This window comes from Rhinolophus ferrumequinum, chromosome 12, assembly GCF_004115265.2.
Source record: "Rhinolophus ferrumequinum isolate MPI-CBG mRhiFer1 chromosome 12, mRhiFer1_v1.p, whole genome shotgun sequence".
In the NCBI taxonomy this organism is placed as follows: Eukaryota; Metazoa; Chordata; class Mammalia; order Chiroptera; family Rhinolophidae; genus Rhinolophus; species Rhinolophus ferrumequinum.
The window spans coordinates 38,912,428-39,056,606 of record NC_046295.1 but is presented as its reverse complement, the minus strand read 5'-3'; the positions used below and the strand labels follow the sequence as shown (position 1 = coordinate 39,056,606).

The window sequence follows — 144,179 nt, the reverse complement described above, 5'->3', positions numbered from 1 at the left end:
CTAACCTTTCTAGCAACTCTGTAAGACAGATATTAGTAGTAGTACCGTGTTTCCCCGAAAATAAGACCTAACCGGAACATAAGCCCTAGCATGATTTTTCAGGATGACATCCCCTGAACATAAGCGTCTTTTGGAGCAAAAATTAATATAAGACCCAGTCTTATTTTCGGGGAATCGCGGTAGTAGTATTCTACTGATGGAAAACTATAGCTTAGAAAAGGTAATTAGTATCTTCACAGTCACTTAATAAATGCTGAAGGCTTGGTTAAAACTCAGGTGGTTTTGGCTCCTAAGTCTCTACCCTCTGTACCACTTTGCCCCCATATTATAATGAATGCTTACCAAATATCCATAAATGTCTTCTTCCTCTTCTTTGCTAGCAATGTTCCATGACTTTCACAAAGAAAAAAAAGTCATGATAAATCTCAACCCTCATTTACTGAGTGTGCTCTTTTGAACTACAAAGTAGGTATGCTAATAAACTGAACATGCATTTTCAGCACCCCCACAAAAATATTTCCCAAGGTGGTCATTTATTCCTTGTATTAAAATAATTAGGAGACTCACGACTTTTTTTTTTTTAAACAATGACAATTTATGAACTTGTATAGGCATTCCGTGAAAGATATTGCAAACAATGTTACATGTAATGGAATGACATGCTATCATCGTACACATGGCACATTACCTTCTGCAAAAATGTCGGTTACAATAGCTCTATTCTTCCCCAAATCATCTAGTACCTTGCCACTTTCCCTTTAAGAGGTGAAATGTAATAACCCTCCCCTTAAATCTAAGCACTCTGTGACTTGCTTGTAACCAAACTAATGTGGCAGAAGAAATGATGAACCAATATTGATACATTATTATTGACTAAAATTCAGTTTATATAGGGTTCCCCCTCTGTATTGTACAGTTCTGTAGGTTTGACGAATGCCTAATATATGTATCCGCCAGAACAATGTTTACAGAATAGTTTCATTACTCTAAAAATGTGCTGTGCTTCACCTTTTTATCCCTTCCTCCTTCCCCCACTCCTGGCAATTACTCATCTTTTTCTTGTCTCCGTAATTTTGCCTTTCTCAAAATGTCATATAGTTAGAATCATACAGTATGCAGCTTTTTCACATTGGCTTCTTTCATTCAGCAATATGCATTTAAGATCTTCCATGTCTTTTCCTCCATTTCCTGATGGTTTCTTTCTGTCCATTGTTGAATAATATTCCATTGTGTGGCTATACCAGTTTATTTATTCATTCATCTTTTGCGAGACATCTTGGTTGCTTCTAAATTGTGGTTATGAATAGAACTGCTATAATCATTTGTGTGCAAGTTTTTCTGTGGACATAACTTTTCAACTACATACCTAGCAGTGTGATTACTAAATTGTACAGTGACACTTTAACTTTGTAAGAAACTGCCAAACTGTCTTCCAAAATGAATGTGCCATTTTATATTTCTATAAGCAATACATGAGGGTTCCTGTTGCTCCACATGAAATGGATTTTAGCCATTCTAATAAAGGGGTAGTAGTATCTCGTTGTTTTAGTTAACAATTTCCTAATGACATATGATGTTGAGTATATTTTCCTATGCTTATTTGCCATCAGAATATCTTTGGTGAGGTGCCTGTTTAGATGTTTCGCTTATTTTTTTAAATTAGGTTTTCTTATTGTTGAATCGTATGTGTTCTATATGTGTGTGTGTGTGTGTGTGTGTATTAGATACCAGTCCTTTATCAAATATTGTTTGCAAAGATTTTTCTCCCAGTTTGTGACTAGTCTTCTCATTCTCTTAAAAGTGTCTTTTATAGAGCAGGTTTTGCTGTTGTTCTTTAATGAAGTCTAACAATTTTTTCAAGGATTGTGGAGAGATCTCTGTATCTTCTAAATTTTTTCTATCGCTATTTATTACTCTCCTATTCAATTGTGTATCCACTTATGTACCTAATGTCTGGAATTTAATCAGGAGCCTCTCAAGTAGTTTTTGGTAAGTCATTTAGCACCTTTGGAAAGTATTATCAGAGAGGGTCCTAGTAATAAGTGGCTGGTACACCAAGCTGGGAGTTTTGATGGCAGATTTAATTAAGGGATTACTTATAGAGGTGTGAGCAGGTTAAAGGAACCAATGTGGAATGCTCAGCACCCACCCTAGGAGCAACAGCAGCAGGAACCCCAGGGCCCAAGGAGCAAGGATAGAAAAGTATTGAGAGCTGGAGCCACTGAGAAGAAATTATAATTGTAGAATACAAAGTCTAATAAATCTATATAGAATCAAGGAGGATGTAGAAGGAATACCTCCTCCTGATTGCCCATCTTCTACCAGGTTCTCATGGGCTGAATTCAGCCAGAAGTTAGAAGGCCAAAGAGTCTGATGAACTCTTCTATGGCACCTTCCAAAGAAGAGCAGTAAAAAACAAAGACTGGGGATGGAAAGGAGGGCAAAGAGAAAATAGCTCACTTGGGCAGTTTCTTTAAAATTAAGTTGGAAAAGGAAGAGGTGTGAATGCAATATTGACTGACAGAAATATTTGTACCACCTTGACTATTTTTAGAATAGTAATGATAAAAGTCCATCCTGCCTTAATGTACCTTCCCCAGGTTCCCTGCTTTCCCACTCAAGTGCTTCTCTTTCTCAAACAAGCACACAAACACAAACTTATATATTTTATATAATAATGAAATAACTAAAAAAATTCAAGGACTGTAATAAGAAGCATATCTGCCAGCATCAGTTTGGCTGATATATTATGGACTAAGTCAGCACAATTTTTCGATAGAATGCATGGGACAGGTGTACATGGAAGAAATTAAAAGACAGCAATCAAAGCAAATAGTTATAATCAAGTGAATGCAGCTGAGGATAGTCAGAAATTCAAATACCCAACTCAGTTCTTTTGGGGATGAATAAATAAATACGACTTATGTTGTAAGAATACTGTCAGAGGAAAATAATTGATTTTTTTGACAAAAGTACAAAAGTAATTCAATGGCAAAAGGATAGCCGGCTCAACAAATGGTGTGGGAGTAATTGGGCTTCCATAAGCTAAAACCAAACAAAAATAACCTTGACCTAAGTCTCACACTGTGCACAAAAAATTGTTTCAAACTGGATTACAAACTAAAAAGTAAAATGGAAAACTAAAACTTTTAGGGAAAAAACAGGAGAAAACTTGCAGGATTTAAGGTTAAGTAAAGAATTTGTAGAAGTGACACCAAAAGAAAAATCAATAAGGAAAAATTGGACCTCCTTCAAATTTAATATATTGGCTCTGAGGTTATATTAAGAGGATAAAAAGACAAGCTACAGACTGAGAAAAAATATTGGCAAACAACATATTTGATAAAGCACTAGTATCTAGAATATATAAAGAATTCTCAAAACTCAACAATAAAAAATAAGTAATGTCAAAATACAAAATAGCAACTGTACCAAATGCTGGCAAAAGTTGTGGAGAACCTAGATTATATGTATACTTATTGTGAAAGAGTAAAATGGTACAGCCACTCTGAAAAGATTTGAGTTTCTTAGAAAACGAAATATGCAACTACCATTTTTTAAAAAGTGAGGAATGTTTATTGCTGTTGCCATTTCATCTTTATGCTGATGCATGAAATATAGCAGAATGTCCAATTGTTATAATGCTGATGCAATAAATCAATTAGTTTTATTGACACTCTCTCAATAATCTGTACCAAGATGATAAATTATAAGGAGTTCACTTTTTTAACTCTGTGAATATTTTAATTTACTATGTAATATCTATTTCATTAAATGATTATAATTTAGGATTGAGCCTCCTGTCCTCTGATATCAAATCATTACATTACACACAGAAGAAAATCAAAATAGAAGGACTAGTGACACACCCATTGTCCTGTAAAATCATTTTATTTCCTGTTACATAGACATCTTTCTCAGGTAATGTTACTAGAACCTGTTTATGGGGTTTTATAGTCGGGGTAAAAATATTTTTCAAAAACTTATTTCTATTATACAGAGTTGTGATACAAAAAATGATTTATAGGCTACAGTTTTCAGAAGGCAGTTAGCTAGACTAATACTGCTGAAGAAACTTTCCTATTTAAGTCTATAATATGGAATGAAAAGATATGATTAAAAAATCTTCTGATCAAAAAAGCTTCAGATCATCAAAGGAATGTTTACTGTCCTCCACAGAGAGACACCAGGATTTTCTCATAATCTCCTTTGGTTTCATCCTGTTAATTAAAAAAATAGAATATGCTTAATGCTACCTGAAACCATAATCAATATAAGGTATTTTTAAATTATAGTATAATTATTGTATTAGTAGACTTAAAAGTTGTAGAACATATATCACAATACATTATCTATGATCTTTGATAAGAATATTATATATTTTATTAAATAATATAATTCTTATAGCAGATAACTGATACTTGTTAATTGATTATTATACTAAAGCAATAGTTTTCAAGATTCAAATTGTAAACTTCTTTGAATGATCATGTTGTGTATTAGAACTATTATTTTCCAAGAATAAAATGTCACACGGAATTAAGTAAATATAACACAATTATCATTTCAGATTACCTTGAGGAATATCTGACTCACTCACCAAAGAGAAAGATATAAGCTTGTAATTGCCTCACTTTTCTTGGTAATTTTGGTTATTCATTATAAGTAATGAATTTAAACAGTCACCTGTCTTTCAATAACTTCAGAACCCTTGATTTGTTTTTATTTTTATTTATTAACATTATAATAAGACCACACGAACATGTATTTTATACATTTTACATATGACAAATTAAAGAAAAACTTAGAATTAAGTTTCTAACACTCTGATCAATATTTTTTGCAAAGTAAATTATTATATCTCGCTAAATTTATGTATGGGAAACTAAATATTTCTGTGATTGCTGAAAAATTTGCATTATGTTTTCAGTACAGAATTCACTAGTAGATTTTACCAGTGAAAGTTAAATGTACTTATAAGTTATGTATCCTAATATAACAAATTAAACTTATATATGAAATTTACGAATACAGTAAATCAGCCTTTCTCTTTGAAATTGCAAAAAAAATTATCATTTGTAGAGGTAGCATAATGAAATTCACAACATACCAGGATAGCTTGGCAGAGAGAGATACCATACAACTTCTGATAGCATGCTTTGATATCATTCATGTCGACTTCAGAACGAGAAACCATAATTCTGATCAATGCCTTATGACGTGTTCCAGCACCCTGTCCAAAACAAATGATGGCAAAGTGTTTCTCATATTCAGGGCATACTCTTAATGAATCAGAATATGGGTTTGAACATGAAGCTCTTTTGTTCACCTATGTAGTTTCTATGGAGAAGCTATCTCTGCATTAACACACACACACAGAGCCTGGTTAAGGGGTTTTTTAGTCGGCGTAAATATATTTTATATTTACCCCGTGCACTTTACACAAGTGGTGATAAAATGGTAAGACCCCAACTGCTGCAGCAGTATGTTAAGAGAATTTACAACTTCCTAATTGGTCTTCCATCATCTTTCCTTTGTCTAAACTAGTTAATAATTACAAAGTGAACTATCTAAATTGCAAATCTGATCATCTAATTCACCTGTTTGAAATCCTTCAATGGTCTTCTGTTTCTCTTAGGATAAAAACCAATCATTTTATCTAGGCTCACAATGCCCTGCCTAATTCTACAACCTTTTCTTCCACTATGCACCATCGTTCTAATGGTATTTATCATCTTGAAAGGGTAATGTTACGTCATCCTCCTGGACCAACCTGACGTTATCCCTCCATCTCTTCCACCCATCTTCTCATCTGGCTAATTCCTATTCACTTTCAGATCTTAGTTTAGCTGACAGCAAGGCTATATTGATTTTCAAAATCTGGGGTACAGGTCCCTCTTCTACTTTTTACAATACTAGGTATTCATCATTACCCACTGAATTACCCCACTAGATAAGAGATGACATGGGGTCAGGGATCGTACTGCCTACTACATAAGGGCACATTGCCTATCATTTCACAGGGACTCTTTCCTATTAATTGAATGGTTAGATCTCCCTCTAAAGACTTCCCTATGTTGGAGTTATAATATTAAAGGAAAACAAGACAACTTCATAACTACACAATACAAGTATATAGGTGGCAGCCTATATAATATGATGAATGCTGGAGAATAAAGTTAAAGTGATTGGAGTGTGTCTCAATACATCTTAATAACACCTTCTACTTCAGTAATCTTAGAATAACATTTTAAAAGCTTAGAATGACATAATAATCCATGGCATGGAAGACAGAATAATAAAAAACGCAAATGAAACTTAAAATGGGGAAGATTATAAAATTTACAACGTGGAAGATTGTAAAACTTAGCAGAAGCAGGTAACTAAAATCACACATTAAAGAGAAAGTGTATAACCCTTCCTGTGTTCAGATTTTATGCAAATCATGAGGAACCCAAATTACCCACAAGCTCACCTTACCATCTTACCTATAAAAAAATAAAATAAATCTAACACTTATTCTAATAAGGAAGTATATTGCTTCTTACATTGGATGGAACAGTGACTCTTTTTAGTGGGAAGATATTAAAATAAGTGTCATTTTCAAACAATATGAGGTTTTATGTTCTCTCCACCAACAATAATTTTTCCCCTCATCAAATCAGATAAGTAGAATTTTACCTTCATGGCCTGATGAAGCTTCTCAGCAAAGAACATTGGCTGGTTTGTGGCACACTTTACTGTAAGAGAGGCACATTTTAGTTAATATATATTTATCACAAAAGAAGAAAGATTCATATATCTCCTAGAAACACAAGATATGGAGTTTTGCAAGCCAGATTCCATTATCCACCCATTTGTCACCTCTCTTCCCCATATGGGATATTTGATTCATAAAAGCCATTCTCTAGATAGTGGTTTTGTATATTCTTTCCCCTGACACCATGACCCATCTCCTATTATCCTAAATCCAAATAGCAGCTTCTACAGTTCATGCTATCCTGAGTATAGTCTTCTTGGAAATAGGGAAACCAGTAGGTGTTAAAGACCATAATGGCATACAATGCCTATGTTTTTTATGTTGTAATAAGAATTTCTTTTTTTTTTTAAGTGGAATAGGACAGGCTTTAAAAGGCAGCTGCCAAATTAAATACTAACAGATGTGTCAATTAGTAAAATTCTCTAGCTTACTACTCAAACTGTGATCCATGGAACAAAAGAATTGGCATCGATTGGCAGCTTGTTAGAAATGCAGATTCCTAGGCCCCACCCCAGACCTACTGAAATCAGAATCTGCATTTTAACAAGATTTCCAAGGGCTTCGTGTGCACATTAATGTTTGAGATGCACTGCTTTAGAACACAGGTTCCCAACCCGACTGGTCATCTGAATAACACAGGAGACCTTTAGAATCTTTTTATTCTAAAGATGTTTTCAGAAGACACCAGAGAACTACTGAATCAAACCCTCTGGACTTGCCCAGGATTATTCAAGTGGCAAGTGACAGACCAGGACTTGAATCTGTATTTGTCTAATTCCAAATCCCATGCTCTTAATGACCATCCTGACTTTCCACTGTGCTATGTCAGGCTGCTGCACTGCTTGGCATAAGTAGGTGCTCAGTAAGTCTTTTCCACCTATCTTTTTGAAAAAGGGAAAAATATATGTTATTATTAAGAAGGCCATTGTATACCATTAGCTAAATGTTCATTGCCTTTATCTTACATGTTGCCTGTATCTGAAACATAGATAAACTATATCTGAGTTGTTTTTTCGGTTTTTTGTTGTTGTTGTTGTTCTGTTATATTTTGTTTTTTAAATTACGAGACAGCATTGACATTGCAAGTTCCATTTAGAAAATTCTTCCCCCTCCAGGACTACATACCAATTGTTGTGAAGCATTTCTCGATGTCACCTTTCATCTCCAAGTCCAAAACTTTGTTCATGTCGTGCTTACTGTACTTGGCATATTTCTGAAACACTGAATATTACATTTAAACTAAGAGATGTAGCAAGCATCCTATTCTTTAGCAAACTGTAGCAACACCAGGGCAACTGACTCAAAGCATGCCTTGGGATGACTGAACTTCAAAACACATAATTTAAAGCTAATTACTCAACTAAGCATATTTTGATACTTCATCTTCTCCTAGGAACGTAACACATATGGCTATTTTCGTGCTCCTGTATATTTAGGGGAAATTTTGCCAAGGGTTGACATTTATCAGAAATGGCATGTGATTGACAATCACAACACTTAAGACATCAGAGCTAAGTGCCATAGCAAATGGATCTTCTCTTATATAAACATCTGCATAGCAAATTTCTCTTCATATTACCATTAGAAATCAGTGTGCTATTATAAGATAATGAATTTTAAGTAGCCATCATGGCTTTCCCTTTGCTTTGGCTTCAGGAGGCTGAGAGCTAAATCTTGTGCTCAAAGGAAAGAACTCTTTTTGGTTTTTTTTATTGCTGGAACATCTATATACTCTTTTCTTTACTTAGCCCAAGTTTTTGTTTGTTTGTTTTTCTTTATTGTAATCTCATTTCTTCTGTTGAAGTATATATTTTGTCACATCTATTCCAAATATTTAGGGAGCACAGAAGTAGTGAAAGTAATGAAATAATTTTCTACATGGCAAAGTCACAAAATGTGTTTTAAATACTATAAAATGATGACTTTACAAAGTTAAACAAATGTACGAGTATCAGTAAGGGATCAGGGGCACTATATTCATTTGGTTTAGGAGGGATGCTGATTAAGGGTTTTTTTCTTTCCTTTCTCTCATTTGTCCTCAAAAAAAAATTGCATCTCTCTAAACAGGTTCCAGGAAACATTTTGTTTTTCTTCCTACCTCTGCGAAGATGGGAATAGCTTCTGGTGGTAAGAATGGTATTGAACACATTCACATCTGTCCCTTTTCTCCTTTCTCCTGCTTCATATAATGCCTGTCAAGAAACGAAAATGAACACTTGACTGTCTGTTGCCTTGATAGCTGCACCACAAGAATATTAAATCGCTTCCAAGATTTTCTAGGTAGCTGCTTTGTATTCGAATACAGTCAGAATAGGCAACACTGAGATGGCAAGGTCCTTAAAGATAGGAGCCATATTTTGTTTGTGGAGTATCTTCCACAGTATCTCTCAAGGTGTCTTGCAAACACTAGAGACTGAATATATGTTTGCAGAAATGTTTGTTGAATTAAATTTAAGATTATACTCTACATTAAGGCACCTACAAGGGAATCTCTAATTTTTTCTTTACTCTTAATTGTTCTAAGTAAATGTCCGGAAATAGTACTAATAAATCCATAATTCAGCTATAACCTAGATTAGAATTTTGATGTTAGAATTTCTAGATTCAAATTTTGACTCTGCAACTTAATAACTCTGTAATCTTAGATAAATAATTCAACCTTATTAAACTATAGATTTTCCCCTTTTATACATGAAAAAGATCATCCCTGCCTTATTGTCACAAATTGCTCTGTTAACTTTGAAATTTAATTACGATAATTTTCCTGAGTCACACTAATCCATTTAGCTGCCATAAATATACATCTAAGAGCCCTGATAGTCTTAAAATGAAAAGCAAATTCAGAAATGTCACAAGCAAATAAGAAAAATTATTTATTATGGGCAATTATTCAAATACCATCTTTTGTTTTCTCGTATGTTTGCATAATTTCTATTAAAATGGTCACACTTCTAATGGACATAAGTTGTTTTGGACTTTTCAAGCAAACTGATCTGATATGTATGCATTTACTCAACAAAAAGTTAATGAATGCCTATTATGTGAAAGATAATGTACTACTACAGTGAAGGGAGTAGGAGTGAAGAAATAAGTTTCTATCTTTACTGATTCACCGTGATGAACTCAGAGAGAGACTGCTAGCCCATGAGGAAGGCATATGCAAATAATAGTATTTTTTTCTAAACAGAAATTCCAGGCCCTACACTGGCACAATTTTTCTAATGTTGTCAATGGATTTGTGTGTAAATAACCAACAACCTCACTGAAACTATACGTAATGATATAGTTGAAAGTATATCAATGTTATTATAATTGTTTTATAATTATAATATTATTACTATAATATTTTTACAATATAAACTTACAGCTATAAACCAGTCCAATAATCACTGTTAAAAGAATGTAACATGTGCTCGCTCTTTCCATTTTACTTAATAAAAATTACTTTTCCCTTTCTTAAACCTGGTGAAATAAAAAAAAGTTGGTTTACTCAATATAACACTTCTTGGGAATGACAAATCAAAATCTCATTGCTCTCTTTCAGTCCTCTCCAGCTTTATGAATAATGAGATCTACTGAAAACATAAAGACCACATTTTTCTTTCTTGGACTGCTCAAGTACAGAGCGGTGTCATTCAGGAAATGAATATTAGGTGCCCTGGGCCTCTCGGAGGATCTTAGACTTGCTTTCATGTGGAGGTCATCAACTGGTAACCTCAGCTAAGGCAGGGCCTGTTGCAGGTAGGAGGTGACTCCAGGAGTACTTAGAAACGCTTGCTTACCCTGGCGTCTGAGTCGGCCAAGTCTTCACTTAGGCTAAAATCCTCAGATCGGTCACCCTGAAAAAAAAATCCCATTGTCTTGTAAGTTGTTTTCTAGCATGTAATCACATGATTTACTTAATTCCCTTAAAATTCGATAAATAATATTCTGAGAAAGAAAGTCAATTGCTCATTTCTAGAGAGAGATGCAATCCAAAATTTTACTCTTCATAAAAGAAGAGTATTTCCTGAATCCTCTGACTTATACCTTAATAAGAGAAAGCAAAGCCTTCTGGTAATCTCCAGATGTGTCTGAGGTGATGTCTTTAGCCAGGTCTCTCTTCAGTTCTGAAAAAATAAGAAAAGTTTATTTTGCAGTAAATTAAATAATGGTGATAATAATATGTGACATGTGACATCTCTATAGCGGCTTACAATTTGCAATTCCAAATGTACAATGACTTACAGAACACATTTCAAAATATTATCTTTTTTTAAAATAAAGATAGAGATAGGAAAGCAGATAAAATTTTGGATCATCAAATTTATTTTCCTATAAAAAAATTTATTTCCTATAAGGCAATGAAAGCAATTTACATAATACTGTGAATGAGAACCTACAGTTATAGAGCTTTTGCTAATACGAATAAATTCCATAGGTATTAAATCATTAATTCTATAATAAACATGCCAGAATTTAAGCAATGTGATGAACAGAACAGTTGTTTAAAAGAATAAACCAGAGGTACATTCTTGAACACAGATTATTTATTTACTTTAAAAATCGTAAGTATATGTAATATAGTTTAATTATGTATATAACTATGTATATGTAGATATAAACTTAAAATTTTTATTTGCATAAACACCCTAACTAAACTACACAAAATAATGCTGTATTAGGAAAAAAATAACTGAATTTATAATTAACTAAAAGATGGGGCAATTTTATAAGCTATCATTGGACTCTATATCTTTGGTATAATGGAGAAATATGGATCTTCATCTTTGTAAACTTTTATTGAACAAAAACAAAAAACTAAAAATAGTGTCCCTCTTGATTATTATCACTGGTAAACAGATCTAAGATAAATATTGATAATGAGGTAAGAATTGCAGAAAATGAGGTTAAAAGCTTCCTTATTCTGATTCTTTTATTAAATTGCTCTGAAAATAATATGTAAGTGCTGTTGTATTCTCTGTGCTTGGGATGAAACTCAAGCAGAAAGGTCCTCTCTGGTGCCACACATTGGTCTGGGAAACTAGAAAAGGAAAATAGGAAAAAGACGCAGCCCTGCCCAGAACCCAGTTGCAGCTACCTGCTGTACAGTGTTGAGCATATCATTTAAATGAGCTGTTTCACTGAATAGATAAAGTGAGCCATGGCTGGTCTTTCATCCCCATGAATCCAACTGGAGATAAAGAGTAATCACGTATGTTCACAATGATGTTGAAGTTTCCATTGCAGGATTATAAGCACCGAGCTCTTTACTATTTCAAGGACAAATGGGGAATATTTTCTTTGGAGATTTTAATATTTTTTTGTTATCTTTTCAAAATAAAAGACAACAGGATATTTTAATGAAAAGAATCTCTGAATAATAGGAAATGATTTTAGAAAATTTTTTGAATTCAGTGCTTCGAATTGAATTTTCCATTACAATAATATGAGGCCATTTGTCTTAGAGGGACATTTTTTATTAAATCACAAACTTGATAAGGGCTGGGACATGGTCTCCCTTATCAGCACCCTTGTAACTTGGATACTGTCCTGTAACAGTGTGTGCATACAGTAGACATGGGCCAAACAATAAAGAAATATTTGAGTATGTAGAATTTCCCAAGCCCCCGTAATTAACATCCACATTAAATTTTAAGAAAAGTGTATCAGATTTCCTTTCTGACTAGGGTACTTGGACTGTTGGACATTAAAACTTACCTTCTCTATAGACTCTGTTAATTTCTCTGATTTCTCTGTTAGTTCTTGATGCCAAAATTTCATTCAGAGTGTCTTCATCAGTTCCAAGGCCCTGAATTAAAAGAGAAGAAAAGAAGAAATGTAGGAAAGTCTTCGTTGGAGAGCATCAAGTTTTTGTATACCAAAATTTGTTTAAATCTGGCATTTAGTAAATTTCCCAATATTTAATAATTACAGTAAGCTCTATTATGTTGTTCTAAACACAAAATGGGTTTAAAGCCAATATTTTGGGCAAAGTTATAAAAAGTGAGATATATGATTCATACAGTGACGTCAGGAGGATGGTGGAAATAACACAGCTGTTAATGCCAACATTCATTCATTCATCCATTCATTCATTCATTCATTCATTTTGTTCCCACTAATTGACAGGCCCTATATTAGATGTTGAGGATACACGAAAAGGCCTACGTGGACTTGACCTACACATTCTTTTCAGGGAAGGAGTTTTGCTTAAATCAGGTGATTTACCTTCATGGCAGCACGGAGTTCATCAGCATCAAATTGGGCAGGAGTTTTTAATAGAGCCAAAGCAACTTCCTCAAGGTGACCTGTAAGGGCTTTCCTCAGAATTTCATCCAGGGGCTATAACAAAGAGATTAGAATCAGGGCTTCTAGTAAATAACATGCTAGGTTATACAGCAATGTGGAGTTACCTGACTTTTAGGTAATCTTATTGCTGATTCCTAAACCCAAATAGCTTTAGAGCTCCTTCCCTTCGCATACAAAAGATATTTACCATGTTATCTTTCAGTGTAATTAGAATGAAATTTTACTGAATTCACTGATAACTTCTTAAAGAACAGTGTTCGGAATTTTTTACATGAGGAAGAACCCACAAAGCTCAAAACATAGGGTTATGTGTTAACAGAAATAGTAGCAAGAATACTTAAAAAAATACATAATGTGTTAATAATTTTTCCAAACTCTGAAGTTTGCACTTCTCACATAAGCACTATAATCAGACATCGATATTATACAGTTTTCTAATTGCATTTCTTAAAAAATGCTACTCATATTGGGTATAAAAAATATAAAGTTGGGGTGGCTGGTTAGCTCAGTTGGTTAGAGCATGGTGCTAATAACACCAAGGCTGCCAGTTCGATCCCCGCATGGGCCACTGTAAGCTGCGCTCTACTTAAAAAAAAATAATAGTAAAATAAAATAAAATATATGTATATAAAGCTTACTTTTAAAGTGGTGTGGACAAATAAGGGCCACATTCTAAACCTGACAAGCTCAGAGGAGGCCAGCATGGCAGGCTCTACAAACTCAAGAGACCAAACTAAACACATAGGACGGTCTGAACATAAAAATTCCTAACTAAAAGTGGGGCATGGCCGTAGTCACGTCCTAGGCCTGCAGCTTCCTTGACAAAGGTCAATCTTTACCTTAAGTGAACCTGTCCAGGTGTCTTTGTGCATCCAAAATAACATACTTTTGAAATGTCAAAGTAATCTCCTTTTGCAGACCCCTGAGGGCACACCTACCACACAGAGCAGGAGACCAAAGAACCCCTCATTGCTTTCTTCTTCCCCGAATACCATCTCTGTGTGCTGTAAATGTTAAGTAACTATCCCGTACTCACCAGTGAAAAGTTGGATGTGTCTCTCCATTTACTTTTTTATCCAATCCCAGAGATTTCCTCACTTTGCTTTCTCCCCCCACTTCCCCTTAATCTACCAAAAGATTTCCGTAACCCTTCTTACATCTCCTCCTTTGATTCTAATATAGAAAATGAGCTGCAAAATTGCCATTCTCAGGAGTATTTTCTCAATCTGTTGAGATTTCGCTTCCTGGCAATTGTCAGGTTGGCTCAAAGAAACTTATAAAAATTCTTTACAGGTTTGGAGGTTTCTTACGTCAACAGTGGAATTATATGTATAAACTTTGCATTTTGACATTAAACAGCTCAGTTTAAATTTTAGCTGAAGACACATTTCAATCAGAACATATTCCTCATTGCCAACAGTAATCTTGATGTTTGTTATGTTCAAACTAAAGACTTGTCTCCAACATGGAACACCACACTTGCATAAAATTTACACCAAGATGTCCAATGCTAGAATTGATTTGATTGCAATCAAGTGGATAAACACTGCAATCTAAGTCTTCCTTGTAATGGGAAAATAGTGTTAGAGACTGAAAGAAATAGATAACCATGTTTCAAAATCCATGTTTAATACAAATGTAACTGAAATTAAATATCTAAATTTACCACTGCAACCCACCTTTCCTTTTTCCTGGAGGTACGCTGCTTTGATCTGTTGACGCTGTGCATTGTTTCTCTTGGTGAGAATGTCAATGATGGTTGCTTCATCCACACCTGGAAATAAAGGGCCACTTGGCTTTTAAAATCAATTTTCTTCCTCATTAATAACTGACATTAAATGATTCATTCTCAAGATGCTCCAAATGAAGTTTTTCACACACTAAGAAGTGTGAACTCGATAAATGTGACACTAAATATCAAAGAGAAACACTTCAGATGACAGTCTATTCATTTGAAGGAGAAAGGGAAAGGAAATTGTCCCTGGCCTTCAATGTTGCAGTGTTTCATCTTAATTCAAACCCTAAATCTGAGTAGAGGTGTTGGTTTCAGCATTGAGTTTCTGCTAGAAGTGAGCTGGTAAGGATATCTATTGTAGCAGAGATTCTACTGATTTAACCAAAATGTTTTACATGATAAGAAAGTAAATATATCTTTGTTTGTTAAAGAAATCTTTTTATCTTCAAAATGAAACAGACTGTTTTCACTGCACATGCCTGTTTTCCAATAGCCATTCAAACGGCCATTGTGAAATGTCCAGGAGGGGAATGTTCGGGAAGATTAATTACCTTTAACCATTATTGCTTTATGCAGGGCAGCAACATCCGAGGATGGATTGAAGCTAGGATAGGGGCTCACTGCTGACCCGGGACCACCTTTGGATCCTTTCACAGTGTTCTGTGGATGAGAGAGAAGAAATTATTTATGTCCATGCACTCATATTAGTTTCTCTTTTAATATTTGACTAAGTTATTCTACTGTCATTTGACTTACAATGTATTCCTGCTCTTCATTGTCAATAAACCAGGCCTGCTTGAGGAATTCTGATACCATTGCCATTTTTAAAGAAGTTTCTGGAAAGAAAAAAGATAGACGCTTTTACAAACCATAAACCCACCACACATTTGCACTATTCCATTTCTCTTATATACACAAGACATAGAGTAGCCTTGACCTTACTTTCCAGGATTACTTTTAGGAGCATAATAAAATACAAGGTGTAAATTTTTTGTTTGTTTGTTTGTTTGTTTTCTAAGGAGAAAACAGAACAGAAAACCATAGACTCCAATCAGAAACTTGGCTATTTCTTGGCATATTCAGCCCTATGTTTTAGGTATCAGATGACTACTACAAACAAGCATATAGACTGAAAAGAGGAGCTGGTGATTTACTTCATCATTCTAAGTTTACAGACCACTCAACTATATGCTAAGCACTTAGGGTGCAAAAACATCAAAACATCATCCCTTGCCTTAATGAACTTAGTGTATGCGCTCTGTGGGAAAACACAAAAGCTAAGGAAACTGTTTATAGGAGGTGCTGGCTGATTTGAGCCTCTCTTGAAATGAGTTGAGACTAACCTGGTAAAAATATTAAAGAGAACAAACAGAGAGAAGTTTGTCATATTTGGGAAGCTGAAAAAAGTTTACTGGAACAAGAAATATTGACAGAAGCACCAACAAAGAAGTTTAAATGTATCCCTAAAGCTTTGGGGAAACGTTAATGGATTTTTAAAAAGAAAGTGGTATGATTCCATTTATGTTTCAGAAATATTACTCCTCCTGTGTCATACAGAATGACTAAGAGATAGGCAAGATGGAAGATTAGAGACCATTTAGTAGGTCATTAGAGAATCTATGTGGGATTCATGAGGGCCTGAACAAAAAAAGTAATGGCTACAGAAAAAGCATGACATTTACGTGTATAAAGTCATCTATGACAATCTGCAGGAATGGGTTTAGACTTAAAAATCTATCCATAAAATGATACTCAAATGCAATTTCTCCCCAAATAATTTGGTATCTTTTTCCATTCCTTGGTATAAAATTATTTCAGCACTTGGAGTGCTTTGATTTCTTCCTATTTGAGCTGTCCTAAATATTAGTCCTATATATTTTTTCCCCACCCAACACAAAGATCCCAGAAAAGGATTATTTTATACAAGGTTCTTTGCTCTAACAGGAAGCATTAGGGTGAAATTGCAACATGGCTGCCTTTTTTTGGGAAGCTTTATTTTAAAGGAAATTTCTTGAATTGTTATCATGGTTCAACAATGTTTCTATTTAATCAATCATTTTTTAAAACCTGAGGTATATTAAAGACTAATGTGTTCTCTGTTTTATTTTTGTCCACAAAAGAAGCCACCAATGAGCCTTTTTGTCTGGGGATGTGTTTTTAGGAGCTCATGCTCAAGGACTACACTGATATCTCTCCATACCTTCTTGTTTATCTTTCTCAAAACTATTCTCATGAATGCACGTGAAAGAGATCGCAAGGATAATGTAGGCAGTTTTAAATTCTTGATATGAAGCTAAATGACTCATGAGGAGTAAAGCCCATAATCTGATTCCTTAATAGCATGTTCAGACAAAGTACTTCAATCCCTACCTGCTGAAAAATAACTATAATTGCTGAAAAATAACTATAATTCCAAGTAATGAGATTAAATACATAAGGGAAATAATATCCAAAGCAGAAAGTATCTCTACTTAATTATCACGGGGACTGTTCAAATTACTATCCTATCAAAGAAAAACAAATATATTGTGTATTTATTTAATCTCCTCCCCACCCCCACCAGCAATTGGTAAATTTGAAGTTGTTTCCTAAGTAGTTTGGCACAAGGTTTTAGTTCCCATTACGATATAATCTGGTCCAATTGCTGTTGGCATTGGAGTTTCATTTTTGCATTGCGTAACTGGCACATCCAAACCATGTAGCAGGTTCTGGCAAGGTTTCAGGTATTTGAAATTTCCATTTTTATCACCTTATCCATGCCTTTCATAAAGTACAATCCTCAAAATGAGTGATCTGGTCAGTCACTTAGCAAAATACTTTTCCCAAGTTGTAGAAATACATGTTCCCATATTTCCACTCTTTTCGATTATAAAACAAAAACTTAAAAAGAAATTAAAGAGATTAAAGATATTGTCAAATTTAATTTTTAAAATGTCACAACTACAAAATAAATTTTATTAAAACTTTTCTATACTTATTTTTTTCACTTCCCAAAAAATGCTTTAATAAAGCAACACTTCCTTAAAAAATAAAACTGAGAAAGCCTAGGAAAATAATATCCCTTTATTAATTACATAACACATCAAAAAAATAAAAAATAAAAACGTTGAATAATTTATTTGACACAACAGAGTCCACAGAGGAGACAACTTTGTAACACATCCTGAGTTCCTGGATTTTAGTGTGAAGTAATTTGGATGGCCTGAAAACATGGTCTAGACATGAAAAGCAGCCTGAAGAGAACATATTGCAAGAACCTCAATTCAGCCAAATTAGATGCACTGGCTCTTAGCAAAATCTTAAAGACACAAGGATTTTGGCAGGATGTCAGAAATTGCTCTAAAGGAATTTTAGGACTTGTGTACTGCTAGTTAAGAGCTCAAAGTCAACTGTATGTGTTAACAGAAACTCTTAACAGTTACAACACACCTTGTAAATTCCACAGCAAAAATATTTTGGCCAAAAATTATTGCCAAACCATTCTATCTATTCAATATCTACCCTCTGCATGAAAACCAGCATTTTATACTTGACAAACACCCATTCAATCATTTGAAGACAATACTTGTTTAATGGTAAATAATGCATGCAAAACTGTTTTATAGACTGCCACACGTTATACAAACGTCAGATAGTATTACTATTCAGAGAATGATCTGGTCTGGAAAACAGATTTGTACAATTAAAAAAAATAACCCTACGAGTTCACAAAAGATTTTCTTTTTTCTTTCTTTTTAGTTGCAATGTTCAGAGCTTCTACGAGGTATTTAAAAGATTATCTTATTAATTTACCTTGGCTCAATACGTATTTAATCTGAGTACCAGTGAGCCGTGAAGCCAAGTTGATTTCAGTCCTTAACATCATCTAATTTGAAGATGAAGTTGGCCACTTCTACATAGGCTGACCTAATTGGAAATTAACAATATTCCAGAGTTCTTCAGGCTAACGGTCTATTAGTGAACATGCACTGCCTACCACCAATCTCTTATCTGGAGATAAATGTGTAGCTTTCTAGAGATTATCATTTTTTGTATATTTATGTGTCATAAAAGAGCTCTCTTCATTTCATTCAGTAAGGAATTAAAGAAGGTAAGTATGCATAAAAAGGATGCCTAAATGTTGGACAGAAAGAGATCCATGCTTACTAAATGTAAGGAAAAGGTACTCCAGAAATGGTTCCTTTTTCAGAAATGGCAACTGCCTCACTCAACAATTTGAGAACACTAGGCTTATTACATCCAAGGTAATTTCCTGATTTTTTAAAAACTGTACTGTGGGTGTGTCCTTGTTTTTTTTTCATTTATACAGGCAGAAGTATTTCGAGGTATAAGGCCATCATATCTGCAGTGTTCTCTCAAATGTTACATAAAAAAATAACTATATAGAGAGGGCTGAAGGGAGAAGGGAAGAATTAGTAACAAAGGAAACGTGGTGAAATGGTAACAGTTGGGGAATCTGGTTATGAAATATGTGGTATTTCTGTGCAATATTCTTGCAACTTTTCCAAAGGGTTGAAATCATGAAAGAAAAGTTGATTTCTTTTTAATTGCTATTTCTATCTGTCAGCCTCAAGAAAGGCTACTTCTAGAATTTGTGGTCTATCATGCCTTCCCCGTGATGCGATAGATAGCAGAGTTCTACAAGAATAGCAGCAGCAATTAATCTTTGCATAGGATAACATCATCATCATTCCCTTCTACTACCCAGGAACACGGTGTAACTTTCTGGCAGTTTTCTAGATAATAGTGGCAAGCTTCAAGACATACATTAATTCATACCTTTTGATTCCAAAGGTATTGACTATTCTTTTAAACTAGTGAGCGAAAGGACAGAGGCAAGATAACGCTATTTCTAATAGTTCACACTTGAGAAAATTCATTAACAGTTAACCCGTGGAGACTGTGGCAGGTTTTACTTCAGCCCTAAGGAGTTTATATTTCAGTCCTTTGACTTGAGCAGTTTTTTCCTCGAATATATATTTCATAAGTCCTTTTCACACCTACCCATGTGAGACAAGGAAATTAGGCTGTACAACGGCAAGGCTCCTGAAGAACCACTATATGAAAAGAAATCTTATGTTTTGCTTCTAGGTCTTTGGATAGGGTGTTGCCTTTGCCTGGAATGCTGTTTTCTTCTCCACGCCCACTTCACTTTGACTATTGCTTCTAAGTGAGGACTCAGCATAGACTTATTACAACCTCCAGAAAGCCTTCATTAGTTCAACTCTGGGTGGAGTGACCTGTGCTCTCCCAAAACATCCTGCCTTTACCCCTAGAGTAGCACCTATCATTCTGTTTTATCACTATTTATGTATCTATATTTACAGCAACATTCTATGAGGGCAATGCTAATCTATTTGTTATGTACCTCTAATCCCTGGCAAAATGCCTAGTATTTAGTATCTTAATAATATTACTGAGTGAATAAGTAGCGTATGACTGCTAATTATTTAGGAAACATATCTATTTGTTAATTTAACAAATGTTTTCTACCCATAACTATAGGACATAAAAATAAGAAATGAGTTTTAAGCCTTATTTTGATTTCTTTAACTGACTGTATGATGACCTCAAGAAAACATTTAACTTTTCTAGGGGGTCTTCATTTGTAACAATAAGAGTTGGAATAAATAGTATACAAAGTGCATGATTGCTCTGCAGTGTCAAATTTTACCTCAAGTGGTTGGAGGTAGAGAAAATTAGCATAATGAAGGAGGGTATTATACAAATTGTGTCTGTTCTTATCTTTCTGATAAAAATCTATCCCATTTTAAAGAAAGAGGAGCTCTTTCACTGCGAAAACTGCTTTTGGCTTATCACTGACAAGTAATAGGTCCATTGCTTTAGCTCTGATTTCTAAAATAAATTAATGGGTCTAGAGAGGATTAAGAACACCCAGCTCAGCAAGATAACATAGACAGAAAAAAAAGAAAAAAAAAAAAAAAACTTTGCAGATCTTTTGATTGAAAAAGTATTTAATAAGCATGAGACTCTAGCTTGTTCCTTAATAATGGTCTCATTATTAGCTATTTTCATAGCATCAGTCACATGTTGGCTATCTGCCAGAGGTGGCTGAGCCTGGGGCCAGGGTGGTAACATCACTTCTGGAGAAGAGGCCATTTCAGAATTATGAAACCAGCATTTCACCACATTTGACTCCTTTTGCAAACGTGCCTTCTCTTGTAGCTACCAAAATACATTCCTGCAGGCAGAGGGGAATATTACTTTTTCAAAGCCCATACAAATTTTAGACATAAACAAGGCAAAAAAAGCACACCTTTCTTAATTAGCATTAAAAAGTAGGTATCAGGACATTTACTTTAACATTCAAAATGGGCTAAGAGAAAAAAATCTTGAAGGAACATTTGTAATGAACGACAGCCAGATGTCTGGTTATGATTTAAAATCTTTTACTTTTGCAAACATACTTCAATGCCAGTAAAAACTACAGATTTGCTTTGTGCTTTTCTAAAAAGTTTTATAGCCCTTAGCTCATTCAACGATCAAGATGATACTAAATGGAATGATTTTTAGATGACCCAACTGGCATTCCTATGGGATAACTTATCTGACACCACCCGGAAAATAAGCCCTTTCCCCTTAGGTTTCAGGATCAGCACAGGAAAAGCCTGTCCGTGACAGAGATGCAGGGATGAGAAGATGGTCACACCCTTTTTAAATGATTAATAAGCGGATCCTCTTATTTATTTACACTGCATGAGTAAAATAACATTAATTTCAAAGTGTTGATTACAAAGGGCATGATACCACTATGAGGTCTGAACCTATTTAGTTTTCCTTACAAAAGAAGAAAATAAAGTATGTAAATCCTGCTATTTCAAACCAATTCCCTGAAGCCCACCCTGGCCTGGCTCCCCACAAGCACCCACCCTCCATTGTATTTCCATGTGGGGCACACAGAGCTCTTGGAAACTCCTAACTTGTAGGAGGAAAACACATTCCTTCTTTCTTTTCCATGGTAACTCACCAACAGTACAATAAATAATCCAGTATTAAGCAAACTTTCCATATTTTTAAAGTTATATTTCTTAGCTAAGTAAAGCAAAACATTACAATTTGTGATACCCAAAATAGAAATACCCAATGTAATTTTACAGAAAGATTTACCAAAATATATTCAATGCAATTAGCTATAAATCCTATAGAAGTAATAACATGTAACATGGTGATGGGAAAAGTTTTCAACACAACCGAACCTAACTAAAAGGAAAACCAAGACTTACCTTTTTATCCACCTTCTTCCAAAGAACTAAGAGAGACTCTTCTCTGATCCTTTCACACTAGAAGTGAAGCCTTGGGCTTCTGATTTTATAGTTTGAAAGGAGACCACACCCAGCAACCAGAAGTTAGTAATCGGCTGCCTTTTGTTTGCAATACAGAACTCAGCTGTGTCCAAAACAAAGTGAAACACGTCTTGCAAAACTACTCACTAAACCAACTCATAGCTGACAGCACAAAGAAAAAGAACCGGAAGGGCAGATTTCTTTTCCCTCTCTTTGGTTTGAACTGTTTTATTCCAGAGGGTGTAAAATGAAAGACATTTTCAAATATGCAGCACAATCTGCTCCAATCCTAATACCAATGATTAGCTCTTTTTTCTTTTTCTTTCTTTCTTTCTTTTCTTTTTCTTTTTTAGTTAAACAGGTTTGAAGTGGAAAATGTTTAAACTTCGAAACACAACAAAACAAAAATTAGGAAAAAAAATCCTTCAGTTTGAATCCCGGCTCCATCGCTTATTAGTATGTGACATTGGGGACATATTAAATTTCCCTGAACCTTTTTTCTACTTTTGTTAAATGGAAATAACATTATCTAGGCTGCCTACCCACTACAATTCTTGTGACAATTGAGAAGTAATGTACATTTGTAAATTCGAATGTTTTACAGTGCTAAATAATTTTGTAATGATATTTCACCAGCATTTTTCCTGCCTTCAAAATAAAAGACTTTTTGTGCTTTCATATAGCTTGTTTATATAAATAAGAAATATAAACGAAAGGTCTAGATTGTCCCAAATGTTTAAAAAAAAGTAATTGCTAGAAATATGATCTTTATGACATTCAAAGTAAGTATTGGCATTAAAGGCCTATTTACAGTCATTTGTATAGAAACAATTTTATAAAAATTTTGATATAAGTAGATCCTTGACATAGTAGAGTACTTGAACAATAAACCATAACTATAAATTGAAAGGATTAATGGAGTATCAACTATTACGGAGCAGGTACCATAAGGAATTTCCCACCTGATGCAAAGAAAAGCAATTTGTTCTGGTAACCTCTATGGTGACTCATTTTTATTGTTTGTGAAATCTTACAAAATATTATGATGTTTCCATTAAACTATGCACAGGTATGAATTCTCTCACAGCATTATGGTTCAGTCTATGCTACATTTTAGTGGTTTGTTCTTTTTCCTCTTTTTCTTATAGATATCTCTGGTATTTATGTATATGTCAGTTTTACAGAAACCCATGAAAATTATTTTAAAGATTGTCAGTTTTTATAACACATTGTAAATTCTCAATGCTAATTTCAATGAATTCAACATATCCTTAAGTAGAATGATCATATAACCTAAACATTTGAGAAAATGCAAATCTATATTTTTGGCAAGTACTGTAAGTATGTGTTGAATTAATTAATTAGCTAGTGACTAATTAATTGATATTATTGCAAATTAATCTTGACAGATGTAGACCTGCTTTCTAATACCACATTTATTTTGTCAGATGAGAAGGAAAAAGATAATTACACAAAATTTGTTTTTCTTTTTGTATTTGTATTCCTAACTTTGGTAATGGAAATGGAACATTTCTGCACAGTGACAATCTTGTGAAATAAAGAAAAAAGTCCATGTACCTTTTACAAAACATAACTACCTAAAAGAAACATACTCTTATTTTGTCTTGTTTTTGTGCTTACTAGTAGCACAAATCCAGAGGAACTGCTTTATAAATTTGAATTTGTAATGCATTGGCAAACTTATAATAGTAACAATAAAAGTGGTATTTGTGGATGAATTAAGGAAAAAAGTTAGAACATTTTTTCCAAAATTAACTTCCGGTTGTAACTCTAAAGGCATTTGAAACTCCCAAATATAAAAAGAAAGTCACTATCATGTATGAATATTGCTGTGAATAATCTTCTGGAAACTTTTTTCCCCCACACAATAATGTCCAATGGATTTGTGGAAATAAAAGAATACATAACATGTTTTCATTAACAGCTAAGTGATAATCTAGGGTTAAATGTTTTATGTACTTGAAATGCCTCTTATTACAACTCTGGAGAAATGACTCACCACTCTTACTGTTTCTAGCAGATGATGACTCATAAGCTCCATTTACTTTACAGAGAAAGCACAGGAAATAAAGGAAGAGAAGGAAAGAAAAAAAGATAGTTAAAAGCAACCACTATTACATTTTCACAAACTCCTTTAATGTAGACCTAATAGTGAAGAGAAAACAAAACATTATGACAACCTATGGAGTCTCTCACACATTTTGTATTTTAACAGCGCAAAAGTATTGGCACAAGGCTCTAACAAAACATCTGATTTTTGTAAAGTGTTCCCCCCACCCCTTTATTTTAGACTCTATTTAAGCATTACTTTTCATATGGAGGAAGAAGTGATATATTCAGACTCATCAAAACCAGCATTTCACTGAAATCCCAAAATCTCTCCACAACTTCTTTTTACCTGCTATTCACAGACAATAAAATAATTGTTTTAGTTTATATTTCTAATACACTCTCAAGTTAAAGCATTTTGAGAAATAGTATTCAAAATGGTTTTCCCTTTACCCCTAGATATGTCAAGTAATTTTCTCATGCACACATGCACACACACATACACACTGAATTAATGGAATTATTATTATTACTCAGTTATTCCCAACGTTACATGAAATAGAGAAATATTTTTTCAAATTCATGAAGTTAATTAAATGGTCAAATGGATAACAAAGGTGAAAGAAATGCATCTTTGTTGGACTTCACTTAAGGAAAAATAGACAAAATTATCTGTGTGTAACAAGTTGAAGGAAGGAACTTCATCTTCTTAACACATCATCATAGGGAGGTGATTGAGAATGACAGATTAGCATTTTGATAAATGATCTTGCTTCTTTGATTCAGCAAGAAAGAATGAAAAGTATCACCCTCTCCGCCAAGGAGTAAAACATGATTGGAATTCCCTGAGATTGGAGTTTCCTTATCCCCGTGGATTTTGGAAGGAAAATAGAAGTTTCCCATTAGGTTGGGCCCCAGTAAGACAACTGTTTGGTTTTGAAGGTCCAGACACATCTGGAGCAATGGGTTTCAACCTTTAGGTCAAAAAGCATTAGTGAATTATGGAGTCAATTTGCTATGTTCTGACTAATGTTTAAAAAAATAAAATAGAAAGAAATAGAATAAAATGAACAACATGGAAATTATCAGAGTATTTCACATATTATGAGGTAAGTATTATTTTGTGAAACCTTGGCTTATAGTGTTGTATTTGTGCATGTGTATGTGTAACTGTATGTATCCGATCTGAACGTCATGCTTAAAAAAGTTTGGAAAAGACTGGAGATGACTACTAAAGGATATCCCCAAGAAAAGTGGAAAATATTGTGTATCTTCCTAATTATAAAATCTAGAGAATGCAATTGTATCATAAGGAGTCATGTATACATATGTTTGTGTCATTGTTTGCATAATAATAAATTGAAAACAACCCAGTTATCCATCAATAAAGGAGTGGATAAAAAGTGATACAATATGAATGAACTAGGTATATAAACATGAATACATGCTAAAAACATAATATTGACCCCCCCAAAAAAAGCAGTGGCAAAGGACAAGTATGATACTGACGTAGGTGATGTTGGATCTGCTAGCAGTTTCTGAGTGTGGGCCCGGATCGTGTCTCGTGAAGCTGAAGAATGGAAACACAGACCAGGGAGAGGCAAGTTTTAAAAAGAGGATAGTTTATTAAAGGCAGGAGAAGAGGTTACAGCTCCCGAGCAGGAGGGGGTCCCGAATGGGAGGTGCCCCATGACTGAGGCAAAAGCTCCTACTTTTATACCTTCCCTTTGTCTATTTGGGGAAGAGGAGCTCTTTGGAGAAGGGAACTTGTTTGAAGAAGGCAACTGGCGCCTTCTAATGAAATTCCTCTACGAGGTTTGTTGGCTTGCCCATCCTAAAGGAATTAGCAAAGTAACCCATTCTTTATCTATCAGATCAGCTCCGTTTGTCAGGCCAAAATGAATTTTACGATTAACCTCAAGGCCTTGTTACATTATATCCTGGAGCAAAGGAGTGATTTCAAAACCTGAAGTTTTAGGATATGACTGTCTTTGTTTATTCCACCAGGTACCTCCCTATCTACCTAGGGACATGCTAACTCTCCTGTATCAATACCACTTAAATAAAATTTTTAAATATCACAACAGTATATATATTAGAAATGTTTACATATGAAATAGTATTATAACAGCATGATTGAGAAGGATACTTACTAACTGGATAAAGGTTAACCCTGAGAAGAAAGAAAAGTGAATGGCATAGAGTATGCGTTTTTCACTATACCTACATCTTTCTCTTTTTAAAAAGGCATTCTGAAAAAAGTAATATTTGTTAAACTTGAGAGTTAGAAACAAAAGGTGTTTATTATGCTCTTCTTTGTTACTTTCTATGTTTTCAAAATTTTCAATATTATATGTGATAAAGGAATAAGACCTTTTTCGTTCAATGTCATAAATGAGATTCATCCATATTATCATGTGCATTATTATTGTGTATATTATTGTCTTTTCATTATGCTCGTTGCTCTGTGGTATTCCATTGTGTAACTGTATCACAACTTTTAAATCAGTTTTTTTCTAAATGGAATGTCTCTAATTTCTGGCTATTAAAACTATGCTACTGTAAACATTCTCATACATATCTTCTGGTACTTTGGCTAGTTTCATGGGATATGCATACATTCAAGTTGAGCCAATATCGCCACATACATAGTTTTCCAGAGTTGTACCAACTTAAACTCCAAAACAGCAGTAGATGAGAAATCCAGTTATTCCTTATCCTTCTCAATATTTGGTATTGTCTTTTTCATTTTAGCAATTCTGGTGTTGTGAAGTAGAATTTCCATAGAGTTTTTAATTTGCCTTTCTCCAGTGACTAACGAAATTAAGCACCTTTTTTGCATATATATTGGCCGTTGGATTTTTTTCTTTCTTGGACTGCCAGTTCAAGTTTTTGGCCCATTTTTCTAATGGGTCATCTGCCTGTTTTTTTAAAATTTTGCTTTGTTTTGTTTTTTGAGTTATTTTCTTTGTTTAGTCTCACAAATAGGCAAAACATCATTTTTTTTAAATCTTAAGTAAATTTGCTTGCACACACATACATGCATATATGCACTCACAGCATGCACAAAATAATTGGCCAGATCTGAAAGGTGATTTCAATTCTAGGTCCTGGGAGGAAAACAAGAGGTTTGGTTTCTCTGGAGCATGTGGTGTCCTTGAATCTGTACATGTCTCCATGTTAGGATTGTCACAGAAGGAGCTGTCTTTTGGGGGCTGACTTCACAGGACATGAAAGAAGTAAGCACCCACTGCCATGGTCTAGGAGCTTCCATGCAGGTCCTTGCAATTGAGCTGGTCATCACCATGGAGATCATTGGAATTAAGAACAAGGTGCTGCCCTTTCCTATGTCACTAGACTTTCTAAAAGCTTATGTGACCTAACCATAAGAGAAAAATTGCTGAAAACTCACTCATATTGAAATTATTCCTATTCTCAGTCTATGAGTTTCGAGGTAAATATTAATTTGATTTATAACTTAAAGGAATGTTATATTTCTTCCATCCTAGTGTTATAATTGCAATAGCTAGCAAACAAAAAACAGCTAACGTACTTGGGCAAAGATCTTATCTCTCTACCTCTCTACATTTTCTTGTGTAAGTAAGAAATCTTAAATAAGATAGAAACTCAGATTAAATGACAGCTATCTTTTCCTGTGTGACTCCAGAAAAGTCAGTGAATGATTTGGTGACTCAATTCTTATACTCGCACCAAGAGGCATGCTAGGATTAATAATTTTATATTTCACAAGTCTATTTTAATCCTTGAATATGGTATCACCATTCCTCTATATTAGCCTAAAAAAAAAAAGAAGAAAAAAAAAAGAAAACTGTCACATTGGCTATTACAACTAAATTTATCCCAATAAATTTCCAAGAAGTCTTGGGGAAGGCAAATTAAGACGTGTATTGAGGTCAAGAGGTCAAACTCTGCTTTCTTGGTCCAGGGAGAGCAAAGGAGCTATTTAAATCCAAAGTTGTGAAATTTCTGGTTTCCTAATGCCAGTTTAACTACCATACATTTTGTACACAATTTCTTCCAGAACCCTTACTAATCTGTGCTATCACCGTGATTTTTCCTTCTGTGTCAACCCACTTATAGCAAAACTTTTTGATGAGAAAAGAAACTATTTATAAATGTATTACATGACAATATTTATTTGAGTAACAGATATTATTTATTCAAAAGCCCAATTGACAGGAACACTCATTTACTGCTGATAGGAGTACAAATGAAAAGGTAGCCTGGCAGTTTCTTACAAAATTAAGGACAGTGTCATAACACAATCCAGCGATTGCATTCCTAGATACTTACTCAGATGAGTTGGCAAACTTATGTCCACACAAAAGTTTGCACACAATTGATTACAGCTGTTTTATTTACAATTGCCCAAATTGGAAGCAACCAAGAAGTCCTTCAAGAAGTGAATTGATAAATAAACAATTGCATATCCATACAATGGAATTTTATTCAACAATATAATGAAATGTGTTTTCAAACCAGAAAAAAGACATGAAGGAATCTTAAATGAGTATTGCTAAGTGAAATAAAGCAGTACGGAAAGGCTATACACTGTATGATTTCAACTATACGACATTCAAGAAAAGGCAAACTCTAGAGAGAGAAAAAGATCAATAGTTGCCAGCGGGTTGGGGAGAGGTGAGATGGAAAAAAATGGATGGAGCATGGGATGTTTAGGGCAGAATACTATAATGTTATACATATGACTATGCATTTAGCAAAATGAAGAGTGAGCCCTAATGTAAGCTATGGCATTAATTAATAAGGTATCTATATTGGCTCACCAATTATAACAAATGTATCACACCAATGCAAGATATTAATAATAGATGAAACTGAGGCCAGGGGAAGAGGAAATATATAGGAACTCTCTGTACTTACTACTCAATTTTTCCATAGAACTCGAACTGCTCTAAAATATCCATTAATTAAAAAAAAAAAGTCCAGTTGATTCTGATTCCTAAGATTGATGGACTAATTCAAAAAGCATTACATAATCAAGACCAAAAAAAGTCAAAGGAGTATTTTAAAATATAGCAAGTCTTCACATTAGCAATTCAATTTTTTTTTTTTTTAATATTGGGGAGCAATGTGTTTTTCCAGGACCCATCAGCTCCATGTCAAGTCATTGTTTTCAATCTAGTTGTGAAAGGCGCAGCTCACTGGCCCACGTGGGAATCAAACCAGCGACCTTGGTGTTATGAGCACTGCGCTCTAACCACTGAACGAACCGGCTGCTCCTACATTAGCATTTTTAAACCCCAAAGGTTTATGGCATGAAAAAGAGATTCATATCCTTAAAATTAGTAATTATGTTATTTCCACCTTCAACTTGAACAGATTAAATAAGTGATTTTAAACAATTTTTAAAATGGGAACAATTAGAAAAACCGGATCTCCATTTTACACCATATGAAAATATATGTCCAGATTTATCTAAGATTTAAATGGAAGTTAATATATAAAACAAGAAAAACTTTTCAAGATGTCCTGGAAGTAAGATAATCTTTGGGTTGGGAGACTGCTATCCATGATGGAAACCTAATATAATTAAAGAAAAGATGTTTTTAATATATACTAATAAAAATCCACATGTGGAAAAATATAAACAAAGGCAGTAGGTTCTAACTAAAAGTTCAAAATTTATTTTCATGCGTTAACAAAGGGCTGATATCTACATTAGGCCAAATGTTTTATAAGTTGTTGAGGAAAAAAAGGAAGTAATCTAAACAACATCAACAAAAATGAGCGAAAAAATACGAAGATTCAGAGAAGCAAATTCAAACGGCCAAAGAAAAAGAAAAGTTCAAATTTATAGGAGTGAGGAGTGTTTAAAGAAACAATGAATACATACTCGTCAGACTGGTGAATAACCTTCTGTGAGTAACAATACAATAAACCTTTGACTTTCTGTAACATCTTAACTGGTGAGACTATTAGAAAATGATATTCTCATCCATTGCTGGTGCTTGTTTGTTTGGAAAGCAAGTTGGCAACGACAATGAAAGTAAATTAGATACAGAAGAGGATAATTCAGAGGGGCAGGAAGTAAACCAAGAGCAAGTAATCCTGAAGAAGGCAACAGCAGGAGAAACTGGGAATGAAGATGTGAATAATACAGTGTTTATGCCGAGGCTACAGAGTGTTATTTAGAATGAGGATTAAAAAGGGGCCTTGAATTTAGACATTTAAAGGGAGATGATGGCCTTAAGGATAAGAGTTTCAGAAGGAAAGTGGAGAAAAAGTGATTTGAGAAGAGTATGGGAACTGAGAACGTGGAAGTTGAGTGTAGGCAACTCTTAGATGAACACATACTCTTTCATAAAATGGTGGGGAAATGGAGAGCAATAATGTGTTAATCGTGAGGTAGGATTGAAAAATCTGAATATATTTTCAGGTGGAAAATATATTAAGCTGTTAATGAAAGATGAAGACAGGAAAAAAAAAACAGGATAGCTACTGGAACAAGCTTCTGGAATATTTGGGAAGACAGAAGAATCAGTACAGAGAAAGAGTTAGGGATGAGAAATATCCCATCCACTGAGAATCTCCTCCTATCCTTCTTTTCTAGTTGAAGATTTGATGTGAGGAACGAGAAGAACACCTAGTCCTCAGATGGGACACGTAGTAATTCCAAGGAGCAGAGATAGAAAAGCTGTGACAAGAAACCTCACCTATCTTCAAAAGGAAAACAATGCAAAGACATGGGGAGAAGACCGCCATGTACAAGCCAAGGAAAGCAGCCTGGAACAGATCCTTCCCTCATGGCCCTTAGAAGAAACCAACACTGCTGACACCTTGATTTCAGATTTCTAGCCTCCGGCACTGTGAGAAATTAAATTTCTGTCGGTTAAGCTACCCAGTCTGTAGTACCTCATCAAGGCAGCCCTAGCGAACTAACACAAATTTATTATTTACGTAAGGACACTCTTAGTTAAATACCCCTGTACAGACTTAAAGCCCAACTAACACTCCCTATATAATTAATGTTTTTTACTTGCAGAAATTTAAATGAATTAGCAAACTATGGGTGTTGACTATTGTTCTTTGTAATTCCCAATAAATCTGTGGGCCCAGTTTCCAGAGATAAAATATGCATATATTATAATGGAGAGAAGACGTAAGGTATTAGTATGATAGATTTGTGTGAAAAACCTCTCTTTGTTTAAAAGGTATTCCTGTTTGCCTCCTAATTCTCTCCATTGACCCTCTCTCTGTGATGTAACAGTTGGAACTAGACTTCTCAGGGTCTTTGGGGAGGCAATCCCCTTCCCCATGAAGTAGGTGCCCTGTCACGCCTACAGATCTGGAGCTGAAGATCATCAACAAATACCTCAGTGTGCTGGTCCAGAACTGCTTGCAGCTGAAAAAGAAATGTATCTCACCAATGGAGAGCAAAGACAAACTTGGTTTGCACTATTTTGGATAAAGAATAGGTAGACAGTAGAAGAACCTTTTGACTGATCTTTATCTCTTGATGTCCTGAAGTATTCATTATTATGAAGGATTTAAAAAATATTTTGTCAAGAGTATTTGGTTATCTCTGATTCTGACAAGGTCCTAAAGCAACCTAGTTCACTTTCCTAGTGTAAGGCAGATGAAACTATAGTTTAAGGGCAACAGATACTGTCTGAGTTTTGCAACAACACACTGCATTTTTTCGACATGCATAAAGACCACATGGGATTTAAGAATACTTTTAAAAATAGAATGATTTGAAATGTCTTGCAATGCTATAATTGTGACTGCTGTGTAGCTAGCTAGTATATAAAAATCCTTCTGTTAATTTTTTAGGTATTTTATATGTTTTGTACATCCATACAAATATGGAAGATCATGAAACTCATAAAGTAAACCTCAAAATATAAGATAAAAAAGGGGGGGAAACTGCACACTTTTTATAACTAAGATTATCTTTAAGCTCAAAGCCAAACATGCAAATTCTAACATTTTCTCTAAATCTGCTGCATAACCACGAGCCTTTCGGGGAGACTAAAAATAAGCAAAATGTGCAAAAGAAACAATCTAAATTCCACATGTGATAGCTAGGTTCAGAAGAATCCAAAGAAATTTAAATTTAGCTAATGGATTTACTGTAGGCAATCCAGAAACTTAAAGATCCTTAGACTTCATCAGCAGCTCTTCTTCATACTGGAAACTATATCCTGTTGCCTGGTTAAAGTTAAGCATTTTTAAGAGACTGTGGCAGGTGCTTGCAATATGCACATTTCAGTTTAATATCCATCTGGGTGAACAAGAAGTCAGCTGCCTGGATCTGAGGTGTATTTGCTGTGGACACAGGTAAATTTGCTTAAAGCAGTCAAAGTGTAAAGAGAATAAAGGCTTAGTTGGGTGAAGAGGGAGCCCATAAACACTCACTGGATTAGAAATGATGGGTTAGGCAAATATTCTTTATAGCATTTGATATTTGCAATATGGAAATGAAATGCAGATCAAAAGAACTGTCTGGCGGACTCCTTAAAATGTGGAATCTCCTAAACTTCCTTTAAACTGAAACGTCTAAGTTACATTTCTATGTAGCTTGAGTGTACTAAGTTTAATATCCCTATGAGATATTTTTAAAAACTCTATAGATGGGGTTTTGTGAAAACAAGTACTGCATTGAAGAGAAATATTATATAGTGAATGTTACCACCGAGAAAGGGACTTTCTGAGAAAATGCATGAAGAATCCATTTTGTGAACAGACTTGTTTTGCGGAAGGAGTTACCCAAGTTCAGGATGTCTAACTGTGGTTTGATGAATCATGACTTTAAAATTCGCCCCAGAGTGGGGAAAGGGAAGAAGGAGCTTTCAGGGGACTACTCAGTCTTTTGAGACCTAAGTAATGGGGAGATAATACTATTCCTTTCCTGGAAAAACCTGTAATTCTTTCATGGGCAGCTTAATTTTAACATGGCAGATACTTACAACTGAAATGTGAACTCAAAAACAACAAACAAAAAAACCCCAGAAAGCTTTTTTTAAAAAAATTACTCATTTCACTTTAAGAAGTGGTAGAAAAGCCACAGTTTTCCTCAGGGGAGGGCACTCAGAACTGCTTAAAGTACTAATATCTTGAAGATGCTGCGGTTCTTAATAAATTACAGTAAAGTTATTTCAGCTACCAACACGTGTTATTCTTTATTTCTGCTGGTCTCATGGGGGCTCAGAAAAGACTTTAAGACTGATTTCTAGGGCAAGGCATTCTCTGACTTTGAGTTTTTCTTGGTTGATATCCAATTCATATTTTACAACCCAGCTCAAAAGCCAATCCTCTACAGCATAACTTCAAGTCTCTACAGAAACGAGTGTTGCTTCTCTGGAAAGGAAGCAGCACATTGGTTAGATCTTGAATACAAAATCATTTCACTCAAGTTTTAATGTACCTATTTTTACATTGTCTCTCTCCCCTACTAGACCAAGTTTTTTCAGGATGCATTCTTATACCCAGACTGTGACTGTCCACAGGGCTTCCCATATTGTAGGGGCACACAGACACACACACAAAATTAAATGTTCATTCAATTATATAGCAAAATGATTTCAGTTCTACTCAGCCTCTATGTGTTAGCGTTCCTAAAAATGCTAGCAATCACACATAGCTGGTGCGGTTCCACTCACTGGGGAACTCAGTGAAAAAGACAAAAAATCCACCCACCTTCACAGAATTTATATTTTAATGACGCAAGTAGTTGTGGTATGTCAGAGAATCTACTCTGAAAAGAAAGTTACTCTTTTTCTCCCTATGAAATTTCCAAATAACCTACTCATAAATAGTGTAGACTTTGAAATTATACTTTTGCCTTATGAGGTAATCGCAGCCAATAAATCATAAATGGAAGATGGTCTGATAGCTTAGGTCATTCTTTTATAAGGTAGCCAATATCTTCTGTTAAAAAAAGAAAACACAAAGAAACAAAGCTAGAGTAGGTTGACAACATAAAGCTATGATAGTTAATCCTTTGATGGTATCTAAATTCAATTCTCTGCCCCTTGTGGACATGCTTTGAAGAAATCACATCTACTGCTCCATAGTGTGGGTCCAAAAAGGGCTGTGAGAATAGAGGGCCTTGAAAAAGCCATTATCGCAGTGTGTCCAAGTCAAGTTCAGGAGGAATGGAACAATAAAAACAGGAGCACACAAGAGTAGGATCAGAAGGCAAATCAACTAAAGCCAGCTGTAGTAGCTCTCAATGGTAGAGTGGCAAAAGGCCAGACTGTTCAAATTCTAGGTAAAAGGTCTGTACAGAGTGGCTGGTAATAAGAAGTTACTAGTATTTACTCAGCTCTTGCAGTGGGCCAGATAATGGCAAATAGGGAAGAGAGTACACAAACAGATTCAAGACAGAGAGAGAAAGTTTTGGCAAGATTAACACTACAGGATTGTCGTGCGGGGAGGCCTGCGGGGTCTCTGGTCCCGCTCCCCACATAAGAACGCAGGATATGGCTAGGCCAAACAGGAACACCCACGGAGCCATAGGTAGGGGAATCATACCACTATACTCTCGCTGGCGGCTGGGTTGGAGACACAGGAAGCAGGAGCAACACAATTCTCAACCCTCACTGCGCCGCTTGCAGACTCAGCCACCATCTTCTTGCTAAGCCCCCATTTTTTGCTAGTGTAGCCACGGCAGTTATATGGCTAATGGCTCACTGGTTACAGCTGACGGCCAACTAGCCACAGCTGATGGCCATTTGATCACAGTCGATGGCCATTTACTACCTGAGCCAGCACCTTTCTATGTAAGGCCGAGAGCCTGGAAACTGCTTTTTGGGGCTCTGTCCCCACAAGGATCCTCAGCAACTCACTAGGGGAAAACAACATTGGGAGCAAAGGAAGCTTTTCAACTAGCTTGTCATCATTTTCCAAGTTAATTAACCCCTCCTTAATATAAATAATTTTTGTGATATTGTTGATTGGTGATTTTAAATATAAATCCCTTGGATCAGTCAGGATTCCCAGTGTAAAAGTTGAACTTCAAGAAGGTTATTCAGAAAGGGGGAAATGTGTAAGAAAGATACTCGGGTGTCTTTTATAACTCAAGTGTAGATCTGGCCCTCAGGCACTTAGAACTAGACATTTGAATGTCATTAGAGGTGTCTTTCTCTATCTCTGCATTAATCAGTTTAGTTTTTCTGCAAGTAATAACAAGCATGACATCCAACATGCTTACCCTACACACTTCTTACCACTCCTCTACTAAAGAAGCAATATTATTTTTTTTGTTTTGTTTGGGGCAGGGGAGATGATGCTGAAAAAGTGTTCTAATTGGTCTAGCTTGGATCACTAGCCTATATACCTAAAATAATCCACTGTGGAAAGAGTGTTGATGTACAGTGATTGGAAGACCTTACCTGAACCAGTTGGTTGGTTTTACTCAGTAGAAGATAGGGTTGTTCTCGGCATCAGGAAGAATGCTTCTTAGACAAAATAACAAATGTCCACAACATTTTTGAAGGAACAGAATCCACTGTCTTCCTCAGTGCCTCCACTTTTATTGTCTAGAAAGGTTTAAAATTCTTAAGATTCTAAAAATTGATTGCGTTTATTTTCTTCTTGCTATAGCTGAAAGGTCTTCTATAGTCTTACAATGATTTATGGGTAATGCAGAATTTTATAAATAGGTAAAAATTTGTACATTGCTCCTATCACATAACAACAGGCTTGGAGTAAATTCTTCCTTTGATAATGACTAAATTGGGGGTGTAAAATCCAACTTTCAACTTTGTCCTGAAGTTCCCTGTTACCTTTTGGGGCTAATGTCACCTGTACATGGCGTGTGAGTGGACCTTGAGACCCTCTCTACTTCTGGGGCCACTTGGGGTTTCTGCCTACTCAACCAGGCCTCTCCAAGGGGCCGAAGGGGCCCACACACTCCAGCTGTGCCCTCCCTTCCACGCACCCATCCCCATGGGTGGCACGGCTCACACCTTTTTAAATCCATATTCCTCTCCTGCCACCTGTCTCTAGAGCTGGGTCTATGAGTAACCTTATGCCTTCCATGCACCTGTATTTTCTAACACGTCACCTACGATTGTAATTACATCTTGAAACTCATTCAATAAAGAAGGAAAAACCAGGCATGCTAAAAAAAAAAAAAAACAAAAATGATTATCCTAACATCAAAGTTAATTGGTTTAAAGCTTTATGCATTTGATGTTTTTGCAAAAGTGGTATAAATTCTATAACCACTTGTCATAGGCAAGTGGTTCATGACAAAATTTAAAAAATTATATAAATAAGACCTATTTTCTTTTAAAATCGTCATAGAACTTCATTTTATTTATTCTTTATTTTAGTGAAATATTGTGAAGATAGGCTATATTGATATAGTCCATATCAATACAAAACCATCAACATGATCTTTTGGTTATTCTTTCATTTTTGTTACTCTGATCACAATTTTTTAAAATTACAGTGAAAATCACTATTTGCAAAGTCCCATTATGTAATTCTCTGATTTTATCATGACTGACTGCCATGTACTTTCTGAGCTCAGCTCAATCCAACATAACGTATAAGGGTCTTAAGGCTAGAGATTGACTTTGAATAAAGTATGTGTTGCGGTATAGGTATAGACAGAAATAAAATGCAGATTGGAACTGAATTTTCATGACCTTCCATAAGATGTACATTCAACTTACGAACCCTCAAAGGTAGCACATTTGAAGTAATGTGAGCTTATTAAAAGCATGCTCTTTGTTAGAAATTTCATAACTGGTTTGAAATGCCCCCCATCTCTGACAGTTTACTGCTTAGCTAGGAGGTCCATTAGTCATCAGAAAGTATGAGAAATATCCGATTAAGGTTTATAATCTACCTTAAATTCTAGAATATCCATCCTGAAGCTAGAGACATAGAGTACTGAAGAATGTCCATCATTTTTCACTTAAGAAAAACACCACTGTTCTTGTGGAATCTGAAATTTATCAGATGAGTTCTTAGAATCCACACTTAAGTCAATGGTGTATTTATCAAAGGTACTAGTTCAAATCATTTTATAGTTATAACTCTAAATAATATACAGAGGTGCCAAAAAATGTATACACATTTTAAGAAAGGAAAAATCTATTAAAATTGTAATATATACTCAATGTATATCAATAACAAAAGATGGATACAAGTCATGTTTGACTTCTGCAATTATAAGAGGTGCTCAAAGTGTTACTATCCGAAGCCAGACACTTCTGATTATGGCGAACTACTGCTTGAGCAACGATGACCAAAGTGTCCACTTGAATACATTTTTTTGGCACCTCTGGTGTATATCATTGATGGGTCCAGAAGAGGGTTTGATCCAGGTCCTGGAGAGTAGAAAGCAATGCCCAAAAGCCTTGGAACCTTGGTGTTCAATGTTATATTTAGATTTCCTTAAAAAAAAAAAAAAAAAAAAAAGCTAAATCAAAACATTTATTTTGTTTTAAGAAATAAAGAAGATATTGTTCCACTAAAAATGAAAGTAATCTTTTTATGAAGATTGCCAACTTGATTTTCTTTCTTTTTGTATATCACTGAGAATATTAACCAACATCCCTCATTTTACAATCTTTTTTTTTCTCCTAAAGGTTGATCTTTTCATGTTGTTTTTTGATCCCTGAAATAGTTATCCTCTTTCACACACATTCATAGATGGCCATTTCACTTTTGTAAAGAAAAGTGATACTTTTTAGGTAGAACTCTATGGAAGAAAATAGATGTGTGTATGGGTGTAATGTGGTCTTAGAAACTCCTTTTAAAGCATCCACTGTGTTTTTAATGCCTTTATAAATTAAACCTTAAAAAAATTCTATTATAAATTATTACCACTTCCATTTTTCTGTTGATAAAAATGGAATGAGGCTCACAGAATTTCAGACTTTTTTTTTTTCTCTAAAGGAAAAGGGAATTAAGTGACAATATTTGAACTCAGGTCAGTTTATTTAGGACTACCCACTACCTACGGTAGGCCTGGGCTTAATATATAGTATAGATGTTTAGGATAATTGTTACTCACACATTCTTATTCATAATCAGAAGAAAAAATTAGAAAACTATTATTATTACTTATGAGGAAGATGGCACTGAACTACTTTTAAATGAATTGAGTATGAATATATAGTTAACTTGTGTTGTTATTTATGTAATTATGTATTTGATATCTATCTACCTCAACAAACTGTAAATGCCTTGATTTATTTTTTATTAGTTTCATTTCCTAGTACAGTTCCTGGCACATAGGAAGCACTTAATAAATACTTGTTAAATGAATAATGAATGATGAGCTATCTCTAAGTTAGAATGAGCTCATTTGTTCAAAGAATCCTTTAATAAGTAATCAAACAGGACAATCTGGTTTATTCTCCACTATTGGGAAGCTACTAATATTCTCTTAAAATAGTCCAAAGGCAATCTACTAGGAGTGTATGGATAGGATAAAGGTGAGCCGATACTGACCTGTTATATAATACAGCACAGGTCCTGTGATTGAGCAATAGATATTGAAAATTTCTATCTGGGAAATCAATTCTAGTTTCAGTTTCTGCATTCTTTTTTCTCCTTTTCCTCATCTTAAAATGAAATCCTTCACTGTTAATTAATGATATGATGGCAATAATGAAGAATGGCTTTCTTGTTTAATAATCAACCTGTTGTAGACATGTTATTAACTAACAAAATTTGCAGTAACCAGAATTGGATTTAGAATGATCTCATCGTAAGAAAAAATAAGTATTATTTGACTAAAATTTTAAAATACAGGACTAGGAGGTGGCCTGGGATGGGTGGAGAGGAACATATTAAGGATGAATGAAAGAAAATCAAAGATAAAAGAAGGACGGTTAACACTCACCTGACTTAGATAATACTTTGCATGGGACTAGTGCAGAGCTATTTGAAATCAAATGAGTAAGGAGGGAATTCAATCCATCATGGTAAACCTGATTCAACACTCTTTGTTTCTTTAATGCTCTGGCCACTGCTGATATAATATACAACTCCAACCAATCAACAGTTTTTATCTACTGATGACTCTGAAACTCTGAAACAGAATACTTTGCAGGGCATTGTGCCTAGATGAGCAGGTGGCAAGGTAATGATCGGATTGTGCTTATTTGTGGTTGACTAGCTAACTCCTTGTGGTTAAAGACTGAAACTCAACAGATCCCAGGAACATATTGAGATCCCTGAGGTGAGCCTGAACTTCCCTCTAAAAGGCAAATAGAAACCAAAGAGGGTAGAGAGAGATGTCAACAGCCCCCTACCCGTCCCTGGTAACTTTCAGTGTATAAGTAGCTCTCATTCTCTAAGATTCTTACATTGAATGATCCATCTTGCTGCAGTAGAAATGTTTCACCTAGAACAAAGTTTAATCATTTAAGTTATTAAACAGAATTGGTTCTGTTCTGTTGTAATATGGACAATGTGTGTGTGTGTGTGTGTGTGTGTGTGTGTGTGTGTGTGTGTGTGTTCAACATTCATTCAGTGTCTAGGTTCCTAGATAATGGTAACACATTTTATCTATATTTTTGACCAAATAATTGGCAGAATTTCATTTGGAAAAGTTTGTACACATTAGAGTAGAGGATTCTGCTACTGGATCTGAATCAAAGGGGACCACAGTTATCACGTTATGTTCATTTTAGTCTAATTTCTGCATAGAAACTTTATTAGCACTTTGCTGGAAAATGTTGCATAAATTTTTTCAATAATAATAAAGCAATATTGATTCAGAAATGTAGGTCTATTCATGGTCACTATTCAATTTAAGATCATTTTATTTGGAAAATACAACACTAGAACTGTACTTACTAAAACTAGAAAGAGGTATTTTTTTAGAAGGCATCTCAAAAAGTGCTTCAAACTACTTACACTCATATATATAAATGTATGCTTTTTTTTCAGTATAAATGATAAAATTATCTTTATGCCAAGAATTACATGACTGTGCCAATGAAGTACATCATTGATCATTTGGAACTTTGTCTTCTGACTGCCTGATTCTTGATCTGGGAAAAAACTACCTTGAAGGCAGGGACATGGAAAAGTACCTAGCATTTTCTTCTCAAACATGTAACTATAAAGTCCCTTAAGTCAAAGAGATAGAAGTGAAATCCAGTCTGCTACATCAGTCAATGGTGAAACTTTCTATTTGTTTAACACTTTAGTGCTTATGAAACTTTTTCACATATTTATCCCATCCTCACAATTATAATGTGGGAAAAGAATGGCAGCTGATATTATTACTGTACATATTTCAAAATGGAAACCCAATGAAGTTGAGGTTTAGCTAAACTCAGTGATTAATAAATAGGGAGAGTCAGGACTTGAATTTAGGTCTTTTTTACCTTCTTTGATTTCCGTCCATGATGCCCAACTTAGCTTAAATATTTGGAGGTATAAAGTTATGTAAAATTCTAAATTATGGATTGACAAAACATTATAGAAAGAAAAATTATAGATTGACAATAAAATACAAAATGATAATCAGAATATGACAACTTTGGTGACTATGAACTTATGTATGTACAGCTATCTTTTAATACTGAAAAGTTATCCAGTAAACTCCTAGATCTATAGTCTCACTCTCAGAATATATAGAACCAACAGACATCCACACTGTTTCTTCTCTTTGGAAAGGTGTGGGAATCTCAAAAGAACACTATGTTTCTAATTACTATATCATTATTCAAGTTCCTGTACATTTCTTGAAAAACCAGCTCTTCTGGAATTAGCACTCATGGTGTGTTCATACTTTTCAAAGTTTTCTTTCTTTTTGAACATTTGTTCTTAGTAATTTCTCTTACCTGACGAGTTGAAACAAAGCTCGGTGATGAAATAGTGAGACAGTTTGACTTATTCATTGTCTTTATAGTAAAAGGAATATAATGCAAAGTCATTGTGCACACCTAGTTTTTGTCCATTCAAAATCTTTTCTCCGGGTGGATTGTTCTTGAACTCTACTGTTTTTCATAATTTTCTTTGACTTTGTCACTGAAATTCTTTCATCCCTGAATTAGCTTTTTCCTTCCTATTTTCAGTTCCTATTTTCCAGTTCCTATTTTCAAATCTTCATTATTTCTTTCCTTCTAGTCACTTGAAATCATTGACTATAAATAAATGCTTAGGTTCAATTTTCTTAAAGATCTTCAGTACAATAAATAAATAAACTGACTCTCCAGGCTTTGGTTTCAAATAAGTCATAGTCCCTATAAAATTGCCAAGAACAAATTCTATTGATTAAAGAAAATATAGGGGCCGACCCGGTAGCTCAGGTGGTTAGAGCTCCATGCTCCTAACTTCGAAGGCTGCCAGTTCGATTCCCACATGGGCCAGTGGGCTCTCAACCACAAGGTTGCCAGTTCAATTCCTCGAGTCCCAAAAGGGATGGTGGGCTCCACCCCCTGAAACTAAGATTGAACACAGCACCTTGAGCTGAGCTGCCTCCCGGATGGCTCAGTTGGTTGGAGTGTGTCCTCTCAACCACAAGGTTGCCGGTTTCAACTCCCACAGGGGATGGTGGGCTGCGCCCCCTGCAGCTAGCAATGGCAACTGGACCTGGAGCTGAGCTGTGCCCTCCACAACTAAGACTGAAAGGAAAACAACTTGAAGCTGAATGGCACCCTCCACAACTAAGATTAAAAGGACAACAACTTAACTTGGAAAAAAGTCCTGGAAGTACACACTGTTCTCCAAAAAAGTCCTGTTCCCTTTCCCCAATAAAAATCTTTAAAAATATATATATATATATATAAAATACAAAATTCCATTATTCCATCTTCAAAACAAACCAACCAGAAAAATACTAAAGCATGAACTAAATCAGATAGATATGCTTTACTCTGATTTCACACGTGTTGGAGGGTAATCCAATTAAATGAACTTCTAAATACTCTGCCACTCTGTATCCAAGACATATTTAAATAATTGATGATACTATTGATTGGAATTCATGTTTTATTCATCTTTCTAGAAATTTCCAAAATTTTATAATATAAAATACTTTGCTTGCATCAATGACATGAATGATATAATTTGGGGGAAGTAATAAAAATTACATTTTAAAGACCTTGCTAATTGTTGAAGAGCAAACAATAATTATTTGATCTTTATATTTCTCAAGCTACTAATCTTATATTTTATTAAAAAATCATCAAGATGATGACTCCAAAAGAAAGAAAACCTTACAATTTCTACAGATTCTGGGCTTAAAATATAGGAATAATTTTAAAGAAACCAACAAAATTTAGGAAACCTCATATTTCCCCTTAAAGAAATAAATTAGGAAAGAAAAAAAACATCAAACAATTTACCATGAGTTCATCATTCTTAAGTAAGAGAAGATTTGGTAACTTCTAATAGGCATCGATACATTTTTTTTCTGTGAAAATGTGGGCACTGGTTTATATTTCAGCACAATTGCAAATAAAGGAGCAATACAATTAAGAAACGTTCCAGGAATTTCCCTGGGCTGTTTTACAGGATGTATGGTTGATGCTAGGATGACATAAGTCCTCACTGAGCATATGGCAGGACATGTGCGGAAACACAGGGAGTATCAGTCTGTAGCATATTTTGATAGTACCTGGGTGGTAAATGGTTTTCTCAGGTGTCACGAGCACAGAAAGCTGCTTTGGTGAGCAAGAGGCAGAACACATTCTGACTACAAATGATGGGGCTTGCTACAACTGGCTCATCAGGGTGGGGCCATAATAGTCAACCAAGGAAAAAACTACGTCATACACAAAATGCAAACATCAAGCCAGTTGTTGGCCAGATTCCTGAACATGCACCTAGTTTCCTATTTTGAAATATACGTAACAATTTGTATTCTATATAGTTTTGTTAGTGGGTTATACGAGACAGTCTGTATAGAAAGTGCATCACAATATTTAGTACACAGACATTTCTTAACAAAGATTCATTTTTGTTTCCTCACAACAAATGAACTAGACTAGACTGACAAATTCGAATATAATGTCCCTGATTAGACCATATTAAGGAAAATAAATTTCTAAGATAAAAGTGAGATTTAAATGGTTATTTTACCATTTTGCATTTTTTTTTCACAACGAAAACGAATCTATTTTGGGTAATACATTCTTTTTTTTATGGTTTTTTTATGTTCTCTGAACTTCTTTCTGCATTTCTAGATACACGTGATCCAATTTCCCTAAGAATTTGACTCTTAAGAAAAATAAAAGAGGTCTTAACAAGCTGTAAGATAACAAGTGAATTATTCATTATTGCATTCCTTCTAACTGTGCTCATGAGCTGCCATTCAGAACAAGCAAAATGCTTATCATTTTATTATCAGAAGACTATATGTCATAAAACAAGAACAAGGGGAGTGTTATAAGTGATCCAATGAAAAACACTGAAGAAAACGAAGCAGCATGTTAGAAAAAATAAGCAGTGATGTTGTAAGATCAGAAATATTACTAATACTAGAAACCAAGGAGAGAGGGACAGCAGCAAAGTCTTCTGCAGCTGTAGTGTTTCATACCAGAAACTCTAGAAGATAGAAAGCCCTGTGGCTGAGCTCAGCCTGTCACAGCATGTTTTTCTTTTGAGTCTGTGTACTGTCAAGGCACTTCCTCAGCTGGTTGCTATAGAAATAATTATACTACAGAACTTTGAGACTCCAAAGCAGATGGATGTTAAAGTAGAAATGCTGTGATCTTTGTGTTTGTTCTAATATCCTCAGGAGTAAAAAGGAGATAAAATTAAAACAAAAGGCATAGTTATTTGAATGGAAAATATAGAAATAGGTTTCATAGTTTAACCAAGTAATCCATTTTCAGTACAACAAAACAGTTAAGTCACGGCTATTGCTGAAGCCTTCAGAGTTATCAGCGAATGCGAAAGGAAACAGGAAGTAAGGCCCCCTGGCTAGTAGAAGACTGTCTGCTTTTAATCAACTGAGGATAAGTATATCTTTGAAGGGGGTGATATTATCTTGTACATGATCTCTTTTTAAATTTGTGGTATATGCTGGGATGTCACTATCTTGAAAAAAAATAGAAAAGGTCAAAGCCATTTTTGGCTAATGCCATATTCACTTTATTTTCTCTTTTCAAACTTTTTCTTGTCAGATTTATCATAAAGAAGATTTTAAAAGCTATCTACATACATGTACATGTATGTGTATTTTTATGTGTCTGTATATAAATAGATATCTTTCTATTTTTTTCTATTCTGTTCCATGTATATTTTGATCTTTCTCTTAACGAATACCAGAGTATCATAGTTTCTAAAGTTGTGTAATACATTTTTATATGGGGTAGGGCCATCCCAACATCTTCTTCAAGACTATCTGTGATAATTTTCAGCAATTATCCCATTTTGGCGTGATAATTTGTGGAAGGATCCTATGATAGCAATTGTGACTGTTTAGTCATTATGAGGTAATAGATGACAGAGTTACCAAAGGACCTAAATCATAAGATGGTGCATCTGTTCTACAGTGGCTATTAATTTTCCTTTGACTCATTTGGTGTTAAATTCCAGCTTTAAAAACAAACAAAACAAAACCAAAAAATCTCAATTTAATCTGCATGTATCTACAAGTTAAGCATTCCATATTAAGTACTCCTGAGTTTATCTCAAGGATTTCAAGTAATTCTGCCAATTGAAACTCTTAAGATAAACATATGGGTGCAATTATATCTACATTTTTATAAACAGTGATACACAGGTTCATTCCTTGTTCAAAGAATGAAAGGGATTAAAATGCTAAGAGGAAAATTCTCATTAAGAATTTGTTAAATGTAGAGCATTGTAATACGTTCTGGGGTGTAAGATTATTCCTGTTTACAAAGGTCTAAGAATTGAATTGGAAAAATGGACTTTTCTTTATAGATAAAAATTTCAGAAACCAATCAAGGCTAAATACAGTAAATGTTAAGTGAACAAGATCGCTGTGTAGAGGAAGGGGTCACTCTCAAGTGATGGAGGTCCCTGGGAGAGGCTTTCTTGAAGTCTTAAAACAGAGTAGCATTGAGAGGGAGAAGGAAATGAGAAGTATCATTAGCCAATATGAAAAGACTAGAATGTGTATAGTGGGCTTGCTGATTGTAACTTCAAATTGTAAATGGATTATGTGTAAGACATGTAAAATTATATTACAGAAATCTCTACAGTATATAATTGTGGCATTGCAGGGTCCTTCTGTGGCTGTGAGGACTAGCTTAGGTTTTTAAACTAAGTAAGAAAGTAACATTCCATGGGCACTAATGATATCAGGCTTCTGCTCATCCTATTTCAATAATTTTTATTGTTTATATCAGGCCATGCTCTTCTCAGGTGTTCATAAGTTTTTCCTTTAGAAGCACCTTAGTGTAGTAGCCATCAACGTATATCCCTACTTGAATATTTCCACTAGACCTCTGCTATGCTGGAATCCTCTTATTCCCACTGACAACAGGGAACTCAGTTCTCTGACAATATTGTTTATCATCAACCCTGACGGAGCCACCACTGAGCTTCTCAAGTTCACCAGTACCTCCATCACTAGTACATCTCTTACAAACTTAGCAATGAGAGTGTTCTCTGGGCCTTCCAAAAACACAGCCCGTGGTTGGATCTCAGGTGTTATACAATAGAGTCATTCTATCATGCTGAATTCTCTTAGCCTTTTGATCCCTTCCTTAAAACTCTGCCAAGGCACTGCTGTCATTTTTATTTAATTTAATGTGAGCCTTTTGTTCCCGTCAAGCTTCTAATAAACATCCCATTTTTCGGTACTCCTGCCAGGGAGTTTTCAGTCATGGGAGAATGATTCTTTATTGGCCAATTCACTTTTATTGAACTTATCTTCCACCACCACACCTCACACCCCAGTCCAACACTGTCAAGATCTCCTTCTTGACATGCTTTCCCTCAGTTTCTTTTGCTACAATTAATCATGTCTTGAAAGTTCCTTTGGTGAATAATTACTTTTTATCTCTAGCAGGGAAGTCCCTCATTGGCCCATGCTGAGACATGACCCTAATTATAGAACTAGTAGACAGGCAAGGAAGTGGGGTCAGATCTTGTAGAGGAAAAATATTATCCTCCAAGATGTCGATCTCAGTTGAGGTTTTGGCATGGTCTTCCGGCAAGAGAAGGCTGCTACACTCCAGCAAAACCACATAGGCCACACCGGCAGGCCCAGGCATTCAGAGGAATCTGGGGACCCCATGTTCTTGAGCATATCCACCCATATGTCCTCATTCAATACGGCCCCACTCTTTTCATATCCGGGTCCTGATTTTAACATAGAAGACTAGCCCAGATGATGAATTCTACTGTTGTAGAATTTATTGTAGTTCTACTAGTTTTACAATAAAGCATATTAGCCAATCTGCAGTTCAGTCTGCCTTCTAGCTACAGAAATTTTGGAATCACTTTAAATGCTTCCCTGGAGGTTTTCTAACTTTCACACCGTGCTTCAGGTTGGTAACTGACAAATTTAAGCTTGTCAATTTTCTTCTTGGAAGCAACAGTGCTACTTAGCAACAACCAGCCAACTCAGTCCTTACAATTACGAATCCCTCCATATCACTAAAATGCTCCATATATCATGCCAGTCAGTGAATCTCTTGTCACCTGTATGCCACCCCAACTCCCCACCAATGAAAGTTACAGCAGTCATAATGCTACAGTGAGCAGGGAGTTTTTAATAGTTTATCTCCAACCGTAGGATCTCCCTTGCTATCCAGCTGGCAAGTGATCTAATTCCAGAATCATATCCTAGGACCACTTACTACATTACCTATTTTCAGTTGGGTTTCTACATTAGCTTCTTAAGGCTGCCATCGCAAAATATCACAAAGTTTGTGGCATAAAACCACAGAAATTTATTGTCTCACACTTCTGGAGTCTAGAAGTCCAGCAGAGTTGGCGCTCCTTGTGGGCACTCCAAGAGACAATCTGTTCCATGCCTCTTTCCAGCTTCCAACTGGCAACACTGGCATTCCTTGGCTTATAGATTCATTGTTATAATCTCTGCCTCTGTCTTCACCTGACATTCTCCCTGTGTGTCTCTGTCTCTCTGTCCAAGTTTTCCTCTTCTAAGGACACTAGTCGTATTGGATTTAGAGCCCCGTTTAATATAGTTAAAACCTTGTCTTGAGTGCATCTGCAAAGACCCTATTTTCAAATAAAGTCGCATGTAAACATTAGAATTTCAACATATCTTTTTGGAAAACCCACAACAGTTTTGCAAAGACAAATAAAAACAAATCCTATTTTGGGAATTTGTGTGTTAAGTGATTATTAGGATATAGTCTCAAAATACAGTAGAATAGTGAGGAAATAGGAGTGGCAAGGGAAGCAGAACAATGAAGATTGCATGATTCAGCAGTGTCCAACTGAGGATAACTTTTGGTCAACCCAGCCATGGAGTTTTGGGGACAGGTAAGTCACAAATCTGAGTTGGAAATCAAACCTGCTGACCTCTTGATTTCAGACTCCTAGCTTCCCGAACTGTGAGAAATAATTTTTTGGTTTTTAAGCTACCCAGTTTGTGGTATTTAGTTTTGGCAACCTTATCAAACTAATATAGTAGCCAGTGACAAACATACAGGTGCTTACATGTAAAAATCAGAGTACACTGGAGGCAGGTGTGCAAGGAGTAGAAGACTCTGAGGGGACTCAGAAGAGACTGTTGTGTTTGCTCTGGACTCAATTAACCCCTCACTCGCAGTGAACCATTTCTAAAACATGTGCTTCTTGTCTCCACAACTTCAGCCTTTACTCCATTAGACATTCTGATTCCCAGAAAAGACATGATAAGGGTTATACTGGAATCCAAAGCCGTAACTCATACTTTGTCAATGTGGGCTCTAAAAAATTTACCAAGGCTTGCTTTTATGTAATGGAGGCAGACACAAATATGTCTGGACCTTGGGAGATTCATTTGGATACATCTTGATGTTTCCAACCCTGCTGATAATGCTAAATGTGTAAGTGCAATTGCACTACGATAAGGGCAAGGTGCCAAGAACACAAACCCTTCAAGACTGAGGAAATGGGTCACTTAACAAAGCTATCAACGTAAATCAGGTACAATGTTAGCCATGAGAAGAGCCCTTTGTTGACTGGTTGCTGTTGAAAACTCTTTGCTTAGTTCAGTGTTTGCTTAAATTCTATTGTCATATATGTATACACAAGGGATTTACATCACAGTCCTAAAAAATAAAGTTCATAGCCATGGTTGAGGAATTGTTGGTGAGAAAATCCACTGAACAATCACAAAAGGCAGAACCCCTTTGCTTCTCTACAGGACGAATTATAAGACTCACATCATAGTCTATTAGGTTAAATCTGACTTTCCATGCTTTTCTGTTTCCAGATCTAATTAGCATAATGTTTCATTGCATTGACATCCTTCTATATAGCGCAATGTTAAAGTTGATCTTACTTTACTCATTCCTTATCATAACTATTGTTTGTACAATTTTTATCTTTACTGAGAGCTATAATCCATACTTTCATTGCCTAAAAAAAAAAAAGAAGAAGATTTACTTTGGATCTGTAACTCACAAGTTAGTAGATCAAATATCTTTCTTATTATACATTTAAAGAAAAATGTCACAATGATAATTCAACTTTCAAACTTTTAATAAAATATAGAGATGCAGGGTGGAGGAGAAGTGCTACAGGCTCACAAAGTGATGAAGCAGAAAAATTCAACTGTGCATTTCGCAACCGTAGCCATGAGAGGGGGAGGCACCGGGCCAGGATGTACTGCAGTACCAGGGCGCCTGTCAACCTGTGTCAACAGACAAGTTAGATACCACTAACCGTAATGCTCCTTGCTTCAGGAAATTCCTGAAACCCAATTTAATTTGATCAAGATACGAATTACTCTTCTGAGCAAATAAGCCTTCATCTCAGGACCATAGATTGCTTATCTGGGCACAAAGGTCAGTTATCAACTATTTACTTTATCAGACTGTCACAAGATCCTTACCTCTCTGTGTCCACCAATATTAAACTGATGCCTGCCAGCGGAAAAGGTTAAAAATCTAGAGACAAGGTTGGTAGAAAGAAACCAGGATTAGCAGGTTTATTCAGAATGCCGCATGCTGGGAGAATGGCAGACTCCTGTCCAAAGGCCATCTCGGCGGTCCTAGAACAGGCAGAAAGTTTTATAGGTACAGAAGAAGAACAAAGGAAAGGGGGAGAACGTCAGGCAGTTCCGAGGGCTGACATCCTTCCCAGGGTCTGGTCTGTTTTAAGATAGTATCTCCAGACTCTGGACTCAGCCATCACGGTCTGGGGCTTTATGCATCACCAGTAAAAACTGCAAGGGAGGTGCAAATTGGATTCCAGTGTCCAAGCACCTGAGTATTGAGAAATTTCACTTTTCAGGTTAGGATTTTGTTGATTAAATGGATTAACAAGGTATGTGTAGCCTTGAGGAAGAGAACAAAACACATTTCTTAAGTCAATCCGTGAGGGGAGAAACAAAGAGAAAACAGCTATGAGGGTAGATCTAAAAAAAATATATAGAGAGATGCAGTTCTTATTTTAGAAAAAAGAGCAAAATGATGCTCTTTTAAAAATTTAAAAAATATGGTATTTTTAAAATAAAGACTACTTTGTGTAAACCTATACAAAAATCAAACCATTATATTTTTGATTCTGTCAAATATGACAATGAATGTGAAATCACCACTATTTTTAAAAATGGAAATTGAAATTTTTGCATGTGACTCTATAAGTGCTATGAGGACATTTTTGATTATCTACAGGAATGAATCCATTTAGAGGCATTATTTATAGCCATAAGATGCAAAATGCCAAAGACAGCTCAACATATGATAGAATAATCTTCAACATTTTCAGAGCTAAAACATCTCAATAAATCTTACATTTTGTTCTATATGAAAAAATTGTTTTGACATTAGTTTCACAAATGTTTTATTCACACTCAGTGGGGGGACAGAATCCCAGAGAGCAGTTTCCAGGCTCTCGGCCTCACGTGGAAAGGTGCTGGCTCGTTTATTAGATGCCCATCAGCTATAACCAAATGACCATCCGCTGTGGCTGGGTGGCCGTCAGCTGTTACCGGTTAGCCATTGGCCACTAATATAACTGCTGTGGCCACGCTGGCGCGGTTGGTTGGTTGGCAGAGAAGCACAAGGTGGATTGTGGATAGTGTGGCTCCTGCTTCCTGTGTCTCCAACTCAGCCACCAGCGAGAATATAGTGGTATGACTCCACTATCTATGGCTCCGTGGGTGTTCCTTTTTGGCCTCACCATGTCCTGCGTTCTTGTATGGGGAGCTGGACCAGAGACCCTGCATGATACTCAGTGTTAATTACCTTTTAAGTATATTAATTAAAACAGCCGAATCTCTGTTGTAATACAATAAAGAGACATTTATTTTTCATAGGGAGCAAAGCTAAGTTCATATCCAGAGCCTGTAAACAGAATATAGACAAAAATATTAACCTCCCATCTTAGCCAACCTCCAAGGAATACATAGGAAAAAGTGGATTAAACAAAATTCTTAAAGCTGAACAACTTCATGCTTATAGCTCATTAGTGTATGATGATAGATGTAATAAAAATTGCACAACTTGCATAATTGGACAAATTACGAACTGATGGTGGAAACATTTTGTGCAAACACATACCAATATATACTCTAATATTATCTCATTTAAACCTACTCTTCATCATGTATCTCCCATCCTCCTCATTGTCTCTGACCTACAGAACCTCTCCCTCATTTCTCATTCCTCAATATCTCTGAGTGTCTCCCGGGAAGTAGCAGAGTATCCTGGCTGAGAATAGATAGCTACTCGGTGGATGACGACCTAAGTGCCTTCTCATCCAGGTAGCCAGTATCGATCAAGCCAGGCAGTATTTTAGGTACTGATGATATAGAAGTGAACAAAAGTCCATAACCCTTCTTCATCAAAGTTATATTTTTATTGGTGTGATAGACATAAATAAACAAAAGAGTATACAATCTTAAAATCCTGAATCTTTTTACTATTCAACCTTGAGTAAGTTATTTAATCTACTAAACCTCAGATTTTTTTTAACCTTCCTAATGAGGATGACAATATCGCTTATAGACATGAGTGGGTGTGAAGATGGCAAATCCCAACATATCAAATCATTTTACTAAAGTGACCATCATTTTGTGTTAACTCCAAAACTTAGAAATCATAGTTTTTCAGAAAAGTCTTAAAATCATAACTGTATCTATTGTGTGAAACGATATTAGTTCATAGATTTTGATTTTTATTAATTAGCTTGTGAATAAACTCAGAGTTACTTTCTCCTTTTCCATTCTTTGATCTTCCAACCAATCTAAAACCCCTTACAGGAGAGAACGCAGTTCTCTCAGCAGCTGCCTATCTCAGGCTGGTATTAAAGTTGGTGTTTGTCTGCTTGCTGACTCTAAACACAACGCAAAGCTTTGTTTCTTCCACATTACCTCCTAAGCTTGCTGTGAAGTGAAAAAGAGATAATCTATGCAAAACTCTTTGCACACCACCTAGTATATAGTAAATGCTCAGTAAATGTTAGCTACTATTATCTTTTTTTTTTTTAATGTTTAAAAGGGGTTTCTGAATTTTTATTTACTGGATATGTTTGAGTACCAGTCAACAATGAACAGCATCTCTTTAAAATTTCCTCTCTCATTCATTTGCTCCATGGGATGAAGTGAAGAGGCACAACAAAAACTTGTCATGATGTTTGTTGCTTGCTATTTTTGTTCTCCATTTCACATTGAGTTTGGCTGAACACCTGAGCGTCACCAGAATTCCGAGATCATGGAGCATCACAAATGCTATCTTTTCTTCTTCTTGGAATAGACATGTCTGTATTACATCACCACAAGGAAGGCACATTCTCCTTTTACTTCTAGTCTCTCTTCAGTTGAAATCTATTTTTATCTTTATTCTCACTGGGTTTACATAGTTTAGAATCTTAATACGTACCTTTTGCACTGTTATATTTGCAATAGCCTCCCAAAAGTTTTTCTCTTTGCTAATATAAAACCTTCCCCCACCTTTCATACATATTATGTGTACTGTCACCAGATTAAATGTCCTGATTAACAACTCGGGACCATTGAGGTTTCTGATCAAACACCTTGGTATGTTCATACCTTAATCAGGATTTAAGACCTGCCACTGCCTAGATCCTCTTTCCTTATCTAATTTTAGTTCACCTTATGGTCCATAACGAACACTGTATTCTGGTTAAAATAATTCCTTTGCTGTTCTTTAAGTGATTCAACATTTTCTTTCTACATGGAATTCTTCACTCACTGCCTCACCCCAGATCCCAAATCTACACTCCACATCCTTGAAGTGTCTCTTCCTCATAATCCTCTTAGCCGAGAGGATGTTGTCTCCTTCCTCTTACTTTTCTCGTAGTCCTCATCACTTCTACCTTCTACCTTACAGAATTGTTATTTGTGTACCTACCTGCCTTATCTCTCCTAGTGGAGTGTAGGTCCTTAAGAGAAGAATCCATATCTGGTTCGTATTTTTATTCCAAAATATTCATACTGAAGAGATATTTGTTGATTAAATGAATGAAGGAACTTTTCAAATACTGCAGACCAAAAAAGTGAGACAGTAGATATCAAATACAAATAATATTTTATTACAAGGCTAGTTTCTTAACCAGAGAGGTGCTGACTTAATTTATGATATTATTTCTAGAGAATAAGGGAGATAAATCTGCCCCCAAATATCTTCTAACCCCCAATATTTTACCAGTAGAAAGCCACTAGAAGTTGATTTTCTTAGTCTTCCTAATGGCTTTAGGTCAGTGTTAGTTCCAAGAGACATTCTCTTGCTAAATAAAGTTGCTTGTTGGATTGCAGAACAGGAAAGAGACAAGGAAAGGTAAGATGACTCTGAAGGTGGATACAGAGTAGAACAGAAGACACACTTTGCCTATATTGAATGTATAAATAGATGATCCTGCTTTAATATTTGTCAGCAATCTAGTTTCTTAGTGGAATATATCATAGTTTACCCACCATGAGGCAGACTACCACAAATTCCAAGAACCTACAAGAGGGCAGAATTAGACAATGTAACTGAATCTGGAGATAATTTGGAGTACAAAGGCAGGCAAGAGTCAGCTTAAAGCTGGGAATGGCAAGGCCGGGAAATAGAAGATGGAACTCCAGCAATTCATGGTGCGTCACTCATGCAAATTCAGAAGGCACTGTTGAGTCAAACCAGGCATGAGCAGCCACATGGTACCCTGGGAAAAACCAGAAAAGACAAGGAAACAATTATGCTAAATCAGGAAGAGAGAGTCACTAAAGCAGGCTTAAAAGGGAACTAACTCATTAAACCAGGAGAAATACTGGTAATTGCACAACATCAACTGAAAGGAAAGAATAGGACCCAGATTACCTTATGTTAGATGTTACATTGCTCCATCCCATTTGTATTCTTCTTTATTCCATACATAAAGGTCTTCAGCATGCCTTCAGGAATTTTTATAATGACATGTTATTCACACTGCCCAGATATCTCAGATTTCACTGACCTGGGACTATTGGGAGAAGAATCAAGTAGTACTTTATTTTTATTCCTAAATCATGATGTCAACAGTCCCTGCACTTGATTGGTAGAAAGTAATGACCATGAAAGTGTAAAGTCACCTAAGGTGTCCCACATGCAGCCCGAGTCAGATTTCAGCCACAAATAGGTTCAATCTCACAAAGACTATCTCTGGGTTCAGTTACATTAATGTGAAAATTGGTGGTGTAATTTGGTTTACCATGTTTCCCCAAAAATAAGACCTAGCCGGACAATCAGCTCTACTGCGTCTTTTGATCTTATTTTACTATAATATAAGACTGGGAATATAGTATAATATAATATAATGTAATATAATATAATATAATATATAATACCGAGTCTTGTATTAATTTTTGCTCCAAAAGACGCATTAGAGCTGATTGTCCGGCTAGGTCTTATTTTCGGGGAAACACAGTAATGTAGGGAAATGTCAGAAAATCCACTCTGATGTTAGCAAGATCTTGAGTTTCACATTATTTGGTTGCGTAGTTTCCAGAAAAATATGTTCCTACTTCATTTATTGTCTGAAAACCAACAATTGGAATAATTCAAATCAGGAATTAACCAGGATATATTATATTTAGGCTGCCTAACTCTCTACCCCCAGGCCATCCTGAGTCAGTCATCAAACAAAGGTGCTGCTCCAAAGCTGAAGTAGTCACCAGAGTGAGAAAGACAGGGCACTTTTGCCCTGACCTGCAGCCAGAGACTAGAGGAAAGGTTACGTGACCTGACTCACCCTTGTGGAAATGTGGGAAGGAAATATTGTTTCATTTTACTGTATCCTGGTTATTGCGTAGTTTGCACAACCTGTGTATTCAACTGGTTAAGGGTTACGTTAGTTTAATATTTCCTTTCCTTATGATACAGTTTCTACTTATTTTATTTAATGGTTCTAAAGATTATGATCTTGTAAATCTGTGTTTGAATCTAGTTAAAAAATAATGGGATAAAAATGAAAAAACAAAACAGATACAAACAAATTAAAAGATAAATAAAAAATAGTATATTAAAAAAATAATGTGAGTTCATTAAGGGAAAGACTTAAGTTATTACCTTACCCACTCCACCTCCCAAAGGGCCTAACATAATGACTTGAACATATTAGGACCTCAATACCTATTGAATTTGATGCAAATATTAAAAATAAATTTAAAACCAGACTGGCTATTTCTGAAGAAGTTCCAAACTTCAGCATTTGGTTTTCTTTCCTCATAATCAAAAAAATGAATCTGCTTGCAGAATCTTGGCAACTCCAAGAAATCCAATGACTCTCTCAAGGACCTGAAGATTACCTGAAGAGGATTGTCATCATAGCCATGAGACAGGTAGTCATTGGCTTGATTCTCCCTTGCCTGGAATTGTTCCTGACGAAATGCAAGCTTATCCACCCTGTGTGACTAAAGGTATTAAGAGCAATGAAGACTATGGAGAGGATAAGCCATGATTAATTGCTTCGTCTGCTGAAACGAACCAAAATGTACATGAAGCCTAGTATTTAATGCTCGTTATACAAAGGGATCTCTGATGTTTTCACACACCTTCAAAACCATTGACTCAAATATATTTTTTAAACTTCCGAAAAATTCCCACTCACGAGCAATAATTCTAGAGAAATTAAACAATCCAAATTAATCCGGTATAAACTTTCCCAGGTTGTCATATTTATCTAGCATGAATAGTTTTGATGAGATCTCATCATGCTGCTGTTTGTTTAGCACTTCTGATGGGTCATTAGTGGTTTAAAATAATTTCCTGCTTCTCTTCAGCAAACAGGAGAACAGGTTCCCGTATATGTCAGAATATCAGAGAGCACTGAACTGAGAAGTGCCAGGACAAAGCTATGAATCAGGACAGAGCCCAGGTTGTAGCAATACTTTCTGACAAAACTGAAAGGTGATTCAATGATAGAAATGGTAGAATTTGTAGCAAAATTGGTGATCTGGATCAGCAAAGCAAGACAGAAGACATTGTCAATCATTGTTCAGGATAGGATAGGCTATACTGTAGTAATAAGATGATCCCTGCAATCTGACCAGTTTAATACATAAAAGTTTATATCTTGTTTGCCCAAAGTTGGCTGTAATTTGGTAGCTCTCTAGAGCAGTGCGCTTCACAGTGATACCAGAGATATTCAGGCTCTTTCTATCTTGTACCTCCTCCATCAGACATTCTTGGTTTTCAGCGTGGCTGTATCGAGTTAGGGTCGGGTAGCAGGGAAGAGCTTGGGATTATGACTGGACTTTTCACTGCTGAGGCTCAAAGGGGGCATGTGTACGTAAGCACAGACCATAGAATTCATCGAATAGTCCATGTGCTTTCCTGCATTTCCCAGTCTCCGTGTAGTTAGTTTGAGACAGTAAGACTACTTGTGGCCAGCAATGGTGTGTCACCACCTCTGGGATGAGGCATTTCGGAGCCAGTGTAAGTTCAAGTTTCCTCTCCACCTGCTATATGACTGCAGTTCCGAAGAGTAGAGCTATAAGATTTAAAAACAAACAAACAAACAAACAAACAAACAAACAAACAAAAAAAACCAGGAACCTGATCCCCAAGTCACTGTTTGGAAGGGAGCGGCTCTAGAGAGCTACTGGACCCACAAATGGCTTTGTGTGGGTAACAAAGCAGTAGAGTTGTATGTGTTAAGTCTTGAGATTTGGAGTTTGTTTCCACAACACAACCCAGCCTATGTTTACTGAGAACTCCAGCCCCAGGGAAGATGAGTGCTTCAGATGGAGGACATTCTAAAGAACTTAGTTTCCTAAAATCCTATTATTACTGAAAGATGGGTATTGCAACTCAAAATAGCAACATTGCAGGAACAGGAATAAGGCTATGTGGCTAGAAATGTGTCTGTCCAGTTCAGAAGCAGTGATGCATGTTAAATATAACAGCCAATTCTCCCAAGAACAGGTTTTATCTTACTGCTAATGTACTTTTTTTCCCCACTTTTCCTTCAGGATTTATAAAAACCGAGCTAAAGTTGTTTTTAACTGAATAGATCCGAGTGACCATTTCCTCACAGTAAAGAATAATATATTTTCACTCACTCAGTTTTTCTATTAAAACAGGTTTTCCCAATTGCCAATTCTGACTTATCAAAAATAATTTCAAGTATACTTTTTAAAAAACCTTTTATTTACTTAAGTGTGTTTTTCCAGGATTCAGCAGTTCCAAGTCAAGTAGTTGTTTCAATCTAGTTGTGGAGGGTGCAGCTCACAGTGGCCCACGTGGGGATTGAACCGGCATCCTTGTTGTTAAGAGCGCCGTGCTCTAACCAACTGAGCTACCCAGCCACCCCTTTAAGTATATTTTTTAACTGGACATGATGTAGATTACAGAGTTGTTGACTCACAATCTCACTCCCTATATAAAAGACACTGTTCGTATTTCTTAATGTGTTGGCTTCATTCAAACATTAGAAGAATAAAGGGCCTCTCTAAAACTGGAAACAATTCATGTTAGATCTTCCCAGCAGAAGCAAAGCTATGAAACTATTTTTTTATAACCCAGAAGATTTTAGTTTAAATATACGTTGTACATAGTTTGAAATTACTTAATGAGGGACAGACATCCTTACCTCTGGGAGGGCCAAACCTCATGACTCAAAAATGTGCAGTCAGAGAAACCATGAAAGTGCGTTTATAATTTTGCTTTGAGTTTTGAGTCCTTTGGTTTCAGTCAGGATATATGAAGTCAGGTTTATGACTCAGAAAGCCACTTTTTCCCTCTCATGCAATGAATCAGTGGTAATGGGCAGTTAGCAAGAGCTCAACATAGATTAACAGAGAGAATTGCTAAATTGTCAAGTACTCTCCTTTAAAGCCAGTGACAGGAAACAAAATGTCCAAGTGCTACTTGAAATTTATGACTGTTACAAACCTAGGAATTTTTAACACCCAAAGCAACATAAAAGAAAAATCTTAAAGATATCTCTTATAGAAGAGGATGAAAAGTCAGTCATGTTATGAAGTGATTGATAATAATATTTCTCTCCCTATTTATATTTCTTTAATAATTGCTTTTAAATACATTACATGTTTTAAACATGTCACCCTTTGTTATGTTACAGGAAAAAAAGAAGAACAGATGAATATTCAGAATCTCTTACATCTCTCACATACCAGGAGAATTTTTTTTCCCTTTTGTCCCCTAATTTGGGGCTTGGCTCTGCAGCCTGGAATAATGAGTAAGGAAGGAAACAGTAAGAACAGTGAGCAGAAATCCATCTGACTGATTTTCACTGATCAGGGGCAGGAGTTATTTGTTGAAAAGAAAATTTGAAGGGCAGGAACAGAAGAGGCAAGAGATTGGACTGGGTTCAAGGAAGAGATTTAAGAAAATTTTAGAAGCTGAGGGAGAAGATTGGGACTAAGTTGCCATATTATGAGTGGGTCTTGGGGCAATTGAAGGGTAGGTGAAGAGGATTGTTGATGTTATGTGTTATCAACAGAAAGAAGCCTTCTTTCAGAAAGGATGTGGTAAACATTAAAGAATCTCTCTCTCTCTCTCTCTCTCTCTCTCTCTCTCTCTCTCTCTCTCTCTCTCTCTCTCTCAATGAGATTATTTTTCTAAAAGCAATAAAATGCTAAAATTGGCCAAAGAGCGACCATCTTTATTGGTTGTTCTGACTTGTAATAAGATATTTTAATTTTCTAGAAAAATACAGTCCACCACACATCATTTTGCTATACTACACCAACAGGAAAAAGCAAATGATAGATCAACTTGGTCAATCACTAATGAAAATTCTCAAAATAACAGGCTGAGATCAGGACATATATTGACGTGAGGGATGCTTTCACTTGGGAGTAACAGGAAATAGGTCTCACAGGAGCTTAATAAGAGAGGTGTTTTCCTACATAACAAGAAATCTCAAAACAGGTCTCTGTTGGCATTTGCTCAGAAGTTCAATGGTGGCACGCCTAGAGTCTCTGTGACTTTCTTTACCTTTATCTCATGATTGAGAAGTGTTTGTCACTTGTTTACAGCGGCAGGTCCTTGAGATGAGAGAAAAACTAGTTGGGTCCTTATAGCTCATGACAAAGGGAGAGGATGACATAGAAACTGTAGAGAGGCTGTGAGAAGGAGGCTTGGGGAAGGCAGCAGAGAAGCTTTCGTGTAGTCCACTGTTACCTACATCAAGTTTGACTTCTAGGGGTATACCACAGAGAGCAATATTTGCAGCTTTTTATAATTTTCCTGTGAGTATCCTCACTATTCAGATATTACCAATTAGCCTGGTTCATACCAGGTTGGAACCGGAGTCAGGGAATAAGGATGTATCTGGAAACTGAAGCACAACTTGTTCCTTCCATCCACTATCGTCCCAAAATAAACATCTCTTCACAAAACATTATCGATACAAGCAATTTGTCATATCTTTGTACCACTAAAAGAATTTGGCTCTTTATTCTCAAAATGAACTGCCTCTGGGTTAACAATAGAGGAGAAAGCTGTGTCATCAAGGACTTGATTAGCAATGTGAAGTGGCTAGTAAATTTGATAATCTAAAATCTCTAACAAAATTTAAAAAAAAAGAAAAGAAAAGGAAGTTCTATAGGCACAGATCGAATTTACTTTTGGTCATGACTCAAACCTTTTGTATTTGCACCTGTATGATGAAGATCTGAAAACTTGAGAGGATTCCAAGAAAACGAAGTCAGCAAAACCTTTGCCACCTACAAACTAAATGCACCTTCAGGCACATTTGAAATAACGCAATCGATTACTGCTCCCAGCATCCTTCATTTCATGCAGCAGCACTCTTTTCTACGTGCTGGTGTAGTAGAGTTGCTCCAGTCTGCCCCTGTTCAATGGATATGGGCATCTTTCATATGAGACATAAAAATCCTGAGCCATCATGAGGAAATATTCATTAGAGGAGCATTTTATTTTTATTGTGTGGGATTTATTACCACATCTGTCATTTAGGCTTGGTTTGAGGTTAGAACTTAATCACGTCTAGGTACATTTCCATGAATGTGTTTCACCTGAGTTTACGTGTCTCTTTCGAAGTTAAAGACCTGGGAGTGACCTGGATCAACAGAAAGCTGGGTTTTTTTAGGTGGCTTATTGGATGGAAGAAAATGCAACTGTGAAAAAATATATCTTATTACATAACATGAAAATATTTGTATTAACTTGTAGAACAAGGTTGATAAAACACACCCAAACCAAGATACATAACACACAATTAGCTTATTCTTCCTACTAATTCTAGCACAATAAAAAATGTGTTTCAAATTCCTTTTCATTACACAGGGTACTCAGAAAACAGGTTTTGGTGCTGTATTGATCAAATCAAAGGTGGCAAGAATTGAAATAATCTAAAGATGGTAAGAATAGGAATAAATCATATACATGTATTCTATTGTATTAAGCCAACAAAAGATAACCTGCTTTATGAAAAATGTACATATTATTTTACTTATTATTGATCAGAATAAGGAGGATAATAATAATACCTACTATTTAGTGAATACCTTAATAAATATCCAGTGACAAATGAATTTCATTAATTTTTTAAAGTCATTTTATTGAGGGATTATTGACATACAAAAAGCTGTACATATTTAATGAGTCCCACTGGTTGAGTTTGGGGATAAGTATACACTTGTGCAAGCATCACCACAATCTATGCCGTAAACATATCTATCACTACCCAAAGTTTTCTTACATATATTTTAATTTTACTTTAGCCCATTTAATTCCCAAACCAACTCAAAACAGTAGGTATTGCTTTCACCCATTTGCAAATGAGGAAAATGTGTCCTGAAAGGTGCTATCATTTGCCTAAGATCAAACTGATTGAATGTTGTATATCTAAGAATGGAACTCAGGTTTTTAATACTTCACAGCCTATTTATTTAACTACTATTATTTTTTCTTTTCAACCTTTAGAATGTATCCAAAGAAAATAGTGAAAAAGAGTGAAAATGTATGTATATGTGTCTGCTTATTGCATTATTAGTAATAGAAAAAATGTTGAAGTCATTAAAAATTGTGATGAGTGTATCAATAAGTAAAAATACAGTAAGGTAGTAAATGAAAAAAAAACTGAATTGCACGAAAGATAGCTGTTCCATAGCAATAAGCAATAATTTTATTTCTGTGGACAGAGATTTAGAGATACATAAATAGAAGGAAAAATAAAGACATCCCCGTTTCCCCCTTTGCTCCTAACTTTTTGGTGACTCTCAGCAATTGTTGGTATTCCTTAGCTTAGAACTGTATCACTCTAATCTCTGCCTCTGTATGAATTTTGCAGTGATGTATCCTAATTCCAATTCATATGCATGTAAGCCAAACTAGTAAGTAGAAAGAATATTGAATTCTTAGAAGGATCCTTAGCTTGTATTTAGAATAATTCTTCAGTGTCATCATGGACATAATTATGCATATAAGTGTAATCACCGATGATTCATTGATGAGTGCATCATTTAGCAAACCTAGATATTATTTATTTGGCCATAGCTGATAGAAATCCTGAATAAGAAAAAAAGGTGCTAGAATAGAAAATGCTAAAATGAATGTCTAAAAATTTATAGGTATATTTTTGTTATTTATTTATTTACTTACTAATGTTTCTCAGAAACCCAAGAAATATAGCATATAAGATTTTTTTATTATGTTTATTTTAATCTAATTCATATCAACAGTGGCAGTGAAAACAATTTGGGGGTAACTAATAAAGATAATTAGAGGCCAATTGAGCTGAAAGTCTTCCCAAGAAAGCAGCCCCATATTCTATATGCTTTAGCTATATCTTACATTACCAAGGAAAATAAATTTTCCAGAAAAGGAAAAGGTCCAGCAATGTATTTTGTTTTGTTTTATTTTTGTTGATTTGTATAGACACAAATGCACATAAATGTATACAGATAATTTAGGATGATAATCAATTCTTTAACATTCACCTATTGAATTAACTGACATCTGTCTATACAATGTTATATAAATTAATCAAAGAAACTCATGCAAATACTAAAGAGTTTGTCTTTACAAATATTTGATAAATATGTAACTGAAGACTCAATAACACGGATGACCTGAAGTGTTTCTTTGAGGGATTTGGTAGAGACTTACGATACCCTAAATATTTTTAAAATACCAGTTCAATGATGGTTGGGTGAAAAATGACACCTTTCTTTCCAATCCGCTGAATCCCTCCTCTGAAAAAGGAAAGGTAATTTTCATTCCTCCAAAGGTTTTGAATATATTTTAAAATAGTGTCACTTGTCTAGAATTTTTTTTTTTTTTTTTTTACTTTCAAAACTGATAAGCAAGGATGCTTCTGCAAATCATTGAATAATGACTAAGGTTGGGATATTTTCCATCATGACTCCTTACTCATATTCTTTAATGATTTATTACTTTTCCTTCTCAGTATGATCTTCATAACTGAGCTACTTTCAGTGAGATATTAACAACTTAATCACATTGGAAGAATAAAGGCCTAGATCCAGTAGTAATGTAATCCCCCGTTTTCTCCAGGATAGCTGTGGACCAAGGCAGCAGAGTCTGTGCAGTCTCATTGCTAGGCAGTATTGCGAAGTAACTTGGTGTTGCTCACAAATAATGATAAATACATGTTTTGGTGATTGATGTGAGGAGTCTTTCTTATGAAAATAAAAGTAATAATAGTCTCATGAGTCAAGTTGTCTTATCCTGTCACTATAGGTGCTTATGTTATAAATCGTGGATTATTGGAACAGGGATGTCCAGAAGCATTTGCAATTCCAATATTTAAGAACACCACTATTTCACCTTCTAGAATTCTCTAGAATGGGTACATGTAACTTTTGGTTTGTAAGGAAAAATGGGTGTCGCGTCCCGTGCGACGAGAGTAGTGGGGAGCGAGGATGGTGGCGCAGGGTTAAGAAAAGACAGTAGTTATGAACAGAGTTTAAGTGGGGAGGCCAAGGGAAACCCCAGTCTCAAGGACTGGAAGCCCAAATCGGGCCTCGCATCAGCTTTTATTAGTTCGGTGGGGAAGTAAAGGAGATAAAGCTTGTCAATCTCAAAATCTGTGAATCCTATACATCATAATAGGAAACTGATTCAAGTCAATCACCCTTGCCTGCAGGCAGCTGGACCGTAAGTCTCAACTTCCCCAAGGGACAAAAACCTTGGGGATGGAGAACACCTCATTGATCACTCCCCTTGCAGGTTCTGGGAAGGAATGCAGCCACAGAGGCTGAGGCTTTCCTTAGCCTGAGGAAGGTGGGGGGCTGTGCCCACCTCTGTGAACCCCGTGGGTTCTCCTGTTGGTCCCCACACGACTGCGCCTGGCTTGAGTTGTTCCTTCCGTGAGGAATCTTACTCGTCATTGACTGTCCAGTCATCTTTCTGGGACTAAACAGGGAGGCATAAAGTGCAAACACAAAGGTTTAGCAAAGTCCCTGAAAGGATCCGTCTTACAGACTCTCCTTTCTTTGGGGGCAGGTACAAGGAAACAAACGGTTAAGCTGCTGCATGGCAACAAATGGGAACCAATATTTATAAGAATATGCCCAGGAAGTCAACTGAGCTAATTCAATATCCAAAAACTGTGTTCGATACACTTGCAGCCCATAATTACAGATTATAAACATTTGGATTCACTGGGAAAAATTGACACTTTGAATAGAATGTCCAAAACTCCTATTAAAGTGTATGTATTAGGACCAAATAGTTTTGATCTTAGTATAGCTTTTTTTTTTCAATTTAGTAAAATTTAACTTAATTTAAAATTTCCAAGTTACTTTAAATGTTTTCATTCATTATATATTAAGAGACTTTGCCAAAAATATTATAAGATTTATATTTTGTTAATTATGTTATATTTATATTATGTTAATTATCGAAGGACTCTGATTGTAGTAACAACAAATCCTTTGCTTTGTATTACATTGTGAAAGATTATATTTAAGCCAAGTTGGTAATATAGTTTTTAATAATGAAAAATAGTAATCCTGTATTTTCTCAGTACTAAAGTGCTTTTTCTCTTTCATATATTAACTCTTTTGAAATTGAGGTTCATCTTGTAATTGATGTAAATATTTAATGTAGATCATGAGACATAATCAATTTTTTATAACAGGAAACATAATCAATTTTTTATAACAGGAAACATGGCATTAACTAAGCATTTGGTATGTGTTAGGCACTGTACTTGACTTAAAAATGTATGAAGTGAGGCAAAGAGCATTAGGTTTAGAGTTGTAACCAATTTCTGCAACTAGACACATCAGTAACTAAGATTAAAGGGCAAAAACCTTGAACTAGCAAATAATTTTTTTCATAAACTGGAATATTGGGGAGGCTACAATTATAGCATATTGGTATGAGTAAAAATTGAAGGCAGGAATTCTTATCTGTTTTGTTCATGGATATAGCACTCAAATCTAGTGTAGCCCCTGGTATATCATAGATGCTCAAGAAAGAAATGTCAGATGACTATCTTAGCTCCTCAGAATTTTACAAAGTTCTAAATATTTGAGTCAAGTTAGGTAATAAAGGCAGGTATAAATATAGCTCTTATTTTAGGCCGGGCCAAGTTCTAGGTGCCTTACTCATATTAACTCATTTAAACTTGTCAACCTTATGAAGTAGGTGCTGTTTTTATTTCCATTTCGTAGGGGAGAAAACAGAAGTTTTAAGCAACCTGCCCAAGGTCACACAGCTAATAAGTGTTGGAGCTAGGATTTGACCTCAAGTCAAACAGCTCTGAGCTCTGTGCTCTTAAACAGTGCAATAACACTACCTCTGTGAGATCTTAGGAATTATCTAAATTCAAACCTCACCTGAGATCTCAAACCATTACTGACAGAATTTGTCCGATTAGATCTTCATTCTTCCAATTCCCAGCCTCCCATTCCAGCCACTCTGTACTATACCCTCAGTCAAAGGAGGCTGACAAGTCAGTCATGTGGGAGTGCAGTGTGATGGCTGTTAGAGATTAGGTATTTTGACAGATTTCAATAAATAATAAAATTAATGCAATACCAATCAATTATCCTTAAAAACCCTGTCATTCAGCCTGTTGGACATGAATGGGTTAGGTTAAGGAAGAATTGTTGAACAAAATCAAAATGGTATTGATTTGGAGATTACATGTCAAAATTAGGACAAGAATCCACCTATAATAAACAAAATCAAAGTGCAAGAGGTGCCAATATAGATGGTAGTATCTTTAAGATACGTTTGTTATGAAACAATGAGTCTTGTATGAATAATGACTCCATTTAAACAGCTTATGCTTTTGTTTCGTATTTCTTATTAAAATGTATTTTGCTTGCAATTTCTAAGAATTAAATGAAATCATTCGATAACTCACTTTCCATTTTGATAGCAGAGTATTGATAAATAAGACCCCACTCAGCTTTTAAACAACATACATTGCTGATAATCTTGATTAATAAAAGGTTTGCTTATAAGACATCTTTCCTTATACCTCAAAATGCAATTATAAGGTGCTTTGATCGTGTTAGGCATTGTAGTAAATGCAGAATCAACATCATTAATAAAACCACCATGGAGATAATTGGGTGGATTTTGTTTATTGTTCCCTAGTCAACTTCCTGGTGAATCATGCTCTTAACCTCTGTCAGTTTCGCAATATTCTAGACAGGTGACAAACCACTGACCACCTCAGGTTCCCAGAACATTCTGCTGTAGGCCAGGCCAGACCAGATCAGAGAAGAACAGCAGGCTCTCTTTAGATAAAGATAACAGATTCTTTGAGTGCCATCAGCACCTGGTGAAATTGAGCAAGATTTTGTTCTCAAGTACAGACTATGAGAGAGGAAGAGGAAATTTATCTCTGTATATAGAATGATCCCATATATTTGGCATGTACCAGAGACTGCGTGAACAGCTGACTGGAGGAGTAACTTAGAAGGAGAGTTAACTGCATGGTAATTATTGTCAAAGGCTAAGGTTCGACTGTCACATTAACCACTTATTAATAGTGTGAGCCTTGAGAAATGCTGTACCTTCTCTAAGTACTGATTCCCTCACCTTTAAAATTTGATTGATAATACCAGTTTGAAAAGATAATTTTTGAGAATGAAAGACAATGTCTGATAAGTGTTTAATATCAAGTCTCTACATAGTAGATGATCAAAATTTGGGGCATGAATCCTGAAACTATTGTAGAAAATTTTAAAAGTTGGTTTCTATGTCAGATGGGCTTTTCTCTTTCTACTTCTTAATTTTTCTATTTTTTCTCTGACCTTTTGCAGATGACAAAGGACACGCACCAAATACAACATAAGCACAAACAACCAACCAAGTAAATGGAGTTTATGAGAAAAGGAGGGAGGGTGAAGGATGATAAACATTTTCCATGATAGCAACGCTGACCTAATTTATTACCTATTATTATAACTGACTTTTTGTTAAAAAATGATAATATGCACTTATGTCTTATGTTACTCCCTCCTAGATCTTAATTTTTCTGATTGGCATATTGACATATTTACTAATCAAAATCTGTAGTTTTTATTTCAGTAAAAGGTGCCACTGAGGTACAGTTTCTCTCAGAATGATTTTGCACCTACAGGCATGATGCAGTGGCAGGCGACAGCTCCCCCTACTGACCAACAGTGTACAGGACATACGCATGTCTGACCCGACCTCTGACAGCATTAAGAACTTCCATTGTGGGTCCATAGGCAGGACGATATCTAGACACACACACACACACACACACACACACACACACACACACGCTCACACACACAAAATGCTACTTGTCCACGTTTTCACTCCTGCCCCCACATATATAGGCTTGACAAATGCTGAGCATGTGGAAGGCAAGTTGATACAATTGAAAGACACCTTTTTTGTGTGTATATCAGGAGTACAATTCAAGCGGACTGATGTGGGTATTTAACAATTACTACATAAATCTGCATCCCAGCCACCAAGACTCGATTTTAATTTTATCCAAGTATGAAGTATTCAGGAATCAATAATGTTTGCATTAAGTTGAAGTACTACTATTTCCATAGTCTTTATTAGTTTTTAACTGTTTCAGACTGTTTAAAATTTACGGAGCTATTCAACTAATATTTATTAGATGTCTACTCTGGGCCGGGCAATATACAAAATGGGCCAACCAAGCAAAATCTGTTCCTTCATGGAAATTATATTCTTGTGGGGAGAAATCAATGTTCCCATTAATTCACTCTCGGTTTCTGAAGTCTTCAATGTACAAAACATTTCAAATAAGTAACAGTGAGTTTTAATCATTCCCTTATGAAGTTTGGCAGTGTGAAGTTTGGAAAACAGTGGAGTTGACCTATTGCTTAATAAATCTGTGGCTCTATTTCTCGGTTCCTGCTGATGTTTTTAAATGAGTCCATAATTACTAAATTGATAGAGATATTATGAAAATCAGATATTATGATATGAAAAATGTGAAAATCTGTGGTGCTTGTGACATGGAATTCAGTGGGAGATATATCTACCTAAGAAAGCTTATTGCTATTTCTTTAAGATCTTGATCTTTTTCCAGTCTCCCAAAATATGAGTCATCTCTATGATTAAATTTATCATTCTTTTCATTTACAGGGAGTTACAGAGAAATACTAAATAAAGTGTTATTTGCAAAATCCCCATAAGCTTTGAAAGAGCAGGAAAGATCGTCAAAACGAAAAGGCCTGTATACAGACCCTGGTAGGGGTTGTTTAAGGTTACCTTCTGTTCAAGCTCTGTTTTTAAGCTACTCAGATTAGATGTTTTGAAGCCAAAGGGCAACCTTTCCAAGACTGAGAAATGAGCATATTTATTAAATCAAGAACTAGCCGCAGAACACTGTTGTGTTACCATGTAGTTTGAATCTGATGTTGATACCATTGGGCTGAAAAGTTACTTACTACCTGTGGGGACAGAGTCCCAGAGAGCAGTTTCCAGGCTCTCGGCCTCATGTGGAAAGGTGCTAGACTGGGTAGTAGATGGCCATTAGCTGTGACTAGTTAGCCATCAGCTGTTACTGGTTAGCCATTAGCCACTGATCAAGCTGCCATGGTGAAGCTAGCAAGCACGGATTGCAGTTAGCAAGGGGTTGGTTGGTTGGTTGATTGGTTGGCAGAGAAGTAGACGGTGGATTGCAGTTAGCAAGTGAGGTTGGCTGGCAGAGAAGTGGACGGCAGATTGCGGATAGTGTGGCTCTTGCTTCCTGTGTCTCCAACCCAGCTGCCAGCGAGACTATAGTGGTGTGACTCCCCTCTCTATGGCTTCATTGGTGTTCCTTTTTGGCCTCACCATGTCCTGTGTTTTTATGTGGGGAGCGGGAGCTGAGACCTCGCATGACACTACCCATGCTCAACTACAAGGAGGCGTGAGCTTCAGAGTCCCCAGCTGCTCTTCTTGTTCCTAGTAACAGCACAAATGAGTGGCCTTGACAGCTGCTGCCTCTCTCTACAATAAGGAGTTTGTTGAGGTCTCATCATATAGACTGTGCCCACGTAGTAAGAATCAGAGATTTGTGTTTAGCTAATGTGGCTTTAAGGCTATTTCCTCATCTCTCAATAGAATGACCATGAAAGGAAAATATGGACATCAAAGAGAATGTTTGAACAATATCATGACCAAGTAGTACAGAAGAACAAACACTGGCAAGGTACAGTGAAGGGAATATGGGAATGTAAACTGTCTCTTAGAAAGGTAATTCTGTATAAATACGAAATAAAATACAGAGATAATTATAACTATACTGGAAAATAAACAGCTCCTTTTTTTTTCGGATTAGTGTCATGCAGGAGATCCTGCTCGCTGCGCCATGTGTCGTGCGGGGCGGCGTGCGGGGCGGCCTGCAGGGTCTCTGGACCCGCTCCCCACATAAGAACGCAGGACATGGTGAGGCCAAAAATGCACACCCACGGAGCCATAGATAGGGGAGTCACACCACTATACTCTGGCTGGTGGCTGGGTTGGAGACACAGGAAGCAGGAGCCACACAATTCTCAACCCTCACTGTGCCGCTTGCAGGCTCAGCCACCATCTTCTTGCGAGCCCCCATTTTTTGCTAGCCTAGCCACGGCAGTTATATTAGTGCCCAATGGCTCACTGGTCACAGCTGACGGCCAACTAGCCACAGCTGATGGCCATTTGATCACAGTCGATGGCCATTTACTACCTGAGCCAGCACCTTTCTATGTGAGGCCGAGAGCCTGGAAACTGCTTTTTGGGGCTCTGTCCCCACAATTAGCAAATTAAATAATGCAAAGATATCAGTTCTTCCCAAATTAATTTATGGGTTTAATACAATCATAAGAAAAATCCTAATGGGATTATTCTTGGAACTTGACAAAGTGATTTCAAAATTGATCAGAAAGAATATGCAGGAAAAAGTAGTGAAGAACACATTGTAAACAGCTCCTTTTTCATATTAAACTTTACTACTGCTGTGTTAGCCACACATTTCTTCTCTTCTTCCCTCTGCTGTTTTCATTCTTGGTGGGAGGGAAATGATCAAAACCATTTGCAGGACATCTTTTTAAGTAAGGTGCCGTATACAATACATAATTGCTGGTTCTTTATCAACCTTAAAGATTCTTATCCTAATGTTAAAAAGTGTTTTATATGCGTTCCATGCAATTATTCCATTTTTTTCTTGCTTGCAGAAAACTACTGTTTCAATAACGTATTCATATTTTTAAAGTGAATAGTTTTGATAGATTGTAGGTAATGTATAGAATTCTATGTCTTTTCAAGTGTCAACACTGATTAGTCTACTGAAAAAGGAAACAAAGGACTCTCATAACCGCAACTCACTGTTGAGACTTATTTATACTCTGAGGCAGTCCCATGGTTTAAGACATAGAACTCACCTGAGAGAAACGTGAGGGGAGAATTAGCAGGTTAAGCCTGGGGGAGTCGGCTTGACTAGTTTTCAGTAATCTCACCTGAGTCAGTATGAAGTTATACTCCTTAATTATACTTTTAATTTACAATACTTCTCTTGTACAATCAAAAAATTAGCAAAGCACTTGACTAAAGAGCAAAACTATTTTTCTCTTGGGTTGCTTTTCAAATTTTAGTTTTGGGGAGAAGACTGTGATCATTTTCTATTGGAGTTATAACATTACAAACAATTTAGTGGCTTAAAACAATGCAAATTAATTATCTTAGAGTTCTGCAGGTCACAAGTCCAAAACATATCGCACTGGGATAAAATCAAGGTGTCAGCAAGGTGGCATTTATTGTGGAGGCTCTAGGGGAGAATTCATTTCTGCCTTTTACAGCTTCTAAAGCTGCCCATATTCCTTGGTTTGTGGTCTTTGTCCTCTATCTTTGAAGTCAGCATTATAACATGTCTCTGATGCGTTTCTATCATCACATTTTTGTCTCTTACTCTCCTGTTCTGTCTTCCTCTTCCACTTATAAGAACCTGCGTGATTAAATTACACCCACCCAAATTATCCAGGAGAATCTCCTTAATTTAAGGTCAGCTGATTAGCAACCTTAGTTGCATCTGCAACTTTAGTTCTCCTTTGCCATGTAACCTAAGGTATTCAAAAGTCTTGGAGATTAGGACATCCAATGGGAGGACATCTTTGGGATGCCTCTATTCTGCCTACCCAGAAGACAATGGATAAGAAGTACTTCAGTAAATTTGATGATACTCGTATAAGGGTCAGTGTATAAATCCACATAGCAAAACATGAATTGAAACCTTCAACCTCACCTCCAGATTATGAGGTGATTTAACAGCTCATTTTGGTCACCTACTATTTTGACCAAATGCTACAGCTGATCATCTCTGTGTTAATAATTGATTATCTCTATGTTAATAATTCAGTTTATACTCTAGAATGCAGAAATGATTTCAATAATGTCCCCTAGAAAACAACTTTTACATATTTGAGACTGTAATTGATTTTAAATTATCTTTTTCTATCTCAAAACAAGCATATATAAAGACAACAACAATGTTTAAACAATGAAAAATTGATTGTTCTATCCTTCTCCCTTTACCTTCTTCCAATGTATATAGTATTTGATAAACAAAAGATAATGAATGCATGGAAGAAAAGAAAAATCTCCTTCACCCAGTCAAACAAAATCAGAGAGAGATGGGAGACAGAAAAGTTAGGTTAAAAATACATACTTTACTACTCATAGTTTAGGTCTGCTGGAGTTACCGCTAACAGCTTTTGTCATATCCCGACTCCATTTGTAGTTTTGTGTGTGTGTGTGTGTGTGTGTGTGTGTGTGTGTGTGTGTGTGTGAATAATAACCCCTCAGTTTTTCAACCACAAGCAAAGTGCTAGATTTTAGGATTATAAAGAGGAATGAGACAATGTGAAAGCATAAGAACATATAATCTCAGAGCAATAAAGGAAGTGTGTTGAGAGATATTTATGGATTATTATGGGAGCACCAAGAAAGAGTATATTACCCATCCTGGAGGAGAAAAATAAAACTTCCTAGCAGATCAATGCTTGAGCTGAATACTAAAGCATAAAAAAGTCTAAGTTAGGTTGTGGGGTAGAAGTGGAGCAGATGTGCCAGGCTGAGGAAAACTATGAACCAAGAGACAGAAATGTGAAGGAGCCCCTTACGGGCCAGGAACTCCAACCTTCTCATCTCAGCATGCTCAACATCTTGCCAGTCTTCAGGACTAATTTCCAAATCCTCCTCCTCTGAGGAACCTTCCCTAACCAGCCTTACGTAATCAGGCCTCCCCATTAAGTCATTACCATGGCACCCTATTTACTTCTTTACTGGTATATTTATTACAAGCTTTAATTATGTTAGTATATGTGTTCCGATTTTTTGCTTCTCTTCTTCCTCATAGAATGTAAAGTCTATCAGACACTATCATCATTGCATTTGGGATCTAAATTAAGTGCTCTCCATGTAGTAAACATTCAATAAACATTGAATGAATGAGTTGAACAATGAATAAGCAAATGAATAAATATATATTTGGTCAATGCTATGTGTGCACTAACTTCTAGAATATTTCATTAATGAACTATCTTCAGTGATTTCTTAATAGTAATTTCTAGTAAGGTTCTTCCCTATTCTTCCTCTTATCTCAGCTGTCCATAAACTGCAGGAAATCACAGTGAGGCTTGAAAAAAAAATCTAGAAAGATTAGAAACTTGCATAGGCTATCCAAATACAAGAGTGTCCCCATGTAAGATGATATCTTGGGATTTGGATATGGAAGCAGAACAAGAGAGTGTAAACAATCTTGGAAATACAATCCTTTCTCATCACTTTAGAATAACTAAAATAATTTTTAGCAAGATCAGTCTAGTTGCCTTTCAAGTAAATATCCTTCTCATATTTGAATTTGTAATACAAGACAGTGTATTTAAAAAAATTGAAACCATCATGTTACTCGGCATCCCTAAAGAGCATACTGGAAGGCATTTTATATCATGGAATATCCAAATGTATATATGCCAGTTTCTTTTATAGGTTTATATTTTTCCCCTCAAAACGACCTTTGAAAAATCACTTCACAATGTCATGTTGAAATATAGATTCTGGCTATTAGGTAAAGCACATTCTCTAGATAAATGACTTACTAGATTCATATTATATCACAGCTTGAGAATCTTTAAAACTATATTTTTGAAAGCAGGGATCTATTTTCTCTGACTTTTGTAGAAAATACCCAAACATGTATCTTCCAATGTAGAGATCTCCCAAATCGTTGGTTATAACTAAGACAAACTTTTTCTAGGGTGATAATGAAATGATTCCGACCTGATTTTAGAGTAAAACCACAGAGGAATAATACACTAGAAGAAATAAGACGATAAGACTATTGTTATCTTCATAAAAGCTTTAAGTATATTTTAAAAGCAGAAGCTCTGGAAACTAAAATAATTTTATACACATACATCTGTATATGTGTGTGTGTGTTTATGTATCTATATATATGGTGTATATGTAAAATTATATGTTAAGAAACAATGTTATTTTGTAGATACTGTCCCCCCAACCAAACCCTCTCATATACACACATTCTTAAATCAGTTATCTGCTGTTTTGGATTTTTTAAAGGGCTGGCTCCCCCTTCCACACTGAGTTATGGCAGGTATAATGCCATGGATAGCAAAATCCACACCCAGAGATGACATAGGGTTATTTATTCTCACGATGACTCTGTTTATCGCTCATCTATTTGACTCATTTAGGGTCTGTGTCCAGGTGCTCAACATTTGCTTTTACCTGGTAGAGACCCAATCCTGAAGCAGTGCCACACGTAGTTGGTCCTACTCCAGCCATCAGTCTTATCGTTTTGTTTTGTTTTGTTTTGTTTTTACTGGCTTTTGGCTTCCCACTTGGAATGTTCTTTCCCTGAGAATGAAAATCTGCTCTAGTCTGAGGGACCTCCTTGGGTTGAGGTAATATCTGTCCACCATCCCCGACACACACACACACACACACACACACACACACACACTCACACACAAGTATGCCTTCTTAGGCTGGAAATATTTAGTTTTCTAAGACTATATTTTTAATTTTCTTTCTTTCCAGCAGCCAGTTGCTCGGAGTGAGACACATAGCAGGTACAACAGACATACTTAATGAAGACTCAGCCATAGCGTTCCACTAGGTTCACAACCGCAGCATCTACATTATTTTTCAAATAAGTCATAATGTTCCTATACCCAACTTCACATGAGAGATATTTTCTCTTACTTTTTTTATTTAGAAAAAGGTTGGTAAAATTTATATATAAGTAAGAAGCACATATGTGAAATGGATCTTCTTAGGATTAAAAGCAAAACAAAACAAAACACACAAAAAAACACAAACCGTTTTGTCTTAATAAGATGCTTTGTTCAAAACCAAAACACTGCCTTAGACCTAAGAAAGATAAAGAAGTAAACACACAATTATTTGTATTCTCAGTTTGACTGGAAAAAAATCAGAATGGTGGAACCAGCTAAACCAGAGGCAGTAACCTCCTTAATGAAGATTATCCGTTAAGACCACAGAGAAACTGAGAGTATATTTCACTTGCTTCTCTTCTTCATCAGAAGGCTTTCCCTCTCAATAATCAGTATTTAAATTGATCTTCAATTACTAATATAATTATTGATTTTCAGTGGTGAAATGTAACCATGAGTTGTCTCACAAATTACCATCAATTCCCTTATTGTATTAAAATTTTAAAATTCCTTTCAATATAACAATTTTTTTTTATTATTCTTGTGAACAGAACCTTCTCAAAATTTATCCCTTGCTCACAAGATTTCTGTCTGTAAGCAATGTTCTAGTTACTCACCTGTTCTGTTCCTAAGACCTAATGTGGAGTAAATGAATAAGTGACTGAGACTGCAGTAGATATTGTGGAGAAAGAATGTTTCCTATCCTGGAACTATAAATATTTATCTCTGATACAAGAGAGAACATGAAAAGAACTTTAAAAAACCTAAAAGAATTATGAAAGTAATCACATTGTAACTGAATAGTTTTTCCAAAAATGCAATTAATGAATTTAAAATATGAATTAAATATTTCTGTGTTTTTTTAAACTTTATAGCAGCTGATAAATCACCACAAATTCAATGGGAAATAAATCAAGATGACTTGCAAATTAATGAGTTAGTAAGTTAGGTTCAAAGCTCAAGAAACCCACGAAAATGTTCTAAGAAACATTTGATTTTAACTTTGCAAACCTTGGAAGATAATTAATTTTATGACAAAAATTAAACAAGGATGCAGTTATAAATATGAATTTTAATTTAACTTTGTTTTATCCCCCTAAACCGATACTCCCATTCCACACTTCTTTAAAACACTGATGTTTCATAGCATCATAGCAAATTGACGTTGAGAACAGTTGGCTAAAATCATTTGCATTTTTCATAAAATATCAACTATAAATGTAAAATGTGACTTAGAGAACATATAAAAATGTGACTCCCACTAATTGTAATATTAATTACTGAAAATCTTACCACTGTTGTTTTTAAGAATCTATGCAACTAAAATTTATGGTGACATAATGATATTCCTGTAACAATTAGACCATTAGTTAAAATAATCATGTGTGGTTTTATGGGAGAATAATTTTATTTATGGAAGACAAATGGATAACAAAATGGTAGATGTGGTATATATTTTGCTTTATGATACTTGTGGATAGTCAAGATCTAAAAAAAGAATTCAATGTAAAAGTGTGTTAGAGTTATGATTGAAAATGCAAAATCTTTAAAGCCATTTTAAAGATTTAAAACACAACACATGATTATATATTTATTCCACATTTATTAAGTTAATGTTGACTATTTGGTTAGTAAAATATTATTTTTATGTTTATCCAATTTTGCTTGTTGCCCATTTAGAGCACGGGTAGAAACTTTCTGTGAAACATATTTCCAAATATCCTTTGGAATTCTGTGTATTATGTTTTACAAAGTAGTTTTTAAAGCCGTTTTTCTCCCTTAGAATAAGCATTCAGTTACTCAAAAAGATAACTACAACAGCAACAAATCCCTCAATTTAGTTTTAAACCATTTCCCACAACGTTTCTGGAGCATTAAAAAATATATATTTTTTCAAAACACACATCTCAGAATTTAAAGTACTTGGTATTTCATGCATGATTCTTTCCTTTTTATAAATACATTTTATTGCTGTTTCTTAGCAAATGATGACATAATAATACTGTTTGCTTTGCTTCATAGATTAAAGAGCAAAAAACATTGTTAGCTGGAAACTAAATCTAAACTTGGATTGTTTTTTTCAGGCTATTCACGTGGTGGAGGAAGAAAGACTATATTGTTATAACAACACATAGCAAGGTGCTAGTCACATTGAAAAAAATGAAACCATCCCTATCTAAATGAAAAAGAGTGATTAAAGAGATTTTGCAAAGTGAAAGTGAATCTAGGAGATTGAATGTTCCTCAGGAAAGAGTCAATACATTGTTGAAAATTTTAGTAAGCAAGGTAAATATCAACTAAATTTTCCAAATAAAATTTGGGTGATTAAAAACATTAGAGGCAGGGATTCTTATCCATTTATCACTGTTTTGCCTGGTCTAATGGCCTCGAGCAAATGACTCACCTAATCAGAATAAACCAGAACAAAGAACTTGTGAGCTAGAAAGAGCACCAGTGCTAATTCAGACCAATGGTTTTCAAAACGTTTAGAAACTAGAGGCTTCTTTCTTCAAAGAAAAATCTTATTCCTAAAACCCAAAATATAAAACATTGAAACAAAAATAATAATGAGAAACAGAGTTGCCTTGTTGATGCAGGGATGGACAATTGAAAGTCTAGAGGGACAAGTACCTGCTTGAAAACCTGGGAAACCTAGCCCTCCAGGTTTTCAAGCAGTGCAGTCCTTTCACTCTATCCTGGGAACAACAGTGAGTTTATGTGACGTTAACCATAGTCGTACAGCTAGAGATGGTGAGCTAGCATTCCTGAACTTGCCGTCTGATGCTTTTCAAGTACATTTTACTCCATCCTCTGTTCAGAACAGATAGGTATTGCAATGAAACCTTTAACAGATGTGCAGACAGCCCTATACGTGTCTTCCCAAACCCAAATGTAACTAATGGCAAGAAAATGAATCAAGTATACATGTTTTTCATATTTTTTATAGGAGGAAATCATTCCCTATATGACATATTTATTTGAAAGAATGCTGAGTAACATGATAAAAGGCAGCATGGTGATATCTTAATATAGACGTCATTCTTCTGCTTTTTACTGTCATTAACCTGGAGTTTATGTCTGTAGTGCACTTGATGAGAACATTGGGATAATCATAGGTTTGATTTCTGTGTGGGCTGTATGGTGTAAGTCCCTCGTTGGCCTTTAATTAAAGCAGCTAATTATCTTTCAAATTCTAAAGGCAAGATAGTGTTGATAAATTAGTATTTTAACTCTTGAAAGGCTACTAAAATCAGATGCTGAAATTAGGAGGGCCACGATCATCTTTATATATAAAGTACTTATAAAGTATCCTATTGTTAATATGAATATCTTAATAAACATTTAAATATCATGATTCTGTTTTAAATTTTATGCCTGTTTTTGTTTTTGTTTTCTTTTTCTTTCTTTTTTTGCAATGGTTAACAGTTACAGTTGGGCATGGTTAATGTCAGATTAATGGTCCAGTTTGATCTCAGAATTAGTATTTATAACTCTAGTTATCTAAGTACAGGTGTGCTGAGGTCGAAAGCCTGAATAATTAAAATGCCTGGAGCTTAGAGAACATCCATGGACAAAATGACATTTAATGGAAAATTTTAACAATAGGAATATCTTATTAAAGATGAGACAATTGAGTTATTTGTTAAAACATGTCTAAATGTATTTTCAAAAATTATCTATGTGACATAACAGAAAATGCAGGCAGTTTTAACACATAATACACACTTTTTTACAGCCTTCAATAGTGACAGCATAAAATTTGAGGAAAAATGTTGACTATTTACCAAATGTGATTAATACTTTGCTAACAATAGTCATGTAAATAAAAATTGTGTTACAACAGCACATAACTAAATCAGAACAAAAGACAGTTATATGGGGAGTTGCAAAAAAGACGTGGTGTTCCTGTAGCACTCAGAAAAGCAAAAACCAGGGGTAGCACTAAACAACCACGGTCCCAGCTTACTTGTTTGAATTTATTTAAAAATTTACAAACCAACAGTCAAATGTGATGTAAATATAAAACACAGTTAGTCAGTGTTACACACATATTGGGTTGGGAGACAAAAATGCACTCAGAAAAGTCACAGAATCATAGGATCTCAGAACCACAATGAACTTTAAAAGACATCTAATGCAATAACTTTTTTCCTAATTCTTTTTTTAAAGATTTTATTGGGGAAGAGGAACACAATGTTATTGGGGAACAGTGTGTACTTCCAGGACTTTTTATTGGGGAATTGTGTTTTTCCCAGGACTCACTCATCAGCTCCATCCAAGTCAAGTTGTTGTCCTTTCAATCTTAATTGTGGAGGGCGCAGCAGCGGGCGCAGCTCACCATCCCTTGTGGGAGTTGAACCGGCAACCTTGTGGTTGAGAGCCCGCACTCCAACCAGCTGAACCATATGGCTGCCCAGGAACTCAGTGGCAGCTCATTGACTTCATTCTAGTTACGGAGGGTGCTGCTTGCTGGCCCATGTGGGAATCGAACCAGCAGCCTTGTTGCTGAGAGCTCGTGCTCTAACCAACTGAGCCACCCATCTGCCCTACTTTCCTAATTCTTGAATCCTTCTCATAACTTCCCAGCCTATTGTCCCTTTAAACTTTGTCCACATATCTCTCTCTAATGGTGGACAAGAAAAGTTGAACAGTGGTAAATAGAAAGTTCAAAGTTTCTGTCAACAAATTGATTGAATCAATTTTCATCAGATCCACATTATACATGTATACTGTGATATCGCAGCTGCACAGCAAAGAATCCATCACCTGCTCACGAAAATGATGCATTGATGTGACCACAAGAAAACAGATAATAGCATAGGGTCAAGCATTTGGTCCCGTGACGCATTTTGTAAGGATATACCAGGGGAATCTTGAAAGGTACTTTAAAGAGTTACGAGTTAATAAGACAAAATTTTTGGATTTTGTTTTATATATCCTTCACTAGTTAATAGAATTATTGCTTTCATTGTGGAATCATAGCTTTTAACTTATCCTACCTTATTGGAGATTTGCATAAAAAAAGACAATCTCATGAAATATACAAAAACAAAGCAAGGACAGGAATAATAGTTTGAGACTTCAATTATATTCCACTGCCTTTTAATATACATTGCCAAATTTCTTATAGAGTATCTTAATCTATTTCTTTTGATTCTATGTGAATATTAACTTTCCCAATGTTGTGATTTTATTTTTTAAAATCTGGCAATTTAAATTCATGATTACTAAAAGAATCACCACATCTTAATATATCTAAAGACATGAAAGTATTATTCCCTAAGAAATAATAGGACCCCCCCCCGCCAATTTTTAAAGCTACTTTACATAACATGTTATGTTACTTAGAATGTATTGTTTCCAATATCAAAATGCATGGTTATGATTCTCAATCTCTTTGTGAATTTCTAAACTGTGTTGGTCAATTTGTGGCAAATCTTTTCAGAGATCTTATGATGATCAAACTCATTTGAATCTTTAAGACTTAGAGACATTAGAAATGGCAAACTCCCCAAATTATTTATTGCAGGTAGTCTTCCATCGCAGACAGGTGAGATGAATAATTAGTGACGTTCATTCTGCACTTTCAAAATCGGTGATGTGTGTTCTGATTCTGTTTACATACTGGCCCATATGGGCTACAGTAGAAAATAGATGTTTTCTATAATTACAACTTAAAGAATAAAATTGACTTTAAGTAAAGTTTTATACATTCACAAATATTTGTTGAATGTTTTACTATGTACCAGGAACTCTTTTTGTTGTATTTTTTCACTAAAATGAACTCCTGTTCAGTAAAATGAACTTTTTAAGTGTATACTTCAATGAGCTTTAACAAACATACAAGCTCTGACAATTAAGTTTGCGAACTTGTTGCAATGATGTTGCTAACTTTTTTTTTATATCAGAGAGATTATTCATTATGAATTTGTACCAACTGGACAAACAGTTAACCGAGTTTACTATTTGGAAGTGCTGAAGAGGCTGCGTGAAAAAGTTAGACGACCTGAACTTTTCACCAACAATTCATGGCTCTTGCATCACAAATTGATGCAAGATAACTGAAAGAGTGAACAAAATAGATATAGAAAGCAGGACAAAAACAAAATAAAATTATTGAAATAAACCCAAATATATGAGTAATGAAAATAAATATAAATAGACAAAATTGATATGCTCATTCCCATTGATTTTATATTCCTGTGGCATTATCAAATTCTAAACACTTTGGGAGAAGAAAATTTGACAAAGCAATTTGACAACCACTCTGACAATTTATTTAGTAGAAAGACTACAAAACATAGAGAAGCCATGAATACAATGCATTATTTAGAATGAGATAGAGAGGGAGAGAGGGAGGGATGGAGAAAAAGAAGGAGGGGGAGGGAAATATTTAAAGCTATGTAAGTGATTGTTTGGAGTTACCATGTAACTATAGGTGACTTTATTGTATTCCTGCCAAACTTCCTACAATATAATTTAAATTTAAATGAAAAGGAAGGAAGGGATTTCTTATTTCAAAAAATGTCTCAGACTAGTATACCTCAGAATCTTGCTGAAGATATATTTTATAAGCAAGATGGTCTTAGTGTTTTTAGATTTGCTCAGGTCTACAGTTCGCAGCGGCCATCTAAAAATGCCACAGCTACATTTAAGACTAACATATATACCTTTGGCCCTACACTGCGTTCTTCTTTGTTCCTATCACAGGAAAGCTAAAGTACATATACAAAAGTCAGATCTGTCACCTCTTCCAAATTTTCTGGAATAAGCTCAATATTGCTGCATCTATTGTTATGATCTTGGGCAGAATACTTCGTGAGTGTGTGTGTGTGTGTGTGTGTGTGTGTAAATATGGGTAGAGAGTTGACTATATGACCTCTGATATCTCTTTCTGCTGTAATTATAATTCCATCTCACTTGTTCCTTTCATTTTAGAATGGAGAGTAACAGAATGACAGCCAGTATAAATGCTGAATTACACCACTTCAACCCTAATTTATAAAGCTGGTAGAATCATAGTAAGGCTAACAGAGCTGAAAGAAACTTTAGACATAGTACAGCCACTCTCTCAAGGAAACTAAACTCTAGGAAACAGTGCTTAAATTTTACTTTACCAATTTTACTTAGAAAGTTAATAATAAAACTGAGAATGGAAATCAAGTTTACTGAACCCTCTGTTCAGTAAAATAAGTATCTACAAAGTGATTAGCAGAGTGCCTGGCTCATAGCCATGGTAATGTTTGTTTGTTTTGTTTTTTTTTTTTTTACTATTCTATACATTTTCTACTATGTATTGAGACAGGAAATACTGATTAAATATTTTTAAATATATTTTGTTAAGAAAAAACTATTAGAATTTCAAAGATGAGAATAGTAACACTGTTCATTTGCAAATAATTTCATGTTTTCCAAATATTTAATTTAAAAGGCATTTATTAAGTTCCTACATTTATAAACCCTTTGATATGCACTCTCAAGGTAGAGAGATGAATGAAAACCTGGACTTTGTCCTCGGAGGAGTAATAATAATGGAAAACACTTATTGCATATTTACTGCATAAGAAGGTGCTCTACCGAAGAGTTCACGTGCATATATATCATCCAATTCTCACCATATTGCTATTAGGGATGTATTCTTACCACTGCTTTTTTTCCAAGTGAGAAAATAGAAACTTGGGGAGGTTGTGCAGCCTCACAGCTAGTCAGTGGAAAAGTCAGGATTCAATGGAGCCCAAGCACGGCAATACTAAATATTAATATTAATTGTTAACATTTAAAATAGAAAATAATGTCTTTTGAATCTGTTTAGCCATGAGTCATCATTTTTAAGGTGAAGACATATGTATGACCTGACATGGACCTCTTTTTTCTTTATCATCAATCTGTCCACAATGTCATAAAAGTACTTGTTGTAAACAATTGTACAAGTATATGAGAACTGAGGAAGTCAGAGGATTTCTATTAGGTAAAGGAAAATAAAGAAAAATGATAGAGAAGCAACAGGAAATAAAAGGATATAGGAAAAAGCAAGGAAAGAAATGAAAGTGTTGGGGAAAGATCAGATGTTGGGTTTTAGTTTCTTGTAATTTGGGGCACTATAAACCAGCCCCCAGCAGGTGGTGATAGAGGATTGTATTCCAATATCCAAAAAAAAACGCTGGCTGAGTCCTTTTCCTCCACATGCAAAAACAGAACAAAACAAAAAACCCCACAACCGATCAAATACTGGGCATTGATTGTTTGTTAATGATGCCAGCTATAAGTTAAATTATATTTTCAACACTATTATGGAAAAAAAGGAGACTATTTGAAATGTGGTGCTATTCTGAGAAAATGCTGGAATACCAACATGTGTTGCAATCCTTCATTCAGTACTATTCCTCTGAGGTTTTCTTTTTTCAGTATTTACAAGACATTCTCTCCGTGGCCACTTCAAAAGTTCAAAGTCAATGGAACTTAGAGATTCCCAGTGCTACACAATAAATTCAATATAAAAGAAAGTTTATAAATGCTCACTTCCCCAACCTATTTCTCAGACTGACATAAAATATGAGAACAATAGAATTTCGATATAGTGTGATTTTAGTTAAGAACACTTGGACAAGTCAAAAACAAAAACAACCCAACTTTTAAATTTCGCAGCTAATTAACACAGTTATACCTTCTCAAGAAATTGAAGACCTGACAGAATGAACAGCCATTCCATTCCTGGCCCAGGTTATTCTCCAACAAACATAGATTCGTTAAAGTATGATCTGTCTGTGACCCGTGATGTTCCAAGACAGACGTTCTAGTATGTTAAGGAATGATTAAATATCATTTTCAGTACAATGTATTTAATTATAAATGAATATTTGACAAGGCATTTATAAAAAGTAAACATATCTCCGTTGGTTTCTTATCAAAAGCAACGTTCTTCTGTCTATATTATTCCTGGCAAGATCTTTCCACCTCAGTCTCTTTTGCCCATTCGAGTCAAGAAATAATTTCACTTCTTTCATGTCCCAAAGGATACAGCTAGTGTAAAGGGTTTAGAAAGATTGCTAGAGAACACGAAGCATCTGCATGTATAGAACAACATAATTTTTAAATAAATGTGTGATGACATATGTAATTTGAGTTTCCTTCCTCCTTCTAGTTTCAGGTTTCAGTAAGTAATAAGATTATAAAAACTAGGCCACTGATGGAGGTTTAGGGCACTCCCTTCACAAGTTGAACAGTATTATTGATGGGACTTGTCCTTCATTAGGTATCTCAGGTTGAGAGGGAAGGGTATTCCTATAAAAGCTGTGAGACAGCATAATTAGATATTAAGATATTCATTTGTGCTTTGTCCTTAATGCACTTTTTGCCACTTACATCCACTCCAAGAAAGTAGCCAGTCTTTTTGTGCTTTCTTACCTCGTAGGAGGTTTGTCCTGTGGGACAGAAAAGGTAATTGTCTTCTTGGTACTCCCTGAAGGGACTATGCCCCAGAGGAGAAAAGGAGATAAGGAACTTTCAGAAAAGCTGAAGAGGGAAAAGAGGTATCCTCCGTAAATTGAGGATGGGAAGGCAGAGCTGGAAATTCCCAGTTGAAACCTATAGCTTGCTCCCTCACAGAAACCCAAGACTCTCCGATTTCAGTAGCCCCTAGGAGCCAAGACAAGGCATCGCAGAGGTACCTGAAGGGGCACAAGACCAAAGGGCTTCCCCAGAATGCCTTGTTTTTCAAAAAACGGATGTGACTGAGAGGACCAAGATAGATTCAGATTAAATTATCATGGGATTGGAGCTCATCTAAGAAACATCTAAGTTTATTTTAAGAATGAATACTCTTTCTGAGATTTTGAACTAAGATTTATATTTTAGTTGAAGTTTAATTTCTTATTCGGAGATTTTTTTTCCTCTAGGGATTCTTAATTTAACTGTCCATCTCAGCAAAGCAAAATAATGTTTGTTTCAAAGAAAATAAAAAATGTGAAGAGAGGGGAGGAGAGTTATATAAAAACAACAAAACAACTCTTTTGCTTTTTAAAATGTTCTTGCCTGGGAAAACATATTGATTGGAGGATCAAATGACAAAATAAAAACTCAAGTAAATATAATTGTTATGTAACAAACCTATTCTTGTGAGTTGGAAATTAGAGAGGGGTGGAATCTGTAGATTTTAATTTTAACTGGATGTGTGCCCTGCAACAAAAGAGTCATGTTTGAGCTTTTATTATGTGAATCAAGGAACACCCTATAGGTGAATTATGCAATGAAACAGTTATTGTTTGCAACCTTCTATGTTAGGGTAACAAGGAGGTGACAGACAAGAACCTGCATGAGAACCTATCTCAGGTCACACCACTACTCCTTTAACTCATGTTCTCTCCAAATCTCCCTTATTTCAGTTCCCTAAACAAACAAGGTGTGTGCTAGCTTGTGGTTAGGAATTTTCAGTGGTTAATGTTTTCTTCTTTTATCCTGTCTCAACTAGAGCTAAGGCCAAACAGGCAAGTACTTTCACCATCTCCATTTTAAAGGAAAGGGAGGTTTTTCCCTTGAGATGTTTGCCCTTGAAGCATCCCAGCATTATGCCAAAAGTTCCTACCTCCCACTCTGCTTGGGTCTCAGGCTTTGTTTCTTTTCCCAAGGGCAGATCTAGTATCAATCCCTCTGGATTGCTTTCTTACCATCTCGAGCCTCTACTTTCCTCCCATGCTTTAAAAAGATAACTGTTAAATTGTATTGACATTGTTCAATGTGCTTTACCACAAAATATTTTTCTGAATGTCAGATCAGCTATCTGGACTCTGTTTTCCTTTAAACATTTGAGTCAGTCTGTTGCCCATGTCACTATACCAAACCTAATATTAAAATATGATTTTAAGAAAAAACAGTAAAATCATGAGTCATACAGATATAAAATGAACATGTGTTAAAGGATTTATTTTATTCATATGAAATATAACTAGAAGGGTGCTCTGAGGGGTTGTACAAGATGGAAGGTTTTTATAGGAAGAAGGTTGGGACAAGGGAGGTATTAACAAAGAGAAGAAGATTATTTTCCCAACAGGACATCTTCTTTTGGGGAAAAGAGAATGGCAATGGTTTTTATCATGCAAATTGCCTCTTCTTTCTATGGGGGTGAGGAGGATGGAGAGGGCCCTGGTGAGAGATTATCTCGCTGGTGCTTGACCAGAAAATTCCAGACTAGTTGATTTAAATTATGTTTCTGGAAGATGTAGGAAACAATTAGGTCAGGTACTAAATCTAGGTTTAGTATCATGGGCTGTAGCAAAAGCAATAACATTTGGGCCTGTGGTGGTCTCTTAAATAGAGAGAACCAAGCATATGTTACAACTGGTTCAAAGGAAAAGTCAAAACGGCACAAATTTACAATACAGAGTAAAGGAATATTGAAATTGAGGATTCTAATACCATAGTTTTGTGACTGAATATCTGGACCCTTATGCAATCTGATCTCTGACCTGCTGGAGTGAGTAGGCCATTTTGCAATTTAAACTCTGACTCTGACTACCTGAAGGACTGCATGCTTTGCATTGTCCATTTCACTACAAAACTTGTTTCACTAGTTTATTTTGCAGACTGCAAGGGAAACCGAGGTGTTGGCCCCTGCCTCGTGAGTCCCTATCCCATGCTGATCATGTCTTATGACTCCAACTGTCGGTCCTATCCAATGACTCTACCTGCTGACCATGAGTCAACAAACTATCCATTGTTCTTACCTTACAACCCCAAGGCTGACCAGTGAGTCAGCAGACCCCTGAAAATCCAGTTGCCCCCACTAATCAGATAATAAATGATGTAAATTTAGGGTCTTGTTTCCCTAGAAAGCCGTCCCTTTGATCAGCAACTTCTCCTCACAGTTTTCATCTTTAAACCCTTGCTTTATTCTTCCCACTGTACAGCGTGTCTTCAGCTCATGCTGAAGATTATGTTTTCTAAATTTGCTGTTCTTGAATTAAGTCAGTTACACGGGAAGTAAAAACACTTTGTAACTCAGAGATACATTGCAGAAATTTGGGGGCGTATGCACCATCTGAAAATGGAATAACCTTACTAGAGTGAAAGAAGAAGGTGTACACTAGAATGATGCATTAAACTTTTCAAAAAAAGTGAAAAAAACCCCACAAAGATTACATTTTCTGCTTTGAAAATCATATCAGAATGAAACTCTTTTTTACTTCTCAGAAGAGTCCTGTGGAACTTTCGTTTACAAAATGAATTGCAAATGTAGACAAAACTGTGATTTTTCCACAGCCAATTGAGTCACTACCAAACTGGACAGAAAATGTCAATTAAATACCAACAGAAAAGTCAGAATTTACCTGTCAGTGCCTACAGTTATAGAGAGTTGCCAAATAGCTCAAAGAAAATGAACTGGCCTAAAATCTGATAACCCAGAAGGTCAGAAAATGCAATCTTCCATTGAAACACATTTATTTTTTCTAATTTTTTCAAGGGCATTAAAAAACCTCTACACTAAAAAATGTAACGTTATTTCTCAGTAACCATTTTGCTCCAACTATTAAAAGCTTTCGACATAACTAATGACTCACTGCTTTTTGAAAATAATTTTCTTTGCTGTGTCCTTTGCGGTTTTTTTTTATTATTTTCATAAGCCCTTCTCCATCTGTGCTCATTGACTCGGTGATTTCATGAGTTCTAAGGATTTAAATACCAACTATTTACTTAAAATCCCTAATATTATATCTTCAGTCCCAAGTTCTTCTGGGTACTCTGGACATACATTTTCTAAATTCACATCTACTGTCAAGTTGCCATTTTAAAACTGTGTTATTCAAAACTGAACTTTTCTTTCAATCTATCTTTTTTTTTTCAGAGCACACACACACACACACACACACACACACACACACACACACACACACATCTTCGTACAGTTCTAATTACTGAAGCCAAGTCTGTAGCGTCACCCAAGATATCTTCCAAGTGCTCCACGCTTCACCGTGATTCATGACAATGAAAGCTGACCTGTAGGACTAAATCAAGGTTCTGTCTTGTCCTTTGTCTTGCAGTTGATTCCAGTCAATGGGGAGCCTTTGCTGAGAACTGGAGGGAGGGAGGAAAGAGAGGACGAAGTATCCATCCCCTTGTCTATATCCTCACGGGGCAGCTTTGAGTTAGGTGCCTTCCTTAAGGCCGGTCTGTTACAACTCCACTTAATAGAGGTTTTTATTTTATTTTTTTACTAAACTTTAACTTTCAAGTTTGAATATTCACATCTTCTCTTCATCCTTGAGGGCATTGAACTATTTCTTGGGTTTCCCTATACTCTGTCCACATTTTTTCTAAATCTTTTTATTAAACACAACTCTAATTATCTTAATTTAATGTGCCATAGCTTTTCTGATGGAACACTGTCTGATACATGTCCTCTGTTTCACACCCAGCAAATTCTCTTCATCTATTTTGAAAATACATCCAGAGTTTGACCACTTCTCACTGGTCTACTACCATGATCTCTCTGTTTTTTCTGTTTGTTTGTTTGTTTGTTTTTCCCCCTAACCGGCAACCTTGGTGCTACCAGCTGCTAACAGATGCTACCTTGGTGCACTATGTTCTAACCTATTGAGCTAACTGGCCACTCCTCTCTATGTTTTGTAATAACCACCTCACTGGTTTTGCCCTAGAATCCAAAAACTCAGAAGAGTGTGCTAGAGACAATTCATAATTTTCTGTTGAAACGTAAAATTTATTTTTTCTACACTTATCTTGTCAAGGACATTGATGACCTCTGGACTGAAAAATTCAATGTCATTTCTCAATAACCATTGTGCAAGTGTGTAATAATCCTTTACACTTGCCCTTCTACAGTCTATTCTCACACACAGAGTATCTTTTAAAGCAAATATCATATCCTTCATGATCAAGCTCCCTATCAACTGTCCTCTTTCTCTTCTGGATCCTCATTCTACTCCAGCCCTTCAGGCCTTCTTGCTACTCCTTTAATACACTTAATAGACTCCTTTAATATTCTTGTATTAGGGTCGCTTTACTTGTCTGGAATGTGCTTCTCTTAGATATCCATTTTGTCCCTACTTCTCTACAACTCTCTGCGTAAAAGTCAACTTTTCAAAGGGGACTTCCCTCAATATTATGTGAAAGGGTATCCTCAATCCTCTCCACTGTTATTGGCTACCTTCCTCACTCTACTGCACTTTACTTTATAGTACTTACCACTATCTGACATAGATTTAAGTCCCATGAAAGCAAGATTTGGACTATTTTTTCTAATGATGTTTCTGCTATGTTTATAAAAATGACTGGACCATAGTCACACCCCATTTAACATGTAGAGTGAAATGAAAGAATACGTGAATTATCAAATAATACAGAAATTATGTTTTGAAACCTTCACTGATACATGGTCAGTCCTAATCTTATTTGAGTCACAACCATTTTTCAACAGGAAGCAAAAGAATCCCTTAAATATAATCTCAAATATGATCAAATATGTGATCACATATTTGATCATATTTGAAAGCTATTCATTGGTCTCAATGTCACTTTAAAGCTGAAACATAAACAAAATCCGAGTTGTACAATGATTTGTCAGGAAATCAATAATGAAGAAACAAGTCAGCTGGATAAACAAGATGAATATAAAAGAAACCTCAGAACATCATAGTAATTTCAAACAATATTTTCTTTAAGCAAAATAGAATAATTACAGTATTGATATTATAATATTTTTTAGAATTTATAAAACTTCTTTGAATAAAATTGTGATTGTCAAGTGAATTTCTAAATTTTCCATTAGAAGGGAAAGAGTAACATATCAAATTTATATTGTACAGGTAATAGAAGATAAATGTGTTTCATCATACTTTCACAAAACCAATTTACTTTATTTTTACAGTTTTGCATTTAGAAACCCCCATAATTTTTATTGTTTCAGTATCTCTTAAAACTCAGATCTTTAATGAAGCAAGCTGTTTTATTCTGCCCATCTTTGAGAACATTCCAGCATTTTTGTGTTCAACTCTACTCAATTATTTTCCCCAGGATAGTAACCGACTGTAACCTGGCATTTTCCTGAAGATTCTCAGCATCGGCATCATCTGGGAGAATGAAATTCAAATTTCCATACCCACCTTGTTTGATAAGCAAAGATAGATAAGATCTACTTAAACCTGCTTAAATCAAATGGAAGTAGGGGAAATCTATGAACTCAGGAATTGGAAAAGACAATGGTTTCAGATATGGCTGGTTCCAAAAATTCAAATAATACAGCTCCAGGGCCTCCTATGTCTTCACCTTTAGATTCCATTTCCTTCTTGTTGAGTTGATTCTCATGTCCTTCATGACAAGATGTATGCCAAAATTCTTGCTCAGGAGAAAAGAGTGAGTATTTCTTCCCACAAGCTCCTGAAAAGTCCTTAGATTAACTCTGATTGGACACCTTCAGCTTTCATTGTCATGAATCACACTGAAGGGTGGAGAATGAGCCTGTGGGCCACTTGGAAGACATATCGGAACGAAGACTCCTTAGAAGAGAGACCAGCTGTGCAAAGGGATACATGGGCAGAACTATGCAAGTACATACTTGATCCAAAAAAGGCATTCACCCTGTCAAGGACTTTTCACAAAAATAGAAAATTGCTTCATACACACACACACACACACACACACACACACACACACTACACACACAATTACCATTATTTGCCTCAACCTTAAAGAGCTTCTGAAGTTAGGGATCATAGTTTAGTCATTTCTTCTTTCTTTCTTTCTTTCTTTCTTTCTTTCTTTCTTTCTTTCTTTCTTTCTTTCTTTCTTTCTTTCTTTCTTTCTTTCTTTCTTTCTTTCTTCCTTCCTTCCTTCCTTCCTTCCTTCCTTCCTTCCTTCCTTCCTTCCTTCCTTCCTTCCTTCTTTCTTTCCTTCTATCATCTAAAGTGAATGGCTTAGAGGAGGCACCTGAAAACACTCATTTAAAACTAGATAAAGTGTTATGTAGGAATGTAGAGCTTCTTAATCAATCAATGAATATTCCCAGACTTTTAATGTTTTATACTAACTGTATTTGTCTCTTTCTTTATTCTGAGTTGCCAGCTTTTGTTTTAACTTAATTAATGCAGAACTTCTGTAACCTCATGTTTTCACTCAAAGTTCATTTGTCTAGTCGAAGAGTTTGAAGATTCTGCCCCTCTCTAGACCAAACTCATGAATTTTATGATTAATACATGCCATCTTTAAACGTTTCTTCACCCTTTATGTGAGTTCACAGAAGTAAGGGTAATTTATAATCTTAAATGGATACAGTACTATTTTATAGGGCTTCAAATGAGTATAGCCCAGTGCAGTACCTTTAGAAATAAATTTCACTATAAAGCCTGGAAAAGATAAAAATTTGTTTCATAAATGCATTTTGAAACATCAGAAACTCAGAGAGACTTCCATGAAGATTCATTAAAATGAGCAGTTTGAAACTGGGTCATCTCACTTAACTGGAAAATTCATTCATGCAACATGCTTCTGTCCGCAGGGGTAGCAGATAAAAGAAATGGTGGTGTGTATATGTGTAGTTCTCTGTTGGTGGGGCCTGATACAGTGAAATCGAGGTAACCTACTCTCTGTAAACAACATGAGGAAGGATAAAAAGAGACCTACACACTTGTACAGTGTTTATTTTGGTTTTCTCATTGTTAAAAATGTGTATCATACAGAATCAGTTGCCTGCATCCCGCATTTTATTCTTATCTAAAGAGAAAGCCAATTCCTCACAGGAAATGTTTTTATAGATTGTCAAGCCATAAGACAGCTCATTTTAGCTGCTTCTGATTCACGGTATATACAGTAGGGTGCTTTCTCCTTTGTTTCAAATACGAATTTTACATGTTATGGGCAAGTCCTGTGGGAATCTGAAACATCAAATTGTGTATCCACCCATCTGGAGGCTTGAAAGCATCTGTACATTTTATGGCCTAGTTAATAATTACGTAGATAGTAAAATCCCCAAAGTCCTTTCGGCCTCTCAAAAATGGTTCTGATTTCTTATCTTGTCATGGTGATATCACATCGGAATTATAGGTTTAACTGGGAATAAAATAATTGCAATATGGGAATATATAAATATCATTATAAATTTGGGTGCAAGTTGTTTCTTTGAAGAGCACTTGGGACCAGACACATTCCATCCCACTTGCATCATGCAGTGGATGTTTCCAGGCTGATCTATACGTTCATGATGCTACCAAGAGCCCCAAGGGACTGTAGCTATTAATACAAGGAGGGCATGGAGTTACAAGTATACATATGTACTGGTATGTAGCAAGATATGTAAGTCCTGTAACTGTACTTTTTACTTCATATATAGTGACTTGAAAGACTTCATTTATTTTGGATTATCACTGATGTATATATATCCATATATCATCAACTACTCTATAGTCTTAATGAATTCTGTGGGTAGTTTCCAGACGATAATTTAAAGTATTTATGTTAATATAAGTTATTTTGATATAATATTTTGGTATACTCTGTTGCTTCTGATTACATTTCATAAAATAAATTATTACTTCAGGATAAACAAATACATGTAATTAAAAATAACTCATATTTATATATTAAATGACAAAGTTATTCCTACTTTGCTTTTATACTTTCTTTTCCCTGGTTCATTTTTATCCATGTTTCTAAAAATTAATAAAATGTAAACTTATGAATTATACAAAAAGCCCAGTAGTACACCATTTAATTATGCCTCAGGAACACAGTAAAAGTGAAAATTAGCATTTTACAAGGAATTAAAATAAAGGTATAGAATCATATTTGCTTACTGCTAAAAAAAAAAAAAAAAAAGAGGCTAGAAAAATACAGTTCTTTAAAAAAAATACCAGATAAACAGATACCAAGATTCTTACAGTGCTTACAGTGCATCCCCATTATTGTTGAATATACAGAAGGTTTGACAATTTCTTATGGAAAATATGCAAAAATAGTTTCCATTTGACACACTGTCATGGGGATACTATAAATAATTTCAAAAGCTTTTACAAAAAAGAACAAGCAATCCAATTTGTTTGGTCCCAAGGATAATTCTGAATTGATTTATATTTGAAAAGAACTAAGTCCTGGCTTTAATCCTCACTGTCTCTGAATTGTTTAACTTCTCTGCTTCCATTGCTACATCCTGGTCAGGATGGTCATTATTTAGATCAACCTCCACACTGCTCTCCCATTTAAATTAAACCCCAGGTGTCCTCTTATTTTCCAGCTTGGATTTCAAGTTCTTTATAATGCAGTTCCCCTTAAAGCTTCAATCTGAAATACATGGTTTTTCACGGTCCATTTTATGTTCCTTATATGCCTTAGCTCATTAACAAATTAAAGAAGCACGTACTTAATTCTGGTTACCACACTGAAAAATATTTTTAAATAATTGGTATCTTTTTTTCTTATAACACGTGGTTATGTGCTGCATTGTGTTCCCCCTTCCCACCGAAAATTCATATGTTGAAGTAACAACTCTCAGTACTTGAGAATGAAATTGTATTTGAAGATAAGGTCTTCAAAGAGATAAGTTAAAATGAGGCAGTAGCATGAGACTCTAATATAATATGATTGGTGTCCTTATAAGAAAAAGCGGAGACACAGTGATGTATGCATACAGAGAAAAGGACATGTGAGGACACATGAGAAGTTGGCCATCTACAAAAGGAGAGAGGCTTTGGAAGAAACCAACCCTCCCGACACCTTGATCTTGGACTCCTAGACTCTACAGCTATAAGAAAATAACTTTCTGTTGTTGAAGCCAACCAGACTGTGGTATTTTATTATGGCAACCCTAGCAAACAATACACATGTATATTTAGTAAGTGTCAAAAGAAATTGGTAGCATCCTAGAAACACCAATTTGTCCTGAAGTGAAATTCTGAATACAGAAAACAGAAGATCCAATATAACAGAAATCCAATATAAAAATGGATTTTTGAAGAAATTCCCCCTCATGTCCTTTTCTCTACCTCTCGAAATCTAGTGCAGCTCACCTATTACTCCTGTGAAATGTTTTCTGCTGTTCTAGCCCACCTTAGATCTCTTCTCCAGACCTCTTGACATCTATTTCCTAGGCCACTTGGGAAAAAAAGTATTAACGTCAGAACCTTGTTCTTATTCTGCACCCTATATTTAAAACCAATATAAGTATACCTGTCTATTTGAAGCTGGTGTAAAAGAAGGTAAACAGAGCCCCCTTGCCTGCTTGTTTAATCCACCACTCACTTTTTCTTTCCTTTCATGCTCTCAACAACACAGTGACACTTGGGACACCACCGCATGAGACATGGGTTTAAAACCCCTGAATTACATCACACTTTATTGTCATCTTAAAATATCCTCATGGGAGAAGATCTCTTAAATTAGAAGTGAGGCGATACCGTACACTTTTTACAATTAAACTTATTGGGGTGACGTTGATTAATAACATTAAACAAGTGTGCAATTCTATAATACATCGTCTGGGTACTGCACTGTATGCTCAACCCAAAATCTAGTCTCCCTCTGTCACCCTATATTTGACCACCTTTGCCCTCTCCATCCTCCCCCAACTCCCTTCCCTTCTTATACCATACACTTTAAAAAACACTTCCTACATTAGGATGATAGACAAAGAATTGAACTAATAGCACAGCTTAGGGTACAACCTTTGAATTGTTTGTTAAATGAATTTGAATTATGTAATTTTTCTGACTTAATAAGAAACCCAACACCAGTCTGAGAATCTAACAACATGAACTACTTGGGGAGCGGGTCTCTGCTTGGAGCTGGTATGGTTTGGGCTTCATGGCTAACCCTTGGGTGGGCGTCAGGTCGAGCTCGGCTCCAGGGTATTTTTTCAGCTTGAGCTGTTGCAGAAGTGTGGTAATGAAAATAAATATCTCATTCTGTGCAATCTCTTCTCCGAGACACCTCCGGATTCTCATTCCAAATATCATAACTTTCTCAACAAGAGTTTTATTCAGTTCCTTGTTTTCATTTAGAAATCTTTCGGGTCTAAATAAAGTGGGATCATCCCACATAGTTCTGTATAAAATAAACAAAAGTTACATTTTAAAAATCAATCATTTTATCATTTTGCCATGCTTGCCAACTTCTCCACAATAATTTTGTTTAGCATGAAATGTTTTGCTCAATTTTGGAATATCCTTTAGAAATGTTATATGATATGTATGTGTACATATCCATACATATATGCACATGTACATATATATAAATATAGAGGTATAATTGGTATAAATTGATGTATACATCATTCTTTCCTTTAATTTACTGACAATTTTAGTTACCATAAAGATTTAGTACAATTGTACTTAGTTTGCACCAAAATGACTTCTGATTAAAATACCTGAACAATTTATTTCAATTTTTAATGATTTTTTTAAATGAAGAGTTCTACAAAATTCTCATAAGAATTTTCCAAAGTTGTAGTATAAAGAAAAAGTACTAAATATTTAATCTCCTTTGAGTAAAATGAGAGGGAACAAGACTGTGAATCACACCTGTTACTTGAATACCAATGTGCTTAGGAAAAGGCCTTCATACATCATCACAAAGCTGCCAGGTTACCAGAAAGTAGCTCTGACAGAGGGGCTACCCACAGTCCCCAATTACTGTGCCACTGGTTCTCTCTTCTCCCTCCACCTTTTGTTTCAGGCACCATATCTGACTGGTCTATGACAACTAAATAAAAAAATGCTAGCGTTTCCTAATACACCCTAAGCCATATAGCAGGGGCCCACTTGACTTTACAAAGAACTGGACCTTTTTGTGTAGAGATGTCACTCTCATCCTAGGAAAAAACTGTTTGTCTTTCTGCAGCAGAGGTCACAGACCTGACCTATGAGTCATACACAGTCCTCCAATAAATTTTGTTTTGCTCTCATAATCTTTTTGTTTTTTTTGTTTGTTTGTTTTAGTTTTTTTTTTTTGCTGGTATTTTGATAGTTTTTTTTTTTTTAATTAGTTTCAGGTGCACAAGACAAAGTAATACTTAGACATTTATCATTTATATCCCTCACACTGTGTGAACCCCCCTCCCCCCATCCACTATCCCCCTGACATCGCACAGAGCCATTACATTTCCACTGTCTCTATTCCTAATGCTGTACTCCGCTTCTTGTAAGTATATATATACATGTATATACATATATATATAAAATCTTAGTTGGTATTCATTATTGTTCAGCTTCAGGTGTACAGTGCAGTGATCAGGCATCTACATCATCCCTGAGGTGGTCTCCCAAATGGGACACATGTCCATAGGATACCCTACAAAATCTTTACAACATTATTGATTACATTCCCCAAATTAATTTTCAAAACCCCGTGGCCATCTTGTGGTTACTGACTGTTTTCTAATCCCCTAACCTTCCCCCTTATCCCCACCCCCCTCCATCTAGCAACCCTCAGTTTTTCCTCTATGTCTCCAAAACTTTTTCTGATTAGTTCCTTCACTTACTCTTTTCTTTAGATTCCACATATAAGTGAGATCATATGGTATTTGTCTTTCTCTGTCTGACTTATCTCACTTAACATAATGTTCTCTAGGTCCATCCATGTTGTTGCAAATGGTAAGATTTCTTTCTTCTTTATGGCTGCATAATACTCCATTGTATAAATGTACCACAGTTTCTTAATCCAGTCATCTACCGATGGGCATTTCGGTTGTTTCCATGTCTTGGCTATTGTGTATAGTGCTGCAATAAACATAGGAGTGCATAAAGATTTTTGAATTGGAGTTTTGGATTTCTCCGGATAGATATTAGGAGTGTAATTGCTGGATCATAAGGTAGTTCCATTTTCAGATTTTTGAGATACCTCCATACTGTTTTCCATAGTGGCTGCACCAATCTGCAATCCCACCAATAGTGCACAAGCGTTTCCTTTTCTCCACATCCTCGCCAGCACTTGTTTGTTGATTTATTGATGATAGCCATTTTGACTGGGGTGAGGTGGTATCTCACTGTGGTTTTTCTCCTAATCTTTTAAAAACAATTCATTGTTGCCAATATTTAAACATCAAAAGATTCCACATGAGAATGTGCATTTTTGAGTTCTGTCATATAACTGAAAGAGCTGACAACGTTGGGACAATGTCCTGTTTTTCCTCAGTTTACTGAGCTGAATTAGACACAGCAGATGACCTCTCCCAACTGCTCAACAAGAGCAATTCTCTCATTTTTAATATTTTCCCACTGGTCAGTAGGTGCTTCAGTTTGTGACCTCTGTTTTAGACGAAATAAGAACATTTTCCCCATAATATCAAGTCTCGATTCACATACTCATTTAGCTTAAACAAATGCCTCCCCACCAACAGTATTTCATTAAAGAAAATCCCTGCGTGGTGGTTTGCATTCTGGTGAAGCAACCAGGCTGCATTTCAAACATCCACTGGCCATGTCCACACAGACAGTGGGTCCATGGAGTCCTTAGCTCACACCTCCCCCACGGAGCCCACTTTTGAAATTGGATTTGCCCTGAATGAATTTGTAGTAAGAGATCATCCTTCCCACTATCAATGAGGAAGAAAAACCTGAACTTCTTCCCAACTTCTTTAAAGAGAAACAGAAAGAATGAAGTCTGGTTCAGGAGAATGTACCTCGTTCCCTGATTAATAAATAGTAAACAACTGCGCAAAATGTAACCCCCACAAAGTAATTTTGGTGACTTACTCATCATGATTGACTTGATACATGTTAATAAAGATGCCAGTTTTCCTGGGAATGAAACAGCCATTCAGCGTAGTGTCTGCTGTGGAACTAGGAAAGGAAAACACAGCGTTACGGCACATCCTGTCAGTTCACATAACCCACCCGTAAGCTGCCTCCCACAGCTCACAGACTCTTTTTATTCATGTCATTTTAAACTACAATAATATGACATCTTCATAAATCTTCATTCTACCATTAATTGACACATCTTCTACCTCTTGTCAAGTTAGTAATTCATGCCTTTTCTTGTATTTGTTAGACATGTTGAGCACTTAGTGTATTTCAGGCATTGCAATGAGCTAAAATCTCAGTAGAAAATTATCTCAATCTTTCCATGACAAAGTCGCCCATTAGTAGACATGTCAAATTACATCAGGAAGCTATTAAAGCAATTATAAAGCTCTTTCTGTGTGCCCAGTGTGTTTTGGGCTTTTACTAATAGATTAGAATAACAAAATATAACATCTTTTCATAGTTGGTAGAAGGAACAATGGAATTGGAACTAGGAAATCTGAACTCTAGACATGCACTGCTCCTAGTGAGATGTTGGGCAAATCTCATACCTACTCTGATTTCATTTCCTAGCTGTAAAATGATGTCAGTTGTGTTGGATAATCTCTAAAATTGTCTCTAGAACAAATAATCTATTTTTCTAGTCCCATACTCAGACTTCTTTATGCAAACTGTATACCGTTTCCCTTTATACCTCTGTAATTATGCATGGATTAGATTAAATCATGTTATATTTTCATATGGCACTCCCTAACTTCCTAGCTGGCCCCCACCCTCACTTCTCCCCACAGGAACAGCAGTGACATTTCAATTGGATGAGTTTGAGAGAGCTACTGGACACATTTGGCGTAGCCACTTCTGGGTTCTCTTTGCTGATTAGCCAACCTGTAGAGAATGCACATCAGAGCAGCAGATTTTGTACTTCCAGGGGAGACTGCTTTTGTCCAACCTTGCCAGAAACTAAGCAGAGAAGAAGTATACCTATTCAGGTGAGAAGTGTGAGCATCCCTACTTGGTACAATTCTAAGCCGAATTGTGCAAACTAGCTCTCATCATTAGAAAAGGTGATATTTGAATTTCTATCTGATCTATGTTCATTTTGTAGCTGGTACTGAACTTTGGCAAATAATATGGACTGTATTCATTGGATGCTCTCACAACAAAGGGAAGGACCAAAAAAGGAATGGACCTGTTTCTTAGAAGAATTACCTTCTCCTGTGTAAAGCCACTTGCTTATCTCAATACATTCCTGTCCACAGGTCCTCTGTGGATAAAGCTGTTCAAATTCTATTCTACATAAAAAGGTACAGGCTCCTGTTTTATGGAAACCTGGTATGTAAAATTTGATTTCACTAATATTAAAATGTGAGTGGCCACTTATTCTACTGGAGGATTCAATATATAAATGTATTAATTGTAGATTTTTCTCTCTCCATATATATTCCCAAAACTTTGTGTATGAAAGTGGCTTTCCACATAACTTTTAGGGAACATATATGCAATAAATATTTGTTAGAGAGTACTGTTTGGTCCTATATGGTATGCATGTGTGCATTATATGTAATAACAATTTTTTTGCACCTTTTACCTATGCTTATTCCCTTTAGTTTGTTTTAATTTATTTCATTCTAACATACTTTCTGCTTTTTTGATCCTCTTTTTATTTTATTTTATTATTTTTTTAAACTCTCATTTACTCAGTGTGTTTTTCCAGGACCCATCAGCTCCAAGTCAAGTAGTTGTTTCAATCTAGTTGTGGAGGGCGCAGCTCACAGTGGCCCATGTGGGGAATCGAACCAGCGACCTTGTTGTTATGAGCACCATGCTCTAACCAACAGAGCTATCCGGCCGCCCCATCCTCTATCTTCTTAAGTGGAATACAATAAACTTCCAGGTATAGAAAAATAGATTAATCCCAAACAACATATATAAGATACTGTTATATGAACCAAAAATTCTTGGTTCATATCACTGTCATACGGGGTCTCAGCTCCCGCTTCCCACATAAGAACCCAGGATATGGCGAGGCCAAAAAGGAACATCCACAGAGCCAGAGATAGGAGAGTCATACCACTATATTCTCACTGGTGGCTGTGTGGGAGACACAGGGAGCAAACATCCACCAGTTCCCCAACAAGGGGTTTTCCTGTACCCCAGTCTTGCTGGCAGCCGAGCGAGACACAGGGCGTAGGATCTACACGATGTGCAATCTGCCCTCCACTTCTCTGCCAACCAACCCTGCGCAGCCAAGGCAGTTACATCAGTGGCTAATGGCTAACCGCTATCAGCTGATGGCCACGTATTGACACCTGATGACCATCTACTACCCGAGCCAGCACCTTTCCACATGAGGCCGAGAGCCTGGAAACTGCTCTCTGGGACTCTGTCCCCACAATCACACTTCTCTCATTGGTTAATGCATTTGCTTCTTTATTTTATGTTAATGTATTCCTTCACTTTTAATAATATAATGAACACCTATGTCCTCAGGTACATTTTCCTATCAGATATGTCCTCAGCTGTGTTTTCAGGGCCCCAAAACAGATGCATCACTATCATTTAATCCAAATGGTATCTGTAAACTTTGCAAAGCTTCACTGTTACTAATTACTTAGTAAAGCTTAGAGGTCACACTCTTTCATGAAGCACCCAAAGTCACCTTATGAAAGTCACTGGGACAGAAGAATTGCTTCTTTAAAAATAAGACATGATTTTGAAACCTAAGTTAAAGATGAAATTTACTTCATCCAGAAAGAGGATCTGCAGAAAATGGATCACTGTGAATAGACAGCATTGTGTATGAATATGGAAAGCAAAGTAAAGGGACAAAACACAGGGAATTGTAGGTGAGGACTGCTCCTCAACTAATGGTCTGGCCCTTTAGGACACCGCAGCTGAGGGCACTCCATACTGCTGTGCCATAACCATAATTACGTCAGCTTCCTCAGGTGAGAGACATTCCCACTCCTTCACTATTTACAGATGGAAGAGAAAAAGCACTGAGAATTTAATTTTTTATTTTAATTGTGTGGAATGGAAACAGTTCAGACTAGCAGTCTTCGGTGGTCTATATTCGTATTTAATAAAGTGTATCCACTTAATGTATACTGGTATGCATTTGTGAGCTGGAAAGTCTGGTATAAGGTTCAGTAAACTCTCAAATATCTACAAAATATCTCTATTTAATCTATTTGTGGTAACGCTGACTGCTTTAGTCCATTGCCCAGCAAAATTCTAAGCTACTGTAGGTGACGCCACGTTAGCAGTTGGCTAAGACTACTCTTAGCAGGAAGTTAAGTTTGTATGACACTTAGGATTGTATGATCCGTTGTTTGGAGTTTCCATATCCTTCTCTTCCCTTAATTAGTACACATAAAATGGCTTTATAGTTTAGTTATGAAAAACATTCACAAAATATGCCTTTGCTCTATGTAAAAATTTGATTACAGGATTTCAAAATAAAATGAAACAAAATTAAAAAGAACAGTAAAATAATAGTAATAACATAATATAGATATTAAAGGACTGGAAGTATTCTAATGGCTTATATTCCTCATTTGTTGCTATGTCAAAGGAGAATCATATGCTTACCAATGTGGAATAGTAAAAGGAAGAAAGGAAGCATGTCTGAATATTTCATTTATGAAAGCTTCTGTGTAGGGTAAAATTTTCCTGTCTTCAAATCTGGGTGATTTCAGCCCAATATTTCCATCTGAAACAAGAAAGTTTTTTTTTTAATTTATTTTAAAAAATGACAATTATAAGAATTATATTTTTCATCTGAAAGCATGTTACCAATTTCTTCTTGAATTTTGGCTTGAATTTCTGGATACTGTATCAAATAAAGAAAGCTCCAGTATAGACATGTTGATACAGTTTCAATCCCTGAAAAATAAATACAAGACAAAGTGTCATGGAAAAAAATATTAGTAAAATTGATATCCTCAATTTACTTCATATTTGAATACTAAGAATCCAGGGGAAAGAATCTAAATGTAACCACAAATTAATAAAATCATAATAAAATAATTACTCTACGTTAAAGTTTTCTTCAGAATATAGGCTTAACCTCCCGGAACCCATTAGGATAGTCACTATTAAGACAACAGAAACAATAAGTGTTGGTGAGAATGTAGAGAAATTGGAATCCTTATGCACTACTTGTTGGAAGGTAAAATAGTGCAGTCACTATGCAAAACATTATAGAAAACTTTAACGTATAGTAATTATTTTATTATGATTTTATTAATTTAAAACTTTAATTAAAAATTAATTAATTTAAAAATTAATTTAAAACTTTTAAAAAGAATAATCATATGATCCAGAAATTCTACTTCTGGGTATAGCATATCCAAAATAATTAAAAGCAGGATCTCAAAGAGCTATTCACACACCATGTTGATTGAAGCATTATTCACAATAGCTAAGAGGTGGAAACAATCCACATGTCCACTGATGGATGAATGGATAAATAACATGTGGTATATGCATGCAATGGAATATTATGCAGCCTTAATAAAGAAGATCCTTTCACTTGCTACAACATGGATGAACCTCTAGAACATTAGGCTAAATGAAACAAATCAGTCACAAAAGGAAAAATATTGTATAATTCCACTCATATGTGGTATGTAAAGTAGTCAAAAATCATAGAAACAGAGAGTAGAATGGTAGTTGCAAAGAACTGGGGGGAAAGGGAGAGAGAATTGGTGTTTAATGGGCATAGAATTCAGTTTTGCAGGGTGAAAAAGGACTAAAGATCTATTGTACAACAATGTGAATACACATAACAGTACTGAACTGTCCAGTTAAAAACTTTTAAGGTAGTGAATTTAATGTTATGTGTTTGCAACCACAATAAAAATATAAAACATTAAAAATATATATAGGTGTTATTCATGACAAGTGAAAACAATGGAACTATTTCACTAGAAAATAAACACCATTGTTATAAAATAATGATGGCTATGATCTATGTAGTAACAGTAATTATAAAAGTAGCTATAGAGTGTTTACTCTGTTCCAGGCTATCTGTCTATTAGGTTGGTGCAAAAGTAATTGTGGTTTAAAAGGTTAAAAATAATTGCAATTATGTTAAACGAAATAAGTCAGACAGAGAAAGATAAGTACCATATGATCTCACTTATTTGCGGATTCTAAAGAAAAGAATAAGTGAATGAACTACTCAGAAACAGTTTTGGAGACAAAGAGGAAAAACTGAGGGTTGCTAGATGGGCGGGAGGAGTGGGGGGTGGGGGGGAGGGTGAGGGGATTGGAGGGCAGTCGGTGACCACAGGATGGCCACGGGGTTTGAAAATTAATCTGGGGAACGTAATTTGGTGGTTACCAGAGGGTAAGGGGGTTGGGGTGGGGGATGACGGTGAGGGGGATCAAATGTATGGTGATGGAAGGGGAGCTGACTCTGGGTGGTGAACACACAGTGTGATTTATGGATGATGTGATACAGAATTGCACACCTGAAATCTATGTAATTTTACTAACAATTGTCACCCCAATAAATTAAAAAAAATAAATAAATAAAAAATAATTGCAAAAACTGCGATTACTTTTGCACCAACCTAATATAGCTATACTATATTACATGTGGTGTATGTAATTATGCTCATTTTACTGAAGAGAAAACTGTGCCTCAAGAACGTAATGGATGGGCCTTGTTCAAAGTGACTCACATCAGCAGAAGCCAGAGGCTGGACTTAAACTTGGACTTATCTAGATCCAAAAGCCGTAAGTTTGTATGAGCACATAATGGAAGATGGAATATATTCAATTTTTTTTTTAAATACTAATTTTTAGTGTAGTTGCTATGATTTAAAATTCATCCTTTGAACAGGGTATCTGAACTTTTGAGATTATCTATACATTGGCTAACTGTTTTTCATTATTGAAAATAAAAGCAAGAAAGTCTCTGTCACAGTCATCTTCTTCTCAAGGGTAACTTGAACACTACGTCAAAGAATGTGATCGGTTCTTAAAGACCTACCGCTCCGAAATGCCACATTAAAAAGCTTTTATAAGGTGTTGTAATTGTAAATTAACCTCTATGATGACCAAATGCCAAAAGTAATAATGCTATTGGTGTTTTCTACTAAAGCTTATAAAAATCTGGTAGCAAAGATGAGTTTTTAAATCAATGTTTCTTTTTTCCAAGGTTTTCATGATGAGAATGGCATCAATGCTGATGAGAATTGCGAACACTGATCACTTGATTGTACTGTCATTGAGATTGGGGCTGCAGTTAGTCTCAGTTTAGAGATGAGAAACTTGGAGCAAGGAGATGGTTAAATATCTTACAAGGACCATACGAGAGACAAAGCTAGTACTGAATTTAAGTCTGTGGCTCCAGAGCATTGGGACTTAACCAACTGTTTGTTCTCTAAACAACTTGCCCAAGGAATAACATAACATCATAACTTGCCCAAGGAATAACATAACATCATAACATGCCCAAGGAATACACCCAGATATACCTGTAGAGCAGAGGAAACTCCTTTCCAAACATCTCTTCTCAAGACCTAATTTTCACATCTTTTGAACAGGTCAATCTCTTATACTAAGCCAGTAGCTTCTACAGTTTCAAAGTTACAAAATTTATATATTGACTTTATACTGCAAGAATTACCCTAAAAGTAAGTTGGCCAAATGAAACTGCTGACCATAGTAGAGTACAATATCGTGTGAAAATTTAGGCTTCTACTCAGAATATATTGACCCTATTCTCCAGCAAAAGAGAAAAGAGAAAGCCATGAATACTGCATGGAAAACACTGATTTTGTACACTTTGGAGCCATAGACATAATATCCAAAATATGGGACTATCTGGATAAATAACAGGATTCATATTTTGATTTTCATAAATTTTGCTTTTATGTCAAGGCTTAAAATTGAGTTCATAATAAACAATTTTGGGAGAGCCTGACCATATCCAAAGGAAAAATCAAATTATCTCTGTGATCAATTTTGAAAAGTCAAATACGGAAATATAAATGTTAATAATATGGTAGATCTGATGAAACAGTGTGTTTGCAAATTGTATCCACTAAAATATATGGAGTTCATTGTTTTCTTCTAATAAAATATTCTATTCTATATCACTAGAGAGGTAACAGATATGTATGGAAGTTTTATTAATTTTCTGTATTACTCTTGTTTGAATTAAAAATACAAATTCTATCAGATGTTTGTTGAATGAATAAGTGCATTATGCAGAATGCTCTTTGTTTTGCATACATTTTTCCAAACGATTTTTAACTGTGTTATGCACATCTGGTGGTGCAAATCTGTATCCTAGTCATATTTTTAATTTGCCATAATTTTATATTTGCTGATTTTTCAGTATCTTGACAGTATTACATATTTCTGAAACATATTATCTCATCAAATCAAGATGAAAAAAAGTCCACTTGATGTATTAATCACACGCACACACCCAGTCTTTAATATTCAGTGGTGTTCAGGCTTTTAAAAAAATATCCTCATAGGGATGGCCAGATGGCTTAGTTGGTTAAAGAGCAAGCTCTGAACAACAGGGTTGCTGGTTCGATTCCCACATGGGCCAGTGAGCTCCGCCCTCCACAACTAGGTTGAAGGCAATAGCTGCCGTTGAGATGCCAGATGTCTCAGTTGGTTAGAGCACGAGCTCTCAACAAGATAGTCAGTTCAATACCCACATGGGATGGTGGGCTGTGCCCCCTGCAACTAAGATTGAAAACGGCAACTGGAGTTGGAGCTGAGCTGCACCCTCCACCATAAGATTGAAGGACAACGACTTGGTGTCCACCCCAGAGATAGCAGATGGGTAATGTGGGGGATACATCCAGGGAGTATTATGCAACCGACTGAAGCAGCAAATTAGAAATACACCTGGCAAACATGATGGGATCTTAAAAATACAAGGCTTCACAGAAAAAGTTAGAAGTAGATTGAGATGTCAATAACAATGGCATTTACATAAATTAAAAATCATGATGATATAGAATACATGGTAATACATGATGAGATAAAGCCTGTTTTATAAGAATATATAAAACAAAACAAAACAAAAAAAGTACTTTAAATAAATTAAAAATCAATGTCAGTGCGTTGGGAAAGGGCCTGGGTGTGGAACGCAGGCATAAGAAGTAAGCAACAAGGCCAGACACTGCATGACGTTAATCATGAACTGGGGACCTTGATTAACTCAGTTCTCTACTCCTTTGATGAAAATAAAGTTTTCTGAATGACATGCGAAGAAGGCAGAAGGTCAAATTGTTTATACAGAGTGAGGTCAATTACACTAACTGACCGATATTAAAAGAAGGAAATACCCCAAAGCATAAACAGTAGAAAACAAAAGTTGTAGTGAATCTTTATTTGCCGTATGCATTGACAAATACTCGCACATACCTGCTGCAAAGAGGTCATTCACAGTGCTTATGATTTCATCGTCATCTAAGGTGGCTGTTTTGGTAGCTGCATGTTTCCTATGGCATGTATGAATCAGAGCATCAGTAATGTCTCGTGTGTGGTCCTGAGGAAACAAAGCTTAGTATTGCTTATTGATCCTGACCTACATTTCACATCGCATATTAACCTCATGCAGCGTGTAACATGAAACAAACTCAATTTGCTTAGGAATAGAAAGAATATAGATCATTTTAAACCTTGCAACCAGTTTTGCTTGTCAATGGTAATGCTCAATCTTAAAGAGTGTAGAATAGAAAACCAGGTTACTGAATTTTCTCCTTAAAGTTTCTTTCCATTAAGAAAAAAAAATACATATGTTTGGAAGCGCACTTAAAAAATTAGATATGAACTTATTGTAGTGAAATTGTTGGACAAAGACTATAAGAAGAGGTTTCCAAACCTATTTTAAGGATTTTACTATAATCCCCATGCAGAAAGAGATGAGGCTGGAGTAGGTTAGGAAGTAAGAAGAAAATTTTACAAATTCTTTTACTTACTGTGTCTGATCTAGAATTCACAATTGGTACCATGAAACAGATTATTTATTGCCTTTTTTGTTTTCCATTGGAGGGACTTAACTCCTTACACCTCTTCATTTGCTCAATTATCCACCTTTTCATGTTTTATTTATTTATTTTTCCTGATGCCATCATCTCAGCAAATGAACCCTCGAGAGCTACAATTCTTTCTAGTACATATATTCTACAGGTGTTATGATCTCAAAGTATAGTAAAGGAACTGAAGTAGGAAAAGGGTAAATTAGAAGCTTCCTATTGAATATTCTTTATAATTATTCAAAACATTTTCTTAAGAAAAATATGCTGATACTTTTAAGAACTTGCAGTTTCAGATATAAAATGGGAGAGACAAAATCATTGGTTCATTTCTTCAGGGAAGTCACCGACATGTCGGTCATCATTTATCAGCCAATTACAGATTAATAAGTAGGAGCCTTATCTAAACTGGGGACATTTCTGAGATCGCATTCAGAATTCTTAGGGCCCCTACATGAGAACTAAGCAGTATTGCACTATAATTTCACTGACTGGAACTCAGTGAACTAACAGTGTGGGAAAGGGTCTTTATGGCAAAATTATAGTGAAAAGAACCACGGAAGAATCCACACAACGTCCTGGATACTCATTGCATCTCACTGTTATCTTTCACTTCTCCCCAAATCCCTTGTCCTGGCATGAATTTAAATCCTTGCCTTATCATATGTAGTAAGATGACCTTGTACATGTAGTGCAATAAACTGATTCAGAGCCTGATAAAACACCCGAGGAGCATTTATAATCCGCAGAGGAAGTTAGTGGAAACATGGTATGAAATCAGCAGGATTAGCAACATTGGTTGCCTTGAGCAAGTCATCGTTTGTTTTAACTATCTTAACAAATTCCTCGTCACTGTGGTCATATCTCTTGCCAAAGCAAAGAGCACAGGAAACATTGGCCACTGCACATGTGACAGCACTTCTGGGCTAAAAGCTGCCGTTCTTGGAAGTCGAATCTGTAAAGATTTTTACTAGCTCAGAAACTTCCTCCAGGACATGTTCCTCCAGTAAGCAAGAGCAGGTAGAGGATTTTGCTTCTGCTTTAGTAAAAGTTCATAAAGCATTAGAGGCAATTTTCTTATGGATCGTCCAACGCTCTCCATAATTGACTGAAAATGAAAAACTCTTTCCTTCTGCCAGGAAAGAAAAACGCATGCATGTTAGGTCTGCCTGCAAAATGCTCTCCATTCTTGAGCAGTACTTGCTTCACCATTTCCATCCCATTCACCACCACGACAGGCACCATGCCAAGTTTGATGAGGAAGACATCTCCATGTTTCTTCCTCATCTCCATGAAGATAAGGTAAGGATGATCTCCAAGCTGAAGAAGATTTCCTACGATGGGGAAAGACCATGGGCCGGGGAGAGACACATGTTTTCTCCCCTTGCTTTTGAGCGCTCTAACAAAAACAAAAACTATCACCAAAATTATGAGAGAAGTGGTCCCCTCTCCAGGAGTGACTGCCATGTGGAATATCATTTTCAGGAGCAAAGTACCTACAATAGAAAAATGTAAACCTTATTTTTGTCATTCTAAGCATAGCCTAAGTAGTCTTTCTACCTTTAAACATTTAGAAGAAAAATACAGACTGTAGTTAGTACAAAGCTATTCTTACCTGATGCACCCAAAGCGCAAAATCAAATTCTTATAAATGCATTGCATCTTTACCCCAATTCTATCTTCTTTACAATTCTAACCATTAGACCAATTCCTTTCCTGTCTAACATTCACATGATAGACAACTTGAAGCAAAAAGCAGTCTGGTGGTTGGGAAAGGGACTGAGGCTATAGAAGCTGATTTCATACTTATTGGCTAAGGGAATCTTCATCTTGTCATTTAATCTAAGTGCATCCCAGTTTTCTCATCTAAGTATTCTACCTGACAGAATTAGTCATACATTTTTTTTCAACAAATACCGTGTTTCCCCCAAAATAAGACCTAGCCGGATAATCAGCTCTAATGCTTCTTTTGGAGCAAAAATTAATATAAGACCCAGTCTTATTTTACTATAATACAAGACCGGGCCTTATCTAACATAATGTAATATCATACCGGGTCTTCTATTGATTTTTGGTCCAAAAGATGCATTAAAGTTGATTGTCCAACTAGGTTTTATTTTCGGGGAAACACGGTACTTATTGACACCCCCCACACCGCCAATGTCAGGCATTGAAAATGCAAAACAGAATTTCACAGACTAATGAGGAGACTAGAGAAACAGAAATAAGATTGCAAAGTGGAAAATGCTATATAAAGAATTGAGCACCGAGTGTTCTGTCATTGTTTGAGGATCAAGTTAAATCATTATTTAAAAATACCTCGTGAGTTACAAGCAAGTTAGTGGATATCTAATTGGAGGTCTGCCTAGCCTGTCCTTGGACTTGCTAGCCTGTTTGGAAGGATGACTTTCTGAAGGTGTCCTTCTGCTCTATAACCTGACCATGTAGTCACAGGTGATCGATTCAAGGATGGGCCACTGACCCAAGAGGAGCCTTCCTGAGGAAGATAGAACTGGGACTGTGACAGACCGTCCTTTCTTTGGACAGCTACGTCCATAAAATCTAACTCTGAAGATATGATTTGGGGACCTTTCAACCCACCAGGAAGACCTGAGAAATTGTGAAAGCAGATCTCAAAAATAAATGAAATAGAAAAAATAAAATAAACGACAGGGAGAAGCCTTGTGACCTTGCATTCATTGCTTTTAGACTCAGGATATCTTGTCCTTGGATTGAATTCTTTCTTGCTAAACTAGCTAGAATTGGTTTCTATTACTTGTAACAAAGAATGCCCTAACCACCCCTCCTCCAAAAGTTTCCTACACGTGCAGAATATTTTTGCCAGCTATTGCATTTTCATGGTAACAATAGAGGGAATACAAACCTTTTTCTCCCTTAAAAGAAAACACAAACTATTCACATTTCTCAAATTACTGATTGAGACAAATAGCATTTGTGGGCAATATACTCATTAGTCAGTGTAAGTGTCTAGTTCTCTTTGATTTTTGACTATATCAATACTTGATTTCTTCTAGATTTTTTAAATGAATATGCACGCAAACCCTTGTCACCTTCCTTACCTGATTGCTTCACTTTTCCAAGATCACAGATAAAATGTGGCTAACTACACCAACTTGGTTGGCACTGGTTACTAAGGAATGAACTGTGGAGTTAAAAGTGAGAGATCACCTTCTTTTTATGGAAAGAAAGAACATGACTATGCATTTAAATTAAAAAGAAAAACTGAGTCCCTAATCAATGCAATAGCCACAATTTGCAAGACTTCATTTTCTCTCTGTTCAGAAAGGAAACAGTGGGGACTTCGTGGTGTATCTGCTTTACATCATGCTGATTTTGCAAAACCTCTCTGATTGATAACAATTATGACCATTTATTACATACTTACCATATGCCAGATCCAGAACTAAACACGAAATCGACACTGTCTTTCAAAACTCCCCTCTGTACCATCCTGCTATGGAGAGGCTTAGAGAGATCAAGTTATTTTCCCCCTTTATTTCCCTTGTTTTCTTAGCTTAATAATGAATCACCAACTACTTACCTGCAGCACTTGCTTTTTAATAAAATTCAATTTCTCGGGGGCATTCACCTAACTGCCCGTTTGCACACTGATCATTAATCAGTGGCATTTCCAAAGCAGACTACTAAATAGATGAGAAGCAGGTGTGTTTGGAAGAACTTCGTACTCTCATAAAGGCGACCAGGTTTCCCACCTCCCTCCTCCCCTATTTAACTGCGGAACTTCTATTAAATCACATCTCCTCCCTTGGCTTCAGTCTCCTCATATGTACAATGACACTTCAGACTAGAAGACTTCCTGGGCCAGCCATAGTCTTCAGTAATCAAAGCTAGATGGGAAAACAGCAGAAGCCAAGTATGATGCAGAGCAGGGGTGTCCACACTGCGGCCCGCGGGCCAACTGCGGCTCACGAGCCATTGTTAATTGGCCCGCAGCAAATTCCAAAAATATATTTAGTTTACTTAAATAAACCAGGTGAGGCAATACGTACTTCACCTCGAGTGAGTGGCCCCGCTGTTTGTATATTTTACCGCATATGGCTGTTGGTGAAAAACGTTGAAAAAAGTTTAGACACCCCTGATGTAGAGGGTTAATTGCCTAGGCATCTTATTTTGCCAGAGCAGTTAACATTTCAGCATCAAATATAAGTAACTGTATGATCACCCTGGATTTTTTTTCAGCCTGAGCCCTTCTAGCTTCTTTTATTAAATTGTCTTTGGCAGCTTACCAGAACCAGACGTACCGCCAAATTTCCTAGCAACTTTCTTGGAAAGCTCTGAGGGAACATTCTATTCCTGTTGTTTTGGTGGTGAACTAGAACTGAGGGCAGAGGGTGTAAGACTCCTTCAGGGTGGGCTGCTACATGGTCAAAATTCAAGGGGAACTCTAACCCCTTTCGAGAAGAGCCATGTAAGAAGACCATATGTAGGTTGAAGGATTTTATGTCAATTCTCAAACCTGGACACACACATTAGACCTGCCTTAGAAGCTGTTAAACCATTCCAATGTCCACATCCTACACAGACCAATTAAATCCAAACCTCCAGGGTTGGGTGCATTTTAAAAAGCTTCTCAAGATGACAAAGAAGTATTCCAAGTTGAGGAGCTTTTGGGGGTAGAAACAACCTGCTATGAGATCAACAAATCAATTTAGCCAAATTACAAGGAAGTTTCAAGACTCACCTATGCTCAGAAATCTTGCCGTTCAGTATGAGAAACCTGGTGGAAGGCTCTTAGGACAGAGAAGGTTTTGAGGAAAGCTAGAGGTATCCTAGGAAACAGAATAGTCTGGTCACAGCAGCAGCAGGCTCCCAAGAAATGCTGGGAGACAACATTCTGGGAAAAGACAGGGAGGGGTGGAGCTTGGACCAATGGGGGGAGGAATCTGGAACTGGGTTAGGGATTTGACTGCTGAAGAGAGGGATAGAGAGGCCTCTGCAGCCAGAATTGGGCCCAGGAAGCTGGGAAATTCTAGTGTGAATGGAGGGCGAGGACACATCTGGAAAAAGAGGTTCTGAAAAAGAGGGTAGGATGGAAATTGATCTTGGAAAAGAGCAGGGCAGGAGAGAGAGGATGGAAAGACTAATCATTTTTAAATTGCTGGCGACAAGCAGAAGTAGATCAAAAGATACGTAACAAGGAGCAGAGGGGGAAAAGACGATGGTACAGAGGCATTGCTATGCGACGAGTTTCAGGAAACCAGAATTATGTTCAGGGCACTCCAGGCAAGGAATGGGGCAGGGGGAGATGGATGAAATAAAAGAGTCCAGGAAACAAGTTCCCTTTCTCAGGTGCCTTTGGTAGATTCATTGGGAGTCTTTACCAACCGGACAGATTTTATTTCCACAACTAGAATAGTTAACCTCTAAGCCTGATCTAGCTTTGATTTGAGAATATATTCTACCTGCATCAAAGCACTTTTTCTACCTAAAGGCTAGTTTTATTACCTGTTACTAGGTAAATGACATGTGGTTTGAGGACATCTTCCTGTCAAGGTGTCTGCAACTTATTATGTAATAAACTTTTTAAAAGAAACCTTTGGAGTTTTTGGCCTCGTAATTATTTGCGGTTTCAAGTTCAGCTTTTATGGAGAATGTCCAAAAACAATAATTGGTAGCCAGAACGTTCTCACATGGCGAAGAAAGCAAAGTGAAGTCTAAGCCTAATATATCCCCTTAAGGATGAAACTTCAGTGTCATATTCACAAAATATCTTGGAGTTGTGAATATCTAAACTCTCAAAGTTAAAAAAATCTGACAAACCACAGGGATTTTTTTTGACTCACTGGCAGAAGTTATGCAAATTGGCATTTAATCATGCCATACTTAGCTACTGAAAAAAAATTATTCCTAATGTGTTTTTTTTTTCATGAAGTATCACCTTCTCTAATATAACTAACCCCAATTGGATTAATGTATAGACACTATGCAGCCATATAAAATTCTTTGGGCAAGTGCCTGTATTACAGATAGTTGATAATAATTGCTTGACATTGCGTTACGTGAAAGCTTTGGTAGGAGAAGATAATGAGAACTGCCTTGCGCTTAATGACCAAGGATGATGGAGTAGTTTCCCAGGGATGCTCTCACAAATTACCACAAACTTGGTGGGTTACAACAACAAAAATATATTAACTCACAATCTGGAGGCCAGAAGTCTGAAATCAAGGTGTTAGCAGGGCCCTGCTCCTTCTAAAGTCTGTAAGGGGAATTTTACCTTGCCTTTTCCAGCTTCTGCTAGCGCCAAGCGTTTCTTGGCTTGTAGCTGCATAATGCTAGTCTCTGTGTCAGTCTTCATGTGGCCTTTTTCTCTTCTCCTAGTCTTTCCTGTGGGTGTCTTTATTATTTTTTTAAGTTTGTATTAAAAAATATAGCTAACATATACAACATTATATCAGTTTCAGGTACACACCATAGTTGTTCAACAGGTATATACCTAAAGAAGTGATCACCATGATAATTCTAGCAACCATCTGACCCTGTACAACCTGGTCAGCTGTGCTGGGTGCTCCAGAAGTGTACCTTGTGTGAGTTGTATGTGCCCTCCTCTTATAGGTTAGCCTTGATTGCTGTTGGCACATCAGTGGGTGGGACTGACCCTCAGGCTGACTGGCTGTGGGGTTTGGCCATGTCCACAGCTTATCGGCTGCTGTGCAGGGGAGAGGGAGGAAGGGGGAGCCTACAAGAGACTCACTTCAGATCAAAAGACACACACAGACTGAAAGTAAAGGGATGAAAAAAACACATTTCATGAAAACAGAAACAAACAAAAGAGCTGAAGTAACAATATGTACACAAAGTCGACTTTAAAACAAAGGCTATAACAAGAGACAATAAAGAATCTGGTAATTCCACTTCTTGGGTATATCCAAAGAAATCCAAAATGCTACTTGGAGGGGACGTGTGTATCCATATGTTCATTGCAGAACTGTTTACAATGGCCAAGATGTGGAGGCAGCCTGGGTGTCCATTGACGGATGAATGGATAAAGAAGAGGTGGTACATACATACAGTGGAGTATTGCTCAGCAAGGGAAGGGAATGGGTTCTTGCCATCTGTGGCGATATGGATAGACCTGGAGGGCATTGTGCTGAGCAGAGTATGTCAGACAGAGAAAGACAGATGCAATGTGGTTTAGCTCATATGTGGAATTTAAATAAATAAATAAACAAACAAACAAAACAGAACAAACTTATAGATACAGAGAACATTTTGATGGCTGCCAGATGAGAAAGGGGTGGAGGGGGTGGGGGAAAAATGGAAGGGATTAAGAAGTACAGATTGGTTGTTACACAGTAGTCATGGGGATGTAGGGTATAGCATAAGGAATATAGTCAATAATACTGTTATAATTATGTGTGGTGTCAGGTAGGTATTAGACTAGTTAGGAGGATCATGTCTTAAATTATATAAATGTCTAACCATTATGCTGTACACCTGAAATTAATATAAAATAATATTGAGTGTCAACTATAATTGAAAAATTGAAAAGGGGGGAAGTTGAAGGGGAATAAAAGGTTCAAATTTTCAGGTATAAAACAAATAAGTGATGGAGATGTAATGTACGGCATAGGGACTATAGTCAACAATATTGTGATAGCATAGTACGGTGTCAGATGGTGGCTGGACTTATCATGGTGATCAGTTCTTTGATGTATTAATGCTGAATAACTATGGTGTACCCCTGAAACTAATATAAAATTTTATGTTAGTTACGTTTTAATAAAAATCTTTAAAAACAAAAACAACTATATTGGTATTTGTGACAAAGTGATAATTCTCCACCCCAATCTACTACCCCTCTGACATCATATATAGCTGTTACAATTCCATTGACTCTATCCCTTATGTTGTATTCCACATCCTGTGACCATATATATATTAAATTATAGTTGACATTCATTATTATTCAGCTTCAGCTTCAGATGTACACTGCAGTGGTCAGGCAGCTACCCCGTCCATGAAATGGTCTCCCTAATTAGACAATTGTCCATCAGATACCCTACAAAATCTTTGCAACACTATTATTTTTTATTTACTTTGTTTACTATTTATTTATTTTTTTTTTGCTCTTTCTTTTTTTTTTAATATTTCACAATATTCATTACAGCATTTTATAAGCCAGTGAGTTTTAGGAACTAAATACTATCAATTTTATTTTTTTAGTACTCAATTTTATTTTCATCCAAATTTATTTTTCCTAGACCTCTACTTTGCAAGTAACACAAGCAAATATATATATATCATTTAAGATTAATCACAAATCAACCACATTATACTGTTAAAAGTAAAATACATGGACTTTACGGAGAGTCCAGAACAGTCCTAACCAATAGAAATGTAGTGCAAGCCACATATGCAATTTAAAATTTCATGGTAGCCACATTGAAAAATTAAAGCAAAACTGTAAAACAAATTTTATTTGACATAGCAAAAGACATCATTTAAACATGTAATTAATATTAAAACAATGACTGAGATTTTTTACATTCCATTTGATTGTGCTAAGTCTTACAAATCTGATGTGTATTTTACACTTAATGCAGACCTGTCACATTTCAAGTGCTCAGGAGCCACCTCTGACTAGTGGCTTCTGTATTGAACAGCACAGGCCTAGAACTAGAACGTGCACTTCAGAGTTGTCTCGCCCAATAGGGGAGGAATCCAAGGTCACCACTTACCATCAGTCCCTGGTTCAGGGCTGCTACAGGGCTGTCAGGGGCTAAATTCTTTGGCATTCTGCTGGCCTGCAGAAAAAAGTCCTCCAGCAAAAGTTGGGGATGTTGGTAGATGGAATTGTAGCCTGTACAGGCTACAGTGATAAGACCCCAGAGGACAGGGGTAGAACCACCCATAGCCTACTACATGTCGTAATACCTTTACTCCAGTGCCTTGTTACTTATTAACAAAATACTCGCAACATACCTGGCACTGGTAAGTCAAGATAACATGGTTAAGTGTTCACTGGCCTAGAAGATCAACCCAAACTCTGACAATGAAGGTCTATAGGAGTCTGGATGCATCCTATGTATTCGACTTGGCTGCCACTCATTGTACTGCTAAGTAAGATATCCTTTTCCTGATCATTTCCACATTATTTCTTGTCACCTCCATCCCTTTATCTGTTGTTTATTTTTCTCTCTGCCTGGAATGTACTTCCTGTTTCTCTATCCACTCATTTGCTCCTCATTCTTTAAGATGTGGCTCAATTCCTAGCTTTTTCAGGAGACTTCTTAGGATACCTTCAGTCCACGGTGATTTCTTCCCCCGAATTTCTCTTACATGTGTTCCTTCAGCAGGACTTGTCTTAGTTTCATGGTGTATTTCCTTTACATCATAATCAGTTGGTACTTTGTGTTCTTATTTGGTACTTTGTGTTCTTATCCCTCATAGGAAGACATCAGATGAGCAACTATTTTTTTTTTTTTCATGTTTGTAAATTTAAGCTCTAATAGTTGAAAAACTGATAGTTGTCAACAAAGCACCAAGAAGGAGATTGCCCAATAAAGCTGCTGAAGGAGTCTGGAACCATCCTGAATGCCTCCACCAATTTCAAGGAAAATTATCAGGAGGGAAAAATAAGCACCTCAGATAGCTTTTGTAAAGAGGTGATGACACCTCCCAAAAGTCTAAATATTCTGAATGCTAAGAAGGCAAACACAATTTCATTTTTCTTATTATAGCCAAATAAGTCTTATGTGAATTTTATACTTTTTTTGTTGTATTTTTCTAGACTTTAGGACCAATGGGAACCGAGGCAGGAACACTGGACCAGGGGTTAGGAGGGCTGCCTGGATTTGCCACTCACAATCTGCAGAGCAGCCACAGGAAAGTGTTAACTTTTTGGCCTTTATCTGCAAACGGATGACTCTAATGGGCCCCCATCCAGTTGTCAAATTCCATTCCTGATTTTATGATGTCTACCTATTTTTTTATTATTATTAGTTCCAGGTGTACAAAACAATGTAATAGACATTTATACCTCTCACAAAGTGATAACCCCTCTCCCCCAATCTACTACCCCTCTGACATCACACACAGCTGTTACATTTCCATTGTCTCTATTCCTTATGATGTACTCCACCTCCTGTGAATATACATATATACATACATATATACATACATATACATATACATACATATATACATACATATGTATATATGTATACATATGTATATATGTATATACACATATGTATATGTGTGTATATATGTATATATACATATATATGTATGTATATATGTATTACATATATGTGTATGTGTGTGTATATATATATATATATTATATATATACAATTATTGACATTCAGTATTATTCAGCTTCAGCTTCAGGTGGACACTGCAGTGGTCAGGCACCTACACTGTCCATGAAGTGATCTCCCTAATGAGACAAGTGTCCATCAGATACCCTACAAACTCTTTACAACATTATTGATTATATTCCCCAAGCTGTCTTTCGTATCCCCGTGGCCATCTTGTGGTTACTGACTGTTTTCTAATCCCCTCACCGTCTCCCTCACCCCACCCCCCCGCCCATCTAGCAAGCCTCAGTTTTTCGTCTATGTCTCTGAGACTGTTTCTGATTAGTTTGTTCATTTATTCTATTCTTTAGAGTCCACATTTAAGTGAGATCATATAGTATTTGTCTTTCTCCGTCTGACTTATTTCACTTAGCATAATATTCTCTACATCCATCCATATCGTTGCAAATGGTAAGATTTCATTCTTCTTTATGGCCAAGTAATACTCCATTATATAAACGTACCACAGTTTCTTAACTCCGGGCATCACTGATTTACATTATTTTTTAATATTCCCCTTCCATCTGATCACACCTACATACACCCAAGTCCCCCCACTGCCACCATACACATAAATACCTTCCTATATACAAACACACAACAGTGTTCTTGACAGTGAGTAGGAGGTATCCAAGAAGCCCCAAGTGTAGGCCACCTACATTGGCTTCTTCTCAAAAAACCAACTTATATCTCTTCATTAGGTGTGCATATAGAGCAAAACCAATTTGCTACTCATTTTGATAAATGAAATAGTTCAGTGCAAGGGCTGAAGGGCTAAAGGTAATTATACGTGGATAAAGTATAGCAATGTGGGCTACCTATGTTGCTTTGCCTCTGCCAAGATTACCATGACTCTATCAGGGACCTCTGAGGCCAGGTAATGATTACAAAATGATCACCCATAATGATCACAAATGGGTCACAAAGACAGTTAGAGTTGGTGTCTGTGCTGGACAGCAGAGTATCAACTGCAAACTCTGTGTATAACTTCTGTCTCTCCCCAAATTTAACTGCGAATAGCTTACTGTTGATAGTCTTACTGATAACATAAATAGCTAATTAACACATATTTTGTATACATATTATATACTGTGTTCTTACAGTAAAGTAAGCCAGAGATAAGAAAATGTTATTAAGAAAATCATAAGGAGAAAATACATTTATACTATTTATTGAAAAAGTGGATCCAAGCAATTCAAACTCATGTTGTTCAAGGGTCAATTGTATATATATATGTCAAATGCCTGACTTTTAGTAGGCTTTCAATTAGTGATAGTTACTATTGTTATTATTTCTTTTTCTTTTCTTCTTTTTTTTTTTTTTTTGACAAGACAGGAGCTTTATTTGCATAATCTACATCAGGTATTGCTGGAAGGGAAAAAAAAAAAGGCCTTTTCTCTCACACCTGTTACTGAAATGTAAATTAGCACACGTGCAAATCAAACAACACTCTTGGCAAATGACTTTTAGCCCCTATTTTAGTTATGATCATCAGGGAGATAAAACCTTTTCCTAAGTCCCTCAGCTGGCGGTGTCAGTGTGCCCCTCAATGGTACTGTGCCACTCTGGAAAATATGCCTTCAGGTTCCTTCCAGGCCCCTAAGGCAGCAGCAAATCCTTCTTGTCGCCTTCTTTTGGCCAAGGCAGCCAAAGATCTAAAAGTCTTTGGTTCATAGATGGCTAGATCGGCAAGCACTTTCCTGTGGAGCTCCACCTGACACTTAACTAGGTTGACGATGAACGCTGGGTACTTCGGGCCGTGTTCTTGGGAGGCAGCTGTGATCCGATTAATCCAGAGCGTCCTCACGTTCTTCTTCAGCCTCCGGGCTTTCGTGCATTTCACAAACGCTCTCGTCACCGCTCTAACGGCCAGCCTGTCGCACCGGTTCTTCCTTCCCCGGAAGTGCCGCGCGTGCTTCGGCACCTCCTGGACACGCCAGCAGCGGCGGGTGAGGCGGCTCCGCAGCCAGAGCTGCGCGGTGAGGACCATGGCCCAGGCCCGGGCCCGCATCTCCGCTGAACGACGCACGCCTGTTACTATTTCTAATAGTGTTGCGCTGTTGCTGTTATAGCAGGAAGTATAATATGGAAAATCACATGTTGAATGTTATCAGTGTGGCCATTCAAAATAGATAATTCGTGAGGGGGGTAAAGAGGGTTTTTATTCCACAACACAAATTTCTTTCTGTTTTTAAAAGTATAAAGTATTACTATATTTCTATGTTTTTCTTTACTCGTAACGATACAGCCTGAATGGCAGAACATTTTCTTCTCTATCGCACTTGGAGGTGATGAAATGTACATTTTCATTTAACAGCACCTACTTCATTCCTAGAAAACTCAATTTTCTGTTACAGTATTCGTACAATTAACTTTGTGCTCAAGTAGACAACACTTGCTCTGTGGCATATTCTGTACTGAGCTACATTTTTTACTCAGTCTCAATTTCTACAAAGCACAAGAATTTTCCTTCAAATACTGTACAATATTTTTCATTCTGATAGATTTCACATTACTAGTATGAAAAATTACTAATGAACGTTGAACACACTGAAAGTAAAGGCAGCATTGATGAGTTTTTTCTTTAATTTCTCACGTATCTGAGTTCAGGCTTGTCAAATCATAATCACATGTATTGGTTTGTGATGTAGTTTTATTAGCTTAATATATCCTGTAGCTAATACCTTGGACCATGGCAAAGAAAGAAAATCAATCAGCAAGTAAGTTTTCATCATCACAGCAATATTCAATAAGAAGCTGTTCACATTTGATGAATTTAGAATCAAATATTCAGCATTCCAGAATACTGATTTTAAAATCCAGCAATCACTCAGGCAGTTTAGAAATGTGACTTTCTGGTTAATTTAGTATTTTGATGAACTATTTATGTGCGTATAGATTGATTATTTAAAAATAAAATATATTCCATACCGAAACCACATTGGACATAAACAAAGCTTTCCAGTATGAGACTTGGTTTTTCTAAAGAGTTTTGAGTCAATCAAAGTGTACCACATTAACAGATATACACACACATACATATACATGTACATAATATACATATATATCTTCATACATGTAATTTAGTCAAATAGTTATAAATTATATCAACTAATGCATAAGAAACATTTGACAAATGCAACACCTTTTCACAATAAAAACAACTCAACAAACTTGGAATATAAAAACCTCAACATACTAAAAGCCGTATATGAAAAACTCACGCATATGAAAAACTCATAGCTAACATTATACTCAATAGTGGAAGACTGAAACCTTTTCCTCTAAGATAAGGAAGAGGACAAAGATGCCCACTTTTGCCATTTCTATTTGACATAGTACTTTCAGTTCTAGCCAGAGTAATTAGGCAAGGAAAAGAAAGAAAAGCACCCAAATTGGAAAGGAAGAAATTCGCAAATGACATGATCTTATACTTAGAAAACCTGAACAACTTTATAAAAAATAAAAAGTTAGATCTAATCAATGAACTTAGCAAAGATTCAAAAAACAAAATCAACATACAAAAATCAGTTGTTTCTATACACTAAAAATGCACAATTTGAGAAGGGAATTAAGAAAACAATTTCATTTGTAATATCATCAAAAGTAACAAAATACTTAGGAATAAACTTAACCAAAGATGTGAAAGACTTGTACACTAAAAACTATAAAACATTGCTGAAAGAAAAAACACACAAATGAATGGAAATACATCTCGTGTTTATGGATCAAAATTCTAACGGCTTTTTTTTTTTCAGAAAAAGAAAAATGCATCTGAAAATTCATATAGACCAACAGAATAGAATAGACAGCCCAGAGATAAACCCTCACAATATATGGTCAAGTGATTTTCTACAGGGTTCCAAGACCATTTAATGGGGAAGGGGCAGTCTATTCAGCAAATAGTGTTGTGAAAACTAGACATTCACATGCAAAAAAATGAAATAGGACCCTTACTTGTACTATATAGAAAATTAACTTGAAATGGATCAAAGACCTAAATATAAGAGTTAATACTATAAAACTTTCAGAAGAAAGTATAGAGGAAAAGTTGATGACATTGGATTTGGCAATGATTTTTTTGGATATAACACTAAAAGCACACAGAACAAGGAGAACAAAAATAGGTCTCTTGAACTTTATCAAAGTTAAAAACTTTTGTGCAACAAAGAACATTATCAACAGAGTGAAAAGGCAACTCACAGAATGGGAGAAAATATTTGCAAATCATGTATCTGACAAGGGATTAATATCCAGAAGATATAAAGTACTCATACAACTCAACAACAATTACCTAAGAGAAAAAGATGGGCAAAGAACTTGAATAGCTATTTCCAAAGATCTACAAATGGCCAAAAAACACATGAAAGATGCTCAACATCACTAATCAGCAAAGAAAAGCAAATCACACCACAATGAGCTGTAACTTCACACCCATTAGAATGGCAATTATAAAACCAAAACAAAAGAAAAGAAAAATCCCAGGAAATAACAACTGTGTCAAGATTGGGGAGACATTGGAATCTTTGTGCATTGCTGATGGGAATATAAAATATTGCCAGCAGTTGTGAAGAACAGTATGGTGGTTCTTCAAAAAATTAAACATTTAATTATCATATGATTGAAAAAGACACTCTCCTTGACCAAACTTTAATTAGGCTTCCCAGAGCCCTCTTCTGACTAGGTCTTGCCCTGGACCCTGTCTTCAGTTGGTTTAGTCTGGTTATAGAAAGAATCCTGACAAGTCAGTTCAGAGGAAATCCCTCACCCATGATATCTGTTCAAGTTCCTAATCCCCAACTCTTGATATTAGGATGGTGCAAAAGTAATTGAGGTTTTTGCAATTTTTAACCTTTTAAACCACAATTATTTTTGCGTCAACCTAATAATTGATCCACCTAGTTCTGCCTTCAGCAAGAATCCTGTTAAATCATTTTAGCGTGAATTCCTTTGCCCTTGATGGTTCCTCTTGGTAATTTTCCATCCACTGACCCCTACTCAGCTAATCTGCCGATTAGCTATAAATAAATTCCCAAATTTCTTTGCCCGGTCTCTCTCCCTTATTGTGGTAGTCTTGATATCTATCAAAATAGTCTTGAATAAACTCTTCCTTACTGGTGAGAATTGTCAGAATATTTTTTTCTTTAACATGATCCAGAAATTATATACCCAAAATAATCAAAAGTGGGGATTCAATCGATATTTGAACATTCATGTTCATAGCAGCATTATTCACTATAACCGAAAGGTGGAAACCACCCAAGTGAACATTGATGGATGGATGGATAAACAACATATGATATAAAAAACTATATTAAAATTGTAATGCTCAATATATACCAATAGCAAAAGATGAATACAAGTCATGTGTATACATTTTTTGGCACTATATATATACATACACATATTCACAATGGAATATTATTTAATCTTAAAAGGAAAGGAAATTCTGACATATGCTATTATATGAATGAACCTTGAGGACATTGTGCTAAGTGAAATAAGCCAGTCACAAAAGGACAAATACTGCATGATTCCACTTATATGAGGTACCCATAGTAGTCAAATTCATAGAGACACAAGTAGAATGGCAATTTCCAGGGACTGAGGACAGGTGAAAGAATGGGAAATTACTGTTTAGAACTTAATACCACTGAAATGTACACTTAAAAATGTTTAAAATGCTAAATATTATGATATATATATTTTTTGCCACAATAAAAAATGTATGACTGAAATTCTCAAGTGAAAAACTGTAATTCTTAACATGTGGGCTTCTTTTACAGTTCATAGTATCATAATATGGTTCCAACTTATTTAGTATGTGTTCCTTATTCAGCTGATGCCATGGTATAAATTTAAAAAATGAATGTGTGGTCAAAATTCACTTCCAAGCATTGCCTCATCTTTTTTTTTTTTTTTTTTAAGTTTAATTCTTTATCATGTATCACTTCTAAACATTTCAGAGCTGAGTAAGCTGGGATTCCTTTTTTTGCCCTCTATTTTAATACTGCGATTGTTTGAATATTTGAAATTTTCTTAAATAAATATAAAAGCCACTCTTTCTTTATAAAATAATTTTAAAGTATACTTGACTCCCAAGAGTAATTACTGTAACTGTATTAATAGGTCTGGATTTGACGAGGAGAACAAAAATAGGAAATTACAGTGAATCCATTTAGAGGGCTGGAAATCTTATCGTCTGTTCTAAGAAGGACCCATCCATTCCAGGAAGATGGCCCTTTATTATTTTATTCACTTTTCTAAGACTCTCAGTAGAAATAGTCTATTCTATTTCTTAATAATACTATTCCTGGTTCAAATTGCCCATGTTTAACAATATGCTCTTTATTAAATTCATTCTCTCTTACTTTTCCTACTAAGGAAATAATACAGTCTGTCCCAATAGCGCATGTTTCTCTAAAAGAAATGTGCTCGAATCTGTTTAGGGGAATTGTGCAATTTTAAAGAGGAAGCCATGTGTATTCAATCTGCGATTTCCCCTAGGATATTAATGTTTTGAAGTAAGCAGGGCCAAACTTTCTCTGAAAGAGAATCATTATCAATATGTGAAGAATGAAGGGGGAAGTGAAGAACTTAAATCCTGTTCCTTGATGGCTGGTTTAGTGGCTATGCTTTGCACACATTTAGCTATTTGTAAAACTAAGTGTGCAAATGGAAATTTTTCAAAAACATTTACTCTTGTGGTTTAAAAACTAAAGAGTGGTTGACTAAAGAGTCTAAACCCTAGATTAATTTATTTTTTGATGAAACTGGTCTTGAAAAATAAAGACGCTCTTTAATCCACCTCCCTGAGGAAAAACTCTGAGCTGAGAATAAAAGGCTGCAAAGGGTGGGGTTGCCAATGGTGATGTAATGTGTTGAGATTTTATTAGGATTTTAATCATTTTTGTTAGTGTTCTGGTTGCAAATAAGAATGCCTGTTAGCGGTCTACCTCTAAGCCCTATTTTTCCAATAAGCCCTATTGGTGTCCCAGGGCTTTCTGGACAGAAATCCAGGTATTTCTGGAACAGACATATTGTTATAGCAGAAACATCTAGTACCTAATATTTTTTGAGGATTATTCAAATCTTTGTACAAATGTTCTCATTTAATCCCTAATATGAGTTTTTTGAGTTCAGTATAATTATGTCCATTTTTAAGGACATTTTACTGTGGTTCAATGGTATTTTTTTGCAAGAATAGTACAAAGAACTCCCATATATCTTTCAGTTACCAAAAGGTAACATATATCACCTTAGTTTTTTCATTCTCTTTCTCTCAGCTTTTACAAATAAGTTTCAGATACGACTGGTCCCCTTTACCTCTGAATATTTCAGAGTAGATTTCTTAAAAGCAAACATAGTCTCTTACATAATGACAGTATAATTAAAGTCAGGAAATCAACATTGATACAGTAATATTATCTCATTCAAATTGCCCAATAATGTTATTTATAGCATAAGAAAAATAAATTACATTTAGTTGTCACGTGGCTATAAACTCCTTCAATCTAGAATTGCTGTAATTTTCCTTTGTCTCACAATTTTCACACTTTAGACAAATATAGGCTAATTCTTTGTTCAAATGTCCTTAGATATGAATTTGTCTGATGTTTCCTCACAATTATGTTCAGATTATGATATTTTGCCAGAAATTTCCAATGATGGTTTATGTTTCTATCAAAGTTACACAGCTAATTAACATGTCTGTGTAACTAACAAAGTTATACAAAGTTACACAAACCAGTATTTGAACTTGAGTGAGAATCCAAAACCTCTGTTCTCAACCTCCATTCATAACATCATGGATAATTATGAAATTTCTCATATAGTAGCTTTAACAAAGCTTCAGGATTTCTATAAATATCACTGAAGATTTGCTCTAGACTCTGTCACGTAATAGATGTAAGAGCAGGGAAATCAAATGGCATCATAATATAGACCTCTTATAGGAAGTACATGCTCATTATCTATTATGTGGGAAATGCAATTCAAAAATTTGGATCAATAGAAAACTCTATCAAAGTCTATTTTCTTTGTCTTCGATTATCAGTTTTATGACTCCTTACTTTACTTGCTTATTTGGTGCCTGTCTTGTTTCCTTGCCATAAAAATTTGTTACACAGTATGAAAGGGGCAATTTGATTCTACAATATTTCAATTTACACTGGTCATTTTCTAGAGAACATACTATAAACGTTATAATCAAACTCCCCTGCATCCGAGAAATTAAACTCCTAAAAGCTTTGCATAAAGGTAGTGATTTCCATGCAATATCCTGCTCTTCTAATTATTTCAAAATCCAAAAAATTAGCAAAGTGATTGAAAAAAATAGTTGTATCAGTCAATATTAATAAGGAAAGCTCAATATTTTCAAAACTCTACACATCTTGGGCTAATTTTTCTAATGTCCCTATTACAATGTAAATTGAAACTTAAAGAAACAATCAATCGATATAAATTATCACTGATGTATTGTTCATGAATATATTTCAATGCAAAAATAAGTTCTACGAATAGAAACTTAAATTTATCCTGGATACCCTTTATTTTAAAATTTCAGTCTGCATAATTTTTCAAAATCACAATTGACTTGATTTTGACTGATAAAAGTAAAAAGTCCCTGAAATAAGCATAGCTTTTCAGTATAAATTGGTATTGCGCGTAAATGAATAAATATATATATATATATTTGACTTAAATATGATTTAAATATGTTTAAATCTATTACTGTACTAGTATAAGAATTGTACCATATTTCAGATATCACCACCATTCATTTTCAATACCAAAGTCCTGAAAAATACATGGCCCATGGAGAAGAACTATGGACTATTTTATTTAATACAATGGTTTCAAAGATGTGGGGTTAGCTCATTAGTAGGTCATGATCAGTGAAATGTTTGTTTTAGAGTGCGTGCGTGTATGTGTGTGTGAAGACATATCAAAGTGTGTGTCTCTTTTGTATGCTGTGTGGAAAGGGAAAATAACTTTTTTAACTGTGACACCGTCAAAGAAAGCTTGAAAGCCACTAGTTTACTCAGTATTTTGTCCAAACGTGTTCTTCACTGTTTTTTCCTACATATAACAAATGCAATGTATTTTATTTTTCATTAACTTTCTTTTTTTCTGCCCATACTACTAGCTGCTTCTAGGGCCCTTTCCACAGTCTCTACCCGCCCTCCTCCAGGTATACACACAGGAGTATTCACCTAGGAATAGCACCTCCCCTTTACCCCAGCTTTCTCATAAAATTAAAGCAGTTTCAGCCAGTTGGACAAGGTGTTCTTTATTTCAGCGATTAGAGTTCTTCCTTCCATTAGTAATGATCCTAAGTTCTTTTCTATCTGTTGAAATTTGCCTAAAGAAAAGGTAAATTTGTCTAATTTGCTGTCATTATATATTGAGTTCCTAACCCATAGTATGAATTCTGTAAGTATTTGTTAAATAAATAAATGGCTATTACAGACCTGCTAACGAGAGTGATTGGTCGTATCTTCTGTTACAAAATGGCCTTCCTAAAATATCCCTCTCACACAAATTGTTTAATCTGATTCTCAGATGACTAAACGTATCCTCCGCTGAGATGGTACAATTTAGGGCTAAAGGAGGTAGAGGGAATCTCTTCCTGATTGAGATTACAACAGGGTTGGCTGCAAATGAAATCCAGCTAGCAAAAATATTTTGGTTGTTTCACACATTTTAATCAATGTCCTATATTTAGGCATTGGAAATTCCCACATTTTCAGCTTGTCTTACAAAATCCTAAGATCTGGCAACACCAGACTCATAGTTAGATGGAGCTGGGGTGGCAGATTCATTTGTGGGTGGGTTGTGTGTGTAAATCTGTTTTTGGTTGTCTCCCTTCATAGTCTGTGAGTTCCCAGAATCCTCATATCATGTTTTTGTTTTTGTTTTAGATATATATAGAATGAGTGCATAAATTATATATAGAATGAGTATAGATATATATAGAATGAGTGCGTAAATTGTACATAGAATGGGTACAGATATATAGAGAATGAGTGCATAAATTATATATAGAATGAGTATAGATATATATAGAATGTGTGCATAAATTATCAGTGGGCCACAGTGCTTAAGGTCATTTTTGAAGACGGCTTCAATAACCATAAGGTTCAGTTCTCTGTTCTCTCCCTCCCTGCATCTAGAGTTTGTTCCACAGAAATCTCATCTAAGCTCACGTTTCAGATAGCATCTCTATCATAAAGCTAAATTTTCAAGCCTGGCCTGTCTCCTGGATTCTAATCAGAAATCTCTAACTGTCCCTCAACAACTCAGACTGTGTCAAGAGCTTACTCTGTTATCTAGCCAAAACATACTTTCCAACTGACTGCCCAATATTTTTAATGCTACCATTATCCTCCCATGCACATAATCTTGAAGCCTTAGCAATTTTAGATTCCTCTTCCTCCCTCGCCAGCCATATTCAGTGAGTTATTAAGTCTACTTTATTCATTCTTCAAAATATTAAATGTCTCTATTTTTCTCTTTTCCTGCCTCTATTCAAGGCCAAATTTTATCATCATGATAAACACTTAATTGCTCTCGTTGCCTCAAGCTTTTCAGTATAGATTTATGTATAATACTAACAAATATTTATCAAATGTTCACTGCTATCTTAGGAGTTAGGGAGCACAGCAATGAACAGAAGTGACACAGTCCCTCTTCTCATGAAATTTGTAGCCAGTGAGGGACACAGCAAACACAGATATAATCATATAATGTCAGATAGTAATAAATTATAGGGGGAAAAAACAGAGTGAGTTAATAGGGAATGATGAATTAGAGGTACAACTTTTTTTTAATAATTGTAATTCTTTTAACATTTAAATTCATATGCAATTAAAGAGAATTTATTGCTTATAGTTTCCCAGATTAAACTTCCTAAAACATTTCACATTATGCTATTTCTCAGTTCAAACACATTCAACAATTATTCATCTGTAAAACAAGTGAAATATAATCCAAAACAGTTAGCTCAGGATTGCTTAATCTGGCCCCAGCTATTTTTTCTAGACTTCAGTCTATGAACACAAAACTCTAGACATTTGATTAACTTTCTGGCCTTATGTTTTTCTACTGTATTTGTTGATTGCCATTCTACAGCTTTCCGAAGCACCCCTGTCCTTCAGATCCCATTGCAAAAGCCCCTCTCCTTTCTCCCTGCTCTAGGTCATCCAGTAGGACACAATCTACCACCTCGTAATTAACTTTGTGGTAATATTTTATCTTCCCAGGTGAATAGCACACTTTTGAAAGACAACTGTCTGATGTTACTTTGCACTCTTTGTAGTACCTTACAAAGTAGTTGGCATACAAACGTGTTTGTTGAATAAGAGTTGACCAACTAATTACCTACGTTGACCCCATTCAGTCTCTGTGGCTCCAACTGGGCACATGCCCACATCATCTGCTCTTTTCTTTTGGTGATATTAAGTCTATACCTGAGACAGAATCATCACGTGAATTGTCCCCTTGAATAAGTCTTCCATTGCCCCTCTTGAAAGCAGTATGTCACTGTAATCCAAATAGATCTGATACCATTTTATGTCTAGGATGAAATGTTTTATTCGGATGTTAACTTTCCACACTTGCCACAAGGGCGCGCAGCAATTCTTTTTTTCCAGGAAACAGAATGACTCCACACTTTCATTCTTCTACATTTGCCACCCCAATATTTTGCTCTCCCCCTTATTTGTTCCCATTAATTTTTCTATTTTTGTTTTTTCTTTTGCTTAGTTGTGTTTCCCACAACTAAAGGGAATTTCCTTCTTTACCTTAAAAAGGAAATGTTATTTTAATTTGTTTGATTCTATTTCTTTAGTCACGAATAGTTTAATTTCTACTCAGATTCTTAATTCCCTGTTTATAAAGAGGTGGGTGTCTAAAATAGCACCAGTACTTTGAGAAAATACTTATTAGAAACAACAATGCAAGGGGAAACCAAAAATTATCTTTCAATCAATATCTGACATGGACAGCAGGTAACATATATTTTTGTTCCTCAGTTTACCTAAAGTATCGAGAGAAGATAAGTATTTAATACTTACTAAATGTGAAAAGTTTGTGTTTTTTTAATTTATTGGGGTGACAATTGTTAGTAAAATTACATAGATTTCAGGTGTACAATTCTGCATTACATCATCTATAAACCCCATTGTGTGTTCACCACCCGGAGTCAGTTCTCCTTCCATCACCATATATTTAAAAAGGTTTTTAACTAAAACTGAGTATGCCAATATTGTACACATACAATTACGTGTGTGCGTGTGTGTGTGTGTGTGTATATATGAAATATATGAACTATATCTATTTCATAAAAATATATATGAAATAGAGCTTCTATTTCATATATACGTATATATATATTTCTGCTTAGCTCTGTGTATATATATATGTATGTGTGTGTATATATATATATATATATATATATATTCCTGCTTAGCTCTAATATTCCTGCTATATATTCCTGCTAGCTCTATTTCATATATATATAATATATATAATATAATATACATATAATATATATAATATATATAATGTATAATATATATAATATATATATATGAAATAGAGCTAGCAGGAATATTAGGAATATTCTGGATCAAAATCTTTTAGTTTATAGATAAGGACATTAAATCACAGAGGGGTTAAATGATAAACTGATCTAGTTCAACGGCTCAGTCAGGTTCAATGCTCTTTCTGTGAAGTTCTATTGTATCCCTTGCGATCATAATGTAAAACCTGGCCTATAGTTTAAAAATAGAGTTAAAATAGTTTTTTCACAAGTTGGACAATATTACGCTAATCATTATAAAACTGTTGTTTTGGGTTCTGAATACTACGAAAAAACACCTTATGCCCACACATAATACTAAATGTTACCTTGCCATTGTTAAAGTTATTCAAGCAGATTTATCTGTGCTGATTTGGAGGCTCAGATTAAGTGAGAAAACAAGTTACATAATAATAACAACAGAAACAAGAACAATAATACTATGTAGCATGATTTCTATTTATATAAAGAAAACTATATATGTAAACGCATGGATAAATTCTGTAAGTGTATACAGTCAAAATTGTTAACCATGATACTTTGGGAAGAGAGGGAGAAAAGAGCAGGTAAAATGCTTTCTAAGGAGGCTTTCACTTTACTTTGCATTTATTTCCATAATATTTGAGTTTTTACAACAAACATGCATAACTTCTGAATTTATGAACATTTAAAAGGCAAAACTTTCAATTATAAAAGGAATCACCACATTAACTATGGGAAGAAAATGTTACTTTTATGAAGAGCCATTGAACTTAACGATAAAAAAAAAACACCAAAAAACAAAAACAAAGAAATCCATTATTTTCCCACTGAAAATACAGTTAGTCAGTGATTAACCAGCATAATAATAAGAGTTCAAAATTCATTCCTACTGGTGTGTCTGTATTGAATTATGGCTAACAAAGAATGGACTTGTTTTGCAGGAGTGATTAAAAATACTCATGAGCTACTTCCTAATACATCAACTACATTAAATCTACTCTTCACTACAGTGAATGTCTTGAAGAAATAAAGGTATTTAAGTTTTATTATTGCTCAGTGTTCAGACTCAGAAGTTTTTTCCCCTCCACTAATAGTTCACCCATGGGAATGGTCAAGCCTGGGGAAGCTATTTCTAAGCAGCCCTCTACATATAGACTTCTTACTAGAGTCTCCATATGTTACACTAATCCCCTGTCAGCTTTGCTTATTAAAATGTAATTATATTAATACAATTCTTTTACTTAAATTGAGTGCCATAGTTTCTCCTTTCCTAAAATTAGAACACAGGAAAATAATTCTGAACCCTTTATAGGTTTCTTGTCTTTTCTATGATTTTGATATCTTTTATTAAAGGGGAACATTTATTCACTCCCGTCCTCAACTCCTCACATGTCCATAAAGGAAATGGTAGTCAGTCTCAACTCTCTGACTTAAAACAATATTAGACAAACACTTCTCGTCCTTCTTTCTACCTGGCCAATTCTCCCTTGGATGAAGGAGTAGCTTATCTCATTGGTGAATTTGGTGAGAATCTGGCATTCATCAGTGCCAGGTTTCTCCATTGGATGAGATGATTGCTGTTGAAGTCCTTGTTCGTGAATGGCCCCACCCTGTGTCCACTGTTCTTTTTCTCTTGGAGTGGTTTGTCCTCAAGTGAAACGTGTTTTCCTCCTGCAGGTCTTCTGTGTCCATTTGGTAGCTGCCTATAGGGAGTGTCTGTCAATCCCTAGTTTCTCCGACTTAGATTGGAGAGATCAAATCCCAGTGAAAGGAAGCCCTATGATGTACTTAAGTCCAGTATTTTCAGAATGATCCTGATTCTGGACTTTGATCCTCATTTATCTCCTTGGGTTGCTTTAAAATTGTTTATGACCCATAGGGGAAGATGTGCATGTCACTGGCATTCTTTTTTGAACTCTGGAACTTTTTTGAACTCTTTTGAACTCTTTTTTAAGGTCTCCCAAATACATCCAAGTGTCTAATATTTATCCGCTCTTAGGCATCTTAAAGTGACTTTAAAATTGATACATCCAAATAGCTCGTAATCGCTTCTCTTGGGTAAAAATAAGCAAAACACTGGTTGTCTACCTTAGCAAATGACATTGCCTTCTCTCTAGTTCTACAAGCGAGAAACCAGAAGCCGTCCCGGACTTCTCTTCTCTCTCATTTCACATATACAATTGATCACACTTCTCTCCATTTCCACCACCATCATCTTGTTCTAAAAGACCTTCATTTGCCATTGCTGCATAGCTGGTCTACCCACAGTTCTCAGGACTCTGTTCAATGAGCTCACCATGTTCTCTCCAGAAGGTATCTTTTCCAGGCCATTGATGGCATTCTATTCTCTTTCAATAAAGACAAAACTCCTAGCATAGCCTATAACAGGGGTCAGCAAACTTTTCCTCTAAGAGGATAGATAATAAATATTTTAGGATCTGTGGGCCGTACAGTCTCTGTTGCAACTTTTCTAACTGTTATTGTAATGAAAAAGCAGCCATGGACAGTATGTAAACATATTATGCTGTGTTCCAATAAAACTTTATATGTAAACACAAGTGATGGCTGGGTTTGGCTCATGGACCTCTGTCCTATAGTATTCTGCATCTCGTAACCTTATTCACTGCTCTATTCTCTTGGAATATCCCCACTGCCATTGTCATTCCAATGACTCGTACTTCATGTTTTTTTTGCTTTTCATATTCTTTCCCACCATAGAGTGTTCACAAATGTCCTTCTCTATGCCTGGCATATTTTTCTATCAACTTTTCACCTGGTTAGTTATTACTCATTCTTCAGACCTTGGTTCAAACCCACTGACTCACGGAAGCCATCTCTGGCCTCCCCAACTTTGTATTGTCTCTCGTAGACTTGTAGACCCTTCCTCCAGAGCACCTGTCACCAGTCAAGTGACAATTCTTGTCCTGCAAGTATCAAGTAATGTTAGTTCCCTCCACTTCTTCACCAAACTATGGTAATATCTACCTTTGCTGATCATTGCATCCCCAGGACCCAGTGCCCAGCACATAGTTGGCACTCAGTAAATTTTTTTGGCTGACTGACTAAATGAATGAACGCCTAGGTGAAATATTCCCACTCCCACCACCACCAGCCTCCAACATCATATTGTGACCTGTGCCTATTTTCTCAAGTCCTCCCTTCATAAATTGTTTCTAACAATATTTCTTTCTCCCTTTTCCCATATCAATCTCTCTTCTTCTGTGCACTTGCTGCTAACTTACATCTTTGTCCTTTGCACGTGCCAGTCTTTAATGATGGGTGTTCTTCTAGCCTTCCTTTGGTCTCCAAATGCTCATGTCACAGATTTTTTAAATATGTCCAGCCAAAAATCTCCTGGAACACACGAGTAGTAGAAGACAGTTGCTTTTATTGACTTGTTACAATGAGGAAGACCACGCTCTCTGGGAAACCACAAGGGCATCTCAGTAGAAGGAGGTGAAAAAAGACTTAGAGGATTTGAACATGTGTTTGGTAATTTGGGGAGAATTCAAGGAAGCAGAGCTTTTGCTCTGGATTGGTAGCTGCTACTAGGAAATGAGGATAATTCCTTGATTGGGCAACTTAATAATTCTTTTCTAGGAGGTCGAGAGGAATGGGGTATAGCCTAACTTGTAGTTAGTCAAAAGGCAGTGGTTACTCATTGTAGTCAGAATAGGGTAATCATTGGTTTTTTTGTTTTTGTTTTTATCATTTGGACAATGTTCTTATTTCTGTCTGTTGAGACATGATTACAGAAGATTCTTGTTTTGGCCTTGATCTCACAAAGTTATGGGGCTTTGTCTGGTTTTGACATTCTTTGAAATTATTTATGCTCAACAGAGAATACCACAGCCTACCTGTGAGTGGCAGGTCAGCTCCTCACAGTACCAGGGGCTTATGCAGTGCCAGGTAGCTCCTGGATTTCAGAAGCTGCTGTTCTGTTTTACACAGTGAGTCTTCCCAGGGAAGAGTAGGTGCACGTGAAGGGTTCCCCCACACACAAAGGCTCTCTGTGCCCAGTTCTGTGCCTGGTAGTCTGTATCTGAGCAGGCTGACCTTGGCCAGCATGTAATAGAATTTCAAGAGTGAATACTTTTGTTTATCTTTTTTTCATTTTGTCCTAGTTGAAAAGTCACATTAACTTATGAAATTAGATAAATAAAATTCCTCACTTATTGAAAAATGCATGGCATTCCTTGGCCTGCGCTCACTATCATAATCACAGATAAGAAGAAATTGAAAGCACAACATCCCTCAATAATGTCTCCCAAATACATCTTAAAAAAGAAAAAAAATCTCTTGAGTAATTTTGCCAAAATCACCTATACGCTATCAACTGAGAAGACAAATACCTGGATTTTGGAAAAGAGCCAATCCACTAGCATTAATTATTGGCTGTAGGTATTACCCCTGGGCATGACATGCGAAAGGATTTAGAAGAAGGAGCCAAGTGTAAGGTGCAGCCTGAGGACTGTAATAAGCACGGGTCTGTGTCCTGGATGTAGTCTGAGGTTTTGTGGTAATATTAGATGGTTCCATGATACAAGAGTTGAATAAGCTTTTATTGGCAAAGAGGAGCATAAAACACCTGGTTCACCCAAATCCCTTTGGCTGAAGCACAGGTTATGGAGGTTTCTGGAAGTCTCTGTTCCATACATATTTCTGGGAGAAGAGTTTTGATTCTATCTGAGGCTATGCAAAGGCAGTGATTGGTCACCAGGTCAAAGCTGGCCAGAAGCAAAATGCTAAGCCATTGATTGGACGTACAACTTCTTGGTGGGGCAACTGGTATCAAATTTGAAATAACTTTGTAAATTTCAAGTGCCATACACATATAATAAATTTGTATTAATATCATTATTGTTTATAATTGAATTATATAAAATAACCTATAGGTGTGTAAATATTAGCATGTGTGTAATTATCTGGAAGAGAGAACATTGGAAATATCCTGAGGATACTCAGAAATAAAATGATTTAAAATGAGACCTCAGAAATATGTAGAAATATATGGGAGCCTGAGCTTTTACAAAACTTTTTAATCATTTTACCTCACCATAGCACGTTTCATACCCCAGTCCCCCAAATATTTACCACCTTTCTTGAGTTCTTTTACTTTCTTTCTGTTTACAGAGATGCTGACCTTGAATTTCACAGAGCAAATAGAATCATCAGGGAGGACTAGTTGATTCACCCACAACAAACAGATCTGTAGCTGGTAACATTTGACCTCACTGGGTGAGGAATCCTACATGCTTTCCTCTGTGCTTCTACTTCTACTTCATGTTTCTACTGTGTCATGGACTTTTCATCTTCTTGGGGGACTTTTTTCATGAATTCTCTCTCTCTCTCTCTCTCTCTCTCTCTCTCTCTCTCTCTCTCTTTCTCTCTCTCTCTCTCTCTCTCTCTCTCTCACACACACACACACACACACACACACAGACACGAACCCTCAACATTCTCCCATCTCTACTAGCTCTTTTATTTCAAAATGCAACATGATCAAGTCTCTCCTATTAAAAAGAAATGCTTTTCAAGACCTATATTTCTTCCTAGCTATTCTTTATTTAGGAAGTGAGAAGTAGAGATATCTTGTCTCCCTAACCAATAATTTTCTTGAAAGAGTTACCTAAAGTCACTGCTTCTCCCATCTAAGCGCTCCTTTACTTGTCATCCCTCGAGAGTTTTTCATCTCTTCCCACTCTAACTAGGAAACTGTCTTCACCCAGATTGCTGCCATGTTAAGATCTCAACCCAAGTCTGGGTTACAAGTTGCATAGCAAATTATTCCAAAACTCAGCGGCTTAAAACAACAATAATTGATTATCTCTCTTGGTTTCCGTTTGTCAGGAAGTTGGTCAGGGCACCATGGGGACAACTTGTCTCTGTTCCGCAATATCTGGAATACTCTATTGCTGGGGGCAAAAATCATCTGAAGTCTTGTTTATGCAGATATCTAGAGGTTGATTATGGCTGAGACTGAGACTTTAGCTGGGACTCTCAACTGGAATACTTATACGTGGTCTCTCCATGTGATCTGGGTTTATTCACAAGATAATGGCTGGGTTCCAAAGGGAAGCATCCTGAGAGAGAGAGCCAAGTGGAAATTTTTTATAGCCTAGCCTTGGAAGTCACATGGTATCACTTCTGCCATATCCCATTGGTTGGACTGTCACAAGTCCCCTCTTAGGTTCACTTCTATCACCCTGTTTCCTATGTCTTATACAATAGGACATGGGAAAACTCGGTGATATCAAATTTTTGGAAAGCCCAGTATATTTTTTCATAGAAGTATTGTAAGACCCTTTTGAAAAGATTAGAATCAAATCTTAAATTAACTTGATGTTAATTACCAGCCTGTATCTATCATAAATACAGTTCCAAACCTATTCATGGTTTCTTTCTAGTTAGTGTTCGACTAACAAGTTATATATGCTTACCACCAGTATATGAATAGGTCTTTCTTTATATGTACTTCTAGATTAATACTTAATACTAATGCTTAATACTTAATCTGAAACCTGGTAAACTCATTTATGTTAACTCTGTATACCTTAATAATGATAGATCTCTATTATATCCCTTTTCAAGTTGTACTTTTGCCTCATGTGGATTTACTAATTATGTTCAACTATTTACAGTTTGAAAGCGTTAAATATATCGAACACTTTAGTACTTCTTCTCTGGACCTTTCCATTTTCTTTTGGTTTAGAGTCCCTAAAACTGCATTAAATATTCCAAGAATTTTTAAATTAGTAATACTGACTTTGGCTGCTTATTTTTCTTTAAAACTAAACATATGTTGTCTGATACTTCTTTCTTCAAAGAATTATAAGATACTAATTTTAAAACAAAATTTAATATTCAGCATTTTGATGAATAAGTGGTTCATTACCTTAGAGAAGAATGGAAGCGGAAGTAAAATTCCACAAAAACAGCATGATTAAAAGAATAACGATTCTGAAATAGGGAAACTACCCATTAGATCAAATTTAAAATTTTGCGATAGTAAATCTAATGACCAAGTTACGCAATTTATTGGTACTTTGATGTTTGAGATGGATGTGATTTCCAATATAGAAAAATCATGTTGCCCCATTCAAGCACAATACATGAACCAGAGAATGAAAGTAGTTTTAAAGGGAATGGAAGTCTGGAACAAGAGAGAATAAAATGAAGAGACATAAATCATGGCAAAAGGTTCTACATAATTTAAACAATTAAAGTGAAGCAATAGTGAAAATTTATTGATTTTTGGAATAGTGGTAGGAGATAATCCATTGTCCAATAATATCTGTTTTTCTCTCATCCTCTTCCTACTTTTGGTTCCAAATCCAGTTGGACTTACAGCAGAAAAAATCACTACTTATTTGCTCAGAAGCTAGAACAACATCTTAAACCTCCCTGGTGAGCCATAAACATTTGTGGAATGGATGAGTGAATACTGGGGATCTGAAAGGCTGTGCAGATTTGATAGAAGCACATGAAAGTTATTTTTGTTTCTAAGTGGCCAGAATTTGCTCCATCAAGGTCTATTTCACTGTTTAAAATAGACGGCTAGATTCTGGACATCCACTATTATTTACAAGATAAGGAACATTCGTGAATATTTGACTTATTATGCTAGTTTTGTTTTACTTCAGTAATCAAAAGTCCTTGAGTGTAGGGGGGAAAGGCAATTTTAACTTAGTGTCTACACAGATCAGTAAAGAAGGCAACACACTACAGTGAAAATAGCCCATAGCTAGAAATCAGGAATCCTAGGTTCTTAGCTGTGCCTGCCACAAAATATTCAGTGTAAATACCACTAAGTTGTTGAGCTCAATAATACTTTGGTTTCTTAAGTGATATAATTGTTTCCAAAGTAAGAACACAGAAGAAAAAACAAGTGTACTGGAGTAAAGATAAATTATGCTCTCAAATCTAGCAAGCCAATTGATTAACAAATACCTGACTCCAAATTAGAAAGGGTTAAAAAATATTAGAGCATGTTTTCTAGATATGTCAGTTTTTCTGACAATAGAACATATTGTAGTGTTTAATTATGGAGAATTTCTTTGCTAATTAAGATTTTACAGGCATAAAATTATGTCACAACAACATAATCATAAACTCAGATTTCCTTTAAAAAAGAGTAAGTCTAAAGACAGAAGAACACTGTGGGGCAGCTTTACAGACCATGAATGAGGCCAATGTTTGAGCTCTGTTTTTTCTTGGCAAAACACAAATTTCTACCTCAAAGAAATAAAACTGACAAAAGCTTATTCTTAAAAAAAGGATCACATGATTTCCTTAAACATCAAATGTCTCTTATAAAACATTTTGGATAGTAAACTATAAACTAATCAAACACCGTAATATTGGATTTCCCTTTTGAAAATAATACAAGACCAGAAAAAGGAAGACCTGAGGTCAACAGTTGTTTTTTTTTAAAGGAGCATTTGTATTTCCTATCCTATCCTACCCGATCCTATCCTGTCCCCTTGAAGAACATTTCTGCTTATGGTCTAACAGGAAATTAGCTTGATTAGACTCAAACTGAGAACTCTGTCTTGCCTATGGTAGGCAGCAGCTCAGATCTCACCCATACATGCGTAGTTCAGAAATCAGCCGGAGAACTTGGGCAGAGTTTATACACAGAATCTCGATGTCTCCTTCTTGGTTGTTTTTCTGGCATTCCCTTCTCACTCACTGGCCACCCTGGTTGCTCTGGTCTTTCTCCCCTTGTCCCTCTAAGAAAGCATGCTTTCTCTTGGAGTATTAGCTGGCCAGTGCCTGCCCCTCTTCTCCATGCTGCAAACGAGGCTTCATAAAAAATGAGAACTCACCCATGTCAATTGCACACTTCCCATGTCAATTCCCCTGCAGAATGTGCCTGGTTCCGTCCATTTTCTAAAGCCCTCTGGTAGTCTTTCTTTTTCCTTTTTTTTTTTGTATTTTGTCCACAGTCTACAGCTGTTATGTGTAGGAAGCTTGGTTTGTCAAAGTTTAATCCTCCTTACTGGAAGCAGAACTCCACTTTCGTTAGCTTGTTTTGTATATGGAAGAGAAAGGGGGGTAGAAGGGGATGCGAGAGGGCTTATGAATTTTTGTTGGCCTATCTCACGTCAGCTTACTTGTATGTGAGGGAATTCTTTAACATTGCTGGAGTCCACAGTTATACAGCACGTAATTTCCCTTTTCAGCTTCAGAGTCCATTTATATATTATTATAACTGATATATTTTGTCTGAGTTCTACCATTTTGTAATATATTATGTTGACTGTTTACATATAGATGATCTGTTTCCTTTGGTCATTTTTGACAGTTCTTTAGATATTGTGGAACATTTATATTTTCTAGTCTTCAGGTCTCAATTCAAATGTCACCTTCTCAGAAAGGACTTATTTAACCTAGCTGAGACTTTCGATACCAATACTCTCAATCTTTTTATTCCTTTCAAGTTTCTTCTTACCATGATCAGTACTTGAAGTTATCTTATTGATTTATTAGTTTAATAATTTACTGGTTCTTTTCCATTAGAACATAAATTCCTTTCTAACAAGATTCTTTCTCTCTTTCTCTCCTTTTTCATGGTATAATCAGAGCCCATAACAATAAACATTCAGTAATATTAAGTACACAGGTACTTACTAAACATTATGCCTGAGTATTATTTTTTTCCCACTTTAATTTGTCCTCTTCCTACTAGGGTATCACTCATTTAAGGCTCTCAGTAAGTCTGTTATGACTGAATTGAAATTATGAAGAACTGTAACCTTATATACAATGTAAAATATAATGATGATGACCATGAGATGACGATAGCTAATACTTGTGGAACATTTCCTATATGCCAGACACTGCTCTAAGCCCTACACATTTAATTCATTAATCCTTACAGTAGGATTATGATAGGTACCATTGATATTTTCCCACTTTATAAATGAGAAACCTGGGTCACAGAGTGGTGAAGTAACTTTCCCAAAGCCACCGAGTTAACAAAGACTTGTTGATATTAAATTAGAAGTTATAAAGGCTACAACTATATTTAAGATGGGAAATATGTATAAAATAATGTCATATTAAAAGTAGATTAGTACTAACTTAATATTTTGGTTTTTACTACTATTATATTTTATGTATAATTCTTAACTTCTTTATTACATTTAAGCTCTTTGGGAAGCAGGCATTTTTAAAGTCCTCATAGTGCATAGAACTGCTAAATTAATAATAACAAAAATAGTAACTTGTATTTACATCGCACTTACTATGTGCCATGAACTGTTCATAGTGATTTAGATATATTAACTCATTTAATTGTTACAGCAGTAGCTGCTATTATTATTCCTACTTTATATCTGAAAATTAAAGCTCAAAGAAATTCAGTAACTTTCCAGAGGTCATAGAGTTTGTAAAGAGCAAAGCCAGAATATGAACCACCCAATCTGGTCCAGAGTCAGTACTTTTAACCATTATGCTCTGCTACTCACTGAGTACTTATGAGAAATTAAACAATCTAAATATATATATATATATATATATATATATATATATCATATAATTACACATTACATATTATATAGTGACGTATAAATATATATATATGTTTCATTGTAAGATAATATGATTTGAGGTATATTTCTTCATGTGCTTACCTACCCAAGTTCCATATTTGTACTCTTGGATAAACCAAATAATACAGTTTAGGTATTAGTGAAGTATACTGGATGAATTAAGACATACATTTGCAAAAATATACAATCTCAGAGCCTATAATTTCTCTTAAGGTAACACTAATCATTAACTAAGGTCATATTTTAAACAACTTTTGAGAATTACAGCCATGTTTTGCACTTATTCAAAATTGCTATTTAAATGTTCTCCTGTAGATGCAACGTACACTGGATGTTAGTGAAAATACCCATGAATTTAGAAGCATTCATATGTTTAAAGCATAGTTGCCAAAATACACTTCCCAAACCAGGGATGACTGTTTTATCAAAAGAGTTAATGGTTTCTCTTCAGGCATATTATTATTTAAACAAATATAAATTTATTTTATTTCCTTCAGAGTATTAATTTCATTCTTTTAAAAGAAAACAAGAGATGATTAAGTGCAAATTTCAAGACAAAACTTGGAATTTTGTCCATATTTTTGACTACCACTACATCATGAAACAAAAGCAATATTTTCCAAAGAAAGAAACAAGTGTTTTAAAAAAAATAACTACAACTAACAACTACTCTTGAACCAAGTATGTGCATGCTAAGAGCTATTTTTATATCCCCTTTTTAGATGAGTCCATTCATAGTGACAGAAAAATGCGTAAGAGCCACCAGAATGAATACTTCATTAGGAATTACTGAATCATCACAAACAAATCTATTAATAATGCATTGGAATCACACAAGGACATGAATTACTACTTCTTTAAATTAAAAAAAAAAATACTAGTTTCTTTTCCAGAGAATTAAATACATATAGTATTTTATATACAATATATATATGGGTGTGTGCGTGTGTGTGTATATATATATATGTATATACGTATATATGTACATATATATACATATATATATGTATATATATAATTCCCACACAGAAATATATGGTAATCATAGAGTATAAAGAGAAGGGATATCAAAAACTACCACTATAGACAAAAAAGAATATTTTTTGTGATAAAAAGGGTTAGAAAAAGTAAAAACTGGAAAGAAATTAACCATTGAATGCTAAGAATGCAAAAGGGTTTTTTTCCCCTCTTCTTTAAGTGTTTCTTATGTTTCCATATTTTCTAGAATCAGTTGATATTACTTTCAAATAATTTAAAAGTGTTACAAAATTCTGCTACAAAAAAAATAAGGGGAATAATTATTTATTTGAGAGGATTAGCAATTTAAAATAGTAAACATATCTCCTATATGACCTAAAACCCATGACTCTTATAATTCTAAGGTTAGTAATCAGTTTAGCATTAAATAGCAGTAGTCAATTCAGCACCTCAGTAACATAAATAATACATTCACAGTGCCTCTATTGAAACATTTCTATAAAATTAAAAAATTATATCAAATCACGTCTCCATTGGCACAGTAAAGAATCACCAGAGTATGGTACCATTTCTATAATTTAACTTAACAATAACAACTAACATTAACAGGTTATCACAATTTACCTAACTTATGTATGCAATGTAAACACCCATATTTATCATAACTGCCCAAATAACATAACTTATCCACATAAACAATTACAGATATCCTAACAAGAGAAGAATAATTAAAATTAGAGAGACCTGCTTTCTCAAAAACAAAAGTCCAAAAGTATTTTCCACTTTAAATTTAATTGAAAATTTTTTGTAGGCCACAGAGCTTTCCTATTAGGTCCAAATCCAATCACAAATTTCTAGGCCAACAATTAATTAACAGGTTCTATCTATTATTTTTACTCAAGAACAGCTAGAAAATGTACATGCACTTTGGGGGAAAAAAACAATCATAAATCAATGTGTAGATGTGAATATCATTACCCATGCTAGGCTTCTCATTCTTGTCAGTCTTATGTCAGAGAAGAGGACTTTCTTCTGGGTCATTAATCTCCATCAATCCTCCTGCTTAACTCCACAGAAAATCAGGTTTAAATTTCTTTGGCTCATACGTGGGGAGAACCCCAGCTAACCATTTTGAACCATTTCCTTAAAAATTCTCAGGACTTCCACTTGACCAGACTCAGTAAATAGAAAACGACAAATCTTTATCTTCACCAAACTCCATTTCAAAGAAGTTTTTTTGTTGTTGTTGTTCGTTTTTTTGTTTTTTGGCAGGAGAGAAAAAAGCAAACAAACGAGAAAAAAAAATTACAGGTGGAACTGATGTTTGGACGGACAGGAAAAGAGATCATCTGAGTTTAAGTGGAACACTTCCAGGAACAAGAACACAGGCACGCTTTCTCATCCTCTTCCTGCTCTTCAGTCTGATATCCAGATGTGGAAGTAACTCCTACTTCTCAGTTAGTTGAGTCTAGCCACGAGCTTCTGTCCCCCAATAAGGGGATGGGCTCCCAGCCTCTGCATATTACAGTGATCCTCTCATTTCATTGTGAGTACTTTCATAGGATGGAATCGGATACATTTTAGCTCCTGGACTAGATCGGATTTGGGGACCAGTGAGATGAGGTATAAGGGTTTGCATTTCAAGAGATAAAACAGCCTGAAGACAATTTTATCCTCACTGGGGACATTTTTGGGCTCTCTTACAAACTCCTCCTTAAATAGCTGATGCTGACTCACTTACTTTGGGAAAACATTTATTGTGGCCAAATTTTTATGGCACTTGATTGAGAGATCTTAGATTAGCAATGTCTCTTGGCAACACAACAGCCACCAGCCCCCCAAGACTTTTTCATTTTGACATACCTACATTCAAATTTTAAACTTTCTGAAAAAGCACAGATGGTTTTAAGATTTAGCATTTAACATTTGCAAGAAAAAACAACAACCACAATTCCAATTTATTCTCCTAGACAAGAAATTGTTTTTGTGCTAAGCAATTCCATTTATATCTATGTGAAATATCCTTGCCATTTCCTTCAGTCTCCATCCCAGCTGTCCTCATCACTATCCACACTCAAAAATCTCTCTATATATGCATTTTTGAATGTGCAGTAAGTAATCCAAGTAATGCCTCAGCCTAATACCATACCATGATTGACAAAAAAGAGAGAGAGGAAGGAAGGGAGGGAGGGAGAAAGGAAGGAAGGAGTTTGCATCTGATCTGCCATTTAAGAAATTCCTTTTCTATATGTGACAGACACTACTTTCAAAGGGACTTATCTACAGAGTAAATATCATTAAGATGCAAGCACAATGTAACAAGAGTAGAGTAAATGTTTCTCTAAAATACGGCATATCAACAAATGTTTGTAAAGAATTTTAAAAAGTAAGATATTTGTCACAGTATTAGCTTACTAATACAAGTAATTTGAAACATCCAAATATTAGGGAATGATTTATAATCTATTAGTATATGTGATAGAGATATACTAACATCCTATGTGGACAATAACATTGATGTTACAAATTACTTAATGAGAAGTAAAGATGCTAACAGATATTAGATTATTAAGTATAAAAGTAGGTTTCAAACATCATATGTAGAATATGACCCCATTTTTTACAAATATAAAGTGTGTGTGTGTGTGTGTGTGTGTGTGTGTGTGTGTAATAAGGACAGTAGAGGTACCCCAATTTTTTTAAATGGTGGGATTATGGGTGATTTTTACTTTACTTTTTTCCAAAATTTTTCTCAATAAATACATACTGCTTTTATTATACGGAAAACAAGCCAATTTGAATTGCTTTTATACATGCTGTGCATTAGATGAAGTTGATTATCAATTTCCTACTGTGTTGGTCACTAGCCTACTGTATATCATCTCCAATCCCACCCTCCTCTACTCTGCTTGTGGTGCTAAGGTTGCTAGTCTGCAAATAGTCTTTCTCTTTCCCAGCTGGTTTCCTCTTAGATCTTACCAATAGGGAGACTTAAGGAGACTGAAAGGCAAAAACAGGGGGAAGGGCATGCTCTTTTATTTGCTTGTTTCTGGCGATGTCATCATCCCAGCCACAGCCTCTCACTTTGTGGGAATCGTCAATTTGTTTCACCCACCAGCTGCTTTCAGCACTCCCAAAAGGAGTCTTACCATAGCCCCGTGGTAGTAGCAGCAGAAGGTGGGCAGGTCCTTTCCCAGCTACTGCTCCCATTTACTGAGTCACCCTTAATACCACCAAGTTTGAGTAGGGATCAGAGCAAGGAAGGCTGCGCAACTAGTCCAAGCTGCAGGGCAAGCTGTTCTCCCTCTTGCAGATCCACAGCTGTAGATCCCAAGAACCTGCGTCCATTGTGAACAGGGGTGCCACATGCGGTGTCCGCTGGCCCCACAGGAGGATCACAGTCAGATCTCTAGGGTTTGGGAGCAAACCTCTGTTCTGCAACATGTTCTTTTCTTCTCTTGAGAAGCAGTTCCTGGAGTCCTTTTGAGTCTTGTAGAAACTGAACTCCTGACCAAGAAACATCAAAATAACCATGCAACCTGAACTGCCCTGCATGAAGTGGGTGTCATATGGTCCACCAAGCCAGGAGGTTGGGCAAGTAATTAATTACCAAATGGATATGCTTTTAAGAGACGGATGTGAAAAGGTGGCTCCTTGCCTTCATTTACCCTTCAACGTCCTTTTATGCCTAGTCCTGCTTCATTGTCTCCTTTCTCTTCAATCAATGAAATTCCTTATGACTCAGAAAGAAAAACTTGAGCTGAGTATACACATGGTTAGATTTCAAACAAAGGAATGCATCCATAGGCAACAAAGTTCCATTGAATTGAAAGTTAAAACTTTTGCCTGGCCACTTTGGGCTCCTTGTGGCATCCCACCCACATTTGAAGAAGTAGATTGCTGCATGGGCTGGGAAAATTGATGTCGATTATCAAAGGGCACTTGAGTAGCTTCTAAACAGAGAGCACAGGCAGGGAGCACACTGACTGGATTCTGGGAACACCTATTAATACTTTCATGTCCGATAATAAACATTAATAGAAAATTACAGCAACCATAACAGGGCTGGTTACGAGGGTTCAGATCCCGCAGGAACAAGAATTCAGATAAGCCCACTAGTAAAAGAAACCCACCCAATCAGCTGAAGTCAAATAGCACACCTTCAGATGAGCATATCTTTTATATAAGATGTATTAGATGGTGGCTGTATTACAATTTAGACTTCAGGTTTATCTCTAGGTAAAATTATAACAGCATTGGAAAATTATTAACATCACCCAGCGATAGATACTATGACTCTTTCTGGAGATGGACACAGCTGTTGGAACTCAGTGTCCCTTTTCAAGAGAGAGGGGAGAGAAAAGGTTAATTGCATCATCTTTCTAAGCAAGAGCATAGCTTTTGCTTTATGGAAGCTCAAAAATGCATACAGGGTGGTGTACAGATGCAGAGTAGTCAAAGGGTGGACTGTACCAGTTCATTAAGCCATTTCTTCTCAACTCCGAACTCTTCGTTCTATACTCAGCTGAGATTCTGAGATTTACATTTTCCTTTTGCTAGATTGTGTCCTTCTAGGTTCTGCCTATGGAGGCACTAGAGAGAGAATGGAAACAGGAGGAGAGAGAAAGGACA

General features: G+C 35.7%; 3 protein-coding genes across 5 annotated transcripts; all 3 read right to left on the bottom strand.

Moving 5' to 3' along the window:
* Nucleotides 1–3,872: 3,872 nt before the first annotated feature.
* On the bottom strand, nt 3,873–22,198 carry ANXA1 (annexin A1). Its single transcript, XM_033124045.1, has 13 exons — nt 22,031–22,198; nt 15,543–15,622; nt 15,338–15,446; nt 14,731–14,825; nt 12,971–13,084; nt 12,461–12,551; nt 10,790–10,869; nt 10,543–10,599; nt 8,859–8,952; nt 7,886–7,981; nt 6,682–6,740; nt 5,111–5,233; nt 3,873–4,220 (listed from the first exon to the last, which is right to left on the bottom strand). Exons 2-13 carry the CDS (start codon nt 15,606–15,608, stop codon nt 4,164–4,166), a joined length of 1,041 nt encoding a protein of 346 aa, XP_032979936.1. The 5' UTR covers nt 15,609–15,622; nt 22,031–22,198; the 3' UTR covers nt 3,873–4,163.
* A 31,081-nt stretch (nt 22,199–53,279) lies between these two features.
* LOC117032390 (cytochrome P450 1A1) lies at nt 53,280–141,433 on the bottom strand. Of its 3 annotated transcripts, none has more exons than XM_033123903.1 (6): nt 140,526–141,433; nt 104,492–104,615; nt 99,884–99,973; nt 99,680–99,800; nt 96,038–96,124; nt 53,280–53,392 (listed from the first exon to the last, which is right to left on the bottom strand). In XM_033123903.1, the coding sequence occupies exons 1-6, from the start codon at nt 140,586–140,588 to the stop codon at nt 53,362–53,364; spliced, it is 516 nt and encodes a 171-aa protein (XP_032979794.1). In that variant the 5' UTR covers nt 140,589–141,433; the 3' UTR covers nt 53,280–53,361. The 3 variants fall into 3 exon arrangements, with proteins under 3 accessions (XP_032979794.1, XP_032979792.1, XP_032979793.1); XM_033123901.1 differs by lacking the exon at nt 53,280–53,392 and adding an exon at nt 92,303–93,389; XM_033123902.1 differs by lacking the exon at nt 53,280–53,392 and adding an exon at nt 95,254–95,590.
* On the bottom strand, nt 116,908–117,459 carry LOC117032022 (39S ribosomal protein L20, mitochondrial-like). Its single transcript, XM_033123142.1, has one exon. It carries the CDS (start codon nt 117,457–117,459, stop codon nt 116,995–116,997), a length of 465 nt encoding a protein of 154 aa, XP_032979033.1. The 3' UTR covers nt 116,908–116,994.
* Nucleotides 141,434–144,179: the final 2,746 nt, after the last annotated feature.

Bases quoted from the DNA above. Each gene is read 5' to 3' on its own strand.
- ANXA1 (XM_033124045.1), bottom strand. From the start codon at position 15,608: ATGGCAATGGTATCAGAATTCCTCAAGCAGGCCTGGTTTATTGACAAT. The intron at 8,953-10,542 runs GTAAGCAAGCGT...GTTTCTTGACAG, and splicing joins TGGCCGACTCAGACGCCAGG to GCATTATATGAAGCAGGAGA. The intron at 7,982-8,858 runs GTAGGAAGAAAA...TGTAATATTCAG, and splicing joins CTATTCCCATCTTCGCAGAG to TGTTTCAGAAATATGCCAAG.
- LOC117032022 (XM_033123142.1), bottom strand. From the start codon at position 117,459: ATGCGGGCCCGGGCCTGGGCCATGGTCCTCACCGCGCAGCTCTGGCTG.
- LOC117032390 (XM_033123901.1), bottom strand. From the start codon at position 140,588: ATGACCCAGAAGAAAGTCCTCTTCTCTGACATAAGACTGACAAGAATG. The intron at 104,616-140,525 runs GTAATGATATTC...TTGTTTCCTCAG, and splicing joins GAATGAGAAGCCTAGCATGG to GACCACACACGAGACATTAC. The intron at 99,801-99,883 runs GTAACATGCTTT...TTCTTGTTTCAG, and splicing joins CAAAATTCAAGAAGAAATTG to ATGGAAATATTGGGCTGAAA.